At 43.1% G+C, this 144,179-nt stretch overlaps 2 protein-coding genes across 2 annotated transcripts; both read left to right on the top strand.

Moving 5' to 3' along the window:
- The first annotated feature begins 32,306 nt into the window (after positions 1–32,306).
- Positions 32,307–65,322, top strand: LOC139416200 (uncharacterized protein KIAA0232-like). Its single transcript, XM_071164584.1, has 8 exons — positions 32,307–32,450; positions 37,571–38,123; positions 51,356–51,496; positions 59,467–59,536; positions 59,633–59,714; positions 59,861–63,242; positions 63,355–63,463; positions 63,946–65,322. Exons 2-8 carry the CDS (start codon positions 37,905–37,907, stop codon positions 63,960–63,962), a joined length of 4,020 nt encoding a protein of 1,339 aa, XP_071020685.1. The 5' UTR covers positions 32,307–32,450; positions 37,571–37,904; the 3' UTR covers positions 63,963–65,322.
- Positions 65,323–68,321: 2,999 nt separating this feature from the next.
- Positions 68,322–138,613, top strand: LOC139416199 (TBC1 domain family member 14-like). Its single transcript, XM_071164583.1, has 13 exons — positions 68,322–68,471; positions 75,429–76,221; positions 100,069–100,192; positions 122,449–122,576; positions 126,478–126,560; positions 128,493–128,717; positions 129,857–129,940; positions 130,235–130,329; positions 131,883–131,954; positions 134,356–134,484; positions 134,746–134,855; positions 135,619–135,877; positions 136,254–138,613. The coding sequence occupies exons 1-13, from the start codon at positions 68,429–68,431 to the stop codon at positions 136,299–136,301; spliced, it is 2,193 nt and encodes a 730-aa protein (XP_071020684.1). The 5' UTR covers positions 68,322–68,428; the 3' UTR covers positions 136,302–138,613.
- The last annotated feature ends 5,566 nt before the right edge of the window (positions 138,614–144,179 follow it).

The following is a 144,179-nucleotide window of genomic DNA, read 5'->3' as shown; positions in this document are numbered from 1 at the left end:
TGACTGGCCTGCACAGAACCCTGACCTCAACCCCATCGAACACCTTTAGGATGAATTGGAATGCCAATTGCAAGCCAGGCCTAAATACCCAACATCAGTGCACAAACCCACTAATGCTTTTTTTGCTGAATGGAAGCAAGTCCCAGCAGCAATGTTCCAACTTTTAGTGGAGAGCCTTCCCAGAAGAGTGGAGGCTGCTATTGCAGCAATGGAGGGACCAACTCCATATTAATGACCATGATTTTGGAATGAGATGTTCGACGTAGTGTAATTTCAGGGAATTTAAACGAGACCACTTTCTCTCGGTCACAGATGGATGAAATCCCTTCATGCTTAAAACTGAAGTTGTGACTCTGCACACCTTCGAATGGTGTCCTTGGTCGCTTAGTGGACATTTAGAAGAAAATGATATGTCGTCAGTTATATGAAATAGTGCCAATATTGTCACTAGGTATGATCATATTTCTCAAAGTATGACCACCTGGACAAAAGGAATACTTTTACGGAAAAAAAGATAATGTAACAATGCTGTTCATTGACTATACCTCAAAATTCAACACCATAGACCCCTCCAGTTCATCACCAAGCTCAGGACCCTCGGACTGAAAAACTCCCTCTGCAATTGGATCCTGGACTTCCTGATGGGCCACCCCCAGGCGGTGAGGGTAGGAAACAACACATCCGCCACTCTGACCACCAACACAGGGGCCTCTCAGGGGTGTGTGCTTAGTCCCTTCCTGTACTCCCTGTTCACCCACAACTCTGTGGTCGTGCACGACTTCAACACTATCATCAAGTTTGCAACAATGATGAAGTAAACTCTAGGGAGGAGGTCAGGGACTTGACGGTGTGGTGCCAGGACAACAACCTCTCCCTCAATGTCAGCAAGATAAAGGAGCTGATCGTGGACGACAGGAAACAAAAGGGCAAGCACGGCTCCATCCACATCGATGGGGCTATAGTGGAGCGGGTCGAAAGCTTTGTTCCTCAGTGTCCACAACACTAAGGAATTAACATGGTCCACACACACCCACACAGTTGTGAAGAGGGCACAGTGCCTCTTCCCCCTCAGAAGGTTGAAAAGATGTCATGGGCCCTCAAATCCTCAAAAGTTCTACAGCTGCACCATTGAGAGCATATTGACTGGCTGCATCACCCCTTAGTACGCTAACTGCAAGGCACCCGATCACAATGCGCTGCAGAGAGGGGTGAGTACGGCCCAATACATCACTGAGATCGACATCCCTGCCATCCAGGACCTCTATACCAGGTGATGTCAGAGGAAGGCTTCCCCCCCCCAAAATAAGTACATTTTAAAGTTGTTTACAGTGTAGGAATTGTAAGTGTCTCAAATTGGTACTCACCATTGCTTGTGTCATTTTTGGATGTCACTGTCAGATGGGTCCCATTCCCAACTGACTGAAAAAGCTGTGGTATCTCTATCGTTACTTTACAAATGTATGTGCCTGAATCCTTTCTAGTGATGTTTGAGATGATCGTATTTGAGCAATTGCAAGCTGCAGTCTGTTTCGATATCCCAATCAAGCATGGGCTGTTATGGACTATTATACCATTATAGCTGGAATCTTCTTCTATTTGTGTGCTCTCTTTCAGCCAATTAACTTTCCCTTTCGTCATGTTTAGATTCCAGCAGCATTGGCTGTGAACCGTGTCTCCCTCAGTGACTGTCACACTAGGAGGAGACTGGGTCACCACTGACGTGCCACTTATACCTGTGGAGAGAAATAGAAATGCACATATTACTGAACTATCAAATGAAAAGGCTCAACAGTATGATTTGCAGACAAGTGGAATGTCTCTGTATCCTATACCCAAATCGCAGTCAGCACTACAACTGCGACAGGCTTTCAGGCCCCCTTTAGGGAATAATGAAAAGGGGATGGGCATGGTCATTTGAATATCCGAACGGACTTTGCTATTCTATTACTTCAACTGGCCAGCATCCCGGAGTCGCCTCTTCACTGTTGGCGTTGAGACTGGTGTTTTGCGGGTACTATTTAATGAAGCTGCCAGTTGAGGACGTGTACACACACACTTAAAAAAAAATCCTTTATTATTTTCCACTAACCCGATCGACCACCCCTCCCCTAATTGGTGTAAACTTATGAACAACACGTAGGCTTCTACTTCCAGCTGATACATAATATATACATTTTAAGGACACAATCTAGTTTTCAATAGTTACCCTCAACCTCTCCCAACTATATCTGTCACGCCCTGACCTTAGACAGCCTTTTTTATGCTCTATTTGGTTAGGTCAGGATGTGACTTGGGTGGGCAAATCTATGTTTCTATTTCTTTGTTGACCTAGTATGGTTCCCAATCAGAGGCCGCTGTCTCTGATTGGGGATCATACTTAGGCAGCCCTTTTTCCCACCTTAGATTGTGGGATCTTGTTTTTGCATAGTTGCTGTCTAGCCCTGCAGAACTTTACGTTCGGTTTTGTATTTTGTTGTTTTGTCGGAGTTCAGTATGAATAATCATGAACACTTTCCACGCTGCGCCTTGGTCTACTCATTCCAACAACAAACGTAACGATATCTGATGTCCATCCAGTTTGATTTCTATTTGCCATCTATTTTTAACTGTGCTGTTTCACAAAAGTTCTGAATCTATTTACAGACACAGTATATTTTACATTATTTTGTTGTTATTAGTCCCACCCTTCAGCTCCATTCAACCCCTCCCATCTATCTCTTAACACCATCCATATTGGATTTCTATTTGACATATATTTTTCAACTGTGCTGTGATGTCTCACAAAAGTTTTGAACCTTTCTATTTTCATAGTTTCTACATATTGTAAATTAAATTAAATAAAAATCTAAAACGTTATATTATTGATCGATTGACAATGACTTTTCAAATCCCCCAGTAATGCTATCTGCAGTGTTAGCTCCAGGTAAATGTTGCAATTCTTCAGCCATTCCTGGACCTGTGACCAAAAACAAGCTACATATGGACAGTACCAAAAAAATGATCTAATGACTTGTTCTCGTCGCGGCAAAATCTGCAGAGCTGGGAAGTTTGTGTCCCCCATATATAACATTCTATTAGTTGCAAGAATTTTGTATAATAATATAAATTGAAAAATTGTAAGTTTTGAATCCGGTGTTTTGCGTATCAGTTCATAAACCATTTGCCATGGAATTGATACATCGAAAATCTCTTCCCAGCAATTCTGCAATCTATATGGCACAGCTGTACATTTTATGGCCCTTAAATGAAACTGGTATACTTTTTTAAATCACAATTTTAGTCTTTAATACAGGGCCAACAGAGAAGTTCCTTACTTTTTCCCCCTTCCACTTGCCTCTTCCATTTTTGCGGTAATGCTGAAATTAGTTGGTTGTAATTTTGGGTAGAGCAGACGGCCTAGTATGGTTCTCAATCAGAGGCAGGTGTCATTAGTTGTCTCTGATTGAGAATCATACTTAGGTAGCCTGGGTTTCACTGTTTGTTTATGGGTGATTGTCTCTGTTAGTTGCTTGTGCCAGCACAGTTCTCATTATAGCTTCACGGTCGTTATTCGTTTATTGTTTTTGTATAGTTTGTATTCAGTGTTCAGTGCTTTCTTTTATTTAAAAAATCATAATGAACACATACCACGCTGCATTTTGGTCCGCTTCATATGACGAGCGTGACACCTAGTTATATAAAATACATGTGTATTTACCACTTGGCTCATGTTTCAGTAATAATGAAGTCAGGCCTTCTTGGTGAGTGTCTGATAATCTACCATTTATATAGGAGTGGTTAAAACATGCTAATAACGGTCCTCTGAGTATATCAACAAAAGTTTGGTATACCATCCAGTCCTGGAGTTTTCCCAGACTTAAAGGCTTTAATTGCATCAAGAAGCTCCTCCTCTGTAATTTGATCTTCACATGAGTCTTCCTGCTCTACCTTCTTAACAACAAGAAATGTCCTACAGGCCCTAGTTTTGTTGCACCTGGACTACTGTTCAGTCGTGTGGTCAGGTACCACAAAGACGGAGTTAGGAAAATGACAATTGGGCAGCACGGCAGGACCTTAAAAGTACACAGGGAGCTAACAGTAATAATATGCATGACCATCTCTCATGGCTGAAAGTGAAGGAGAGATTGACTTCGTCACGTTGTTTTTGTAAGAAGTGTTGACAAGCTGAATGCACCGAGCTGCCGTTTAAACCTCTAGCACACAGCTCAGACACCCATGCAAGACATGCCATCACAGGTCTCTTCACAATCCCCAAGTCCAGAACAGACAATGGGAGGCGCACAGTACTACATAGAGGCATGACTACATGGAACTCTATTCCACATCAGGTAATTGATGCAAGCAGTAGAAAGAGACTTAAAAAAACCTGATAGAAATATACACCTTATGGAACAGACACACAAAAGGTACAGACACACGCATAAGCGCTAGCACACACACATACATTGGCAGCAGCTAATCGGGATCCCTAATAAATACAAATACAAACTGTGGGAAGCATTGGAGTCAATATTGGTCAGCATGCCTGTGGAATGCTTTCAACACCTTGTACAGTCCATGCCCCAATGAATTTAGGCTGTTCTGAAGGCAAAAGGGGGTGCAACTCAATATTAGGAAAGTGTTCTTAATGTTGTTTTACACTCAGTGTATATCACATTGCAAATAGTATCCCCATGCATACTGCTGTTTAGGAGTTTGACTGTAAGGGTGGGGTGGGGGTGGGGGGGGGGTTCTTATATCTATTCAGCTTACACTGCCTGTGGGGAGAAGCTGAAACTCTGGGTGAAGTACATGGGAGGGGTCTGACATTTTCTTGGCCTGTCTCATGATTGTTTGTTCAAAGACATTCTGCAGTGACGGGTGCTACCTCGCCCCCATCACCTTCATGTCTGTCTGGACCAGTCGATTGATTTGAGATTTTAAATGTCAGGAATTGTGAAAAACTGAGTTTAAATGTATTTGGGTGAGGTACAACAGGTGTATAAAATAATATTGTATTATTACAGGTGCAGTGAAATGCTTACTTACAGGCTCTAACCAATCGTACGGAGAAAAATGTGTGTGTGTGTGTGTGTAGGTAAGTAAAGAAATAAAACAACAGTAAAAAGACATTTGAAAATAAAAGTAGCAAGGCTATATACAGACACCTGTTAGTCAGGCTTATTGAGGTAGTATGTACATGTGGGTATGGTTAAAGTGACTATGCGTATATGATGAACAGAGAGGTAGCAGTAGCGTAAAAGAGGGGTTGGGGAGGCACACAATGCAGATAGTCCGAATAACCATTTGGTTACCTGTTCAGGAGTCTTATGGCTTGGGGGTAAAAACTGTTGAAGCCTTTTTGTCCTAGACTTGGCACTCCGGTACCGCTTGCCATGCGGTAGTAGAGAGAACAGTCTATGACTGGGCTGGCTGGGGTCTTTGACAATTTTCAGGGCCTTCCTCTGACACCGCCTGGTGTAGAGTTCCTGGATGGCAGGCAGCTTTGCCCCAGTGATATACTGGGCCGTACGCACTACCCTCTGAAGTGTCTTGCGGTCGGAGGCCGAGCAATTGCCATACCAGGCAGTGATGCAATGCTCTCGATGTTGCAGATGTAGAACCTTTTGAGGATCTCAGGGCCCATGCTAAATCGTTTTAGTTTCCTGAGGGGGAATAGGCTTTGTCGTGCCCTCTTCACGACTGTCTTGGTGTGTTTGGACCATTCTAGTTTGTTGTTGATGTGGACACCAAGGAATTTGAAGATATCCCCTCTATGCTAATATACCAGATGCATAGTCTACATAGTTGAACAGTATTTAGTTGTATTTGATTGTTACTCTAAATGTAAAAATCGAGAATCTGAAGAAGACTTGTTTGTCCTGTCTACATGCCATTATCATAAACAATGGCCGTGTTCGAGAGGATCAAAACTGCAATGTATCATGGGTAAATTGTGACTGACTGACTGACTGATCTACAAATAATAATAAGTAATTATTTATCATGAGGGTGATTTGTACATCAGTCAGTCAGTCGTCAGTCGTCTGCAGTCATTTTCAGGCTCTCGAACACAGCCAGCGACTATTAAAGGCTCAATACCAAATCGACCCCTAGCTCTTTATGCATTTGTGGAGATCTGGGAGTATACTCTTTGAAAGTGATGCAGCATTTTCCAGGAAAAGTTTATGGAACTTTTTGAATGGTCTTCAATGGGCAAAAACATAGCACAATCATCTTCAGCGCAACAACCTCATAAAAGGCCATTGGCAGAAGTAAATATTATTTTATACACAGTACTGGTACTGTATACAGTGCCTTGCGAAAGTATTCGGCCCCCTTGAACTTTGCGACCTTTTGCCACATTTCAGGCTTCAAACATAAAGATATAAAACTGTATTTTATTTTAGATCTCAATTGCAATTACTTTGCATTATACTAACATCATTTAGGACATGTGGTATGTGCCGATTCAATTTTAGTTGAAAGACGTTCTACATTGTGCATGCCTAGCACAGTGTGAACACAAGAGGGCAGTGTGACCATAACAGGGAAGCACTTGCATGGTCTGTGTGTGAATTCTTTGCACAACTGTCTAGTGTTCCAGAAACCTCTCCTTGAGTAGCCAGCCATCCCACTTATTTGATGTATTCAGAAGTAGCACTGCGGATTCAACTAAGGTTGATGATTAGGTGACCTTTTGTATTAGCTGTGCTAGTTCTGGACTACATCGAAGAAGTGGACTGGCTGGGGGTTCTCGAGATAGGTTTGGGAAACACTGGTCTAGAAGTGTGTCACCTGTTTGCCAATAAGTATAATGATCAATGGGTACGATATGGAATATTGAAATAGATCCATCTTCCCAGTGATAGGTTAGTTAGATTGTTCACTATACAATTGCTACACATACAATACAATGTGAAATGAGCTTGAAGATTATATCATCAAATTTGGGGGAAAAGCAGACATTAAGATACAGTGCCTTGCGAAAGTATTCGGCCCCCTTGAACTTTGCGACCTTTTGCCACATTTCAGGCTTCAAACAAAGATATAAAACTGTATTTTTTTGTGAAGAATCAACAACAAGTGGGACACAATCATGAAGTGGAACGACATTTATTGGATATTTCAAACTTTTTTAACAAATCAAAAACTGAAAAATTGGGCGTTTAAAATTATTCAGCCCCCTTAAGTTAATACTTTGTAGCGCCACCATTTGCTGCGACTACAGCTGTAAGTCGCTTGGGTTATGTCTATCAGTTTTGCACATCGAGAGACTGAAATTTTTTCCCATTCCTCCTTGCAAAACAGCTCGAGCTCAGTGAGGTTGGATGGAGAGCATTTGTGAACAGCAGTTTTCAGTTCTTTCCACAGATTCTCGATTGGATTCAGGTCTGGACTTTGACTTGGCCATTCTAACACCTGGATATGTTTATTTTTGAACAATTCCATTGTAGATTTTGCTTTATGTTTTGGATCATTGTCTTGTTGGAAGACAAATCTCCGTCCCAGTCTCAGGTCTTTTGCAGACTCCATCAGGTTTTCTTCCAGAATGGTCCTGTATTTGGCTCCATCCATCTTCCCATCAATTTTAACCATCTTCCCTGTCCCTGCTGAAGAAAAGCAGGCCCAAACCATGATGCTGCCACCACCATGTTTGACAGTGGGGATGGTGTGTTCAGCTGTGTTGCTTTTACGCCAAACATAACGTTTTGCATTGTTGCCAAAAAGTTCAATTTTGGTTTCATCTGACCAGAGCACCTTCTTCCACATGTTTGGTGTGTCTCCCAGGTGGCTTGTGGCAAACTTTAAACAACACTTTTTATGGATATCTTTAAGAAATGGCTTTCTTCTTGCCACTCTTCCATAAAGGCCAGATTTGTGCAATATACGACTGATTGTTGTCCTATGGACAGAGTCTCCCACCTCAGCTGTAGATCTCTGCAGTTCATCCAGAGTGATCATGGGCCTCTTGGCTGCATCTCTGATCAGTCTTCTCCTTGCATGAGCTGAAAGTTTAGAGGGACGGCCAGGTCTTGGTAGATTTGCAGTGGTCTGATACTCCTTCCATTTCAATATTATCGCTTGCACAGTGCTCTTTGGGATGTTTAAAGCTTGGGAAATATTTTTGTATCCAAATCCGGCTTTAAACTTCTTCACAACAGTATCTCGGACCTGCCTGGTGTGTTCCTTGTTCTTCATGATGCTCTCTGCGCTTTTAACGGACCTCTGAGACTATCACAGTGCAGGTGCATTTATACGGAGTCTTGATTACACACAGGTGGATTGTATTTATCATCATTAGTCATTTAGGTCAACATTGGATCATTCAGAGATCCTCACTAAACTTCTGGAGAGAGTTTGCTGCACTGAAAGTAAAGGGGCTGAATAATTTTGCACGCCCAATTTTTCAGTTTTTGATTTGTTAAAAAAGTTTGAAATATCCAAAAAATGTTGTTCCACTTCATGATTGTGTCCCACTTGTTGTTGATTCTTCACAAAAAAATACAGTTTTATATCTTTATGTTTGAAGCCTGAAATGTGGCAAAAGGTCGCAAAGTTCAAGGGGGCCGAATACTTTCGCAAGGCACTGTATATATCCATTGACTCTTGAAGAATATCATTTATCAATGCCTCATGAGTTTAGTTCAACTGTCACACTCCATCAGTACCCAAAGATAAGCTTGTTTTACTCCAATGTTTGTAAACATTGTAAATGTAAACAAACACTGTATAGCCTCATAACATGGTTATAACAATCATTTTGCATCAACACTACTGTCTATTAATCTGAGAGTGGTTACATTTCTCCGGGTCTATCACTCAGCTTTTTACCAAAACAGAGGCGGGGTGGCCGTTTGGTTATTGTTTCATCTGTGGATTTGCCCTTAACAAAGCATATTATCAAGATACCAAAGTGTCACCAACAGTGACAATAGGCCTATAGCAAATGCAGCATATGGCATTAATTTTTCACATGTAAATAGCACTTTTCAGTAGTACTCAAAGCATGCAATTCCAATAGCGCAGAATTTATTTTTCAACTCGAATCAATGAGCCCAATCAGTCCTCCATGACAACAAAATCATAAACAACAGAGTAGGGCTGGCTCATCAATCCTTCGTTTTTGGGTTATGCTCAGGTCAGACAATTTGGCTAATCTATACTTCCATATTTCCAAGTCCTATTCTTGAAGATCAAGGGGTATAACATTAATTGGCATGACTGGAATTCTGATAGACTGTGGTTTTTAATGTAAATATATAACTTATAACTTAATTGTATTAGTATATGTAGTAGAAGGCGATGGGTTGGAAGAAGCCTACATAACCAACCCATAAAGTCAAATTTAACATCCATATATGACCAGCTATGTAAACTTTAACATTGATTTATCCTGCAATAGATGTCGTTCAATTGGTAACATACATTTTTGTCTTCTTCTAATGCCTCTTAAAGGGAAAGTAATCTAAAAGTAACTGAACGTAGTCAGGTTACGTTACTGAGTTTGGGTAATCCAAATTTGGACAGGCAATTAGTAAGTGTAACGGATTACATTTAGAAAGTAACCTACCCAACCCTGGATATTGTGGTGCTGAAACTTGAAGCAGCAGCTGCAGCACAATCAATCGGAAATGGACAGCTCATGGTGCTAAAAGCAGGCAAATTCGAGTAGGCATAATTCATTTAAACCATATTCGTTTTGATTAGACTTTACTAACAGCAAGAGGGCTTTGTGTTGGAGCCCATTTCTTATTTTTGAAGAAATAAGAGGTACCTGTTTGACAGAGGAAATGAGTCTATAAGCTGCTATGTCCATAGATTTGTCCGTTAATTCCTCCACCCACCATGCACTCTTTAAATAGCCTACCTCTGTGTCAGTGAAGGGTTGTTACGTTAAAACCAAGTCTCAAATTGAGGGGGATCTATTGAAAAAAAGTGACAATCGCACAGGCTTACCCCTTGTTAGCTTGATTCGCAATGCTTTATGCTACAAACAAACTGTAAAATACCCGGGAAATATGTGATTCCGATGCATATGGGAATATCATTGTTTAATACCTTTGACATTCAAAGGCTGAGCTACAACCTTCTATAGCCGAGGAGAGAAATGTTGATTTTTCTTGAGAAGTAATCTAATTCTGTCACTACCAGTTGATTAAGTTATTCACTTTCTGTTTCGTTGCAAACAAGACACACTGATTTGGCACTGGAGAAATATGATAGACTGAACACATAGAACTATCTCTCTGTCCATTCTTAGCCTGTCATTTTGGTAATGTGTGGGGTATTAAAATAGATTCTGCTAATAATAAAATGATGTAGAATTGCATGGAATGTTTATAAAAGGCTATTATTTCTCAGACCTGCAGCACTTGGAGCTATCAAAAATACAGCGTTCCCATGTGATGCTTAGTTAGGGCAAACGGTTGACATGTTCTCCTCTATCCACTTTGTTTTAATTATTATTTTGGGTAAAGGGGAGGGTCACTTGTTTTTTTTCATAAAGTCTGATTTTCTCCATGTAACTCTTATTATAAAGAACGTTCACTCTCTAACTTCTCTGGGACTGGCCTGGACCTTGAATGACTGTTTTGAAACATGCTGAGACTGTAATCGGATTGTAAGGTTCTTAAGCTCTCTCTCTCTCTCTCTCTCTCTCCCTCTCCCTCTCCCTCTCCCTCCAGCGGGCATTAGGAGCTTATCTCTGGATTAGGGTCCAGAGGGGAGGAGGAGATAGTTTGGGAGTCAGGAGACACAGGTGGTGGGGGGAGGGAGAGATGGGTAGAGGGGGAGAGAGAGCAGAGAAGGGAGGAAGGGAATGGGGGATAGGAGGGAGAGAAGAGAGGAGGAAAGAATAGAGGGGGGAATTACGGGGAGAGGGAGAAGGGAGCCTTTCCACCACATTATACTGTTCTGTCCCCACTGTATGAGTATACATTTAGATTTTCCTCATTATCATCACGAAATGATAAGGTTCACTGTATTAAATTCATGGTACGAGGTTCATTTGATCAAATGCATAGTGGGTCAAGGTTCCCAAGCCTCATCTTCATCCTCGGTCTACATTCGGCAGAGGGAGAAGTCCATTCATGAATACCTCTCGTGTGGAGCCACACACCCCTCAATTACCTCCTATCATGGGAGCTCTCCTACTGCGTTGTCTGGAACATCCCTTGGCCTGTCTCATAAAATGAAATACAAAGTGAACATTAACGTGTATACACATACACACGCAACCATGCGGGCACACATGCACGCAGGCACAAATGGGCACACACACACACACACGGCCCTCCTCTGTCTGCGTCCCCTTGTCTGCCTCTGAGTATGCTTCAGAAGACGTCACAATGCGTCTGCATAGCGAAACCTCTGCGTACTAGCCAGGCCAATGACGGTTTAAACATTCCAATGGGTGTTATTGAGGAGGCAGGTAGCCAAGTGGTTCGAGTGTTGGACTGGTCACCGAAAGGTTGCAAGAGCTAATCCCGGTGCTGACAGGGTAAAAATCTGTCATTCTGTCCTTGAACAGCAGTTAACCCACTGTTCCTAGGCTGTAATTGCAAATAAGAATTTGTTCTTAATGAGGATCGGCGTTCCGAGTCATGCAGCGCCTTATGTCAAGATCGCAGATTTTAGAGAAACAACAAATGTTGTCCAATTGTCCAACTGTCCAATTTACAGGAGCTATTACTGCGAACAAATCCTATTGCTATTGCCATGCTATTGTTTGAGGAGAGCTCCGAACAACAAAACACTTTTTTTCATCGCGATAGGTTTGATAAATTCACCTCTGAAGGTGAGATGTGTACTTACATTCTGAAATCTTGCTCTGATTTATCATCCAAAGGGTCCCAGAGATAACATGAAATGTCATTTTGTTAGATAAAATCCTTCTTCATATCCTAAAAAGGTCCATATAACATGCACGATCGATTTTGTACTTCCACTCATTCAATTTGCAAAGAAAGGAATCTGTGAAAATCTCACCCTAACCGTTGTTTCAACGAGTCAAATCACATTCGTATGTATTCCTCAGAGATCCTAGAAGGTAACAAACCATCACTATATCATTAGGGGTGTAGTATATCCCAAAGGACACCATATTTGTTCAGAGAGCGACGCCTTCATGGCACGCCAATGACTCAGGCGGTCATCACTTGAACGACTGTATCTTTATCAAATAAGCACCCATCTGGGTCAAACAAAGCTAGCTAGATAGCCAATGAGCTGGGCTTTACGGGAGTATCCGGAAACCATGTATATGTTGTAAAATGTAGCTACTAACCTTGTACGACAGCATGCCTTTTCATTTTGGACAAAAATTATAAGGATATTCAGAGTTATGAAGTTATGAAAACTGGTTGTTTTGCAAATGTTGAACTTATAATATGGCTACTAATACTTGGAAAGCTAAATTAAAGTCCAAGTATACTGATTTGACGATATTCTTGCAGAAAAATGTAATATGAATGCAAACGTCTCCTTCACGATTTGCCAAAATGTACTTGGGGACTTCACACTAAAAGTCTCAAAGTTCACTCATACTTCAAGTTATCCATCTGAGACTTTGCACATACACTGTTGCTGTCATGTGGACACCATTGGAAATACAACCAGAGTGATGGCTAGAACTATGACTTTTCTCTTGCATTTCAAAGATTGTGGGAGAAGAAAAACATTTGTTTTTTTTCTTTGTATTTTCTTCTACCAGATCTATTGTGTTATTTTCTCCTACAATTCACATTTCCACAAACTTCAAAGTGTTTCCTTTCAAATGGTACCAAGAATAAACATATTCTTCCTTCAGGGCCTGAGCTACAGGCAGTTAGATTTGGGTATGTCATTTAGGTGAAAATTGAAAAAAAGGGGGCTATCCCTGAATTAACTGACTTGCCGACTATTGCACTATTGCCGACTAGTATGACTATTGCAGGCCACAAGGGGAAGACAATAAAAAGTAGCATACAGGTACATACTGGTGCATTAACTAAACAAAATATATAATCAAATAGGCTAGCCATTTATTAGTGGATGCTCAAAGGCTTTATCTCTTTACCTTGCCTCCCAGGACTGACCAGTTTGTGCATCTCCGTAGTGGAGTTGTAGTAGTACTACAGTAGTAGCAGTAGTACATTTTTACAGCACTCAGAACCATGCTTTGATTTTTGTTTTATGATAATAGGACAAAAAAAGGTACAGTACCCTGTAAATATCTGTACTGCAATGTGGCTTTGATTGAATTGAGTCTTACTACTGGAGTGGAATGTATGGCAGCGGTGTGGTGGCTATTGCCTGTTACAGTGTCTGTAGCCCTCTCCCTCTTCACTTCAGACTACACAACTTGTAACAGGCAATAGCCACCACACCCCTGCCATACATTCCATTACATACATTACAGTGTCCTCACACTGTCCTCTATTGTGCGTCACTGACTGTTTCGGGTGAGGCTTTGCATCAAGATATCAGCTATATTCTGTGTTTGGACTGATAGTGGCAGACCGTTCTGAAAGTACACACACAAACACACACACACATCTCTGGTCAGATAACCACAGAGGAAAACAAACAAAAGAGAAGCCCATTCATTCATCCCAGCCTTCCAGCTGCTCACCATTATCTATCTTGAACTTTGACCTGCACAATGTAAACATGCTAGTCAACAACACTGGTTTGCATGCGTGAGGTGGGGTGAGACAAAGAGGATCGAAACATTCTGTGTCTTTCTGAACCAAACAGAAGAACAGCACAGTTCAACACCAACAGAGCCTATAGGTCGCTTTCTGACTGAGTAGGGGTGTGCACGTTGTCAACCAATGAATCAAAGAATCTATCGCTTTGATCTTCTAGCAGAGAAAAAACAACACAGTAGTTGTCACACAGACCAGAAGAGTAGCTATTTCTATTGTTCGTGCATTCATTCCCGTGACTTGTTGACGACAGTCTGTCTGGTGACACAGTGAAGGGACTGTGAGCAGAGTGATGTAATCCAACTCCCTTCCTTGATCTTACTGTTCTGTGATGTGATGTAATCAACAGTGCCACTGTCTGCAACCGCATGAAGAGAAATAACACGGGACACAACGGAACAACTTTGACCTCCTTTATCACCACTAGCCAGTCCTCAGACGGCCATTTACGGCCAGACTACATTTACATGTCCAAGATAACACAACCATCATGACATCATTAATACATCTGGGTTCTATTTTTTAAAAGCGGGAGGTGTAACCTAGATGCGAAAAGCCCTCCATTCCAAACCAAGGAATACCATAATCATTGGGGAATGTAAAATACTTTTAGCGTGTGGCGGCGAACAGCTTGTCGAAACAGTCTTGCTTCATAATGACGTCGATAGTTGATGGCTGTGACAGGCCAAAGAGGTTGTATATAATGACTGAGTAAGAGGTTTCGTTATTTGGGACATGGCTGCGGTATGCTAGAGTCTCAGGGGTGAGGGGTGCAGGTTCACACAGCTATCCGAGGACATGGCTGTCTTTCCATCAGATGGCCATCCTCGAAAGGACATAAATGTTGTGCAAATGCATATCATTTGTGCTTAGTTTAGGTTTAAATTTAAGGTTAAAGGTTAGCGTTAGGGTTAGTATGTTTGAAATCGCATGTGTTTAGAAAGTGCCACATTGCCCGAGGCAAGGGAGATAACAGTACTGTGTGAAGAGGAGAGGGTATACCATGAACAATCAGCTGAAACATTAGATAATCAATGCTGCTCACACATTCTATCTATCTGTTCTAGTAACTACAGCAAGTCCCTAAGGTGTCAATGACAAACATGTCAACCTTGTCCTAGCTAATGGCCCGAGGTGCTATCGTTGACTCAATGCACCTGATGACCTCAGTCATCATCATGCAGAAAGACCTCAATGAACTATAGGCGACAGCCCCCGACTGGCCTAGAATGGATTTACCCAGATCTGGCAAGGAAGCATCCAAATGGCGACTCGTGGGGATGGACGGATCGCTGTGGATCATTCTTATAAGAGGGGCACATGAGGGACGATGGATGGAGCGCAGTGGTACCCCTTCCAGCACACAGTGGGATTGCCTACTTTTCTACTTGTGTCAGTGAGGACATGTAAAGACAAATAGAGCAATGAATTCCTTTCAAGGCAGGGCCGAATTACCGAACGGGAATGCAAGACACGTGCCCAGGGGCCACGGCCTGATTTTTGGCCCCCCAGACAGCATACAGTTGAAGTCGGACGTTTACATACACCTTAGCCAAATACAGTTAACCTCAGTTATTCACAATTCCTGACACTTAATCCTAGTAAACATTCCATGTTTTAGGACAGTTAGGATTACCACTTTATTTTAAGAATGTGAAATATCAGAATAATAGTCAAATGATTTATTTCAGCTTTTATTTCTTTCATCACATTCTTAGTGGGTCAGAAGTTTACAAACACTCGATTAGTATTTGGTAGCATTGCCTTTAAATTGTTTAACTTGGGGCAAACTTTTTGGGTAGCCGACGTGCCAAAACTATAGTTTGTAATAACAAGAAATGTGTGGAATGGTTGAAACAAGTTTTAATGACTCCAACCTAAGCGTATGTAACATTCTGACTTCAGCTTGTAGCGGTATTTATTAGAGAGGGGTAAAGAAAGCTTTTGTTCGGGCGCCAGGCAGGTATTAACCATGCAGAAAGGAAAAGAGTAGAATAGAGAGAACCACTACCAGACCCACACACATCAGCAGAAGAGACTGCCTAGAGTGTAGCCTGTTTACCAGATAGCCAGTGGAGAGAAAAGAGAATACACACCATATAAAACCCACATCACAGCACAGGGGTAACCCAAACAAGAATACCTCATACAATAATACTAATAATGGCATAGCAATTCAACAGCAACTTCATACAAGAACGAACCCAGTCATCAACATAGGATTTGCAATAATCTGTATTATTTTCTAGTGGATGAGTGCAGAGGGTATGAATGTGGGGGGGGGGGGGGGGTGTTCATCGACACAACAAAGGCCTTAAAAATGTCCAGTCTTCTCGGCCACATGTCATTAGTACATCTCAATACAGTTCACATAACAATACACAATTTGCAAGCAACCTCCCTTTTAACTAAAATGTCCAAATACTTCAGGCAGGGCAATAATAGTCCAGCTCTAATGAACTTCAATAGGAAGTGCATTGGAAAAATAGAGAGTCTGTTGCAGGGTAAAGCACTGGAACGATAGAGGGAAGAGAAAAAGAGAAAAAGAGAGATCTTAGCTGTGGTCTTCAGGCGTGCAGGTGTACTGTCTGACTGTCTGATGGTTTGTATGTTAAAGCTTCGCAACAATGTTGCTACTAATCCATGCGATCCATAACGGGCGTGGTCCCAAACGAAAACAACCACGACCTAGAGCGATTACACCGATGATCGAGTTAAATACTCTATAAACTACACACGCTGAAAACAAACAAAACTTATGCAGCACAGCACACACAATCAAACTGTCGCGCCACCAAAGAGCCCCTCCCCAAAAGAGCTGAACGAGCTCTTTATTTTCTCCTTCCTTACTGCTCATGCGCTCTTAAAGTGGCAGTGCACGGTGAAGGCTCCGTGCAGATTTCGCCACAAGCTGTATGATAGCAACATCTGTAAAATTACAGGAAATTAGATTTAAAACTGCAAAATGTTCTTTCAGTGTAATTCGTCTGTGTGTAGCTGGTGAGATGAGTCAGGCGCAGGACAGCTGTAACGGAGTTCGTCTGTTGAAAGAGGAGCGGACCAAAATGCAGCGTGGTGGTTACTCATGTTCTTTAATGAACAACAAACGAACAAATACAAAACAACAAACGTAACGCGAAAACCTATACAGCCTATCTTGTGACAACAAAACAGAGACAGGAACAGTCACCCACAAACACACAGTGAAACCCAGGCTACCTAAATATGGTTCCCAATCAGAGACAACGAGAATCACCTGACTCTGATTGAGAACCGCCTCAGGCAGCCATAGACTATGCTAGACACCCCACAAAACCCTAAGACAAAAACGCACCACAAAAACCCATGTCACACTCTGGCCTGACCAAATAAATGAAGACAAACATAATATACTACGACCAAGGCGTGAGAGAACCCCCCCCTAAGGTGCGGACTCCCGGACGCACGTCAAAACAATAGGGAGGGTCCGGGTGGGCGTCTGTCCATGGTGGCGGCTCCGGCACGGGACGTGGACCCCACTCTATCAATGTCTTAGTCCCTCCTCCTCGCGTCCCTGGATAGTCCACCCTTGCCGCCGACCATGGCCTAGTAGTCCTCACCCAGAACCCCACTGGACTGAGGGACAGCTCGGGACTGAGGGGTAGCTCGGGACTGAGGGGTAGCTCGGGACTGAGGGGTAGCTCGGGACTGAAAGGAAGCTCGGGACTGAAAGGAAGCTCGGGACTGAAAGGAAGCTCGGGACTGAAAGGAAGCTCGGGACTGAAAGGAAGCTCAGCACTGAAAGGAAGCTCAGGCAGGTAGTTGGATCCGGCAGATCCTGGCTGACTGGCAGATCTGGAAGAGTCTGGTTGACTGGCAGATCTGGAAGAGTCTGGCTGACTGGCAGTTCTGGCTGCTCCATGCTGACTGGCAACTCTGGCTGCTCCATGCTGACTGGCAACTCTGGCTGCTCCATGCTGACTGGCAACTCTGGCTGCTCCATGCTGACTGGCAGCTCCATGCTGACTGGCAGCTCTGGCAGCTCCTTGCAGACTGGCAGCTCCATGCAGACTGGCAGCTCCTTGCAGACTGGCAGCTCCTTGCAGACTGGCAGCTCCTTGCAGACTGGCAGCTCCTTGCAGACTGGCAGCTCCTTGCAGACTGGCAGCTCCTTGCAGACTGGCAGCTCCTTGCAGACTGGCAGCTCCTTGCAGACTGGCAGCTCCTTGCAGACTGGCAGCTCCTTGCAGACTGGCAGCTCCTTGCAGACTGGCAGCTCCTTGCAGACTGGCAGCTCCTTGCAGACTGGCAGCTCCTTGCAGACTGGCAGCTCCTTGCAGACTGGTAGTTCTGAACAGGCGGGAGACTCTGGCAGCGCTGTAGAGGCGGAAGGCTCTGGCAGCGCTAAACAGGCAGGAGACTCCGGCAGCGCTGAAGAGGAGGAAGGCTCTGGCAGCGCTGGACAGGCGAGGCGCACTGTAGGCCTGATGCGTGGTGCTGGCACTGGTGGTACTGGGCCGAGGACACGCACAGGAAGCCTGGTGCGGGGAGCTGCTACCGGAGGGCTGGGGTGTGGAGGTGGTACTGGATAGACCGGACCGAGCAGGCGCACTGGAGCTCTTGAGCACCGAGCCTGCCCAACCTTACCTGGTTGAATGCTCTCGGTCGCCCTGCCAGTGCGGCGAGGTGGAATAGCCCGCACTGGGCTATGCAGGCGAACCGGAGACACCGAGCGCAAGGCTGGTGCCATGTAAGCCGGCCCAAGGAGACGCACTGGGGACCAGATGCATAGAGCCGGCTTCATGGCACTTGGCTCGATGCTCACTCTAGCCCGGCCGATACGCAGAGCTGGAATGTACCGCACTGGCCTATGCACCCGCACAGTGCGCACCACAGCATAACACGGTGCCTGCCCGGTCTCTCTAGCCCCTGGTAAGCAGTTTGTGCAGGTCTCCTACCTGGCGTAGCCATACTCCCTGTTAGCCCCCCCCCCCAAGAAATGTTTGGGGCTGACTCTCGGGCTTCCATCCGCGTCGCCGTGCTGCCTCCTCATACCAGCGCCTCTCAGCTCTCGCCGCCTCCAGTTCTTCTCCAGGCTGATCCCAGGGTCCTTCTCCGAACAATTCATCCTCCCATGTCCATTCCTCTCTTTGTTGCTTCTGCTGTCGCTGCCTGTCACCACGCTGCTTGGTCCTGGTGTGGTGGGTGATTCTGTAACGGCGTTCATCTGTTGAAAGAGGAGCGGACCAAAATGCAGCGTGGTGGTTACTCATATTCTTTAATGAAGAAGAACAAACAAACAAATACAGAAGAACAAACGAACAAATACAGAAGAACAAACGAACAAATACAGAAGAACAAACGTAACGCGAAAACCTATACAGCCTATCTTGTGACAACAAACAGAGACAGGAACAATCACCCACAAACACACAGTGAAACACAGGCTACCTAAATATGGTTCCCAATCAGAGACAACGAGAATCACCTGACTCTGATTGAGAACCGCCTCAGGCAGCCATAGACTATGCTAGACACCCCACAAAACCCCAAGACAAAAACGCACCACAAAAACCCATGTCACACCCTGGCCTGACCAAATAAATGAAGACAAACATAATATACTACGACCAAGGCGTGACAACAGCAGATATGATGAATGAAAGCAATTTTTCTCAATAATATAACAATAAACGTTGTATAAATACAAGGCCACAAATCCGGACCGCAATACAAAAAACAATTACTCACAAACAAACATGGGGGAACAGAGGGTTAAATAATGAACAAGTAATTGGGGAATTGAAACCAGGTGTGTAAGACAAAGATAAACCAAATGGAAAATGAAAAGTGGATCGGCGATGGCTAGAAGGCCGGTGACGTCCGAACAAGGAGAGGGACCGAATTCGGCGGAAGTCGTGACATTCAGCCTCATAGTAAAATGTGAACAAAAGCACAAGATGAGCTATAAAACAGCAAAAATAATTCCCTGCCCATGGCAAAAAGTGTAGAATTGCATGAAATTAGCTTTAGAACTGCAACATTTTCTCTCAGCCACATGGCAAAATGTGTTGAAATGCAGGAAGTTAGCTGATTTCCCAAAAGATACAATAATTCCTAAACAAATATATACTAAAATACTACCCCAAATTGCGGTAGTCTGGCCCTGTATCAAAGAGGTCAGATGAAGTACAACTACTCTAGCGAGGGGCTTGGGACTGTTGTGAATGCATACACTAAACGGGTGCATGCATGGAGATATCAAGCAAATGTATTTGAATTGGGCCTGGTGAACTGCATTGTACTGAAACAGAGTTTGCACTCAACTGATTTGCGCTCATCAGGTGCCCACTGGATTTATAAATGCAGTGCAGTTGTAACAACTGTTACATTTAATGTTGTGTAATTACACAAAATCTGATTCACCACTCCAGAGAACATTTCCACTGCTCCACAGTTCAAAAAGCGGAGAGTTTTACACCACTCCAGCCGACACTTCGCATTGTACATGGTGATCTCAGGCTTGTTTGCTGCTGCTCGGCCATGGAAACCCATTTCATGAAGCTCCCGACGAACATTTCTTGTGCTGACGTTGCTTCCAGGGGCAGTTTGAAACTCGGTCTTGAGTGTTGCAACCGAGGACAGATATTTTTTTTACGCTACGCACTTCAGCACTCAGCAGTCTCGTTCTGTGAGTTTTTGGCTGAGCAGTTGTTGCTCCTAGACGTATTCACTTCACAATAACATCACTTACAGTTGGCTGTGGCAGCTCAGAAATTTGACGAGATGACTTATTGAAAAGGTGGCATCCTATGATGGTGCCACGTTGAATGTCACTGAGCTCTTCAGTACAGGCCATTATACTGCCAATGTTTGTCTATGGAGATTGCATGGCTGTGTGCTCGATTTTATACACCTGTCAGAAACAAATTCACTAATTTGAAGGTGTGTCCACATACTTTTGTAGTATATGTTGAAATGTTCTGGTTTGAACAAAATCATGCCATTGGGTGAGGTACTAAATAGGGAGTTATCACATAATCTAACTCTACACTTAAATAATAGTTAATTACATAATAATGCCTATGTCACGGCTGGCTGAAGGACTGAACCAAGGTGCAGCATGGTAAGCCTACATTTTCTTTTTATTAAAAATGACGCCGACAACACAAAGAACAAAACCAAACAGTGAAGCTTTGGGCTATGTGCCCTGAACAAAGTCAAAGTTAACTTTCCAGGTGGGGGAAAAGGGTACCTAAGTATGGTTCTCAATAGTCAGCTGTCCCTGATTGAGGCCCATACCAGGCCAAGACATAGAAATACAAAACATAGAAAAAAGGACATAGAATGCCCACCCTAGTCACACCCTGGCCTATCCAAAATAGAGAATAAAAAGCCTCTCTATGGCCAGGGCGTGACAGTACCCCCCCTCCCCGAAAGGTGCGGACTCTAAAGGGAGGGTCCGGGTGGGCCTTCTTACGGCGGCGGCTCGGGTGCGGGACGTGGACCATACTCCACTTCAGTCTTGGCCCACTTAGGTGGCACCTCTGGAGTGGGGACCCTCGCAGCGGGCCCCGGACTGAAGACCCTCGTAGAGCGCGCCACTGGACTGAGGGGCACCTCTGGACTGAGGGGCTGCGGCTCTGGACTGAGGGGCTGCAGCTCCGGACAGGAGGAGACCAGATGCGCTGAGCCGGCTTCATGGCACCTGGCTTGATGCCCACTCTAGTCCGGGCGATACGAGGTGCTGCAATGTACCACACCGGGCTATGCACGCGCACCGGGGACACCGTGCACTCCACCGCATAACACTGTGCCTGCTTGGTCCCTCTCGCTCTCCGGTAAGCACGGGAAGTTGGCACAGGTCTCCTACCTGACTTCGCCACACTCCCCGTGTGCCTCCCCGAATACATTTTTGGGGCTGCCTCTCGGGCTTCCAACCGTGCCGCCATGCTGCCTCCTCATACCACCACCTCTCGGCTTTTGCTGCCTCCAGCTCAGCCTTGGGGTGGCGATATTCCCCAGCCTGTGCCCAGGGTCCATTGCCTTCCAAAATCTCCTCCCATGTCCAGGAGTCTTGCGATTCCGGCCGCTGCTGCTGCCCGTTACCACGCTGCTTGGTCCTTTCTTGGTGGGTGGTTCTGTAACGGCTGCCGTGGGAAGAAGGTGAGGACCAAAGCGCAGCGTTGTAAGTGTTCATCTTATTTAATGAAAAAACTGAACACTGAATAACAAACAACAAAGAAACAACCGAAACAGTTCTGTCTGGTGCAGACACACTAAGACTGAAAATAACCACCCACAAAACACAATGGAAAACAGGCTACCTAAATATGGTTCCCAATCAGGGACAACGATTGACAGCTGCCTCTGATTGAGAACCATACCAGGCCAAACACAGAAATAGAAAATCATAGACAAACTAACATAGACAACCCACCCAACTCACGCCCTGACCATACTAAAACAAAAGACAAAACAAAGGAACTAAGGTCAGAACGTGACAGCCTACATAGAATTATATTTATTGTTAATAAAGGCTGGGGTACTAAAGGAGAGACAGGGAGAAAAGATACAATACAACAGCGAGAAATGTCAACATGTTAACAGCAAAAGATGACAGAGAGCAAGGAACAGGGGGGATAAGTAATACAGGAGGTGAAAATGGTCACACACAGAGACACACAGAGACACACACACACACACACACACACACACACACACACACACACACACACACACACACACACACACACACACACACACACACACACACACACACACACACACACACACACAAACTGGTAAACAAACAGAACCACTACACCAACAGCAGTCAGGACAGCAGCACAACATATGGATGTGTTGGGAGGCAGGATCTTTTCTCCAGAGACCCTTCAAGGGGACGCTGGAATTGGTCGACTGTAGACATCAGGACGAGAAGCTCGGGTCTACCATTGGTCACTTAAGAGCGGCAGTCATTTTGAGTACTGTGGAATAATTAGTGTCACTTAAGTGTGTCACACAAACAAGTGCATGGATACAAGCTACCTGCAGCTTGCCTGCCGGTGCCAACGCTTACTGTAAGTAGGCTAAGACATATGATGTCATATATAAACACAGCTATGGTGACATAATGGCAACGATGGCGCTTTATTGAGGGTGACACGTTTGATTAATGGCCTTCACAGAACATTCATTAAAATCCCCTACATAATAAAGTGAGTGTTGTAGAAATCAGAGTCATTGCCACAGACATTACAATATATTAGGAATAATACCATGACCGTTCAGAGTGTGGTAATAAATCCAATCAAATTTGATTTGTCACATACACATGGTTAGCAGATGTTAATGCAAGCGTAGCGAAATGCTTGTGCTTCTAGTTCCGACCATGCAGTAATATCTAACAAGTAATCAAACCTAACAATTTCACTACAACTACCTTATACACACACAAGTGTAAAGGAATTAATAATTAATAATAAAAATATATGAATGAGCGATGGCCGAATGGCATAGGCAAGATGCAGTAGATGGTATAAAGCACAGTAGAAACATATGAGATGAGTAATGTAGGGTATGTAAACATTATATAAAGTGGCATTGTTTAAAGTGGCTAGAGATGAGTCAGTATGTTGGCAGCAGCCACTCACTGTTAGTGATGGCTGTTTAACAGTCTGATGGCCTTGAGATAGAAGCTGTTATTCAGTCTCTCGGTCCCCACTTTGATGCACCTGTACTGACATCGCCTTCTGGATGGTAGCGGGATGAACAGGAAGTGGCTCGGGTGATTGTTGTCCTTGGTGATCTTTTTGTCCGTCCTGTGACATCGGGTGGTGTAGGTGTCCTAGAGGGCAGGTAGTTTGCCCCCGGTGATGCGTTGTGCAGATCTCACCACCCTCTGGAGAGCCTTACTCTTGTGGGCGGAGCAGTTGCAATAGCAGGCGGTGATACAGCCCGACAGGATGCTCTCGATTGTGCATCTGTAAAAGTTTGTGAGTGTTTTTGGTGAAAAGCCTAATTTCTTCAGCCTCCTGAGGTTGAAGAGGCACTGCTGCGCCTTCTTCACCACACTGTCTGTGTGGGTGGACCATTTCAGTTTGTCCGTGATGTATAAGCCAAGGATCTTAAAACTTTCCACCTTCTCCACTACTGTCCCGTCGATGTGGATAGGGGGCTGCTCCCTCTGCTGTTTCCTGAAGTCCACTATCATCTCCGTTGTTTTGTTGACATTGAGTGTGAGGTTATTTTCCTGACACCACACTCCGAGGGCCCTCACCTCCTCCCTGTAGGCCGTCTCATCGTTGTTGGTAATCCAGCCTACCTGTCACGAATCCCGTTTCCTGAGTCTGTTTTTTGCCTATGTTCTGTCCTGGAGAGTTTTTTCCGGCGTCCTGGAACGCACCCTGTCTGGTTGCCGGGCAATGTAGCCAGTTGGGGTTTCTGATTACCCGCACCTGTATCCCATCAGCTATCTGCACACCTGGTCCTGATCATCATCTCTCCTCTTCATAAGCCCGGACCTGACATCCATTCCCTGCCGGATCGTTAGCCATGAACAGTATGTTGTGCCAGAGTATCAGCCTCAAGTTGGATAGAATTTGTTTTGTTGTTTGTTACGTATTGCTTGCCTTGAACTTACCGCCGTTTGTTCTGTCTTCAGTTACTCACCCGGATCATTTACCCCATTCCCGCCTGGTCGTCGGAGGATTCCGCTTCCCCATTGGATCCACCTATTTACTCCCATCAACTCACCACCGCTACCCGCTACGCCACCTGGATATATCTACCCATTCACATTCACTTGTAAATAAATACTCACCTTCTTCCTACTCTCCTTGTCCTGGTCTGCTTCTGGGTTCGATTTTGAAGAAACGTGACACTACCACTGTAGTGTCGTCTGCAAACTTGATGATTGAGTTGGAGGCGTGCATGGCCACGCAGTCGTGGGTGAACAGGGAGTACAGGAGAGCGCTGAGAACGCACCCTTGTGGGGCCCCAGTGTTGAGGATCAGTGGGGTGGAATGGTTGTTACCTACCCTCACCACCTGGTGGCGACCCGTCAGGAAGTCCAGGACCCAGTTGCACAGGGCGGGGTTGAGACCCAGGGTCACGTTGGCTGCAGTGAAGGAGAGCACTCAGATTTTGGTAGTGGGCCGTGTCAGTGGCACTATTTTCCTCAAAGCGAGCAAAGAAGTTGTTTAGTTTGTCTGGGAGCAAGACATCCTGGTCCGCGATGGGGTTGGTTTTCCTTTTGTAGTCCGTGATTGACTGTAGACCCTGCCACATACCTCTCGTGTCTGAGCCGTTGAATGGTGACTCTACTTTGTTTCTATACTGACGCTTAGCTTTGTTGATTGCCTTGCGGAGGGCATATTCGGTCATGTTTCCGGTCACCTTGCCCTGATTAAAAGCAGTGGTTCGCGCTTTCAGTTTTGTGCGACTGCTGCCATCAATCCACGGTTTCTGGTTGGGGAATGTTTTAATAGACGCTGTGGGTACAACATCACCGATGCACTTGCTAATAAACTTGCTCACTGAATCAGCGTATTCATCAATGTTATTGTCTGACGCTATGAGGAACAATTCCCAATCCACACGATCGAAGCAATCTTGAAGCGGGGAATCCGATTGGTCGGACCAGCGTTGAACAGACCTGAGCACGGGCGCTTCCTGTTTTAGTTTCTGTCTATAGGCTGGGAGCAACAAAATTGAGTCTTGGTCAGATTTTCCGAAAGGCGGGGAGGGCTTTATATGCGTCGCGGAAGTTAGAATAACAATGATCCAGGGTTTTACCAGCCCGGGACGCGCATTCGATATGCTGATAAAATTTAGAGAGCCTTGTTTTCAGATTAGCCTTGTTAAAATCCCCAGCTACAATGAATGCAGCCTCGGGATATGTGGTTTCCAATTTACATAGAGTCAAATTAAGTTATTTCAGGGCCGTCGACGTGTCTGCTTGGGGGTGGGGGGATATACACAGCTGTGATTATAATCTAAGAGAATTATCTTGGTAGATAATGCGGTCGGCATTTGATTTTAAGGAATTCTAGGTCAGGTGAACAAAAGGACTTGAGTTCCTGTATGTTGTTATGATCACACCACGTCTCGTTAATCATAAGGCATACACCCCCGCCCTTCTTCTTACCAGAGAGATGTTTGTTTCTGTCAGCGCGATGCGTGAAGAAACCAGGTGGCTGTACCAAGTCTGATGACGTATCCTGAGTGAGCCATGTTTCCGTGAAACAAAAAACGTTACAATCTCTGATGTCTCTCTGGAAGGCAACCCTTGCTCAGATTATCGTCTATCTTGTTGTCAAGAGACTGGACATTGCCGAGTAGTATGCTCGGTAGCGGTGGGCGATGTGCCCCTCTACAGAGCCTCTACAGAGCAGAAGACCGCTACGTCTGCCCCTTCTACGGCGCCGTTGTTTTGGGTCGCCGGCTGGGATCCGAGCCATTGTCCTGGGTGGTGGACCAAACAGGGGATCCGCTTCGGGGAAGTTGTTTTCCTGGTCGTAATGTTGGTGAGTTGATTTTGCTCTTATATCCAATAGTTCCTCCCGACTGTATGTAATAAAACCTAATATTTCCTGGGGTAACAATGTAAGAAATAACACAAAAAAAACGAAATACTGCATAGTTTCCTAGGAACGCGAAGCGAGGCAGCCATCTCTCTGGCGCCGGAAGTTAAGATGTTTTTCTATCCTAATTGAATTAACTAACTAACAAATAATGCTAAGGAATGACCTTCCAAGAACAGGTTGTTTACACGTCAAGCAGTTCAGCTGACGATAAAGTTTGCGTGGGGAATGACACATTTTTATGAAATGAAAGAGCGAGAGAGAGAGAGAAAGAGAGCAAGCGAACAAGCTAGCGAGAGAGAGGAACAAGAACATGCAGTGATGTGAGGGTGTGGAAGTGAAACATTGAGTGAGATGTCATGGCCCTGAGACACATTAGCTGTTGCCAATTTGGCACTATGCGAAAAGAGATAATATGGGCCTCCAGGGCAGGATGATAAGTAAGGGATAAACACCTTCCTTCTGTACATTACGGAGAGTCCCTTTGTGGGTTGCAATAGACACGACCCAGTTGTTTGTTCGATATTTATGGACGCAACCCTGTCGTTCTTCTTTTATGTTCCCATGCCATGCTCAGTGGCAAAGTTCTTCTTCCTTGCTTGCTGCTGGCTAGCCAACTAAACTCAGCAAAAAAAGAAACGTCCTCTCACTGACAACTGTGTTAATTTTCAGCAAACTTAACATGTGTAAATATTTGTATGAACATAACAAGATTCAAGAACTGAGACATAAGCTGAACAAGTTCCACAGACATGTGACTAACAGAAATTGAATAATGTGTCCCAGAACAAAGGGGGGGGGGGTCAAAATCAAAAGTAACAGTCAGTATCTGGTGTGGCCACCAGCTGCATTAAGTATTGCAGCGCATCTCCTCCTCATGAACTGCACCAGATTTGCCAGCTCTTGCACTGAGATGTTACCCCACTCTTCCACCAAGGCACCTGCAAGTTCCCAGACATGTCTGGGGGGAATGGCCCTAGCCCTCACCCTCCGATCCAACAAGTTCCAGACGTGCTCAATGGGATTGAGATCCGGGCTCTTCGCTGGCCGTGGCAGAACACTGACATTCCTGTCTTTCAGGAAATCACGCACAGAACGAGCAGTATGGCTGGTGGCATTGTCATGCTGGAGGGTCATATCAGGATGAGCAGGAAGGGTACCACATGAGGGAGGAGGATGTCTTCCCTGTAACGCACAGCGTTGAGATTGCCTGCAATGACAACAAGCTCAGTCCGATGATGCTGTGACACACCGCCCCAGACCATGACGGACCCTCCACCTCCAAATCGATCCCGCTTCAGAGTACAGGTCTCGGTGTAATGCTCATTCCTGCAACGATAAACGCGAATATGACCATCACCCAGGTGTTGTTACACGTGGTCTGCCACTGCGAGGACAATCAGCTGTCCGTCCTGTCTCCCTGTAGCGCTGTCTTAGGCGTCTCACAGATACGGACATTGCAATTTATTGCCACATCTGCAGTCCTCATGCCTCCTTGCAGCATGCCTAAGTCACTTTCACGCAGATGAGTAGGGACCCTGGGCATCTTTCTTTTGGTGTTTTTCAGAGTCAGTAGAAAGGCCTCTTTAGTGTCCTACGTTTTCATAACTGTGACCTGCCGTCTGTAAGATTGTCTACCGTCTGTAAGCTGTTAGTGTCTTAACGACCGTTCCACAGGTGCATGTTTATTAATTGTTTATAATTCATTGAACAAGCATGGGAAACAGTGTTAAACCCTTTACAATTATGATCTGTGAAGTTATTTGGATTTTTATTAATTATCTTTGAAAGACAGGGTCCTGAAAAAGGGACGTTTCTTTTTTTGCTTTGTTTATGTCTAGGAAAGAGACAATAAATACAACACTATTGTTTAACTGCAGGGCCAGCAGAGCGAGAGAGAATAATTTGCTCATCCATGCAGAAAAGCCACAACTTCCTTGTCGATTACCCTCAGTGACCCCTGGTAGAGTCAATATCTACTGGGTTGTGTTGCTGGAGCTACACCATCCTTGTAAGGGTGGTAGTAATTCAGTATTTCATTGGTTTTGAATGGGTTTCCTCTTGATGTGTTTCAGACCCTGAGTCTGACAATGACAACAACACCCTCACACTTAAGACCCTTGGTATCTCTAAGATAATGAAGCAGATGAAGTGTGCCACAGAATGGATGCAACATCCCAAGCATGAAACAATGATCAGCAAAGAGAGGGGAGGTGTGTGTTCGGGGAAGGGGTTACATATCTTACACCTGCCAGCTGCCTAATCCTCCATTTCCTTAGGCATTAATCATGCAAACACATGGATTTTTTAACGTGACACAGCATCAGTGAAATTCAAACCAAGAATATTCTGTTCTCTATCCATGGAATTAGTCAGTCCACTGCACCGCGAGGATGCCATGTGTTTTTATGAATACAAAGTTGTTCATTTTTGTTTATTCAGACATCATTTTACAGGAAACAAGCAGTCATTAAGATCACACATTCAACAAGATTGAGGATAGATGGAGTTTTTTGATGTTGAGAACGGAATGTACAGTATATGCTTTTAAATAACATTATTAGAACGTTCTCTAAATGTTACTAAAGTTTTTTTGTGGTTTTTATGGGAAGTTTTCTTAACCTTCTTTAAACAATTTGAGAACATGACTTTAAATAGAATCACGAGGAAACCTGTAGGAAATATTATGCTGAAGTAACGAAACTCCAAAAGAGTAATGTTGAGAAATCCCGCTGTGCCCTCAGACAACCCATCCAACAGGCAAAGCGTCAATACAGGACTAAGAATGAATCCTACTACACCGGCTCTGATGCTCGTCGAATGTGGCAGGACTTGAAAACTATTACAGACTACAAAGGGAAACCCAGCTGCAAGCTGCCCAGGGACACGAGCCTACCAGATGAGCTAAATGCCTGTTATGCTTGCTTCGAGGCAAGCAACACTGAAGCATGCATGAGAGCACCAGCTGTTCCAGACGACTGTGTGATCACGCTCTCCATAGCCGATGTGAGCAAGACCTTTAATTAAACAAGTCAACATTCCCAAGACGGATTAACAGGACTTGTGCTCAGAGCATGGCCGGCCCAACTAGCAAGTGTCTTCACTGACATTTTCAACCTCTCCCTGACCGAGTATGTAATACCTACATGTTTCAAGCAGACCACCATAGTCCCTGTGCCCAAGAAAGCGAAGGTAACCTACCTAAATGACTACCGCCCCGTAGCACTCATGTCGATAGCCATGAAGTCCTTTGAAAGGCTGGTCATGGCTCACATCAACACCATCATCCCAGAAACCCTAGACCCGCTCCAATTCGCATACCGCCCAACAGATCCACAGATCCGCAATCTCAATCACACTCCACACTGCCCTTTCCCATTTGGACAAAAATAACACCTATGTGAGAATGCTGTTCATTGACTACAGCTCAGCGTTCAACACCATAGTGCCTTCAAATATCACCACTAAGCTAAGGACCCTGGGACTAAACACCTCCCCTGCAACGGGATCCTGGACTTCCTGACAGGCCACCCCCAGGTGGTAAGGGTATGCAACAACACATCTGCCACGCTGATCCTCAACACTGAGGCCCCTTGGGTGCGTGCTTAGTCTCCTCCTGTACTCCCTGTTCACCCATGACTGCATGGCCAAGCACGACTCCAATACCATCATTAAGTTTGCTGATGACACAACAGTGTCACCAACAACGATGAGACAGCCTATAGGGAGGGGGTCAGAGACCTGGCAGCGTGGTTTCAGGACAACAACCTCTCCCTCAATGTCAGCAAGACAAAGGAGCTGATCGTGGACTATAGGAAAAGGAGGGCCAAACAGGCCCCCATTTTAATATCGAAGGGGCTGAAGTGGAGCGGGTTGAGAGTTTCAAGTTCCTTGGTGTCCACATCACTAACAAACGATCATGGTCCAAACACACCAAGACAGTCGTGAAGAGGGCACAACAACATTGTTTCACCCTCAGTAGACTGTAAAGATTTGGCATTGGTCCCCAGATCATCAAAAAGTTATATAGCTGCACAATCGAGAGCATCCTGATCAGTTGCATCACCACCTGGTATGGCAACTGCTCGGCATCCGACCATAAGGCGCTAAAGAGGGTAGTGCATATGGCCCAGTACATCACTGGGGCCATTCTTCCTGCCATCCAGGACCTATATACTAGGCGTATCAGAAGAAGTCCCAAAGAATTGTCCCAAAGACTCTAATCACCCAAGTCATAGACTGTTCTCTCTGCTACCGTTCCTTAACAGCCTCTACCCCCAAGTCATAAGACTGCTGAACAATTAATCAAATGGCCACCCGGACTATTTACATTGACCCCCCACACACACACTTTGTTTTTACACTGCTGCTACTCGCTGTTTATTATCTATGCATAGTCACTTTACCCCTACCGACATAAACAAATATTACCTCATCTAACCTGTACCCCCTCACATTGACTCAGTACCGGTACCCCCTGTATATTGTATATTATTGTTATTTTATTGTGTTACTTTTTTTTGTTTATTTAGTTAAATATTTTCTTAACTGTTGGTTGTCAGCATTTCATGGTAAGGTCTACTACACCTGTTGTATTCGGAGTGTAACCGATGTGAAATGGCTAGCTAGTTAGCGGTGTGCTCGCTAATAGCATTTCAATTGGTGACTTCACTCACACTGAGACCTTGAAGTAGTTGTTCCCCTTGCTCTGCAAGGGCCGTGGCTTTTGTGGAGCGATGAGTAACGATGCTTCGAGGGTTGCTGTTGTCGATGTGTCCCTGGTTCGAGCCCAGGTAGGGGAAGCTATACTGTTACAGGAGTATGTGACAAATACAAATAGATTTGATTTGTTTCAGAGTACTTCTAATTTTTAAACACTTTCTGTGTATCATAACACTTACATTGGGGTTTCCATTCAAACATCATCCAAACACCAGATCTCAGCTTTTGGTGCACTACTTTTCATGGTTTCACTACACAATCATGGTGTTTTGAGTCATTATATTTGTACAGTGAAGCCATGATTGGCTGAGATAATGGATGGGCTGGACATGCCTAGAGATGAGTTTGGATTGGTCTGCCATGTACTGTAGTACGCTTCTGTCTATAACATGAGCTGCTCAGTATGTGTAGATAATCCATTTCACGGTAAGGTCTACTACACCTGTTTGTATTCGGCGCATGTGACAATAAAATTCAATAACAACCCCTCTCTCACAAAGTTCTAAGAAACATTGGGTTCTCAGAACGTTATGTGCTGGCTGGGTAGAGTGAACAGTATACTATGGCTTGGGTGGCTGAAGTCTTTGAAAAAATGTCTCTTCCCAGTGGTGGAAAAAGTACCCAATTGTCGTACTTGAGTAAAAGTAAAGATACCTTAATAGAAAATGACTCAAGTAAAAGTGAGTCACCCAGTAAAATCCTACTTGAGTAAAAGTCCAAAAGTATTTGGTTTTAAATATAAGATGTTTCAAAGGTAAAAGTATGAACCATTTAAAAATTCTCATAGTAAGCTAAACAGACTGCACTATTTAAAAAAAAAAGTTGGATAGCCAGGGAGCACACTCCAACACACAACAAAGCATTTGTGTCTAGTGAGTCCGCCACATCATGACCGGGGATGTTCTCTTGATACATGTGTGAATTGGACCATTTTCCTGTCAAAATGTAACGAGTACTTTTGGGTGTCAGGGAGAATGTATGGAGTAAATAGAACATTATTTGCTTTAGGAATGTAGTGAAGTAAAAGTAAAAGTTATCCCCCAAAACTACTTAAATAGTACATCAAAATGTTTTTACTTAAGCACTTTACACCACTGCTTATAAAACTCACATTTTGAGAGACGTACTATTTGCCATTCTGATGCAATCGTGAGTGGATGAATAAATCCTACTGGTTGTAGTAGAGGTTCGCCTTGTTGCCTGGAGACTGATGGGGCGGAAGCTTTCGGTATGAAACTGTCCCTATATGCACGACATGTTGGATCAAAAGGAGCCATTGCTCAGAGGGGGAGGGCCTTCGCGTCAGAGCCGTAATGTCGTCAGATTCATGTAATGTCGAAATATCGGCATTGAAAACAGCGCTGTCGCGGTTGCCGTTTGGCGTCCATGATAAGTGATGCTACTGCAGAGGATTCCGGAGCGCGAGCTCGGAACGCAGCGGGAGAGAAGTAACCACTCCCCCTCTTCTCCTCTTTACTTCAAGTAACGGCAGGTAAGGAAACAATATCTTAATAATAATGTTTACTAAAAAGCGCAATATATTTCAAGTTACGTTACATAGTAAGAATTCGTGGCGCATGTATTTTTTATTTTTTTAAACGTCTCAGGTCCGGGTTAGGTCAGTCAGCCGCTCCTCCTCTGTCGTTTCACAACAGTTTTTTTTTTGTCGGAATGTTGTACTGTTACTTTGCAGTGTTTTGATGGGACTACTCAGTTCCAATGTTGGCCCCTTCCCCACACTAAATTCCCGAAATGGTATGGATTACTAATGTTGTCATATCGTTTAACTTTAGGGAAGTGACTTGAGCCAGTGTGTACAATGGCGTTAAATGGGAAACCGCGTTCTGTAATTCCACCATCATAGCAGCAGTCAACGGTCATCTGCCCACACGCCTACTGTTAGCGAGAACTGCGTCAAGTTTACAGTGACATTCAAATACAATTCTAAATACTACCGTTACCCCAATGAATTCCCTAAGCAGTAGATCAATCATCTATAGGCGTTTATTACTGGATATGGAAAGCTAACTAGCTACCTTCGCTAACGTTACTGTAGCTACGTGAAGTATCCTAGGTTAGTTCGGTTAACTAGCTAGCTAGCGGTCGCCATTTGAGCGAATGGACGGCCACTGGCTGTCAAACATTGGATAAGTTAACATTTGCTCCTTTCAAGGAAACGTGTTACCGTAATTTTCTGCTAGCTACAAACTTTGTGGCTATCTCATGCTAGGGGAATTTTGAACGTTTGCTATAGCCCTGGCTAGTCGAATGTGTATGGTGCGTCTAGCTAGGGTTGGCTAGCTTTGTTAGTGTCTAATGAAATGGCTACCTCGTAAGAAAAGTCCTATATCGCTAGCTAGTTTTATGCTTATCAGCTGACTTACTATCCCCCATTGGTTAATGTGAACATTGGCTAACTAAGCTAGCTAGCTATCATGCAGAATAATCCATGGCTACCGTTAGTTAGCTAGACAGGCACCTTTAGTGTCAAAGAAGTTTGCTGAAGCCAGCCAGCCAGACACTAATGTGTCTCCTGTCATTTGTTCGCTAGTTAGATTGACATCAACAAACCATAGGATAACAGTGACGTAGAATCTATAATGCATCCCCAACGTTAGATCGGCTGTGCTGTTCAGAGCAAGATGTTTTATTTTTTTCATTTTATTATTATGAACAAAACAAATACAACAACAGAAATATACAAACAAGAGTACATAAACCTAACAGACATTACATATCTGGGGTATTACATATCAAGATGCATTTTAAATGTCAGTTTTATGGTGCGTATTGCTTTTTTTGTTACATTTACTGATAATTTCAAAGTAGAATTTTTAAATGTATCATAAATAATGTGAAGAAGGGTTTGTTCTCCTCCCACTTCGTTTTATGGAAAATCCTCAACATTTTCACTTGGAGTATTGTTATATTCTCCTAAAAGAAGAATATCACCTTTAGGGGCAGCTCTAAAACGATTTGAAACTCATCAGGAGTGAATGTAACATTGTGTTCTCATGAATTCTGGATAATCATATCACTTGTCCATCATTATTCAATTTTTAAAAATATTTTTTTATTTTTTTTACCTTTTATTTAACTAGGCAAGAACAAATTATTATTTTCAATGACGGCCTAGGAACAGTGGGTTAACTGCCTGTTCAGGGGCAGAACAACATATTTGTACCTTATCAGTTCGGGGTTTTGAACTTGCAACCTTCTGGTTACTAGTCCAACTCTCTAAACGCTAGGCTACCCTGCCACCCCTTTAACCCAGATAATGCTGTTGTCAAACCAGTTCTGGAAAAACAAAGACTTGTTTTTGTATTTTATGTTTTTATTTTTCCAGATAGTATATCAATGTGGCGGAAAATTATGGTTTGTACATGAGGTTTCAAGTTAGAAGTACTTGTTTATGAAAGTTAGCAAGCTTAATAGGGATCTTACCCACATCAATGTTGCATTTGAGTGAGAATTCTAGACCACCAATTTGTTGGAATATTAAATTAGGGATTATATTCCAAATGTAAAACTTATTTCTTAAATAGTTTTGTATCCATTTGATCTGAAAGATTATATTAAGAGGTTTTAAAATCCAGAGCATTCAACCCTCTCTCATTTTGGGTACTACATATTACCGCTTTTCTTAAATAATTTGTTTTTTTTCCCTCCATATGAAGTTAAATAATTTAGTTTCAACTATTTTAGTTACTGACAGAGGAACATCCAAGGCAAGGGAGGTATAAACTAATCTGGACTGACCTTCAGATTTTGACAGAAGTACATGTCCAGATTAAGAAATATCTCTTAATAACGAGGAGTTAAATTTCTTTCCAATTGTCTCTACAATAGGAGAGAAATTTCAGTTGGCCCTTTTCTATCTGATATTTGTTAACTTTAATACCAAAATATGTGATCAAATCTTTTACAGGGATATTACATACTGAGTTTAAGTCACATCTTTTCAACGCAAATAATTCACGTCCTAATATTCAGAGATAAATCAGGTACATGTGAGAAGGCATTAATACACTCAATAACTTTATGATCTTTTAAAAAAAAATGGTGTCGTCAGCCAATTGTGAACATTTTATCTTGTATCTGAATACCCCTAAAACTATCCTCATTGATATGAAGTGCCATAACTTGTGTGAGCAATAAGAAAGGAGAAATTGGGCGTCCTTGTTTAATTCCGCGTCTAATGTCAAATCTCTGAAGTTCCATGGGATAATTTAACAGCGCTGATACAATTCTTGTAAAGTGTCTTAATTACAATTTGAAAATATTGACTAAAAACAAAAAAATCTAGGTTTCAAAAAGAAAATGTTAAACTGCATCAAAAGCCTTGTAAGTCTACAAATAAAATAAAGCTATCTTCCATAATGTGCTCATTGTCGTCTATTAAGTCCAATACTAGTCAAATATTATTACATATACAGTGCGGTGAAAAAGTATTTGCCCCCTTCGTGATTTCATATTTTTTAGCAAATTTTTCACACAATGTTTCAGATCAAACACATTTTAATATTACACCAAGATAAACTGCGTTTTGTGTTTACTTGGGTTAAGTGATAGCTTTTTTCCCTTAATAAATAAAATTATCTGAACCTTCATGGCCCTATGTGACAAAGTAATTGCCCCCCTTAACAAGGGGGGCAATAAATTGTGAATTTACTGTGGTTAATCACATTTTTTGGAAAGCTGAGTTCAATTTCACTAGCCACGCCCAGGCCTGATTACTGCCAGACCTGTTGAATCAAGACATCACTTTTATTTAACCAGGTAAGCTAGTTGAGAACAACTGCGACCTGGCCAAGATAAAGCAAAGCAGTGCGACACAAACAATCACATTTATTTGTCACATACACATAATTAGCAGATGTTAATGCGAGTGTAGCGAAATGCTTGTGCTTCTAGTTCCGACCATGCAGTAATATAACCTAACAATTTCACAACTACCTTATACACACAAGTGTAAAGGAATGAATATGTACATAAAAATATATGAATGAGTGATGCCCGAACGGCATAGGCAAGATGCAGTAGATGGTATAGAGTACAGTATATACAGTGGGAAGAACAAGTATTTGATACACTGCCGATTTTGCAGGTTTTCATACTTACAAAGCATGTAGAGGTCTGTAATTTTTTATCATAGGTACACTTCAACTGTGAGAGACGGAATCTAAAACAAAATCCAGAAAATCACATTGTATGATTAAGTATTTAAATTAGCATTTTATTGCATGACATAAGTATTTGATCACCTACCAACCAGTAAGAATTCCGGCTCTCACAGACCTGTTAGTTTTTCTTTAAGAAGCCCTCCTGTTCTCCACTCATTACCTGTATTAACTGCACCTGTTTCAACTCGTTACCTGTATAAAAGACACCTGTATAAAAGACACCTATCTTAATTTTGACTCTGTTAATGTTGTCATTACAAAAATGACAAATCTTCTCCAACATGGCGTTTGTTAAATATTTACTTAATACCTTGAATAATAATGAAGTGCCTTGATAATAACGAAGTGTAATGGCTTGTTGCAAATAGGTTTTTATTAAGAATCATATCCATGTAAACAAGTGTACAAACAGAATTGTGATCTCCCTTTTTATGACCCCCGTGTACATTGGCCTGGCCAATTACCGTAACCTCAAATTTTGTGTAACCGGTTGTTCAGCCGGAAGCTGGCGCTAGTGTAACACATTGTAAAGGGTGTCTGAACTTCTTGATTGGGACTTGTTTTATATTTGGTTCATTTAATAAATGCTAGCTGCCATGACTGAATTCAAACGCAAGTTGATTTATTTGTGTGTTTGTGTGTGTTCGCAGCTGGGAAGACTTAGCCAAATCCTTTAACCAATTAGTGGGGCAAGATGGGGGCTGTCAAAATGTTGCAGACTTTTATTTTTTTTATTTTTTAGGCCACTCATTACATGCTTTCACATTTTTTTTTAATATGCATTTCTAAAATGTTATAGTTGGTTTGAAGTTAAGCCACTGAAATTTGGAGCTATTGGAGTTAACATATTGTCCCATGTACATTGTGTAATTTACTGATGGTCTCTATCTAGCCCCATAGGGCATTATGATCAGGCTGAGTGCAGTTGCACAAATTAATGATTTCTTGTGTGCTGTTGTCATGTGGGCAGGATTGAAACCAAACCCACCCTTCATTTACGTTGTGATGACGTCACGACCATAAGTCTCACAACTCAGTTAAGGACAAGACTGACTTTATGACCAAAATGATCCGTTTTACACTGTAGTCAATTTTGACATTATAATAAATGTTGCAGACTCGTATTGATGCCACAGACTATTTTCTAAATGACACGTTTGTTTTTAGGAGCAATTGCTCTTTTAAAAACCATCTGTGGGGACAGACTGCTTGTAAATATGCACTTGGGCAGGGTGGGAGATGAGGCCTGTAGTAACCAATAATTGAAGGTCAACAAGCCATTTTATTTTGAAGTATGTTGTGAGCAACTGCTTTGTGTTTTTTGTAAGTCTTCTAAGTCTAGGGCCTATATCATAGTTTAACAGAACACACCTTGTGAAACATTTAAATGTAACCCAGAGAAGTGACGCAAGTCTGTTTCCTCTTTCAGGTTGTGCCGGTGGAGTAAGCCGCAGCCCAACATGATCCCCTCCGATTGATGCGCAAACACGTCAAGTGTTTTGCCAAGCAGCTGATCGCTTTCATCAGTTAAAGTCATGCCTGACGAGTAAATATCCCTACTTGCTCAAGGCAATAAAAAATTAAAAAAACAGCCCCCTACATGTCTCTGCAAGTAGACTCCCTCTTGTTCGTCCTGCTGGAGTAAATCCCCCCTTCCAGATAGGCTCCACTGCCCTCTCTCCGCACCGCCCCACTACTGCCTCTCCACATCCACCTGTCACAATGCCGCTCCACCTCAGAATGGTCAACACCTAAAGATTCCCATGCGTCCAGTGAGCGACGGTCCTGCTCCTGTAAGCTTCTCACGCCCCCACCCCCCAGTTGGCCCCCTGCCCACCTCTGAGATGTCCCTGCTCCACTCGCTGGGCCCAGTGCAGAGCTGGCTGGGCCAGGAGCTGGAGAAGTGCGGGATTGATGCCATGATCTACACCCGCTACGTCCTCAGCCTGCTCCTGCACGACAGTTACGACCTGCAGGATCAGGTGGGTTTCCAGCAGTAACAATGTCTTGTTAAACATTATGGTCTCTAGTTCCCCCACTTGGTTAAAGCAATATAAGTTCTCGTGATCATAACATTTGGAAAATAAGGGAAAAGGGATACCTAGTCAGTTGCACAACTGAATCCATTCAACCAAAATGTCTTCCACATTTAACCCAACCCCTCTGAATCAGAGATGATAACAAGGAAAGCCACCCCTATTCCACATTTTTGTTACAGCCTGAATTCAAAATGGATTAAATATAATTATTTATTTTGCCCAACTACACACAGTACACCATAATGACAAAGTGAAAACATGTTTTTAGAAATGTATTAAATTAAATAGATACACCTATATATATATATATATATATATATATATACAGTGCATTGCGAAAGTATTCGGCCCCCTTGAACTTTGCAAACTTTTGCCACATTTCAGGCTTCAAACATAAAGATATAAAACTGTATTTTTTTGTGAAGAATCAACAACAAGTGGGACACAATCATGAAGTGGAACGACATTTATTGGATATTTCAAACTTTTTTAACAATTTCAAAAACTGAAAAATTGGGCGTGCAAAATTATTCAGCCCCCTTAAGTTAATACTTTGTAGCGCCACCTTTTGCTGCGATTACAGCTGTAAGTTGCGTGGGGTATGTCTCTATCAGTTTTGCACATCGAGAGACTGAAATTTTTTCCCATTCCTCCTTGCAAAACAGCTTGAGCTCAGTGAGGTTGGATGGAGAGCATTTGTGAACAGCAGTTTTCAGTTCTTTCCACAGATTCTCGATTGGATTCAGGTCTGGACTTTGACTTGGCCATTCTAACACCTGGATATGTTTATTTTTGAACCATTCCATTGTAGATTTTGCTTTATGTTTTGGATCATTGTCTTGTTGGAAGACAAATCTCCGTCCCAGTCTCAGGTCTTTTGCAGACTCCATCAGGTTTTCTTCCAGAATGGTCCTGTATTTGGCTGCATCCATCTTCCCATCAATTTTAACCATCTTCCCTGTCCCTGTTGAAGAAAGCAGGCCCAAACCATGATGCTGCCACCACCATGTTTGACAGTGGGGATGGTGTGTTCAGGGTGATGAGCTGTGTTGCTTTTACGCCAAACATAAAGTTTTGCATTGTTGACAAAAAGTTCAATTTTGGTTTCATCTGACCAGAGCACCTTCTTCCACATGTTTGGTGTGTCTCCCAGGTGGCTTGTGGCAAACTTTAAACGACACTTTTTATGGATATCTTTAAGAAATGTCTTTCTTCTTGCCACTCTTCCATAAAGGCCAGATTTGTGCAATATACGACTGATTGTTGTCCTATGGACAGAGTCTCCCACCTCAGCTGTAGATCTCTGCAGTTCATCCAGAGTGATCATGGGCCTCTTGGCTGCATCTCTGATCAGTCTTCTCCTTGTATGAGCTGAAAGTTTAGAGGGACGGCCAGGTCTTGGAAGATTTGCAGTGGTCTGATAATCCTTCCATTTCAATTATATCGCTTGCACAGTGCTCCTTGGGATGTTTAAAGCTTGGGAAATCTTTTTGTATCCAAATCCGGCTTTAAACTTCTTCACAACAGTATCTCGGACCTGCCTGGTGTGTTCCTTGTTCTTCATGATGCTCTCTGCGCTTTTAACGGACCTCTGAGACTATCACAGTGCAGGTGCATTTATACGGAGACTTGATTACACACAGGTGGATTGTATTTATCATCATTAGTCATTCAGGTCAACATTGGATCATTCAGAGATCCTCACTGAACTTCTGGAGAGAGTTTGCTGCACTGAAAGTAAAGGGGCTGAATAATTTTGCACGCCCAATTTTTCAGTTTTTGATTTGTTAAAAAAGTTTGAAATATCCAATAAATGTCGTTCCACTTCATGATTGTGTCCCACTTGTTGTTGATTCTTCACAAAAAAATACAGTTTTATATCTTTATGTTTGAAGCCTGAAATGTGGCAAAAGGTCGCAAAGTTCAAGAGGGCCGAATACTTTCGCAAGGCACTATATATATATATATATATATATACACACAAACACAAACAAACGTTTGGAGACTCTTTCAAATAAGTGGATTTGGCTATTTCCGCCATACCCGTTTCTGACAGGTGTATAAATTAAGCACACAGCCATTGCAATCTCCATAGACAAACATTGGCAGTAGAATGGCCTTTACTGAAGAGCTCAGTGACTTTCAACGTGGCACTATCATAGGATGCCAATTTCCAACAAGTAAGGTCAAACTTCTGCCCTGCTAGAGCTACCCCTGTCAACTGTAAGTGCTGTTATTGTGAAGTGGAAACGTCTAGGAGCAACAATGGCTCAGCCGCAAAGTGGTATGCCACACAAGCTGCGAATGGGACCGCCGAGTGCTGAAGCATTTGTCCTCGGATGCAACACTGCCTCTGGAAGTAACGTCAGCACAACAACTGTTTGTCGGGAGCTCAATGAAATGGCTTTCCATGGCTGAGTAGCTGCACACAAGCCTAAGATCACCTTACCCAATGCCAAGCGTCGGCTGGAGTGGTGTAAAGCTCGCTGCCATTGGACTCTGGAGCAGTGGAAATCCATTCTCTGGAGTGATTAATCACGCATCATCATCTGGCAGTCTGATGGACGAATCTGTGTTTGGTAGATGCCAGGAGAGCGCTACCTACCCGAATGCATGGTGCCAACTGTAAAGATTGGTGGAGGAGGAATAATGGTCTGGGGCTGTTTCTCATGGCCCTTTAGTTCCAGTGATGGGAAATCTTAACACTACAGCATCAATGACATTCTAGACGGTTCTGTGCTTGCAACAGTTTGGGGAAGGCCCTTTCCTGTTTCAGCATGAAAATTCCCCCGTGCACAAAGCAAGGTCCATACAGAAATGGTTTGTCAAGATCTGTGTGGAAGAACGAATGACCTGCACAGAGCTGTGACTTCAACCCCATTGAACACCTTTGGGATGAATTGGAATGCCAACTGCGAGCCAGGCCTAATCTCAAACAGTTGGTAATGTTGTGTATCTAATTTATACCCCTGGGTCAATACTCTGTAGAACAGGGGTGTCAAAGTCAAATGGACGGAGGGCCAAATAAAAAAATCAGCTACAAGACGAGGGCCGGACTGTTCGAATGTTCATTGAAAAATTTTTAAATGACGCATATAGTCTAGTGAACCTAATTGAACCTACTGAAAACCTAACAAATATATTACAATATGATCAGATAAATAAAGCAATATTTTCTTATGGCTCTGTCAGTAATCTTTAATTTTCAACAGACACAAAAGACAAATTTCCTTTATATAAATATCCCCATAACATGAACATTAAATGAAAGAAACCGGTATTCAAGGCACCATCAGTAGACTATATTTTCTATTTTAGCAAAAGTGGGCTAAATTTACTTCAAAGAAAAAACAATAATAGCAATTTTCTATCATCCACTCAACTGAAATATTTTTAAAATATAATTGGATTGAAATACAAAAAAATAAAGTGCAAAAATCTATTAATCAAAAACAACACTTTGTTTAAGGAGAAGTAACATGCAGTGAAAACAAATATTAAATTTTAACTTTTAAACTTGAACTGAGTAAAAACTCTAAATATGTGATTGCACAGTAATGTTCACTTGTTTGAGGGTGATACTTGGTGGTGTCCCATCTTTTCCACAAGTTCATCAATGTTCGGGGTAAGGCTCTGAGCTGAAGAAATCCTCAGAATTGAGTGGAGGTGTTCAGCAGTAAGTCGACTTCTGTGTGATGTTTTGTTCAGGTTCATCAAAGAAAACAGTTGTTCACACAGGTATGTGCTGCCAAACATAGACAACGTTTGAGCAGCCTGGATGCGCAGCTGGGGCATTGTGCCGGGGAGGAAACGGGCGAACTCCGCAGCACCCACTGCCGCATATTTTGCCCTCAGTGCATCATTGCATTGGAGGTCAATCAACTCCATTTGGAGGTTTGGTGGTGAGCTTTCCACGTCAACAGCAAATGGGTTACCGAGCAGTTCCAACCTGCTTTTTTGTGCTTCAAAGTCAGCAAATCGGCGTCGAAAGTCAGCGGCAAGCATACCTATTTTATCAGCCAACTGTGTGCTCGGGAACGCACTGGTAGAGAGCTTCTCTTTCATGGTCTGGCAGCTGGGAAAGTGGCTCAAATTTTCTTTCCGCATCTGCGTCTCCCACAGAGTCAGTTTGGTTTTAAATGCCTTCACTGTACTGTACATATCAGAGATGACACGATCCCGACCCTGCAGCTGCAAGTTTATTGCATTCAGATGACTCGTAATGTCACACAGAAAAGCCATTTCACACAGAAACATTTCGTCTCGGAGTTGTGTTGTGTCTTTCCCTTTGCTGTCCAAGAACAGACAAATCTCCTCACGAAGCTCGAAACATCTTTGAAGCACCTTTCCCTGGCTTAGCCATCGCACCTCTGTGTGATAAGGCAAATCACCATGCTCCGTTTCTAACTCCGTCAGAAATGCCTTGAACTGGCGGTGATTCAAACCTTTGGCTCTGATAAAGTTAACTGTGCGCGTGATGATGCTCATTACATGCTCCATTTTCAAGGCTTTACCGCACAACGCTTCCTGGTGTATGATACAATGATAAGCTGTCAGCTCACCTGTCGCGTTTTCCTCTTGCATCTTTTCCCGTATCTTCGCCACCAGTCCGCTCCTGTGTCCACACATCGCAGGTGCTCCGTCGGTTGTCAAACCCACGAGTTTTTCCCAAGGCAGCTCCATCTCATTTACACATCTTGACACCTCTTCATACAAATCATGCCCCGTAGTTGTGCCATGCATAGGACGTAAAGCCAAAAACTCCTCTGTCACGCTTAGGTTGGAGTCCACTCCGCGGATGAAAATTGACAACTGGGCAATGTCAGAAATGTCGGTGCTCTCATCCACAGCCAAGGAATATGCAATAAAATCTTTTCCCTTTTTCACAAGCTGCTCTTTTAGATTGATGGACAACTGGTCTACTCTCTCGGCAATGGTGTTTCTGCTCAGACTCACATTTAAAAAGAGTTGCCTTTTTTCTGGGCAAACTTCGTCACAAACTTTAATCATGCAGTTTTTGATGAAATCCCCCTCCGTAAATGGCCGGGCTGATTTAGCGATCTCTTCTGCCAAAATAAAACTGGCCTTGACAGTTGCGTCCGCGTGTGTGTCCGCGTGTTTCGTTTCATAATGTCGTCTCAGATTATACTCTTTCAGTACCGCCACACTTTCTCCACACAGAAGACACACAGGTTTTCCAGCTACCTTCGTGAACATATACTCCGACTCCCACCTTGTTTGAAACCCCCCGTTCTCAGTATCCACCTTCCGTTTTGCCATTTTTGATGGGTATCTGAAAGTTAATTTTACTGTGATGCTGACGACTGCTGTGCCAATAAATATTGAAATGAAGCAGCCTACTGCTCGGTGCGTCACCTTTGCATTGTGGGAAATGTAGTATTGGTGCGTGTAAAAGATCTGCGGGCTGCCGGCTTGCTGCGGGCCGGTTCTAATAATAAATCAAGATCATCCCAGGGGCCGTAAAAAACCTTCTTGCGGGCCGGATGTGGCCCGCGGGCCTTGACTCTGACATATGTGCTGTAGAAGCACCTTTTGACAGCGATTACAGCTATGAGTCTTTCTGGATAATTCCTATAAGCGCTTTGCACATTTGGATTGTACAACATGAGCACTATTTTATTCTTCAAGCTCTGTCAAGTTGTTTGTTGATCATTGCTAGACAGCCCATTCAAACCTTGACATAGATTTTCAAGCCGATTTCAGAAAAAACTGTAACTAGACCACTCCGGAACATTAACTATTTTGGTAAGAAACTCCAGTGTAGATTTGGCCATGTTTTAGGTTATTGTCCTGCTGAAAGGTTAATTTGCTCCCAGTGTATGTTTAGAAAGCAGACTGAACCATGTTTTTGATTTAGGACATAAAGTAAATTTATTTGCCACATTTTTTGCAATTTTACTTTAGTGCCTTATTGCAAACAGGGTGCATATTCTGTACAGGCTTCCTTAGTTTTACTTTGTCATTTAGGCTTATTGCGAAGTAACTACAATGTTTATCCATCCTCAGTTCTCATATCACAGCCATTAAACTCTTAACTGTTTTAAAATCACTATTGGCCTCATAGTGAAATCCCAGATCGGTTTCCTTCCTCTCCGGAAACTAGACAATTTCAATTACTTTCACTGGTAAGGAGGACAAACTGAGAAGTGAACTCTCATTATTAGATCTTCAATATTCAAATATGATGGAAGGATTGGCGTTTGAATTTGGTCAAGTTTGTGTGTAAAAACTATTGTTATCCATCAACAATAATAAGCCACCAGGTATAGACAACCTAGATAGGCAAACTATTGAGAATGGTAGCAGACTGTATTGCCACCCCTATTTGCCGTGTCTTTAACAAAAGCCTAAAGGACTGTGTGTATCCACAGGCATGGAAGGAAGCTATAGTAATTCCACTACCTAAAAATAGTAAAACACTCGTTGCTGGCTCTAACAGCCGCCCAATCTGTTTGCTGCCTGTTCTCAGTAAACTGATGGAGAAAATTGTTTTGAACAAATACAATGCTATTTTTCTAATAAGTTAACTACTGACTTTCAACTTGTGACTCCGATGACTGATTGGCCAAAAGCTGTATTTTTAGATTTCAGTGCAGCCTTTGATTATTATTGATCATAATTTGTTTTTGAAAAAAACTCACTTGATATGGCTTTACATCACCTGCCATCACATGGTTGGAGATTTAATTATCCAGTAGAACTGAGTATTCTTCAATGGGAGCTTCTCTTACATCGGATACAGTGCATTTGGAAAGTATTCAGACCCCTTCCCTTTTTCTACGTTATGTTACAGCCTTATTCTAAAATTGATGAGGGGGAAAAACTATTTGATCAATCTACACACAATACCCCATAATGATCTAGGGAAGGGTACCAAAAAATGTCTGCAGCATTGAACAGTGGCCTCCATCATTCTTAAATGGAAGACATTTGTAACCACTAAGACTCTTTCTAGAGCTGGCTGCCCGGCCAAACTGAGCAATCGGGGGAGAAGAGCCTTGGTCAGGGAGGTGACCAAGAACCCTATGGTCATTCTGACAGAGTTCGTCTGTGAGATGGCAGAACCTTCCAAAAAGACAACCATCTCTGCAGCACTCCACCAATCAGGCCTTTTTATAGTAGAGTGGCCAGGCGGAAGCCACTCTTCAGTAAAAGGCACATGACAGCCCGCTTGGAGTTTGCCAAAAGGCACCTAAAGGACTCTCAGACCATGAGACAAGATTCTCTGGTCTGATGAAACCAAGATTGAACTCTTTGGCCTAAATGCCAAGCATCACGTCTGGAGGAAACCTGGTACCATCCGTATGGTGAAGCGTGGTTACAGCATCATGCTGTGGGGATGTTTTTCAGCGGCAGGGACTGGATAACAAACCTAAGCACACAGCCAAGAACACACAGGAGTGACTTCGGGACAAGTCTCTGAATGTCCTTGAGTGGTCCAGCCAGAGCCTGGACTTGAACCCGATCTAACAACTTTGGAGAGACTTGAAAATAGCTGTGCAGCAACGCTCCCCATCCAACCTGACACAGCTTGAGAGGATCTGCAGAGAAGAATGGGAGAAACTCACAAATACAGGTGTGCCAAGCTTGTGGCGTCAGACCCTAGGAGACTCGAGGCTGTAATTGCTGCCGAAGGTACTTCAACAAAGTCCTGAGTAAAGGGTCTGAATACTTATTTCAATTGGATAATTCAATTTTATAAATTTGTAATAAATTGTCAATGTCAACCTGTTTTTGCTTTGTCATTATGGGGTATTGTGTGTAGATTGAGGGTGGAAAATACTATTTAATCCATTTTAGAATAAGGCTAACTTAACAAAATGTGGAAAAAGTCAAGTTAATCTTCTCTGTTTTTACAAATGATTTGTCACTTGTCTTAGAAGAAGCTAAAATGACTATGTGTAGTGTGCAATCATCAGCATACATCAGCACCTACAGCCAGTGAGCGCACAGACTCTTGGCAAGGAGTTAGTGTAATCTGTTCTGAAATACAAAAACAATTGTATTTGGTTCAAAGCATTCTCTTAACCCTAAACCATTGAAGAAGTTGAACTCCTAGCATTGGATAGTCAGTTATCATGGTCAAGTCATATTGACAAATTTGTTGTGAAGATTGGGAGAGGTAGCCTATGTCTTATTTTTTTATATGCGGTTTTGACACAGATCAACTGTACCATATTGATGTCTGGTAATAATTAAACTGTTAAGAACAAATTTATTTACAATTACTCCCTACCAAGAGACAATAGGATGCCTGGGGGGGGGGGGGGGGGGCTGGGATTAAGAATGCAGGACAAAACACACATGATAAGAGACACCACAACACTACATAAAGAGAGACCAAAGACACACAGCACAGTAGCATCACATGACAACAACACGGTAGCGACACATGGTAGCTGCACAAACATGGTACAAATATTGTTAGGCACAGACAATGGCACATACGGCAAAAAAGTATAGACAACAATGCATCACGCGAAACAGCCACAACTGTCAGTACGAGTGTCCATGTTTGAGTCTTTAAATGAAGATAACGGTCCAGTTTGAGTTATCTTCATTCAAAAACTCAAACATGGACAGTTTTTTTTATTTTATTTTTGCAGCTCGTTCTACTCGCTAGCTGCAGTGAACTGAAAAGAGGAGTGACTCAGTGATGGGTGTGCTTTGGGGACCTTTAACACAATGTGACTGGCAGAACGGGTGTTGTATGTGGAGGATGGGGGTTGCAATAGATATCTCAGATAGGGGGGAGTGAGGCATAAGAGGGTTTTTATAAATGAGCATCAACCAGTGGGTCTTGTGACAACCAGTTTACAGAGTAGTATAGAGTGCAGTGATGTGTCCTATAAGGAGCATTGGTGGCAAATCTGATGGCCGAATGTTAAAGAACATCTAGCCCCTTGAGAGCACCCTTACCTGCCGATCTATAAATTACGTCTCTGTAGTCTAGCATGGGTAGATTGGTCATCTGAATCAGGGTTAGTTTGGCAGCTGGGGTGAAAGAGTGATTTACTACAGAGGAGACCAAGTCTATATTTAACTTTTAGCCTGCAGCTTTGATATGCGCTGAGAGAAGGACAGTGTACCGTTTAGCCATATTTATTTATATAGGAGGTTAATAAGTGTGTGGCAAAGCTGGGACTGAGTTTTAAAAAGTTATCCTGTGTGACCACTGAGTGCCCAAACTTGACAGGAAAAAACGTTGGCCTTTTGAAAAGGACACAAGATCAAGTAGCTGAGCTGAACCCAGATCAGAAAATTATTTTCCTGCATTGCATTATTCATCAGGTGCTCTGTAAATGTGTCCTGAAAATGAGCCATGTTGTGGATACAGCCAATAAAATGGTAAACCTCATAAGAGCGAAATCTTTAAACCACAGACAGTTTGTCTCACTGTTGGAAGAGACAGTCAGGTCATGCAGATCTCCCCTACCACACAAACGTGAGATGGCTGAGTTTGGGGAAGGTGCTTAAAAGGGTGTGGGACCTGAAGTCGGAGATTGATGAGTTTTTGCAAATGAAAGTAAAATGTGGATTTCTCTCAACTGCAAGAAAGAATGGTTTAATTATTTTGCCTTAACCGTGGACATCATGGCCCTCCATGAATGAACTGAATTCCAAACTACAAGGGAAGGGCCTTTTGCACATCAGATGTACAGCCTTGTCAAAGCCTTCAAGGGAAAATTACTCCCCCTGACCCGCCAAGTAGAAGCCAACAATCTCACCCACCTTCCACAACTAGGCTGTTCCCTATCAGATGACCAGTGGGAGAAGTATACATCGCTGCTGTATGCTTTGAACAAGGAGTTTTCTCATCGTTTTGAGGATTTCAAAGTGTTGGAAAATGACATGCTGTTGCTTCTCTCCTTTCACCTTCAATGTGGATAACGCTCCCACTGACCTGCAATTTAAGCTTATCGATCTTCAGTCTGATGCAGTGATTGGAAAACAATCAAAACAATGTCACTGATGAGGTTCTATGCATCTCTCGATGAACAAAACTTTCCAAAGATTAGGAGTCATGCTCAGAAGATGTTTGTACTGTTTGGGTCAACCCATGTATGTGAAGACATTTTCAGTGATGAAATATAACAAGTCAAGACAAAGATTCTCTTACTGACTCTCAGCAATCCTGCGCATAGCGACGTCAGAAACTATACCTGACTTCACTGCTCTAGTCAATGCCCATCAGAGACTTCACTCCTCACACTGATTGAGTAGTTGAAATGTAATGTTGAGCTCACTCTTTCCTATGTTTTTGTGCATACCCGTTAACAAGAATTTTGTCCGTGGTGCTGAATGCAGTGTACTTTTCCCTCCGTGTAGTTCATTGCATGTTTAATAATGAAAATACCTACCAAAAGGAGAACATGGATATGGTTTATTTCTGTGGATGTTAATAAAGTAAAATAAATTGCATATCTGGATGTGATTTACAGTATATATCTGTCAAGTCATACACATGATATATAATCCTGTAATATGATTCTGGACCGCGATGGCAAAAATATATTCTAATGTGGCCCTCCATGGAAAATAATTGCCCAGGCCTGCTCTAAACCTTTGGCGGTAGTAATGACACCGGTGGGGAGAGGGGCATTCTTCTTACCAAACCACATGACCTTTGTTTTGGAGGTGTTCAGAACAAGGTTAAGAGTAGAGATTGTTGTAGAGAGATATTTAACAAAGTATAAGACGATCATCTGCATATAAATGGATGAGAGCTTCCTACTGCCTGAGCTATGTTGTTGATGTAAATTGAGAACAGCGTGGGGCCTAGGATCGAGCCTTGGTGTACTCCCTTGGTGACAGGCAGTGGCAGAGACAGCAGATGTTCTGACTTTATACACTGCACTCTTTGAGAGAGGTAGTTAGCACACCAGACCAAAGACCCCTCCGACACCATTACTCCTTAGCCAGCTCACAAGAATGGAATGGTCTACCGTATCAAAAGCTTTGGCCAAGTCAATAAAAATAGCATCACAACATTGCTTAGAATCAAGGACAATGGTGACATCATTGAGGACCTTTTAAGATTGCAGTGACACATCCATAACCTGAGTGGAAAACCAGATTGCATACCAGAGAGAATACTATAGACATCAAGAAAGCCAGTAAGCTGATTTATTGACAAGTTTTTCCAACACTTTTGATAAACAGGGCAAAATAGAAATATGCCTATAACAGTTCGGATCAGCTTGATCTCCCCCTTTTTAAATAAAGAATGCACTGTGGCTGCCTTCCCAGAAAGGAGAGACCAGTTAAAAAGGTCTGAAAGGCTTGGCAATGATGGGGGCAGCAACCTTAAAGAAGGAAGGGTCTAAACCATCTGACCCAGATGTTTTTTGGGGGTCAATTTTCAGGAGCTCTTTTAGTACCTCGGACTCAGTGACCAGAAAGGGAGAAACTTTGTAGCACGGCAGGGGAAAAAGAGGGGATAGTCACAATGGAATGGGTTGGAGATGAGGAAATGTTGGACGGGCAAGGAGGCATGGCTGAGTCAAATAGGAATCCTGACATAATGAAGTGGTGATTAAAGAGCTCAGCCATGTTCTTCTTGTTCTTCTTGTCAGTAACAACCACAGTAACAACCACATCAACATTAAGGAACATGGGCAGCTGTGAGGAAGAGGGTTTATTCTCTAGGTCTTTAACCGTTTTCCAGAATATCTTGGGGTTCGACCCACAGAGAGAGAACTGCTCCTTAAAGTAACCAACTTTGGCCTTCTGGATAACCTGAGTGCACTTATTTTTCATTTGCTTGAATGAGAGCCAGTCAGCCTGAGTATGTGTGTGCCAAGCCTTTCGCCAAATGCAGATCTTGAGGTGGAGTAACTCTGCAAGATCACCTGTTTTTAATTCTCATTTTCTTTATGGGTGCGTGTTTGTTACCACTGAAAATATCAAAAAAAGAAGGTCCAAGCGTCTTCGACAGAGGGCATCAAGCTGATTCTATACCAATTTACAAGGCTTGCTCATTAACGTTTTTTTAGCAAGCATCTATGACAAATCAGGACAAGTCGTTTCACTGAGCAGCCGTTACAGGCTGTAAAACATTGATTACTAAGATCATTACAGAAAACACCAGACTGAAACCGATCAGGATTATTTGTGAGGATAACACTGAGGTGAGTAGCCTTTTCTGGGTGTTTGGAGTTATATCTTTTGGAAATGGTAACAATCTGAGAAAGATTTAGGGAGTCCCATTGCTTTAGGACTTGGTCAGGTGGTTTAAGCATGTCCCAGTTTAGGTCACCTAGCAGGACAAATTCAGACTTAGTGTATGGGGCCAGGAGAGAGGTAGGTAGGGTACAGGCCGGTGCTGATGGAAGACTATAGCACCCAGCAACAGACAACAAAGAGCTATTGGAAAGTTTTTTTATTTTTATGCTTAAAACCAGCAAATCAAATTGTTTGGGGACAGACTAGGTGGAAACAACTGAGCACTGAAGGTGATCCTTGGTAAAGATTGCCACTCCCCCACCTTTTGGAAGAGCTGTCTTGCCAAAAACAAAGGTATAACCAGAAAGGTTAACATTAGTATTCAAAACACTCTTCCTTAACCACGTCTCAGTAATGACAAACACATCTGGATTGGAGCTGTAAACCCACACTTTCAATTGATCCATTTTATAGGTAATAAGCTTCTAGTGTTAACGTGCAGAAAACCCAGGCTTTTACGAGAGCAGCAATCAGTGAAGCAGATATCAGAGCAAGTCCAAATTGGGGCTAGCAACAGTAGATGGGCCATATTCATATATACTGTATATATGAATATGTATATATGAAGTGTGTAAATAGTATTTTTGTTGTCTCTGGGTGTCTTTCCAATATATAAGTATTTTTTTTAATTTAATGCAGTATGTTCTGTACTTTGTCATGTATTCTACATTTTATGTGGAGCCCAGGAAGAGTTGCTGCTGCATGTGCAGTAGCTAATGGGGATCCTACTAAACTAAACATACACATAGCCAATGAAGGAGAGGGTTCTGTTTCGTATTCATTATGAGTCAGGTGATTGTAAGTGAACCTATTGATTTAAAGCCGTCTTGTATTTCTTACATTTACAATGTTCTAAAACTTGCATTTCCTTTTCCTATTTAGACGAGCTGTCCCATTAAATGACTGATGTGGAGGAATTGTGTGTGCAGGAAAATGACATCTTGGGCTGGGAGAAGGGAACTGGGAAGAAATGGGGCAAGAGTAAGAAGAAAGGAGGAGGGACGGACCTAAGTCTGGAGGAGATAAAGAAGCAAGCCGCTGTGCAATGTCTGCGTTCAGCATCTGATGAAGTAAGTGCCGTTCACTCCAGTGTCGCCACATCTCTTCACCCCATGTTTTTGTATGCGTAGTCTACTCACAGCATTGCTCATGCACTCCTGAGAAATTGAAATGATATATTTCACTTTGACTCTTTGAAGCTTGAATATTCAGGAGCAGTTGCATATAATGATAATTAGTACAGCAGTTCTGTGGTTATTTTGGCACACACCAGCTTGTAAGCTACAAAGCTGAATATGTTGAGCCATTGAAGAATAGCAGAAGCATGTACAGTGCCTTCAGAAAGTATTCATACCCCTTGACTTATTCCACTTTTTGTTATGTCGTGCCTTTTTCTCAGGAGTGGCTTCAATCTGGCCACTCTCCCATAAAGCCCAGATTGGTGAAGTGCTATAAACTGTCCTTCTGGCAGGTTCTACCATCTCAGCCAACAAACTCTGTAGTTCTGTCAGAGTGGTCATTGGGTTCTTGGTCACTTCCCTGACCAAGGTCCTTCTCGGCTGTTCGCTCAGTTTGGTTGGATGGCCAGCTCTGGGTAGTTTCAATTTCCAAATGCTTGAGACCACTGTACCCTTGGAACCTTCCAACACTCTAGAAATTGTCCGGGCTCTGGCTGGGCCACTCAAGGACATTCAGAGACTTGTCTTGGCTGTGTGCTTAGGGTTGCTCTTTTGGAAGGTGAACCTACACCCCAGTCTGAGGTCCTGAGTGCTCTGGACCAGCTTTTCATCAAGGATCTCTGTACGTTGCTCTGTTCATCTTTCCCTCTCCTGACTAGTCTCCCAGTCCCTGCCGCTGAAAAACATCCCCACAGTGTGATGCTGCCACCATGCTTCACTGTAGGGATGGTGCCAGGTTTCTTCTAGACGTTATGCTTGGCATTCAGGCCAAAGAGTTTAATCTTGGTTTCATCAGACCAGAGAATCTTGTTTCATGGTCTGAGAGTCTTTTTAGGTGCCTTTTGGCAAACTCACAGCAGACTGTTGTCTTTTTTTACTGAGGAGTAGCTTCCTTCTGGCCACTCTACGATAAAGGCCTGATTGGTGGAGTGCTGCAGCGATGGTTGTCCTTCTGGAAGGTTCCCCATCTCCATAGAGGAACTCTGGAGCTCCTTCAGAGTGACTATCGGTTCCAAACTTCTTCCATTTAAGAATGATGGAGGCCACTGTGTTCTTGGGGACCTTCAATACTGCAGAAATGTTTTGGTACCCTTCCCCAGATCTGTGCCTCGACAATCCTGTCTCGGAGCTCTACAGACAATTCCTTCCACCTCATGGCTTGGTTTTTGCTCTGACATGCATTGTCAACTGTGGGACCTTATATAGACAGGTGTGTGCCATTCCAAATCATGTCAAATCAATTGAATTTACCACAAGTACAACTTGATTGGAGTCCAGAAACATCTCAAGGATGATCAATGGAAACAACCTTGTGGTATTATGTGTAGATTGAATATATTTTTTTAAATCCATTTTAGAATAAGACTGACCAGCCTTATTTTGGGATTGCTCTCCAGGATTTTCACAGCCAGTGTGATGTAATGAGTGTTTACTGGCAATGTTGGATTGAGGTCAGCAAAGTGAAGAACTGTGAACCAGTGAAAGACTCCCATGTGCACTTACACTGTTACACTCAGTATTGAGATAATGTTATGTGTGACGTTGCAGAGGTGTCAATGCATGTAAGCGAGTGCACAGTTTAATAAACCTGCATTATATTCTGTCTGTGCCCTTTTCCCAAGCAAAATCCCCCAAAAAATGTCTGACATTTTCCTTAGTGGTTGGTTGGCAGTAGTATAGTATCAAAAGCAGCCCGTAGTAGATAGAGCTGGAGGGCGTATAGGGGGAAGGGTCTGCAAGGTAGAGGAGGAGTGTGCTGCTCTCTGGGGACTGGACTCTGCAGTCTTTTTTTTTTTTTTTTTACCAGCACATGCTGCACAGGATTGCAGCACAGAGAGCAGAGTGTGTGCGTGTTGCCCGTCAGCTGACCGGCATTAACACAATGATGCAAGAGGAAACACAGGACCAGGGGAGAAACGTAGCTTTTTTTTTTACTGGGCGTCATGGTAAGGAATGTCACTTTCTGTCAGAAAGAGTGCGAGAAGGAGGAGTGTGTAAATGTAAAACATTTTTGACTAATCCGGCCCTCAATATATAGCACTCCTCACCGAATGCAGTTGCTTTTACGATGGTGTCTATTGTCTGCTGTTCTGTTGAGGCATTTTGACATGGCTTTCTTTTTATAGACCTGATCGTTGCAATACTTTAAAAAAAATTTTTTTTACAGCAAAACAGATCACTTGTTCAGCAAATCAATAGGTACAAGGAAGAAGTAGGTGTCAGAACTTTGTCTAATGCCTGATATTTTGTAAGTGTTTTGATGGAAAGACAGGTGGTTGTTTGGGCTATGCTTAGTCATTCTCTCACAATATTTTTCCCTCTTAGCTAAATTTAACCAGTGTTTTACACAAGTACATAGAGTAGCCATCCAAATAGAAAAAGTTGTTGCAGGAGCTCTATTTTGGTGGCCTCTGATACATTATAAATGCCTTGATTCCATCTGAAATACGCAGCAAAATAATTGAATCCTTTGAGTTTACCTCTGACTGGAAAAATGTGTTATGATATTGTGTAGAAAGATATAACTACAGTGCCTTGTGAAAGTATTCACCCCCCCTGATATTTTTCCTATTGTTTTCTTACATCCTGGAATTAAAAAGGATTGTTGGGGTGTTTGTATCATTTGATTTACACAACATGCCTACCACTTTGAAGATCAAGATAGTTTTAATTGTGAAACAAACAAGAAATAAGACGACAACTGAAAACTTGTGTGCATAACTATTCACCCCCCCCAAAGTCAATACTTTGACCCCTTTTTCAGCAATTACAGCTGCAAGTTTCTTGGGGTATGTCTCTAAGTTTGGCACAACTATCCACTGGGATTTTTGCCAATTCTTCAAGGCAAAACTGCTCCAGCTCCTTCAAGTTCTATGGGTTCCGCTGGTGTACAGCAATCTTTAAGTCATACCACAGATTCTCAATTGGATTGAGGTCTGGGCTTTGACTAGGCCATTCCAAGATATTTAAATGTTTCTCCTTAAACCACTTGAGTGTTGCTTTAGCAGTATGCTTAGGGTCATTGTCCTGCTGTAAGGTGAACCTCCGTCCCAGTCTCAAATCTCTGGAAGACTGAAACAGGTTTCCCTCAAGAATTTCCCTGTATTTAGCGCCATCCATCATTCCTTCAATTCTGACCAGTTTCCCACTCCCTGCTGATGAAAACATTGTCACAGCATGATGCTTGCACCACCATGCTTCACTGTGGGGGATGATGTTCTCGGGGTGATGCGAGGTGTTGGGTTTGCGTCAGACTTAGCGTTTTCCTTGATGGCCAAAAATATCAATTTTAGTCTCATCTGAGTACCTTCTTCCATATGTTTGGGGAGTCTCCCACACACCTTTTGGCGAACACAAAGTATTTGCTTATTTTTTCCCGTTAAGCAATGGCTTTTATTGGCCACTCTTCCATAAAGCCCAGCTCTGTGGAATGTACAGCTTAAAGTGGTCCTATGGACAGATACTCCAAATTCCGCTGTGGAGCTTTGCAGCTACTTCAGGGTTATCTTTGGTCTCTTTGTTGCCTCTGATTAATGCCCTCCTTGCCTGGTCTGTGAATTTTGGAAGGTGGCCCTCTTTTGGCAGGTTTGTTGTGGTGCCAAATTCTTTCCATTTTTTAAGTAATGGATTTAAATGATGCTCTATGGGATGTTCAAAAGTTTGGATATTTTTTTGTAATTCTCCACAAATTTGTGACTTGTTTGGAGAGCTCCTTGGTCTTCATGGTGCTGCTTGCTTAGTGGTGTTGCAGACTTGGGGCCTTTCAGAACAGGTGTGTGTGTGTGTGTGTGTGTGTGTGTGTGTGTGTGTGTGTGTGTGTGTGTGTGTGTGTGTGTGTGTGTAGTGGGGCAAAAAAAGTATTTAGTCAGCCACCAATTGTGCAAGTTCTCCCACTTAAAGATGAGAGGCCTGTAATTTTCATCATAGGTACACTTCAACTATGACAGACAAAATTAGAAAACAAAATCCAGAAAATCACATTTGTAGGATTTTTTAGGAATTTATTTGCAAATTATGGTGGAAAAGTATTTGGTCACCTACAAACAAGCAAGATTTCTGGCTCTCACAGACCTGTAACTTCTTCTTTAAGAGGCTCCTCTGTCCTCCACTCGTTACCTGTATTAATGGCACCTGTTTGAACTTGTTATCAGTATAAAAGACACCTGTCCACAACCTCAAACAGTCACACTCCAAACTCCACTATGGCCAAGACCAAAGAGCTGTCAAAGGACACCAGAAACTTGTTTTGTATTGTATTGTAGACCTGCACCAGGCTGGGAAGACTGAATCTGCAATAGGTAAGCAGCTTGGTTTGAAGAGATCAACTGTGGGAGCAATTATTAGGAAATGGAAGACACAAGACCACTGATAATCTCCCTCTATCTGGGGCTCCACGCAAGATCTCACCCCGTGGAGTCAAAATGATCACAAGAATGGTGAGCAAAATTCCCAGAACCACACGGGGGGGGACCTAGTGAATGACCTGCAGAGAGCTGGGACCAAAGTAACAAAGCCTACCATCAGTAACACACTACGCCGCCAGGGACTCGAATCCTGCAGTGCCAGACGTGTCCCCCTGCTTAAGCCAGTACATGTCCAGGCCCATCTGAAGTTTGCTAGAGAGCATTTGGATGATCCAGAAGAAGATTGGGAGAACGTCATATGGTCAGATGAAACCAAAATATAACTTTTTGGTAAACTCAACTCCTCGTGTTTGTAGGACAAAGAATGCTGAGTTGCATCCAAAGAACACCATACCTACTGTGAAGCATGGGGGTGGAAACATCATGCTTTGGGGCTGTTTTTCTGCAAAGGGACCAGGATGACTGATCCGTGTAAAGGAAAGAATGAATGGGGCCATGTATCGTGAGATTTGTGTGAAAACCTCCTTCCATCAGCAAGGGTATTGAAGATGAAACATGTCTGGGTCTTTCAGCATGACAATGATCCCAAACACACAGCCCGGGCAACGAAGGAGTGGCTTCGTAAGAAGCATTTCAAGGTCCTGGAGTGGCCTAGCCAGTCTCCAGATCTCAACCCCATAGAAAATCTTTGGAGGGAGTTGAAAGTCTGTGTTGCCCAGCAACAGCCCCAAAAACATCACTGCTCTAGAGGAGATCTGCATGGAGGAATGGGCCAAAATACCAGCAACGGTGTGTGGAAACCTTGTGAAGACTTACAGAAAACGTTTGACCTCTGTCATTGCCAACAAAGGGTATATAACAAAGTATTGAGAAACTTTTGTTATTGACCAAATACTTATTTTCCACCATAATTTGCAAATAAATTCATAAAAAATCCTACAATGTGATTTTCTGGATATATTTTCCTCATTTTGTCTGTCATAGTTGAAGTTTACCTATGATGAAAATTACAGGCCTCTCATATTTTTAAGTGGGAGAACTTGCACAATTGGTGGCTGACTAAAGACTTTTTTGCCCCACTGTATACAACTTTAAATGACTGAAAATGTATGAATTCACTCTGTTAGTTTTGGATATTGTCTAGGCCGATATGATCAGGACTATTTTCTAAGTAAGAGAACATTACACTTTAAACTAAAACACACGTGTTACTCGTAAGAAGTAATGGTGCATATTGCTCAATTTAATTTGTGACCTACCTTTTAACTGTGTTTAAATTAAATAATTTGAAACCATAGTAAAACAGAAACTGTTGTACAACTAAACATCAAGGAATCAACAGTGCGTCCCGGGTGGCGCGGCGCAGTGGTCGAGGGCACTGCATCGCAGTGTCTGTCAGAGATAATATTCTGTCTTTTACCAGCCTTTCATGTCAATTTGACCAATTAATACATTTGAGTTTTGGATTGAAACAAAAATTGTTCCCAAATGCTGAGTGACCACCCGCCAACTTGTCTGGTGAAATATACATTGTGGCTAATGTACAGCAGGTGTTTAATTTCCCACCCTGTAGACCATGTTTGAGGTCTGGGGAAAATCTGGAAAATTGTGATAAAAAAAAAAAAATGTAGTTACCCTTTAATTCAAGCGCACACCTAGCAATAGGCTGTTTAACCAAAAATATTGTATTTTAAGCTTTTTGAAGCTGGTATACAAAACAGAAAATAAGATGCAAAAACAAAATTTAAGAATGGTTAGCATAGAAATAAAACGGATCTACCGCTTCTTATAGACTTGCTTTCAATGAGTGACAGATCTGTAAAGCCTACCACATTTCCATCTGAATTTGGTCAGATCACCCAAAAAGAAAAGTTACATATTGCAGCTTTAATTGAAGACTTTTCATTAGCATCATCGCTAACAGCTTTACAAAGTGGCAGACTTGAGTACTGCACACAGAGGTTGCAAGAAATACGAATCACTAACGCATTTTGTTCATGTCGTATGATAAACTTGTGCAAATTAATACATTTAGTTGATTCCCTATTAAAGTTAATGCACTTTTGAATATTGTTGAATTCCGTTTTAATGCCTGGTTTCTGTGAGGGCCCTGATTATAAAATGAGGCTCTCCACTACCTATTGTTCCTGCAGTGATGAGTTACCAGCTTCATAATTTATCAGCAGATAATTGCCAAAAAGCCAAGGCCTATCAGTAGCCTATGCAATTTAGGAAGACAAATGAAGGATTCCCCCCACCGATGCGATTCGGTAGGCTACTCAGACTGACGAATATGAGTCACTCAATTTAGCGTCACTGTCTGGCAAGCCCCAAAATTTTAGGAAAGGAAATCCTTTGGTTTACGTATCCCGTGGACTTATACCATGGACATATAACCACGTTGCATGATATATGAATGGCAAAGGGATATAGGAGAATGACCGTATTCAGTCAGTTTGACACCTTTTTATAAACTAGTCAACACTTGCTGTTCAGTTGTCAATCAACAAACAATAAATTGCCTACTTGGCACCACGACTCCGCGTGGCTGGCTATTTGAAAGAAAATTAATAAAATGTTAGAACAATAATTAGGCTTTTGGATTTTGACTCCTCGTTACCACTTACATTACATGGGATGTGCCAATTCACGAGCATCATGCTTTCTCTCCCTCCTCCGCGTAAAGAAATTCGACTGCAACCAGATATCTGTACAAAATGACGAGATGCTCATGTCTCCGCTTTAAAAATGGGAGTTGTTGTCCCAAAGCGGGAGGCGACATGCTTAGATCCAAAATAAGCCCATAGAAACACATTGGGCTTATTTTGGCGAGAGTGAAACCTCTCGCTTTGTCTCTGCTGCGTTTCCCAGTCATCGCTCGCTTTGTGACTGACAGGCACCTATCCTATCAATAGATCGCTAGAATATGCAAATCGTTCATTCTAGTTGGAGAGGGCTCGACAAACCTATCGAATTGAAACTTTTAAATGGGGCGGCAGGGTAGCCTAGTGGTTAGAGCATTGGACTAGTAACCGAACGGTTGCAAGTTCAAACCCCCCCCCCCTGTCGTTCTGCCCCTACTAGGCCGTCATTGAAAATAAGAATTTGTTCTTAACTGACTTGCCTAGTTAAATAAAGGTAAAAAAGGTTAAAAAAAATAAATAAGTAGTCTAGTTAATCTGAAAAATGTAGCCGGTTGAAAATCTTTGTGTGTAACCGTGATTAGCCGTCAGTCGCTAATGGAAACACTGATTTAACACGGTCATGGTAGAGCATGCCCGTGCCGACAGTCAGCTGGTTAGACTTCTGTCAGCCCTATGTTAATACCCTCTAGTCAGTGTTACAATGGGGGTCAAAGTTTGCCTTTGAAAAAAGCATATGTTCAAACCCCTAAGTGTTATTGATGGATACATCCCATCACTTTATGAATGGTCTGATCCATTCTCTTCAATGGATTATTTGCTAGATGTTACATTCTCCCTAATTATTTCCCCACAGAACTCTGGAATTGAGAGCCTGGTCGAGGAGCTTTGCTCCAAACTCAAGGACATCCAAAACAAACAGAAAGGTTTGTATCTTGGGTTTATACATTTGTATGCCCTAGTAAATATAAAAACACTTCAATGATGACACTTCTTATCATATTGCTTATAATTCTTCACAGAAGAAAAACCGCTCAACAAATCTTATGGATCTCAGTCTCCTGAACAAGTTGAGTCCTCTTCCTCAAAGGACCAGGTGGAAATGTATGTTTTTTAATTTTTTTTACCCATAACCACAATACTGTCCTGAGTAGCTGGCAGAACTAGTTGATTTAGTTTTCTGCCCATTAAACATGTGCTCATTCATTTTATTATTTCTTAATTGACAACATTTTCTCTCGTTGTTGCAGGTATTATGAAGCCTTTCCTCCTTTGTCAGAGGGATCTGTTTGTCTCCAAGAGATCATGACGGTGTGGAACAAAGCTAAAGCCAGCGCTTACTCTGGCTCATCATCCTCTGCAGCCCCGCAGACCAGCACTGACACCTCCTCCCCAAAAGATTGCAACAGCGATGGTGAAGCTGCTAATGAGAGAACCCCTGAGGCATGCAGCACTACCACTAACCCAACCAGCGAGAGAGCCCAACAGCGACGCAGCAAGAAGGAGAAAGAGAACCGATACCATGGTGGCGCAACAGCGGAGGACAAGGCTGCCGTTCACAGCAAGAGGCAGGCGAGGCACAGGTCAGAGTGCAAGTATCGGCCTCGCTCCTGGTCCTCTGGCTCTAGCGAGGCTGGCTCGAGCTCCAGCGGGAACCCAGGCGATTCCAAAATCTCCAGCAGGAAAGCAGTCAGAATCAGGCACAAGTCCAAGGAGGCGGGCAGCAGGAGTAATCGGGGGCGCAACAGAGGACAAGTGAAACTGGCTCTGCAGGCCATTGACAAAGAGGGGCGCAGGAACGCTGGAGGCGGCAGCAGCAGCAGCACCACTGGAGGCTCTGCAAGGCAAACACAGCTCTACAAAAAGGGGAACAGGCCGCTGAAGGAGATTCGAAAATATCCAGGTTGGGGGGACGCAAAGGAGTCCGGAGCTGAGGCCAGCAACAAAAAGGAGTACATGGAAGAGCCCCTGTGGTACACAGAGCCCATCACAGAGTATTTTGTACCTTTCAGTAGCAGAAAGAGCAAACTGGAAACAAAGTACCGGAGTAAGGTGGACTCTCCAGACGACTCGACTATGTCCGCTAACTTTGAAAGGCTGTCTGAGAGAATGCAAGGCATCTACATTGCCAACGCAAGCTTTCAGAGGGCGTATCTGGCAGCGGGAACCTTTGTGGATGGGCACTTTGTTGAGGTGCCAGGCGACTCAAATGAGGAGGCTAACGACCTCAATGGGACCTCAAGCTTCCCTCCGCCTGAGGATAGTAGAGATTTAGATGATGACCATCTGTCTGAATTCACTCACTTCTATGAAGTCGATATTTATCAATCCATATTGGATCCTAGTGCCTCAGACTCAGTACAAGAGAGTCGGATCTTGAGCATGATTCGACAGAATAGCGAAGAACAAAGAGACTTTGAGACAGAATGTTGTTTAGTGTTAGATGGCCTTGAGCTGCAAGGGGAAAGTGCAATAAGGGTGGACTGTCAGGAAACTTTGGCAGCTGATGGGTTCTTCATGCAGGATTTGGAAAACATGGCTCAGATCTGGGGATGTTATTCATCCTCTAGCTCTGAAGATAAGGATGGAGAAAGCTTTGTAGGGGACTCACCCGTTCAGCTCTCCCCCGCTTTGGACGGTGTTACATTCACCATCAGCACTGGAAACCTGGAGGAGCCTCATCTCCCAGAAGCCACGAGCGAAGCGTCTGGTCTGAACAACTCCTGCTTCTCTCTTTTTGAGCTCCAGTACGATAGCCCCACTCTTTCTTTTCCCTGCGACTCACTCACCGTTGGTCAAGAAAACAACACAGATTCAAGTAGCTGTCTAGAACCACATTGTAACAAGCAGTCTCGTTTGCTAATTTGGACCAAAAATAGTGCCTTCGATGAAACTGAACATTGTTCAAACCTTTCAACCCGAACCTGCAGTCCATGGTCACATTCGGAAGAGACGCGTTCAGACAATGAGCAAATAAATGTTCATACAGAGGAGTCCGCTCTAATTGGCAATGAAGAGATGAATTGTATAATCCTCCCCATCTCTGGTACATACCTAGAGGAAGAAATCCTGGACTTTTTACAAGAAGACACCGGTCGTCAGTGCGATGAGGCCAATGTTGGCACAGTGTCCAATCCGACCTTCGCAAAGAAATCTAAATTGGAGTCCATTTGTGGGATAGCGTTAGAACAGTATGATGCTGGCATGTTTTCGCATGACACAAACCAACAGTGTGACAACTACAGCTCAGGGATAATAAAGGACATTTGGACAGCTATCGGAGATGGAGATCCTGAACTATCACTAGGAGGAGAGAAGCCAGGCGAGGGCTTGTTCTCCAAAGAGTCGAGCAGCTACCACTGCGGTTGTCTTGACGTGCAGGTAAAGGAAGTTGGTCCCATCCAGGGGCCTCTGAAGAAGGCAGTGCAGCACTCTGAGTACCACCTGTGGGAAGGCAAGAATGAAGAGCAGGCCCTCCTGGCCAAAAACAAACTCTCGAAGATTAATGCTTCCGGGGATTACATGACGCCGTCCAAGCCCTGGGACGTGAACCCTGAGAAAGACAACACATCGTTCATCCTGGGAGGAGTGTACGGAGAGCTGAAGACATTCAGTGGTGATCAGGACTGGGCTGTGGTGCCGCCTGGCGACGCGAGAGGCAGCCTGCTACAGTGTGCCGCTGCTGCCGCCTCTGCCTCAGATGTGGTCACCATTGCTGGTACAGACGTGTTCATGAATACTGGCAGCTGCTTTGCCCCTGGCCATAAGCCCTTCTGGAGGCCCCTGGTCTCCTTCGGGCAGAGCGACCAGGCTACTAAAGGAAGTGGGGAAGGTTTGAATAAGGGATTTTCTTTAATCTTCCATGAAGATTTACTCGGATCCTGTGCAGGCTTCCAAGGCGAAGAGCCAGGACTCGACAACCCGTTTGCGTCCTTCGATCTGAACAATCAGTTCTCTCAAGTCCTCCATGTAGAATGCTCCTTCGAGCCTGAGGACATGGCTTCGTTCAGCCCGGGGTTCAAGCCCAAGTCTATATTGTGCTCGGACTCTGAGAACGACGCTTTCCACCCACGGCTATACGGCATCAACCAGACCACCCAATACAGAGCTATCCGCATCTCCCCCAGGACTCACTTCCGACCCATATCCGCCTCAGAGCTGTCGCCCGGTGGAGGGAGTGAGTCGGAGGCTGATTCTGAGAAAGAAGAGGAGAAGAGTGTTCCATTCCTGGCCCTGCCAGATGTCTTCGATGACCCTCAGGCAGACCTCAAACCGCTAGAGGAGGACGCAGAAAACGAGGGCCCCTGCTACGGGAAGTCAGAACTGGAATCTGGTAAGTTCCTGCCCAGATTGAAGAAGTCTGGCATGGAGAAGAGTGCCCAGACCTCACTGGATTCTCAGGAGGGCTCTAGCACCCTTCTGCCAATCGCTGAGCAAGAGATTTGCTTAGACTGCGAAATGGCAGCCGCAGCAGGAGCAGCAACATTGATGGCAAGTGGACGGATAGACGTCCCAGTCAATCAGATTCAGAAGGAAGAATCTTGCAGAGAGAAGGAAGCCTGCAAATGTGCAGCGGCTGGTCAGTGTCCCACATATGGGAAAACCTATGACTTCATTGAAGATTTGCATGAGGTAAGAATCTTATAAGAATGTCTAGGTGGGTTGGATCAGAAGAGACTTTAAATTTTTACAATGAAACAGTTTCCCCTGCGTTAGACTAATACCTTGCCTTTCTTCTTTTTAGTTCCCTCTATTAAATATTAGTGGACAGGGAGGAACTGGCAGCCAGCAAGATGAGTGCTGGTGGCAGAACAAACTCTGTTCCCCCCTTTTCCCCGGATCTCAGTGTACAGGTATGATCAATCAGAGTTGGGGTAAATATATCTTGGGCCTATGGCTGGGATTACCTCATTTTTATTGCTTTAAATTTGGAAGCTTTAGATTTTATTTTGTTTGTCCTGACAGATGCAGATGGGTCATGAATTGGTCATTTTATATGCAACTACTTAGTTTAAACTGAATTACAAATATTAAAATGTGTATTTTAGTTGCAAGTCATCAGCATTCACAGCCAGCATATTCATTCCTATAGGTTTCAGCTATTCAGAGTGCTTTAGAATAGACATACCTGTCAGCCAGGCCAACACCAGCGCTCTCTACCTCCCCCCCCAGTGACACAATCTTCAAACATGTTCCAGTTAACACATTTGAATCCAGTGATCAAATACAAAATGTTCTGTTTTGCTTTAAGCTGAGGCTAAATTAACAAATACCCTGTGCACAAGCTCACTGTACTGGAGGCCATCTTTCTCACCCAATGTCTTTATTCCTGCAGGGAGCAGCAACATCTGATAACTAGCTCTGTGGAGTGTAAGCCTATTGTCGAGAGGATATAACCTCTTCTCGTTTGACTGCACCTCTACTAGCAGATATAGGGGAGACCTCAGGACCGGGAAACCAAAGGCTTCTGGACAGAGGAACCCCTCACCACATCCCAACCCTGCTGATTTTCATTTACTAACTTGAATCGTATGTAATCAACAACCACAACAAAAGAGTGAAAATATGAAAAAAAAAAAAAAAAAAAGTTCTACATGTCTTTGTGATGCGATATCTGAATACATGCATACATAGATTTGCTTTAGTTGATTTTTCCAGACATTAATAATCTTCATTAGTCACAGTTAGATAGATATAAGGGACTCTTGTTTTTCCTTCCATCGGTTTTTCCAGCTTTCTTTTTGCTTTTAAACTAGGATACTGGTAGTTGTGGTGTCCAAATGGTTGTGCCTGTCCTACTAGTCTCATTCCTTCTTTACTAGTGTAACTGCTACAATTTCCATGAATTGACTGTGATGTCGCTCTTCATAACGTTGTATGAAAGCACTGCGATAGCATCCTCTTTTTCTTTCTCCACCCCTATCATTCAGAAAGTGAAGGAAGAATGTGGCGATTTTTGAGTTGTGCAATAATAGTTTATTTTGGTAGCATGGGTGCCTTTCTGAATGTGGAAAGAGAAAGAATGTGTGCATCTTTCCTCTGAAAAATCTGTATCAAAGATTCCCCCCCCCCCCCAGAAGTGTGCAAAGTTGCTCTAAATTAGTATGATTTAGAAGGGTGGTCGTCAATCTTTCAGAACCTTAGTAGTAGACGTAGGTAGTATGGTTTGTGGCAAAAAAAAGTACAAAACTTCCAAAAAAAGAAAAATATTTCAAAACTGATGTTCAATGCAACAAGAAAAAAAAGCACGTTTGAGTTCAATTTGGGGAGTAATGGCTCTTTGCAAAAATATTTAATTACAGTCATCCTCTACAGAGGCACCGATTTGGTGCAATCAAAATCAACTCCATAGTACAAACAATTGGTGCTATGAATTACTGTTGCAATATCGATATTGTGGCCGTGATCTGTAGATCCTGTAGTTTTGTTTGTTGAGGCAGAGTGGAAGGATATTTTGGAGAGAAAAAAAGAAAAGCAAAATAATTGACTGCTGATGGTTCTCACTTTATGTGGGCTTGGTTTTTATTTTAAGAACTAGTAAGTTAACTGGCCTGTAATAACAATTCAAGTAAATAGTTACAGGTATTTGATTTAAATATTGTTATCAGGTGGCAACAAATTCAGACTGTATTACAAGAATATAGTATCACTATGCTCATTGGACTGTAAGGTCTACAGCAGAAGCAGGATATTAAAGGCAATAAATAAAAAATGTATGCTGACACTACTTAACTGAAAAGTGTAATATAAAACAGAGGAAAAGGTGATCAACCAAAAATTACATAATTCCACCGAAGTACGAAAATATTACATTTTTATTTAGAGGGGTGTTTTACTTTCATTTTTGGTATACAGTAGCCAGTATACAAACATTTCTCACTTTTTTACGTGTGCGTACGTGTGTGTCTGCATTGAACACGTACAGACATTGGTTCAAAATGACATTGTGTGCTAGATCTTTACCAAGAGAAATGCTAAATATATTTGTGCCCCAAACCCTCTAAGTGCAAGTGCACAAACTACGTTTAATTTGAGGCCCTAAGATGTTGGATTGATTGTTTTTGTGGCCTGTGCATTGACTATTAAATCACATCTTTAGACTAAATGCGTTGTGCATATCTTTATATCCCTGCAGGGGGATATTTCAGGTTGTTGTTTCCCTCCTTCCCTTTCAAAATATTAGTCCATATACCATTTTTGGGGGGAACTGGTTGAATATTTTCGCCCTCAGAAGACTTAGGAATTGAAGCACAGGCAACAAATGTTTGTTACCATGCCCCCATGTACTCTTGTGATGCATTCGTTGCGCAGCCCAAAATATGTCTGCCAACAACATGTGCACAAACGGGTTTAAATGCACTGTCACAAGGCACAGTGTGAGCACTGTCATTGATCCTAGGTTTTTACTATTCATAGACCTCTTAATGGACAGTGGTATCTTGAGTTGGTTTGGCAAAGTCAATAGCAAACTGTTTCAATTTGCCAGGGCCTCAGTGTCTGCCCCATACTTTATTGTATGTTCTTCACTTGTGTTAAACCGATCGAAACGTGAATGAAAGACTGCTCAGAAAATTTCTGGCTGCTTTCAATTCCTATTTTATTTAGACAGTTGTCAGTCACTCAGGAATACTTAAATACTAAACATTTGTTTTTAAAGTAGGTGGAAAACAAGTATGTGGCAGTGCATCAGTACTTTCATTCAAGAATTAATTTAGTACTGAAACTTTATTTGAGCAAAAAATTGACATGTGTTTATTAATCCCAAGATTTGTACAGTTAATTGTACAGCACTTAGTTTTAGAGCTAACTTTTGAAGCTGGCCGAGCAATTTGAGATTGCATAGGTAATGTGAGGATGACCTTTTCATGGCCCTCGGTCATATGCAATATCTTGGCGCATGTAAACTTAAACATTTAAGCGTATGTGGGGGAAATTCACTTAATTTAGCATGAAAAGTTATTTTTGAGTGAGGGAGAGCTGAAAAAATAAAGACCCAACCGTTATGGAGTGTCTTTCAAATAAAAGCAGCATGCCAACATCACACCATCTCTTTAAGTTGAATAAATAAAACAGGTTCTAATTATATAAAATAAGTACAGGTGAGGTTAAAGAAGTGATAATAAAAATAGAAAAATGGTGAGTGTGGATATGAGACTGAGTCACAAAGCACTTAAATAGATGCATTTCCTTCAAACTCCCATGTATTTTCATTTTTATGTTCTTCCATGGTAAGGTTTTGTTTATATATTGAGAAGAAAAAAATTTGGCGAGAAAATGCATCAAGTGAGAGTATGCATTTGAAACTACATTGAAAAGGTTTAACAAATTGAGTTTTGATTGTACTGTGGTCTGAAGAACAGCATATCCAGCACTGAAAACCAGTTTTCCTTGTCTCTTCATTTCCACTAGATGACACCCTCCCATCCCAGCTCATCCCATACCTTACTCCCTCATCCTTCTCCCAACTGTGTCAAGTGGTTGTATTGTTTTAATTTCATGTACACCCCGAGTAAATTATTTTTTTCATTGGAGTTTTTTTTTTAAATCGAATAAAGGTATAAACCAAATCACCTCAGGTTCTGTTCATGTCTTATTTGCACAATGTTCACTGTACTTAAGGATGCTTTGCCATTAGTTCAGTGTTATAATTAATGGGCATAATAGTTGTAGAGAATATCAATATAAAGAATTTGATATCTTGAGAAAGTGTATCTTTACACTGAAGGCAGTATTCTGCAGAAATTAGTCTCCTTCCTGGCTCCACATTGAAACCAGAGGGCAGATACGATCTGCTACATACAGATACAATAGTCCTAATAAATGGTACAACCTTGTCATCTGTCTATGGTCAAATATATTGCAACTACTTTTATTTGCTCTTGAATTGCTGGACTGAAATATACACTTTATACATTATGTGGTCATAGGAAAGTGATTGACTTTAAATTCTGCATATGTGGAGACTGAGTGAAAATAATCGAAAACCCCACATTGCATTACGTCCAATACAGAATAGCAGCTAAGTGTCACAATATAAATGCATAGAACACCATCTGTTTTCATTGTCATCTGGCGTCCTAATATAACATTCTAACAAGGACTCAATTTACCATAATGTTCAACTTACCACAAGTTGACCACTTTTGAGAAACTTGTCCTGTTAGTGATGGTGACATTGGATGGAGACAATGAGACGATTATTCACGCCTTGGCGGCTGACAGGTGAAGTCATCGACGCAGTCGTTTTCTTGGCTCGATTACATTGCGCTCAATTCGGTAAGTTTATTTTAAAATGGCTGCGGAAGCACCGAGACAGGTATGTTATTACAAAGACCGGATAAATTTACCTAGTGTCTTTTCATAGAATATAAACCAATCCAGATTGTGTAGTTCTTTAATGCTCTGTTGTAACGTTTGAGCAACACTATCGGCTTTAATAATGGAAAACGGAAGCGTATAGAACTGACGCAGCGTATCATTTGAGACGTTGGCAATCGCGTGAACGAGTCGTTTGCCAAGTTGACATGATTGGCATTTGTGGCACTTTTTAAGCCAACAAAATGACACATTCGTACGGCTCGTACTTTTACCTATCACGGCTGAATGACACTGTGTGTGTGTGTGTGTGTGTGTGTGTGTGTGTGTGTGTGTCAATGAGTCCTAAAAGCGTACTTAACAGACACTTTCCTCTGTAAACAAACATCAAGCTATGCTTAGAGCGGAGGTGAGGTTAAGTAAGTTGCAGCAACGTATCATCATGGTCCGATCGAGGAGCCGACAGCAACCTGCCCCGTCGATCCCCCACCTGTAGCATCAACATGGCACATTCCACGGAGGGGACCAACAACCGGAGAGGAAGTGGTAGGTAAACTGTCGTTTTTGGCATTTTGATTTAGGCTAGTAGTGGAGCTGGAGCAACAGGTGGGGTGATATGCAAATCAGTAGCCTATTTATTCATAATGACATAATTGCCTATGGCACTGGCAATGAAAGTGCAGTTGCAAATGATTAGAAATTCATAGTGATTGCCACTCAATGGTGATGTATTGAACTTAATACATTGTGGTTGGAAGAACCTAATTGTGTTTTCCTCTAGTGACAGTCTAACTCAACAGTAGTGGTGCGTGGGTAAAATCACTGAGGAAGCCAAGCCAGTAAAGAATCCATACTTCAACCGATGTTATGATAATTGCGTTGTTGGCTCTATAACCCATTCGTTCATATGCCAGTGTGATATCCAATAAGGCCGTGACAACAAAAATAAGTCACACTATGGCGGAATAAATTCAACTACACATGTTTGTTTCATCACAACTGGAGACCAACATCTGTCCGGTGAACTCCACAAAGAACATATTTCATGTAAGGAAGAGTTATATGACCTGCAACATGGTCAAGCAAGTTCATGTTTTCAACAGTTTATTAACAAGAACCACAGAGTTATCACAAGTCAGCACAAAGACAACAGGAGTACTGCACTTTCAGCACCATTTCAACTTAAACATTTTAAACATAATCAAATCAAGTCTACACTTAGTTTAATACACTGAAAACAAACTTAAAGATACTGAAAACAATTTAGCCCAATCAATGTTGCTAAATATCGTGTTGCTGTACATGGTACTGATTTCTGTGTGTGTGCGCGCATGCGTGCAGAGGTGATTTTTGTGTTGTTTTTTTACTTTCCCGACTTGTAGACTAGTTGAATGCTAATGCCATCCTCTTTTGTGTTGGCTAACTGTCTATGGCTCTGTCATACTGTACGTTTTTAGTTTTTGTTGTTGTAAGCTAGCAAGCATTTTAGCTCGGTAGCCTAACTTCATCGCATGGGCAACAATGAACCAGCTAAGTTAGCTAGCTAGTTAATGTGAGCCTAAAAGGGCTAGGCTATGTATTGAACTTCAATCGTCTCAGGCCAATGGCACAACATTCATTAATGGTTAGATCAGAACTGGTGTCATAATCATTGGCCTGTACAGAGAATTAAGTCAAAACCATGAGCTAAATCCCCATCTCCATCCATGGCTTAGGAAAGGCCTGATTTAGCATGCAACCCAAAGTTGAGCTCAGTTCAACGCTGATTGGCAATTTCTTTATAATTGTTTTATCAAGGGAGGCCAAATGCTTGCTGACATCAATCAATCAATCAAATGCAATGGCAGCAGCATGTCATACTATTTCAGTCCAGACAGCATATGATACATAGGCTACACATATTGCGACAGAGGGGCGCTGTTTCCCTCACTCTGATTATTTATCCACTGAGATTCAGCCACTGGCGAATTTACTGAAAAATATAAAAACACAGAGACAGAAGATACATTATTTTATATATACAGTACCAGTCAAAAGTTTGGACACACCTACTCATTCCAGGACTTTTATTTTATTTGTACTATTTTATACATTGTAGAATAATAGTGAAGACATCAGAACTATGAAATAACACATGGAATCATGTAGAAACCCAAGAAAGTAGCCACAATTTGCCTTGAAGACAGCTTTGCACACTTTTGGTATTCTCTTAACCAGCTTTGAGGAAGTCACCTGGAATGCAGGTGTGCCTTGTTAAAAGTTAATTTGTGGATTTTTTTTTACATCTAAATGCGTTTGAGCCAATCAGTTCTGTTGTGAGAAGTTAAGGGTGGTATACAGAAAATGGCCCTATTTGGCAAAGGACCAAGTCCAAATTATGACAAGAACAGCTCAAATAAGCAAAAAGACACAACAGTCCATCTTTACTTTAAGACATGAAGGGCAGTCGCTATGGAACATTTCAAGAACTTTGAGAGTTTCTTCAAGTGCAGTCTCAAAAACCATCAAGCGCTATGATGAAACTGGCTCTCATGAGGAAAGAAGACCCAGAGTTACCTCTGCTGCAGAGGATAAGTTCATTAGTTACCAGCCTCAGAAAATGCAGCCCAAATAAATGCTTCCCAGAGTTCAAGTAACAGACACATCTCATCTCAGAGGAGACTGTGTGAATCAGGCCTTCATGGTCAAATTGCTGCAAAGAAACCACTACTAAAGCTCACCAATAACAAGAGACTTGCTTGGGCCAAGAAACACGAGTAATAGACATTAGACCGGTGTAAATCTGTCCTTTGGTCTGAATTTGAGATTTTTGGTTCCAACCACTGTATCTTTGTGAGACGCAGAGTAGGTGAACAGATGATCTACGCATGTGTGGTTCCCACCGTGAAGCATGGAGTAGAAGGTGTGGGGGTACTTTGCTGGTGACACTGTCAATTATTTATTCAGAATTAAATAATACTACAGCATTCTGGTTTGCGCTTAGTGGGACTATCATTTGTTTTTCAACAGGACAATGACCAAACACATCTCCAAGCTGTGTAAGGGCTATTTGACCAAGAGGGAGAGTGATGGAGTGCTGCGTCAGATGACCTGGCTTCCACAATCATTTGGACTGCAGAGTGAAGGAAAAACAGCCAACAAGTGCTCAGCAAATGTGGGAACTCCTTCAAGACTGTTGGAAAAGCATTCCAGGTGAAGCTGGTTGAGAGAATGCCAAGTGTGTAAAGCTGTCATCAAGGCAAAGGGTGGCTACTTTGAAGCATCTCAAATGTAAAACATATTTTGATTTGATTACCACTTTTGGTTACTACATGATTCCATGTGTGTTATTTCATAGTTTTGATGTCTTCACTATTCTACAACGTAGAAAATTGTAAAAATAAAGAAAACCCCCTTGAATGAGTAGGTGTTTACAATCTTTTGACTGGTACTGTATATATTGTTTTATTGGTCAAATATATCCACTGGCATCCATGAATACACACCACTGTAACGCAACACGAGTTTCTAGTCTCTATTCATTACATCTCCAGCAATAATGAGAACAATGCAATTTTGCACTAGCTATGTGTGTTCAGGGTGTGTTGAGTGGTGTGATGCAGGATTCACACTTGTCAAAGTGAGCAGGCCTAGACTCATTCAGCTCCACTCAGTCTTCAGTCTGTGTCCAGCATTGTCACCTTCAGTTCAGTCGCGTTGTCTGTATTTATGCGTACACGGAATCCCTTTTACGTTGGTACGTTTTATTACACCATTTTGTTCTCTCTCTTTCTCTCTAGTAGAGGTGCTTAATATATTACAGAGAGGAAGTGTAGCATCTAGTCTTTATTATCTTAAGCATTGTTGTTTGTGTAGCCTAGTCGCTGATAGTGTTCTTCTCTATGCAATGTGGAATGTGTCCATGCCTTCCCGCGACACTAAACCAAACACAGGAAACAGACTAGGCTTGTACTACTTTCAGGAACTATTTTTTTTATTTTTTATTTTTTATTTATTTCACCTTTATTTAACCAGGTAGGCTAGTTGAGAACAAGTTCTCATTTGCAACTGCGACCTGGCCAAGATAAAGCATAGCAGTGTGAACAGACAACACAGAGTTACACATGGAGTAAACAATTAACAAGTCAATAACACAGTAGAAAAAAGGGGAGTCTATATATACATTGTGTGCAAAAGGCATGAGAAGGTAGGCAAATAATTACAATTATGCAGATTAACACTGGAGTGATAAATGATCAGATGGTTATGTAAAGGTAGAGATATTGGTGTGCAAAAGAGCAGAAAAATAAATAAATAAAAACAGTATGGGGATGAGGTAGGTGAAAATGGGTGGGCTATTTACCAATAGACTATGTACAGCTGCAGCGATCGGTTAGCTGCTCAGATAGCAGATGTTTGAAGTTGGTGAGGGAGATAAAAGTCTCCAACTTCAGTGATTTTTGCAATTCGTTCCAATCACAGGCAGCAGAGAACTGGAACGAAAGGCGGCCAAATGAGGTGTTGGCTTTAGGGATGATCAGTGAGATACACCTGCTGGAGCGCGTGCTACGGATGGGTGTTGCCATCGTAACCAGTGAACTGAGATAAGGCGGAGCTTTACCTAGCATGGACTTGTAGATGAGCTGGAGCCAGTGGGTCTGGCGACGAATATGTAGCGAGGGCCAGCCGATTAGAGCATACAAGTCGCAGTGGTGGGTGGTATAAGGTGCTTTAGTGACAAAACGGATGGCACTGTGATAAACTGCATCCAGTTTGCTGAGTAGAGTGTTGGAAGCAATTTTGTAGATGACATCGCCGAAGTCGAGGATCGGTAGGATAGTCAGTTTTACTAGGGTAAGTTTGGCGGCGTGAGTGAAGGAGGCTTTGTTGCGGAATAGAAAGCCGACTCTTGATTTGATTTTCGATTGGAGATGTTTGATATGGGTCTGGAAGGAGAGTTTAGAGTCTAGCCAGACACCTAGGTACTTATAGATGTCCACATATTCAAGGTCGGAACCATCCAGGGTGGTGATGCTGGTCAGGCGTGCGGGTGCAGGCAGCGAACGGTTGAAAAGCATGCATTTGGTTTTACTAGCGTTTAAGAGCAGTTGGAGGCCACGGAAGGAGTGCTGTATGGCATTGAAGCTCGTTTGGAGGTTAGATAGCACAGTGTCCAAGGACGGGCCGGAAGTATATAGAATGGTGTCGTCTGCGTAGAGGTGGATCAGGGAATCGCCCGCAGCATGAGAAACATCATTGATATATACAGAGAAAAGAGTCGGCCCGAGAATTGAACCCTGTGGCACCCCCATAGAGACTGCCAGAGGACCGGACAGCATGCCCTCCGATTTGACACACTGAACTCTGTCTGCAAAGTAATTGGTGAACCAGGCAAGGCAGTCATCCGAAAAACCGAGGCTACTGAGTCTGCCAATAAGAATACGGTGATTGACAGAGTCGAAAGCCTTGGCAAGGTCTATGAAGACGGCTGCACAGTACTGTCTTTTATCGATGGCGGTTATGATATCGTTTAGCACCTTGAGCGTGGCTGAGGTACACCCGTGACCAGCTCGGAAACCAGATTGCACAGCGGAGAAGGTACGGTGGGATTCAAGATGGTCAGTGATCTGTTTGTTGACTTGGCTTTCGAAGACCTTAGATAGGCAGGGCAGGATGGATATTGGTCTGTAACAGTTTGGGTCCAGGGTGTCGCCCCCTTTGAAGAGGGGGATGACTGCGGCAGCTTTCCAATCCTTGGGGATCTCAGACGATATGAAAGAGAGGTTGAACAGGCTGGTAATAGGGGTTGCGACAATGGCGGCGGATAGTTTCAGGAATAGAGGGTCCAGATTGTCAAGCCCAGCTGATTTGTACGGGTCCAGGTTTTGCAGCTCTTTCAGAACATCTGCTATCTGGATTTGGGTAAAGGAGAACCTGGAGAGGCTTGGGCGAGTAGCTGCGGGGGGGGGGGGAGCTGTTGGACGAGGTTGGAGTAGCCAGGCGGAAGGCGGAAGGCAATCATTCACATACCGGCCAGGAGTAGAAATTGCCATACGCATGACATCTTAACAAAAATACTACTGTGAGGAGATGAAGACAAAATGCAGTGTCATTTCAGCTTCTTACCAAATACAGATTACGCTTAACATGTTATTTTAATTCCTATAAAAATGATTTACCACTCATCCGACTCTGAATTCCAGGCTGGGAGACAAACCATTATCATTTTAAGTGATAACATCCCTTGCCATGACAACATTGATTCATTTTCTTTCTGCCAGGTGTGAGGTTTAGATATTAAAAGAAACATGTGCTTCATTAGCTCAGTGACAACCTGTCTGTCTATCTCGCTCTGCTTTCTTCTGTCTCTCCCCGCTCCTTGTTTCCAGCCTGTCTTGTGGCCAAGTCCAACTGACACTCACATGACAAACTCTTGATCAGGTTAAAGCTGACCGGGGCTTTAGGTCAGTTTAGTCAGTGGGAAACTGCTATTATTAAGGAATTTTATTTAGTTCTCAATCATATGTACAGCAGGTAGCCTATTGTTTTTGCCAGATAATCTTTATTTTCTCATACTATGTTTTACCCTTTTTCTTGTAGCACTTGGTGACAAGTATTGTGCCAGGGGTAGTATATCTATTCCCCCCCCACACGCACACACACACACACCCGGCGGCAGCATAGTGTCTCTTCCAGTTCTGCTCAGGAGACGTTAAACTTGTGGGAACTGAGATCTTTTGTCACAGTTTCCTTCAGATTCACACAATGACACTGATGGTATCCTGTCGCTTTACACTGTACTTTAAGTTTTACTGTGGTAGAAAATAGGTTTTTAGAAGCTTGTCAATCCAATATATTTTTTTTAAAGAACTTTCAAAGCTATTTCTCCCAATTAATGTAATTTCCCTCTCTTCTAATTCCGATTCCCCTGAATTATGAAATGGGGGGGAGTGTCTGACACCTCTCTCCGAGGGGTCTTCTCTCCTGGACCTCAACAGTAAGACCCCTTGTAGCCTGGACTCCGATGTACAGTCTTCGCTTATTTATTGCAGTCCAGGCAGGAACACAGTACAGGAGGTCTGTTTTGGGTTTCAGTTTCAGCCTGGTTGCTGTCCGGATCCTCTTTCACTTCCCTGTATGTTTCTGCTCCATTGTTACTGCTATTTGATGGCCTGGCTAATGGGGAGGTGGGTTCTGAGTCAGTGATTTGTCAGCAGAGAACCTAATCTCTGTCCTAGCCCTACTTTTCCTCAGTAGTTAGGTTACGGAGCATGACTTTCTTGCTCTGCTGACCTGTCAAACCAAAGTTGGTCCAATGAATTAAACTGTATGCTAATGTTGTTTGAAAAACGTCACGCCGAAGGACAATATGAACATTTTTAAATGTCTTTTTGCAAAAACATTTGTACCTGGCCATTTAGAGGCCATCCAGACAACCATCACTCTACTATATGACATTATCACTAGTAGGAGACTCTCGTCCCTATAACAGCTATGTTTCAATTAATTCCTTGTTCGTTCCAGATGCTGCTGGAGGAACCATAATGAAGAATGGCATGGTCAGCATAGACCCCATTTCCACAGCACAACCAAGCCCAGACCTCCACAACCACCATGAGCACAACAAGCCCCCCCTCACCCAGCACTCCCTGCCCAGTTATAAGGCCTCTGCCGAGCACTACGGCAGCCCCCAGCGGGGCCATGATGACCAGGACTGCAACAGCCTGGCCTCCCAGGACTCTGGCATCCCCACCCTGGAGATCAATCACCCTGAGCACATCCACGCCCACCCACACCCAGGAGAGAGTGGCTTTACCCTGGGGTCGAACCACCACGACCAGGGCCCCGCTACTCTCTCTCTGGACCAGTCTGGAGACAGCGCTGGCCTCCGCAAGTCCTCCACCTTCCCCCGCAGCAGCTACGACTTGGGGCGCCTCTTCAGCCCCGCCCCCAGGTCCAGCGCTGGTGTGGGAGTCATCGCAATGGGGATGAGTGGTGTGGGAGGCAGAGCCCTGAACCGCAGCGACGACATCTCGGTGTGCAGCGTGTCGAGTCTGAGCACGGAGCTCTCTGCCACGCTGTCGGCGTCCAACGAGGACATCCTGGACTTCATGGTCACCTCCGACTCCAGCGCCATCGTCACCATGGAGACTGACGATGGCGGCAGCGCCCACTTCTCAGACGTGGCGCTGTCGTTGTCGCCAGGCGGTGATATCGGCGGGGGTCTGCGGAGTCCGCGGCGGAGACACATGGGTCTGGGGGCAGAGGATGAGGGCAAGCCCAAGATGCTGGGGCCACTGGCTAGCTTCTTCAACCGGTAAGATTAAATCTGCCTACACAGTGAAGGTTATCACTATGTGATCTTGACAGTGTGTGTAAACCAATTTTCAATGCAAATCCCCCATTGACATAGTGCACTGTTTTTATAAGAAATGTGAGTTACACATAGCAGATATGCGTAAGATTCAGTGCTTACAGTAAACACATGCCCCATATTTTCTGTACAGCTATACCACATTATTGAAAAACATTGCTCAAACTTGCTGTGCTAACTTCAAAAAGCTCACTCACACCTCTCGACACACGCAGAGTCGGGTTCCGTCAACTTGCCTGCCCTGTGTACAGTATAGTCTAGGCCAGGGGTGTTTCACATGTAGCTCCCTGGCTAGCCTATATCCCCAGTATCCTTATTGGTACCCTTGCACAATCTCGGTAATCAAACAGTCACCAGTTATGTTTGAGTGGGTGTAGTTGCTTGTGTGTGCAGTCAATCTGTCCACAAACACTCATCAGGGCTTGGATGAACAAAGTGTGCAGACTTGCCAACATGCACGCATTTTGCGTACCAACTACGCAATTCTCTGTCCATGTACTAGATTCAACTTAAAAGTACGCAGAAATAAATAGGGCCTGATTTTTATTTTTAATGTGTATATTTTTACAACATTTTACGAGGATCATGCATCTTGATAGACTGCAACAGTAATTATGATCCACGTTACACAAAGCATTATTTATTTATATACACAGTGCCTTGCGAAAGTATTCGGCCCCCTTGAACTTTGCGACCTTTTGCCACATTTCAGGCTTCAAACATAAAGATATAAAACTGTATTTTTTTGTGAAGAATCAACAACAAGTGGGACACAATCATGAAGTAGAATATTTCAAACTTTTTTAACAAATCAAAAACTGAAAAATTGGGCGTGCAAAATTATTCAGCCCCTTTACTTTCAGTGCAGCAAACTCTCTCCAGAAGTTCAGTGAGGATCTCTGAATGATCCAATGTTGACCTAAATGACTAATGATGATAAATACAATCCACCTGTGTGTAATCAAGTCTCCGTATAAATGCACCTGCACTGTGATAGTCTCAGAGGTCCGTTAAAAGCGCAGAGAGCATCATGAAGAACAAGGAACACACCAGGCAGGTCCGAGATACTGTTGTGAAGAAGTTTAAAGCCGGATTTGGATACAAAAATATTTCCCAAGCTTTAAACATCCCAAGGAGCACTGTGCAAGCGATAATATTGAAATGGAAGGAGGTATCAGACCACTGCAAATCTACCAAGACCTGGCCGTCCCTCTAAACTTTCAGCTCATACAAGGAGAAGACTGATCAGAGATGCAGCCAAGAGGCCCATGATCACTCTGGATGAACTGCAGAGATCTACAGCTGAGGTGGGAGACTCTGTCCATAGGACAACAATCAGTCGTATATTGCACAAATCTGGCCTTTATGGAAGAGTGGCAAGAAGAAAGCCATTTCTTAAAGATATCCATAAAAAGTGTCGTTTAAAGTTTGCCACAAGCCACCTGGGAGACACACCAAACATGTGGAAGAAGGTGCTCTGGTCAGATGAAACCAAAATTGAACTTTTTGGCAACAATGCAAAACGTTATGTTTGGCGTAAAAGCAACACAGCTGAACACACCATCCCCACTGTCAAACATGGTGGTGGCAGCATCATGGTTTGGGCCTGCTTTTCTTCAGCAGGGACAGGGAAGATGGTTAAAATTAATGGGAAGATGGATGGAGCCAAATACAGGACCATTCTGGAAGAAAACCTGATGGAGTCTGCAAAAGACCTGAGACTGGGACGGAGATTTGTCTTCCAACAAGACAATGATCCAAAACATAAAGCAAAATCTACAATGGAATGGTTCAAAAATAAACATATCCAGGTGTTAGAATGGCCAAGTCAAAGTCCAGACCTGAATCCAATCGAGAATCTGTGGAAAGAACTGAAAACTGCTGTTCACAAATGCTCTCCATCCAACCTCACTGAGCTCGAGCTGTTTTGCAAGGAGGAATGGGAAAAAATGTCAGTCTCTCGATGTGCAAAACTGATAGAGACATACCCCAAGCGACTTACAGCTGTAATCGCAGCAAAAGGTGGCGCTACAAAGTATTAACTTAAGGGGGCTGAATCATTTTGCACGCCCAATTTTTCAGTTTTTGATTTGTTAAAAAAATTTGAAATATCCAATAAATGTCGTTCCACTTCATGATTGTGTCCCACTTGTTGTTGATTCTTCACAAAAAAATACAGTTTTATATCTTTATGATTGAAGCCTGAAATGTGGCAAAAGGTCGCAAAGTTCAAGGGGGCCGAATACTTTCGCAAGGCACTGTATATATATCAATCAAAAATAAATATAAACATCTTGGCATTAAACGGAGTCGGGGTTTTAGAAGACTGCGTGATGAAGAATGAATAAGTGTCCAGTGTTGGCTATAGAGGCACTGCTTCTAAAATGTCTTTGCACTAGATTTCAAAGAAATACAATAGGCACCTTTCACACAGACTGAAACACCGGACTCTTCTAGCGAACAGCGTTCAGATTCCCTTTGTGGTAGCCTGCTTAAGCTTTATTTGTTTTAGTGTTGATTAGGAACCGTGTCAATAAACCAATACTTGTGAGCTGGCCCAAGTGATTGGCCCTGTTTGAGAGGTGACAAGCGTTCCTTTACTATAGAGACTTGGGGGCATTTGCTAAGAAAAACGTTATAGATAATTATCTCTGTGCTAATTCCACAAAACATTTATTTGATATGTTCTGTACTTATCAGTATGACTATTTGTTTTGTAAATACCTTTTTTAGAGGATTGAACTGAACCAGGTGTGATTCATAATGGTTGTCTAAGCACATGTGGTCATGAAAAAAAGTAAGCATACAATGGGTCCCATGCAATAAGAATATTAGCAGGTAATTTTGCAACTCATTGTTATTGCAGCTAGTCAGTAAAGCTATGTCAGATGATGAGTGAGGAGACTGCGGGAAACAGACAGAGCAGCAGTACCCGAACCCCAAAAAATGCAGAGTACACGTGCCTCAAAGTTCCATTCCTGAATGGAACGCTGTCAATAAAGTATTCCAACCTTTTATAGACTTGATTTGGTACAATTCTATAATTGTGATCAGACTCAAACAGTGCGGGGGAACCCCACTTCGGCACGTGCTATGCAAACAAGTTGAAGCTCCAATTTGCCTCGTGCGTCTGGTACTCTAAAAAGTTGGACAGGGTTGGCAGGTCTGAGTGTGTGTGTTTTGGCTTCGTGTATTTCGGGAGCTTAGATGGGAAATTATACACTGCTCAAAAAAATAAAGGGAACACTAAAATAACACATCCTAGATCTGAATGAATGAAATATTCTTATTAAATACTTTTTTTCTTTACATACCGTAGTTGAATGTGCTGACAACAAAATGACACAAATTATCAATGGAAATCAAATTTATCAACCCATGGAGGTCTGGATTTGGAGTCACACTCAAAATTAAAGTGGAAAACCACGCTACAGGCTGATCCAACTTTGATGTAATGTCCTTAAAACAAGTCAAAATGAGGTTCAGTAGTGTGTGTGGCCTCCACGTGCCTGTATGACCTCACTACAACGCCTGGGCATGCTCCTGATGAGGTGGCGTATGGTCTCCTGAGGGATCTCCTCCCAGACCTGGACTAAAGCATCCGCCAACTCCTGGACAGTCTGTGGTGCAACGTGGCGTTGGTGGATGGAGCGAGACATGATGTCCCAGATGTGCTCAATTGGATTCAGGTCTGGGGAACGGGCGGGCCCGTCCATAGCATCAATGCCTTCCTCTTGCAGGAACTGCTGACACACTCCAGCCACATAAGGTCTAGCATGGTCTTGCATTAGGAGGAACCCAGGGCCAACCGCACCAGCATATGGTCTCACAAGGGGTCTGAGGATCTCATCTCGGTACCTAATGGCAGTCAGGCTACCTCTGGCGAGCACATGGAGGGCTGTGCGGCTCCCCAAAGAAATGCCACCCCACACCATGACTGACCCACCGCCAAACCGGTCATGCTGGAGGATGTTGCAGGCAGCAGAACGTTCTCCACAGAGTCTCCAGACTCTGTCACGTCTGTCACATGTGCTCAATGTGAACCTGCTTTCATCTGTGAAGAGCACAGGGCGCCAGTGGCGAATTTGCCAATCTTGGTGTTCTCTGGCAAATGCCAAACGTTCTGCACGGTGTTGGGCTGTAAACACAACCCCCACCTGTGGACGTCGGGGCCTCATACCACCCTCATGGAGTCTGTTTCTGACTGTTTGAGCAGACACATGCACATTTGTGGCCTGCTGGAGGTCATTTTGCAGGGCTCTGGCAGTGCTCCTCCTGCTCCTCCTTGCACAAAAGGTAGAGGTAGCGGTCCTGCTGCTGGGTTGTTGCCCTCCTACGGCCTCCTCCACGTCTCCTGATGTACTGGCCTGTCTCCTGGTAGCGCCTCCATGCTCTGGACACTACGCTGACAGACACCGCAAACCTTCTTGCCACAGCACGCATTGATGTTCCATCCTGGATGACCTGCACTACCTGAGCCACTTGTGTGGGTTGTAGACTTTGTCTCATGCTACCACTAGAGTGAAAGCACCGCCAGCATTCAAAAGTGACCAAAACATCAGCCAGGAAGCATAGGAACTGAGAAGTGGTCTGTGGTCACCACCTGCAGAACCACTCCTTTATTGGGGGTGTCTTGCTAATTGCCTATAATTTCCACCTGTTGTCTATTCCATTTGCACAACAGCATGTGACATTTATTGTCAATCAGTGTTGCTTCCTAAGTGGACAATTTGATTTCACAGAAGTGTGATTGACTTGGAGTTACATTGTGTTGTTTTAAGTGTTCCCTTTATTTTTTTGAGCAGTGTAGTTTCCTCTGTAGTAAAACGCAAAACTTCTCACACCTCATCCTGTGATACCATCTTTTGACACAGAGACACACAAGTGCATATACACACCAGGGTTTCTGAGATTTTAATTGGATATTTGAGGAATGTACTGGTCATCCGTATGCATTTGGGTGCATAACCCATTAGGGCGTCCGCCCACGCAGCCAGCGCCATCAATTAACAAGGGTTATTGGCTAAATGAGCCACATTTACAGGTCTTTAACAGCCTATAGTGAAAGACACTATTCCTGTTTCGATTAGGGTTGAATATTTTGCTGGTGTTTTACAAATGTTCCATCCCGAGATTTAATCACTTTTCTGCCAGGTAACACAGTATTTCTCGGCAAAACTGGAAGTGTCATTCAAAGCATTATAAAGCATAGAAATAGGCCTATGTCTGGATACTAAATGAGCCTGATGAGCCTGAAAGACATTTGAATGATTCCAAGCCCAAATGATTGTGCCTTTATCCAGTACATATACGCTACAAAAGTATGTGGACAACTGCTCATCAAACATCTCATTCCAAAATCATGGTCATTAATATGGAGTAGGTCACCTCCCCTTTGCTGTTATAACAGCCTGCACTCTTCTGGGAAGGCTTTCCACTAGATATTAGAACATTGCTGCGGGGACTTCCATTCAGCCTCGAGCATTAGTGCGGTCCGGCACTGATGTTGGGCGTTTAGGCCTGGCTCGCAGTCGGTGTTCCAATTCATCCCAAAAGTGTTCGATGGGGTTGAGGTCAGGGCTCTGTCAAGTTCTTCCACACCGATCTCGACAAACCATTTCTGTATGGACACAATAACAGCACTTACAGTTGACCGGGGCATCTCTAGCAGGGCAGATATTTGACGAACTGACTTGTTGTAAAGGTTGCATCCTATGACAGTACCATGTTGAAAATCACTGAGTTCTTCAGTATTGCATGGCTGTGTGCTTGATTTTATAGACCTTTCAGCAACTGGTGTGGCTGAAAAAGCCAAATTCACTACCTTGAATGGGTGTCCACATACTATTGGCCATGTAGTGTATGATATCGGCTACAGCACATTACAGTAGGTAAAACAGAAAAGCCTGTTGATGAAGCTCGCTATATGCTCTCTTGGGTAAATTAATTCAACTAGCTTCAGTAGGCTAATCTTTTTGAGTGTGGACCGTATTACTGTATTGTGCATAATTCCAGTCCATATAATAATACATCATTCAACCCATAAAACCGGGCGATATACCGTATTTTACGATATACCGGTATTTATACGCTGACTGGTTTGGGTTTTTACTTTACCTTCTAAACTGGTATTTAAATGTAATACCTCCATTTTTATAGTTTACTTCGCTACTTCAGTCTGCTTTCTCTCCCTCTCTCTCTCTCTCAATGCCCCTTTCCACACATACCTAGCCCCATCCCATGTCAATCAGTCAAGGAGCGCATTTGTTGTTCCTTGACCAAGAGACACTTGCGTTCAGTCTGCATGGTCAATGCAGCACATGCAACAACATTGTTTTCACTTGGCTTCTTAGTATAAATCCACTAGTGGTCTATAATTACACTATTAGTTTGTGTTTCTTACATCTGCAAACAGCTAGTTTGTCTTTTCTCAGCAAGTTTGGCCTAAATCTTGCTCGCCTTTTAATGCTAATCACTAGTTAGCTAACTAGCTAATGAATGTACTGAGTCAGAGCAAACGTTATTAGCTATATAGCGTGATAATACCAGTGGTGGTGTAGACCTAAATCGGCATGTTTCTGCAACAGTATCTTCTAAATCAAAGAGGAATGCGCTAAGCAAAAATGTTAGCTATGTGAAGTAGCTAAGAGAACATTACATGTAGCCAAAGATTATAGGGCCCCCTAGGAAACACTGACCAACACTTTGGTTCCTACCCTGTCACAATAACTCCTCCCTGGCATTTTCATTTGTTGTCATGTCAAACAACACTGTATTCAAAATGGCCGCTATTATATTCTAACTAAAGAATTTGAATAATTATTATATTTCCATGATTCCAACAGTTCACCCAAATGTTTTACTCTAAATCGCAAGTCAAATCACAGTTGTAACATTTGGTGAAAAATAAGGCCTAGATTGTTTGCCCATAACGTGCCGCTCTACGTGGCAGTCTGGAAATGATCGCAAATGAGAAATTTACCAATTCAACCAAAAATTATTTAACAGTATTTAACAATCAGAATGGAGAAAGACCAATTAAAATGACTTAATGTTTGTGTTGCCACCCTAGGGTCACGCACTACTCATACACACCTGGTGCCGACAGAGATCCATCAAATGTATTTATAAAGCCCTTTTTACATCAGCCTATGTCAACGTGCTATACAGAAACCCAGCCTAAAACCCCAAACAGCAAGCGATGCAGATGTAGAAGCACGGTGACTAGGAAAATCTCCCTAGAAAGTCAGAAACCCAGAGAGGAGGAACCAGGCTATGAGGGGTGGCGGCCTCTTCTGGTTGTGCCGGGTGGCGATTATAACAGTACATGACCAAGATGTTCAAACGTTCACAGATGACCAGCAGTGTCAAATAATAATAATCACAGTGGTTGTAGAGGGTGCAAAAGGTCAGCACCTCAGGAGTAAATGCCAGTTGGCTTTTCATTGCGGATCATTCAGAGTTCGAAACAGCAGGTGCGGTAGAGAGTCGAGAACAGCAGGTACGGGACAAGGTAGCACGTCCGGTGAACAGGTCAGGGTTCCATAGCCGCAGGCAGAACTGGAGAAGCTAGTTCTAGGTCCCCAGAAACAATCATCTCTGTTTTGTCCGAGTTTAAAAGTAAAACATTTGCCGCCATCCACTTCCTTATGTTTTCCAGGGAGGGCAATTTTGTGGCTTCACCATGTTTCATCGAAATGTACAGCTGTGTATCGTCCGCGTAGCAGTGAAAGCTAAAGCTATTTTGATTAATATATAGTGAAAACAATAGAGGTCTGAAAACAGAACTTTAAGGAACACCGAAACTTACAGTTGATTTGTCAGAGGACAAACCATCGACCGAGACAAACTGATATTTTTCTGACAGATAAGATCTAAACCAGGCCAGAACTTGTCCGTGTAGACCAATTTGGGTTTCCAATCTCTCCAAAAGAATGCGGTGATCGATGGTATCAAAGCAGCACTAAGGTCTAGGAGCACGAAGGCCAGATGCAGTGCCTTGATCTGACACAATTTAAAAGGTAATTTACCACCTTCACAAGTGAGGTCTAAAACCAGACCGAAGCATTTTGTATACGTTGTTTGACTTCAGGAAGGCAGTGAGTTGCTTTTTCAATTTCTTTGAGAGGAATGGGAGATTTGATATATATGTATTTAAAAAAAAAAAAAAAAACTTTCTCTGTCAAGGTTTGGCTTTATCAAGAGGCTTTATTGCTGCCACTTTAGTGAGTTTGGTACACATCCGGAGGATAGGGAGGCATTTATTATGTTCAACATAGGAGGACCAAGCACAGGAAGCAGCTCTTTCAGTAGTTTAGTTGGAATAGGGTCCAGTATGCAGCTCGGAGGTTTAGAGGCCATTACTATTTTCATCAATGTGTCGAGATATAGTATACAAAAATAAAATAAATGGTTGCCTCGCTTCGAGTCCTTAGGAAAGTATGCCGTGTATTTTTTGAATGTATTATTTCTGACAAGCATTTCACTACACTCGCATTAACATCTGCTAACTATGTGTATGTGACCAATAAAATGTTGATTTGAAGCTAATTTAATACTTTTATGATTCAAAAACATACTGTCAAATAACATCATACCATCTCAAAACATGTTTTATACTGTGATAAGATTTTTTGCGGCCATGACATGCGGCCTACAAAGTTACGAGTATAGCCGAGCGAGTTTGATATTCATTTTGAAATATAACAAGGCCTATTGTATCATTAGGAGGCTGACGCATCCCCTAATGTTTTTAGCCTGCCTCCTTTCTCTCTGTTGTTGCTTCATTCCTTCCTCGCTTTCAACAGATAAATGAATTAAGTTTCGTTGTCCTTAGCTTCATCATTCTAATGACCTCCTTGAATGATATAGGACTAGAATTAGATGCTGAAGGCTTTCACTTCTCTTCAGGAAGATTGAATGCTTTTGGGTCTGCATAAATAACTTCATTAGCCTACCGCAATCACACGTTTGCTCCTCATTCAAACTACCCGTGAGTTATCAGCAAACAAGACCTTGCGTCCCTCTTTGAATAGTGTATTGGTATAAGAAATGCTAAAAAAAATAACATGTAGTATAGCTTGTCTTACATGGGACTCCAAGAGCTAAGGAGCGTTTTTAAGGAGGCCAGCGGAGCACAGGTGTGTGCGTATTGCGCAAGATACAGAGGCTGTAAGTTAGACGCTTATTATGCATAACCAATCATTAAATGGCTAATAAGTCTAATACTGCATTGCATTTATTATCTGAAAGGGGTAGGGTAGGACATCTATCTCATGAATTCTAAAAATAAGTATTCAGACACCTTCACTTTTTCCACATTTTGTTACATCACAGCCTTATTCTAAAATGGATTAAATAATTTTTTTGTCAGGTCGTTGTTGATTTGTTTCCCGCTCTCTCTTTTCAACAGCTTTGGGCCACTTCACACTCGGTCTGTGCCCTTTGATCTTTTCCTATTTTTAGAGGTCTCTGTGGTTGGGTGAGTTCAACCACCGGCATTTCTGTGCTTGTGTTATCCTCCTCCGTTACAGGGGTGCTGATGCTCTGCGAACTTTGGTTTGCGTCCCGTCGCTGTGCTTCATTCGACTGATTTGACTGGCTGCTTCGTAGGAAGTACTGGTCAATGCGAGGTCCCCGTCTCTGCTCTCCCAAGCACCTTTTTCCTCCCTTGATGGATCCTTAACCCCCTTGCCGATGTTACTCTCTCCCAACCACAGCTGCACACCTGAAGTGTGTGTCCTGCTGCTGTTATGGTTGTCTCATGTGCTGTGTTCCTACTCGTAGTCGTTTCCGTTCCTGGGTCCGTAGCCGTGTGATCAGTCATTGAGCCATCTTGCGCCCCAGCTCTCGCAGGCTCTAGGGGTATGTTCCTTTGTTGACTTTCAGTAGCACTTAGCGGGTGTCTCCAACATACTGAAGCAGCGTCGGAGACTGCCAACATGGGTAGCTAGCCCATGACAGCCCCCGTGGGGGTCTATTCCCTCTGGTCAGCTGTCTCTCCACGCTGTCACACAGACTTTCCCAGTTATCTCTGACACCTGTGGTCACTTCTGTCCTTCAAATGTAACATTTGGTGACTAAGATGGCTGAATTCTCCCTGCCACCACCCTCCATTCCTCGCTGTGCCTGGTGAGTCCCAGGTTCCACGGACTCGATGGGATTCAATCTTTTCAAACACACTACCGGTCAAAAGTTTTAGAACACCGACTCATTCAAGGGTTTTTCTTTATTCGGACTATTTTCTACATTGTAGAATAATAGTGAAGACATCAAAACTATGCAATTAGACATGGAATCATGTAGTAACCAAAAAAAGTGTTAAAAAAATCAAAATATATTTTATATTTAAGATTCTTCAAATAGCCACCCTTTGCCTTGATGACAACTTTTCACACTCTTGGTATTCTCTCAACCAGCTTCACCTTGAATGCTTTTCCAACAGTCTTGAACGAGTTCCCACATTTGCTGAGCACTTGTTGGCTGCTTTACCTTCACTCTGCGGCCTGACTCATCCCAAACCATTTAAAATGAACACTTTTTTTTTTGTTGCTTACAACATGATTTGAACTCAAATGTTTTGACCTTTTTGACCAGGTCCAATGTCACCAACCTGATTAAAGTGTCCTTCCTGTTCCATTTATAGGAATGCTCACAGCGAGGGTATGTCTGCGTGATGAATGCTGCCTTGCTGGGCTTCTCTATGGTGCATGTTTGGCTGCAAAGTGGACATCTCTCGAACAACTGCAGCAGGCAACCCTCAAACAATATACTTCCTCATCTTATGAGGTGGTGTTGACTGGAATGGCCTGTGAAAGGGTGATATAATAGACAGCCAAGTGGTAAATTGCATTTTGTTATAAAGAAAGGGCAAAGCTTTTTTTGATAATACTCTGCACAACCACATTGACTCTACTACTTGTATGTGCTTGGTTTGGTAATTAACCTACTAGTTTATCAAACTGGGTGTTTTTTAATGCAACTTCTCATCACACACATTACTGTTGATGAAGCCATTTGTGTCATCAGGGCAGTAACTCTGAATCTAATTTTAGGTTGTCACTAGTTACCAAGGCATCAACCTGCCAATTTCTGCAATGTATTTTCCTAAAATGTGATTTTAAACCTAACTGGTAACTTTACCTAACCCTAACCTTAAATTAAGACCAAAAAGCACATTTTTGTTTTCGTGAATGTTTATGATATAGCCAGACTTTGTGGCTGTGGTAACTAGTGGAAACCCCTAAGTCTACATCTGTAGAGCATAGAATAACTTTAGCTCCAGATTGGATTAGATTGGCTTGCTAGCATTATCAAATGATAGTTACATAACCAACAGTATCTAGACCAGTGGTCACCAACCTTTTTCCAAATCAAAATCACTTTTGCAGTCAAGAATCAAGCTGAGACCTACCGTTCAGATTCTTTTTTAAACATGAGCTCTACATTTTTTTTTAACATTGACCTAATAAAAACAGTTCGGTTGGAGTTAGGTTTGTGCAGTAAGCATATTGGCTATAGACCTGGCCTGCCAATCTTAGACCATATCATTTTTCCAAACTCAAAATTTGATAACAAAATAAATCAGCTGGTGTAGCACTTGCGAGGCACGGTTTTTACTGGATGAATGGTACCTGCATCTGATGGTCATGGTGGTTTCAAGACAAGTGTGGTCAAATCATGACATCAGTGATCTTCAGCTCGGAGCTCTAGAAAGATGATACAGTTTCCAACTTTGAATTCCGAGTTGGATGACCGGTCAACAACAAAAAAATTCCCCGTCGGACCACATTTTTCCCCCCCAGAGTTCCTAGTTGTCTTGAATGCACTGAAGTTTGAGATATCCGAGTTCCCAGTTGTTTTGAACATGGCATTAGTCTCAGCGTAGGGACTTAGTCTCACCTTTTCATCCGGTGAGACTGACCAGAGAGAGGGGACAGTCTTCCACCTGATTGCGAAACTTGAGTCGCACCTCATCCGCCTCGTGCACAAATTCATGTTGTTCCTATGACCAGAGGTATTAGAAATATTAAAATAGACCTGATGAGCTGCTAATAATAATAAAAATGCAGGGCTATCGATACACTTTGGTACTCGTTCATTGCAGCTGCAGCGCGAGTGGAAGTAGAGAGAAGCCCTTCCATGTTTTTTTAAATAGTTGAATAAAAACAGTGTTAAACAGTGCTGAATAAGACTTGAACTCACTCATAAAAACAGCTCTTTGCTGTATTCTTTGACAGTTTCTCTCTGGTCATGGTTTTATAGAAGTTATTAAATATCACGTAGGCTAGTATCAAACTTTTTCTGTGGCCGGGGTTGTGGAAGCTATAGGCACGGTGATTGGCGCAATCCGATTGACCAGCGCAGCAGGCGCACTCAATTGAGCCACAGATCTCCAGGTCCGTCCGGGTAGACGGAGTTTGTATTTTCAGACAAATTAAATGGTTCAAAATGGGAACACTTTCCCTATCCGGTGTGCAGGGCTTCTAAATAAATTGCACCTACCGCTAACAACGCAACATTAATCCAAAAAAGCTATATCCCATAATGGACAATATATATATATATATATATATATATATATATATATATATATTTTTTTTTTAAATAGCACACACAATATCCCATAATGATGAAGTGGAAAAAAAAATTGAAATGTTTGCGAATGTATTAAATACAGAAATCTCATTTACATTAAGTATACACACTGAGTCAATATTTTATCTCTAAGAGATAAAGGTCTGCAAAGGCAGACCTGAATTGTACAATGTCTGCCCATTTTATTGTTTTTTTGTAATTCTTCAAGCTCTGTCAAGTTGGTTGTTGATCATTGCTAGATAACCATTTTCAAGTCTTGCCATAGGTTTTCAAGCCGATTTCAGTCAAAAGTGTAACTAGGCCACTCGGGTACATTCAACGTCATCTTGGGAAGCAACTCCAGTATAGATTTGGCCTTGTGTTTTAGGTCGTTGTCCTGCTGAAAGGTGAATTTGTCATTTGGAAAGCAGACTGAACCAGGATTTCCTCTAGGATTTTTGCCTGTGCATGTAGCTGTCTTCAGTCAATTTTTATCACCAAAAATTCCCTAGTCCTTGCCGATGACAAGCATACCCATAACATGCAGCCACCACAATGCTTGAACATGTGAAGAGTGGTACTCCGGGATGTGTTGTGTTGGATTTGCCCCAAACGCTTTTTATTTAGGACATAAAGTTACTTTCTTTTGACACATCTTTTGCAGTGTTACTTTAGTGCCTTGTTGCAAACACGATGCATGTTTTGGAATATTTTTTATTCTGTATGGACTTCCTTCTTTTCACTCTGTCATTTAGGATTGTGGACTATCTACAATGTTGTTGATCCATCCTCCGTTTTCTCATATCACAACCATTAAACTCTTAACTGTTTTAAAATCACCAATAGCCCCATGGTGAAATCCCTGAGCAAGTTTCCTTCCGTTCCGGCAACTGAGTTAGAAAGGATGCCTGTATCTTTGTAGTGACTGGGTGTATTGATACACCATCCAAATCCTAATTAATAACTTCACCATGCTCAAAGGGATATTCAGCATCAGTGCCCTTCTTTGTGAGGCATTGGAAAAACTTCCATGGTCTTTGTGGTTGAATCTGTGCTTGAAATTCACTACTCAATTTAGGGACCTTACGATTACAATGTGTGGGGTACAGAGATTGGGTAGTTCTGAAAAAAATTATGTTAACCACTATTATTGAACACGGAATTTGATTTGATTATCACACTTTTTAAAAAATATATCCTGAACGTATTTAGGCTTGCCATAACAAAGGGGTTGAATACTTATTGAGTCAAGACATCTCAGCTTTTTATTAATTTTTAATCTACACATAAAATTCCACTGAAATTATGGTGTATTGTGTAGTTAAGTGACACAAAATCACAATGTTAATGAATTTTAAAATGTGTGTTACAGTAAAGGGGTGTGAATACTTTCTGAAGGCACTAACTATAATGTTAGCTAATCGGTTAGCATCACCATTTGGCAGTTAGCACAACATGGCTAGGCTGTAGCTGGATAGCTTGCCTCGCTAGCATTATCAAATGGCAATGTTACATAACCAGCAGTATCTAGACAATACACAATACACACGCATGATCTACGACCTAAGTACATTTTAATGAGGTAGCTGCGCTAACGTTAGCTATCCTACCTCACTTTATCAAAAGACTGACTATGATGTCAATCGCCACATTCTTATCGGCAGACTCAACAGCCTTGGTTTCTCAAATGATTGCCTCGCCTAGTTCACCAACTACTTCTCAGACCGACTTCAGTGTGTCAAATCGGAGGGCCTGTTGTCTGAACCTCTGGTAGTCTCTATGCGGGTGCCACAAGGTTCAATTCTCTGGCCGACTCTCTTCTCTGTATACATCAATGATGTCGCTCTTGCTGCTGGTGACTCTCTGATCCACCTCTACGCAGACGACACCATTCTGTATACTTCTGGCCTTCTTTGGATACTGTGTTAACTAACCTCCAGATGAGCTTCAATGCCATACAACTCTCCTTCCGTGGCCTCCAACTGCTCTTAAATGCAAGTAAAACTAAATGCATGCTCTTCAACCGATCGCTGCCCGCACGTCCAGCTTCACTACTCTGGACGGTTCTGACTTAGAATATGTGGACAACTACAAATACCTAGGTGTCTGGTTAGACTGTGAACTCTCCTTCCAGACTCACGTTAAGCATCTCCAATTCAAAATTAAATCTGGAATCGGCTTCCTATTTCGCAACTTAGCCGTCACTCATGCTGCCAAACATACCCTCGTAAAACTGACTATCCTGCCAATCCTTGACTTCGGCGATGTCATCTATAATATAGCCTCCAACACTCTACTCAACAAATTGGATGCAGTCTATCACAGTGCCATCAGATTTGTCACCAAAGCCCCATACACTACCCACCACTGCGACCTGTACGCTCTCGTTGGTTGGCCTTCGCTTCACACTCGTCGCCAAACCCACTGGCTACAGGTTATCTACAAGTCTCTGCTAAGTAAAGTCCCGCCTTATCTCAGCTCACTGGTCACCATAGCAGCACCCACTCTTGGCACGCGCTCCAGCAGGTATATCTCACTGGGCGCCCCAAGCCAATTCTTCCTTTGGCCGCCTTTCCTTCCAGTTCTCTGCTGCCAATGACTGGAATGAATTGTGAAAATCACTGAAGTTGGAGACTTATGTCTCCTTCACTAACAGCTTACAGATAATTGAACCTGTTCATAGCCCATCTGTAAACAGCCCATCCAACTACCTTGTCCCCATACCGTTATTTATTTTGCTCCTTTGCACCCCAGTATCTCTACTTGCACATTCATCTTCTGCACATCTATCACTCCAGTGTTTAAATTGCTATATTGTAATTATTTCGCCACTATGGACTATTTATTGCCTTACCCCCCTTACCTTACCTTATTTGCACACACTGTACATATACTTTTTTATATTGTGTTATTGACTGTATGTATGTTTATTCCATGTGTCGTTTGTGTTGCACTCCTTTGCTTTATCTTGGCCAGGTCGCAGTTGTATATGAGAACTTGTTCTCAACTGGCTTACCTGGTTAAATAAAGGTGAAATAAAGAAATTATCAGGCTAACTACTCCACTGACTCTTTGGAGCTAAAGAGGCAGCTGTTTCATTCAAAAACAAATCTATTGTGATCTAATTATAATGTTGCTAGTTATCTAGTTGTGGGCATCTGGCTAGTGTCAGACGGAAGAGGAAGCGAGACATCGCTCTCCCTAATTTTTGGGGTCAATGAACGAAGCATTACAGTCAATGAACGAAGCAGACTAGACCCAGCTACTAATACATTGGTGCCTATGGGAGAGCCACATATAAGCAGACCGGAACTTATTTGTTATTTTTTTATGGTAAACCGGGACATCTTTGTTTTATTCACCATCTTTTGGTATCAACAAGGGCTTACTACAAATGCTAGCTAGCAACAGTAGCACAGCTTGATAGTTAGCTAACATTGGCTGTCTACAGCAGGCACAAGCCAAACATCGCTTAACTTCTTATGGTATAGGGGACGCGTGCTTCCCACTTGGCCAAAAAACAGGGAAAATGCAGATTCAAATAAATTGCTATAAAAATCTAACTTTCATTAAATCACACATGTAAGATACTCAATTAAAGCTACACTCGTTGTAAATCCAGCCAACATGTCAGATTTTAAAAGGCTTTTCGGCGAAAGCATAAGATGCTATTATCTGATGATAGCACAACAGTAAACAAAAAGGGTAGAATATTTCAACCCTGCAGGCGCTACACAAAACGCAGAAATAAAATATAAAACATGCCTTACCCTTGAGCTTCTTTTGTTGGCACTCCAATATGTCCCATAAACATAACAATTGGTCCTTTTGTTTGATTAATTCCGTCCATATATATCCAAAATGTCAATTTATTTGACGCGTTTGATCCAGAATAAAACCGCTTCTAAAATGCGCAACTTCACTACAAAATATTTCAAAAGTTGCCTATAAACTTTGCCAAAATATTTCAAACTACTTTTGTAATACGACTTTAGGTATTTTTAAACGTTAATAATCGATCAAATTGAAGACGGGTCTATCTGTTTTCAATAGAGGACGAGAGGAAACTAACGCTACTTTTCAAGTCTTGGCCAACTCTCAACAGCGTTACCCTTTTCCAGGATGGCCCTACTTCTTCATTGCACAAATGAATAACCTCAACCAAATTCCAAAGACTGGTGACATCCAGTGAACTGAAAACAAGTTCCTAAGAAATATTGTTTGCCAATGAGAATCAGTGAACAGACTGAGACCTAAAAAAAAAAAAAAATCTGAACGGTTAGTCCTCAGGGTTTTGCCTGCTACATAAGTTCTGTTATACTCACAGGCATGATTCAAACAGTTTTAGAAACTTCTGTGTTTTCTATCCTAATATGCATATCTTATATTCTTGGCATGAGTAGCACGAAGTTGAAATTGGGCACGCTATTTATCCAAAAGTGAAAATGCTGCCCCCTATACCTCCAGTTGTGGCCTGGAGTATTTTAATGAGGCTGATCGGCATATGATCTGTGCTATGTGCACATCAAAAAGGTTGAATATTCTTGCTGTGTCTGAGGCTTTAGGCCTATTTTAAAATGGTGAATACATGTATGGGACTATGGCCATTGACGGAATTACCATAACCCACTCTGAAGTTTATGAAGCTGTTTTTAAAAGTTCAACAAAGAGTTTTAACGGCTGGTTTTACATCCCTCTTGATCACAGCTGAGCTGTTTTAGTGCAGGTGGTTTGTTATTTTCACCTTTGCGTACCACAAATTCCCCTACTTGCACTGCCGCTTGTTTTCCTCAGCTCTGAGTTGCCTTCCTATCACGACTATCACTACTTTCAAACTAGCTTGCCAAACCAGTGTTTGATCAGCGCACTGTGGTGACAACAGCATGCGCTCTGTGTCAAGGTTTATTCAAGTTTACACACGTGTTGTAGGCACTGGGGCCAACCACTTTTCTCTGCTGCTCCCTCTAATCAATTACTCTGCTCTCTCTGTCTCTCTCTCGTGTGTGTGTGTGTGGTTACACATCCTCTTTCTGCACTTAACACACTCTCACTTTCTCTGTCTACACACATACATTCTCTCTTTCCCCTCCCCTTTTCTCAGTCAAACTCCTTCATTCTTACGGGTGTTGGTGGTAGAGTGGGCTGTGGTTAGGATCTCTGAATGACACAGAACACGGGGTTACCTCTCAGCTGTGGGTGTCTCTATCCCTTAAAAAATATATACTTTTCTCTTTTATCCTACTGAATACAACTATGGACTTCAGGCTTGACTGAATGAGAGGCTCTACTTCATACTAAGGAGTTTCTCTGGGATTCTGAGAGCGAACAGACTGCTCTTGCTGAGGATCTGAAGAATTTCTCTCTCTGGACAGTGGAGAAATTGTTGTGGTTTTGCACTGGCACACAGACAGGATGGCTGCCCCTTCACTGTCCTCTTCATTGACAGGTCTGTGTGTACGAGAGGGCTATTCTGGCTTTACACTGGCTTTAGAAAAACCAAACCATCACTTTGAAGTTATCTAGGGGCTATATTTCTGTTTTCTACCCATTTTGTTTTCCTAGCCTGGATACGAGTCCATTTCTGCTAGCATTCCACTCCTTGTGTGATATGCTAAACATGACACTGTGAGGTGTGTGTGTGTGTGTGTGTGTGGGGGGGGGGGCATATGACGAGGAATACAAGGACTGGAATGTTAGCCTGGGTACTAGTCAGTTGTTTCCCGCTTGACACAAAAAGAACACTGCCATGTGAGTGGTTATGAGGCCTGGAGGGTTTTCCGTTTAGGCAAAGTGTGTGATTGTGTGTACCAGGTGTCATTATGACACATCGCCTGGAAAGGGGAACAAGTACTTGAAGTTCTGAATATTCTCTTACTGCTCTATCTGTTGTGACGGTCATGTGTTTTGTTGTGTTTAAAGCAGTTCTGGTACACACTTTGGGGATTTGTCTGCTTTTTAAAACTTTTCTGAAACTTTTTACATTATTCACTGCTTAGGGCCTACATTATTCACGTGTGAATACTGAGTACAGAACATCTTGTAGAATCTGCCCCTCCACATCAGACTATTTATTGTAATGTTTACTAAAGCAAATGATTACAACCAACCAAGTGTGAATCCGTAGTTTCCTTGTGGTAAGCTAATAGGAAAAAGGAAAAATAGGCCTAGGTTATAGTCAAAACCTAGCGTTTTAGCTAATAGGAAAGATTAGCAAACTTAGCTAACTTTGCTCTGTGGCGGTTTCAGTCAGTGCCCAGCTGTGCCCCCTGCACCCCTGAACTTCCCCATTCAAGTTCCTTTATCACAGCGGAAGTTACTGCTGTTTAAGACTGTTTATAGTGCTTAGTTCTCTTCAGTTATTGATTAATTTTCCCTTTAGGTAGGTAGGTAGGTAGGTAGGTAGGTAGATAAGTCATTGAGAACAAATGTTATTTTACAATAACGACCTGTCCACAGCTCTTCAAGCTACTTTCTAATCTAGATTCAGCATTGCAGGCAATGTTTCTATTTTTGCATTATTCTTGTAAAAAAACATTTTTTTATGTGCCTGTCCGGTTGTATATTGTAATATTTATTTTTGACTCAACAATATTCTTCTCTGACAAATCGTTACTTAACAGCGTCATAACAATGTCTGCTGGGCCTGGTGTTGCGTAAGTAAATGTAATATTTACATGCCAGACCTCCGCTACTGATACAGTGCAATAGTGCACACCCACTTCCCTGTGCTTTCATCCCGGTTTGCACTACCTCCAGAGGGATGAAGGGAGAGCCTGGTGGGCGACGGGGACCGAGGTTAAAGAGGGATCGTAGAGGAGTGGTACACAGAGTACGTTTGAAAAACTGCTTCCTAAAATTCAAGTTGTGTTATCATTTTTTACTCCCATCATCAAAATCACTTTTGAAGAACGCATATCATTGCTCGTTCACTGCATTGCATTGTTTCAATTGAAATATTTCCATATTTGCCAAATTGACAGGAGGGCCTTCTCAGGTTTGGCTTCTTGTCAGAACCATAACATCGTGGACTTTGCCTCAGAGCCTGAGATTGCTAATTAGAAACACACACAGCTTCAGCCATAAACACACATACTAACATGATTCATGTTCTGGCCTGGGCACTAGGCTTTTTATTGTCCCTCTGTTTTGAGAACCAGCAGGCATACTGCTCTTTGTTTGACGTGAGAGACCCACCACCAACCAAGTTTTTCCATTTACACAGCCCCTAGTGCACATTACTGTTAGGCGACACATCTTTCATGTTTACCTTCCTGACATTTTAAAGGTAGACGGCGATATGACAGATGCCGAAATTAAACAGCATAGTCGGTCAATTTCTGCAACAACTTAAAATGTTGATGTGCGGTTCTCGACTCCTCTGCTGTTCTGGTGCCGTGGCTAACACGCTGTGAGCCGCGTGAAACGAACCCGTGCACGTGCACCGATGCAAGACTTTGCTCTCACACAGTATCCTGCTCGTCTCATCTCAGCATCTTTGGTGCTGCTTGTGGCAACGTCATTTTGCAGAGTCTTGCTTTTAATGAAGGTTGGAAAAGTCACAAAGGATTAATGGGACCTGGCTACCTAGCTCTGAAACCACCATCTGCGGGGAACACTCAGCCCTAACGCCCACCTCCCCACAGTTCCCAGCCGACCCTTCTCCGGTACGGGTCCTCTATTCATTTTAATGTGTTGACAATTTTAATAGTATGCATACCAATGGTCCAATATTCTCGATCCCTGCTGTGCGTACACTTTTGGTGGTCTGATAGACTCAACACGAAACGTTTCTCGTTTAGGCCCAAGACCATTGGCGCCAATATGTCATATAAGGCAAAATCGGATTTAAGGAACATTTTGTGCGTACTGGTTATACATTTACCCCTCGCCAGTCTTTCTCTAGATATGCATGTTTTATTCATCTTTAAAGGTTAGCAAAGATGCAGTCTGAACCTCTTGAACTTGTTTTTATTGTGTAACGCATTTGTCAACATGTTGTGAGCCATTGAAAGGATTAATCTAAGGTCAAGTACCAGAGGCTAGGCTTATATATTCGGCTCAAGTTACTACATCCTTTTTTAGGCCGCAATGATGGGTCTATTAGATGCAGGTTACACAGTGTCATAACATGCCATGTCACCACAGCGTCCAATAGTGCAACTGGGTGGGCTCACTGGACCCAGAATGGTCATCAGAAAAGGCAGGTCACAGATAACGATCATGGGACCTTTACTGGGACTACCGGAGTTTGACCTATTTCTCGAAGGCGAAGAATGTTCAGATTCAGGCACTGCCCTGGAGCTTCTATATAGCCTGGCTACCTCACTAGACTGTGAGGTCGGACAATGGCGACTGGCAACTGCAGTGGTCGATCTGGTTGGCCAGGCTAGCTTTTATAGACACACCTTTCTCATTGTAGATTGTTTCTGAGATTTAGCCTAATAGTTTTGAGTTACAGTTTTGAGACTCTCTATGACTGGTGCCAATGGTAATCTCTGTCTTTGCCTCTTTTCCTCTCAGTTTTTCCTCACATCATCCACTTCAATGCTCCCCCCCCCTCCTGCCTTCTGAGAAATAGCAGGCCCCTCTGCCACTTATTTTATTTCCCATGAAGGAGATCTGAATGTCATTGTCGGTTACTTTGAACTGGCTTTCAGGCTTTGAGTTCTGTTTTCAGGCTTTGAGTTCTGTTTGTCTCGTGCAGTATCTCGACAGGGTGCTTTGAAGCAGAGCCCGTAGAAGCCCAGACTAACAACTCATTGGCTAGTTTCTGGTCTTTGTCTTTTTGGTCCAAGCAACCATTAGGCAGGCACAAGAGTACACACCCTTAGACACTTGGATAGACTGTAAAAGTAGGGACACGTTTTTCAATGGGAAGATGCAAGCCTCAGTCCTGTATCTCAGTCAATCTACTATCCTGTGTTTTTTGAAGGCATTCGAGATGGGTTCCATGGGGGGGTGAGTGGGTCAAGGGATATGGGTCATAATGGGTCATGTCAAACAGCAGTCCCTCTCTGACCACTGACTTGTATCCTCCAGAGTCTGTCTGTTGAGATTCTGGTGTGGTTTTAATTCAATAATACGTACACAACAGTTGCCAGCTGTGTGTGTGTTTGTTGCTCTGCGTGAGTGTCAGGGTTCAGGTATTAGGGAGCTGTTGGTCAGTAGGCAGGCAGTAGACTGTTTTTCACTGTGTGGTCAATGGGGTTCCAAAAAGGCATATGCTTAGCCTAGCGTTATTTTTCCACAGTCAAGATGCTTCATACTGTATAGGTAGTGGATTTAGGATTCTGTAATCCAGTGAGATTGTTACATTTACCCTTTGCGGTGGCCATTTATGCTCATAGTAACTTTCCAAATATTCACACATTTTCCCTTTTTCTTTAAAGGAATTGTGTCAACAACAAAAAGTCATGAGATAATCCTGTGCCGTGGTGTCTTATCCTGAAATTGCTTTGCACTCTGTAAATCCATTGATTCGAAAGGTTCAGCTTCCGTAACCAATAGTAACCTTATGGATTGCGTAGCACTTAGGCTAGTAGTAGAAAAGACAAGCTTACTCCACTGGAAAGCAGGAAATGAGCTGGCTAGCGTCATTAAATGTATCTGCCCGTTTACGTAACGTTGAGGATCGTTGAGGCTCGTTTATCAGATGTCATGCTTTTTCACTCTCTATTCGAGTTTTGAATGGAAGCCTTCCATTGTCTCTTTGTGAATCCTGCACCATAGCCTGTCTTGATGGAGAAATGAATGCAGTATCCCTAATCTGAAAGGGATGCAGCCCATGTGAAAGAGATGGCCATGTTCATTATAATGTCCATTTGCATTCAGTTCTAAACATCATCCGCCCTAGCTAAACATACTGTTCTGACTGTCCTTGAGTTAGCCTACATTGTCTAGTTGGTACTACAAACCGTTGTTCAATGGAACATGTGAAAACGTTTCCTCTATTGAATAAGACACGTTTTCAGAAAAACGGTTAACCAGTCATGTTGATCCCTGTTTCACGTACAGAGATTAAATCACATTTTATTTGTATCATGTGCCGAGTAATTAACCCACGGACACTAGAGAAGATTAACCAAGTTGACTTCTTCCCAATTGGTCGATACAGCTGTAATTCAGACACAGACACGGTTTCCCCCGTTGTGGTATTCATACCCCGCCTTGGGTGGAGTCTCCTCCTTATCTCTAAACATTGCATCATTATTGCTGGGCAGGGAGCTGAATGGGCCTGAAACGGTTCCTCCCCTTATCAGTACCGCCACATGCGATCGTGTTCCCTGCACTCAGCCCCGCCCAAGCTTCATTATGGCTCCGCCCCTCATGTCTCTTTTGGAACTAATGTTCCTATACTTCTGAGTATAGCAATGTTCAAAGTTTACCCCCGGAGTCCAACACTGTGAAATGCTTACTTTACAAGCCCTTAATAACCAACAATGGAGTTAAGAAAATATTTACTAAATACACTAAAGTAAAAAAAAAATGTAATAACACAATAAAGATAACAACAACCGAGTCAATGGCGGTACAGTTTGCTTTAAAGCTGAACTCAATGGTGAAACTGCCACGTCCATTGGGATATTACAACAACAAATAAGTTACTGCAAACAACAAACACGATACGCACGATAGAACAGCAGAATCTACTATAGGATATAATTTTATATAATGGAATTCTTTGTAACCATGCTGCTTGACGCACCTCACCTCCATTTAGTCTACAAAATAAAAAGAATAACAAAGGTGCTGGAACAGACAGTGGCGCTGCTTCCCCTAATGCAGATTCTGTCTTTAATGCCAAACCCATTGATTATTAGATTCTTCACTGTGCTCATTCTAGCATTCTAGCCTACTTTATGTCAAGGTGGTATTTTAAATTGAAGTGTAGCCCAGTGCTCTGTCCCTGGCTTGGACTGCTCCACTTTTCACATTGTTGGGTCTTTAACTGGCTTGTGGTGTGGCTTTGTGTTTAAATCTGTGAATTCTGCTTGTGCGCTTATCTCATGGACACACGCCAGCCAGCCTTTGTATTGCCGCCGTTCTCCGCCTCGGGTGACTTAGTGGAGGGAGCCAGTGTGTGTTCAGCTTTGGCTCTGGGTTTTAATGTCTTAATTTACATGTTCTCACTCTCTCTCTCTCGATCTTTCTCTGTTCCTCACTATTCTCTCTCTCCCAATCCGTCTTCCCTCTCTTGCTCCCTCACTCTCTCAGGAGTCTGTTTGTCAAGAAAGTGAAGGACACTCGGCCAGTGGAGCAGAAAGACCCGGGCTGGAAGCTGTTTGGGAAAGTCCTCCCTAGAGAGTGCTCAGTGAAACACCCCCAGAAAATACAGAAGGTACGCACGAGCACACACACACACACAGATAGAGAAAACAGACCACACTGCTCGACATTAACGCTTGTCCTCTAGTCCGGGACAAGTAAAAAGAATTGGCGGACAATAAAAAAATATAAATATATACACACACAGTGGGGCAAAGAAGTATTTAGTCAGCCACCAATTGTGCAATTTCTCCCACTTAAAAATATGAGAGATATAGGTACACTTCAACTATGACAGACAAAATGAGAGAAAAAAAATCCAGAAAATCACATTGTAGGATTTTTAATGAATTTATTTGCAAATTATGGTGGAAAATAAGTATTTGGTCACCTACAAACAAGCAAGATTTCTGGCTCTCACAGACCTGTAACTTCTTCTTTAAGAGGCTCCTCTGTCCTCCACTTGTTACCTGGATTAATGTCACCTGTTTGAACTTGTTATCAGTATAAAAGACACCTGTCCACAACCTCAAACAGTCACACTCCAAACTCCACTATGGCCAAGACCAAAGAGCTGTCAAAGGACACCAGAAACAAAATTGTAGACCAGCACCAGGCTGGGAAGACTGAATCTGCAATAGGCAAGCAGCTTGGTTTGAAGAAATCAACTGTGGGAACAATTATTAGGAAATGGAAGACATACAAGACCACTGATAATCTCCCTCGATCTGGGGCTCCACGCAAGATCTCACCCCGTGAGGTCAAAATGATCACAAGAACGGTGAGCAAAAATCCCAGAACCACACGGGGGGACCTAGTGAATGACCTGCAGAGAGCTGGGACCAAAGTAACAAAGCCTACCATCAGTAACACACTACGCCGCCAGGGACTCAAATCCTGCAGTGCCAGACGTGTCCCCCTGCTTAAGCCAGTACATGTCCAGGCCCGTCTGAAGTTTGCTAGAGAGCATTTGGATGCTCCAGAAGAAGATTGGGAGAATGTCATATGGTCAGATGAAACCAAAATATAACTTTTTGGTAAAAACTCTACTTGTCGTGTTTGCAGGACAAAGAATGCTGAGTTGCATCCAAATAACACCATACCTACTGTGAAGCATGGGGGTGGAAACATCATGCTTTTGGGCAGTTTTTCTGCAAAGGGACCAGGACAACTGATCCGTGTAAAGGAAAGAATGAATGGGGCCTTGAAGATGAAACGTGGCTGGGTCTTTCAGCATGACAATGATCCCAAACACACCGCCCGGGCAACGAAGGAGTGACTTCGTAAGAAGCATTTCAAGGTCCTGGAGTGGCCTAGCCAGTCTCCAGATCTCAACCCCATAGAAAATCTTTGGAGGGAGTTGAAAGTCTGTGTTGCCCAGCAACAGCCCCAAAACATCACTGCTCTAGAGGAGATCTGCATGGAGTAATGGGCCAAAATACCAGCAACAGTGTGTGAAGACTTACAGAAAACGTTTGACCTCTGTCATTGCCAACAAAGGGTATATAACAAAGTCTTGAGAAACTTTTGTTGACCAAATACCTATTTTCCACCATAATTTGCAAATAAATTCATAAAAAATCCTACAATGTGATTTTCTGGATTTCTTTTCTTCTCATTTTGTCTGTCATAGTTGAAGTGTACCTATGATGAAAATTACAGGCCTCTCATATTTTTAAGTGGGAGAACTTGCACAATTGGTGGCTGACTAAAGACTTTTTTTGCCCCACTGTAGATTTAAGTTGTCCATATGGACAAGTAAAACAAAATATGTATCACATCACAATTTCAAACAATTACTTCGATCATAATTGGATCAGAGAGGCCAACATTGGAATAATATTCAAATTAATGACATACTTATAAGCAAGACTCCGGGTCATGTTTTTTTATTTGTATTTTATAGGATCCCCATTAGCCGGCGCCAATGGGGACAGCTAGTCTTACTGGGGTCCGACACAAAACGAAAAAGACATTACAGACACGAGTGTACATACATTTAAATATTAACATGTAGTGTGCGCGTGTGTTTTGCATCTATCATTTACACATGTCAGTACATCCTTACGAGTTACGAGCTTATGCTGCTACTGTTTGTGGTAGATGGTGGCATTCTGTCATTGCACCACACAATCACAAGGGGGAGTTGATCTATCGGTAGTTGGTAGTCTAAACTGTAGCAATTAATGGAGGCATTTTCAATCTGAGAGTCTCTCCTCTGGCACTATAGTCCTGCATCAGGCATCAACAAACTGTCAGGGGGAATTTCACTTGACATGTGGACTGACGATTTTTGAAAAATAGGCACGGTGGGCTTTTGATTTCTGTCACGCTAAAAACAGAAATCAATAATTCTAAATGACAAACTGGCTTTATTAACAAATTAGTAAGAATGTCTCAACCCATGTTCAAGAATGGCCTTTTCCCCTTTCAGATTACAATCGCTCACTTTCGGTTATTTGAAACAAAATCGTCTCCAGAATATCGTTCTTTTTTTAAAACTTAAACAAGACATAGAAAGTTGGTTGCAATTTCAGTAAAGAAAAAGGAAACAACTTGTCTGTCGGCCCTGCATTAAAGGCCAAAATTAGTTAAAGGAAATTGTGATAAATAAAAATATATACCACTGTCTTTTGCGCATGTCATTGTCCTTTCATAATGCATCCTTATTTACAAAGTTATTATTATTAACCCTGCGTTATAATTATATAAATGCCCCTTAGGGCAAACCTGATCTGTATGAGTATCTAACGACAAATGCCCCTCAGATATTCATTTAGAATCCTCCAATCCTCTAAATTTAATTATTGGCGGAGAGTCACGTCATTGGGGAGAGTCAGGCGGCATTGGCTGAGTTGAAGAGGGCGAGGAACGAGATGGAGTCACAAGCCGTGCCAGGCAAACATGCAGATGTTTATTTGAACTACATTTTAATTGCAACCCAGTTTATTCCCTCATTTGCAATGCAAACCATAACAAATTCCTATGGGAATAAATGGAAGAGACAAGTGGAAGGGGGGAAAAGTAAGGAACTTCTGTCGTCCCTGGAGGCCTTTTGAAAACATGTTTTCACAAGGGCTATTAGCAGTACAATAGACATGATGTGGTCCCAAAAACACCTCTCTGACATAGGGTCCAGCATATCTATTGATGTAATCATTGAATGTCTCGCCAGCTTTGATCCATGCCTGGGCCTGCAGAACGCGTAGTTCATTTTTTCTTTATCTAGCTAACAGTGTTTAGCTAGCTTGAAGTATTTTAGTGTTGTGTGCATTGTATCTGTACCATTCCATAGCCGACATTGCATATGAAGAGTGACTGGCTCATCTGTGGATGTTACTGAGAAAATGCCCTCCTTTAATTAAAAAAAAAAAAATAGTTGTCTCCCCAACATGGCGGTTCGTGCATTCTGATTGGCCTAAAGTGAAGTTGTTGGCTACTGTTGAGCTTTGCTATTCTACAAGAGAAGGAACGGCCCCCCACTGTGATGGGTACCTTTTTCAGCAGTCTATGGGCAGTGAGATTGTTGGTGTGTTTCACGATTCAAAGCACTGTGGGGTGAATGGTGAAAAGAAACCACATGCTGCTTTTTTTTGGTTCTATTCATGCGAGGGTGATAGAGGACTCTGAAATATGACTTGTCATATTACAGTAGTAGCCCGTCTCTTGAACTAATGTCAAAGGTTGTGTATCTCTCTCTCTCTATAATCTCTCCTTTGCTTATTCTAGGGTTGAATACTGTATTTGTACGTGTGTCTGTGTGGGGGTGGTTGATGTTTTAAGCATGAAAAATAGATTTTTGTGTTATGATACTAAGTCTGAATATTTGAAATGTATGTGGTCGGCTATTTTTTTTTTTTTTTTAAAGCCACATTTTATGAACCGTTTCATACAGTTGAGCGTTGAATTTGTCCTCCAGTGTGACATGACAATTATTATTCTTAAGATATGTCATTTGTTCATCAAAATGATGTGTCATCATTCTTTGTCATTCCTGTCTCACAATAATGTGTTACCTTGTGGAAATTAATTACAATTCGGCATTATTTTCCTTGATAATGGTGCAAAGTGTCTGATCTCTCATTTTTGAGCAATATTTACGTTTCATTTTGACAAACCTTTTCTAAATCTGCAAACCTACTAGTGGGGCATGCGGAGATCACTTGTGATCACTCGTGGTGAAAAACATGTAATTCTCAAATTTCAATTGTCACACCATAGGATGAAATAATGAAGTAGTCAGTTAAAAATAGATGGCAAATAGGGAAGAAAAAGTGTAATACAAAATCAAAATATGTTATATTTGAGGTTCTTCAAAGTAGACACCCTTTGCCTTGATGTCAGCTTTGCACACTCTTGGTCTTCTCTCAACCAGCTTCATGAGGAATGCTATTCCAACAGTCTTGAAGGAGTTCCCACGTATGCTGAGCACTTATTGGCTGCTTTTTCCTTCACTCTGCGGTCCAACTCATCCCAAACCATCTCAATTGGGTTGAGGTTGGGTGATTGTGGAGGCCAGGTCATCTGATGCAGCATTCATCACTCTACTTGGTCAAATAGCCCTTACACAGCCTGGAGGTATGTTGGGTCATTGTCCTGTTGAAAAACAAATGATAGTCCCTCTAAGCGCAAACCAGATGGGATGGCGTACCGCTGCAGAATGCTGTCGTAACCATGATGGTTAAGTGTGCCTTAAATTCTAAATAAATCAGACAGTGTCACCAGAATAGCACCCCCCCACTATCACACCTCCTCCTCCATGCTTCACAGTGGGAACCACACATGCAGAGATCATCCGTTCACCTACTCTGCGTCTCACAAAGACCCGGTGGTTGAAACCAAAAATCTCAAATCCGGACTCACCAGACCAAAGGACATATTTCCACCTGTCTAATGTCCATTGCTTGTGTTTTTTGGTCCAAGCAAGTCTCTTCTTATTGGAGTCCTTTAGTAGTGGTTTCTTTGCAGCAATTTGACCATGAAGGCCTGATTCACGCAGTTTCCACTGAACAGTTGATGTTGAGATGTGTCTGTTACTTGAACTCTGACACATTTATTTGGGCTACAATCTGAGGTGCAGGTAACTCAAATTAGCTTATCCTCTGCAGCAGATGTAACCTGGTCCTCGTGAGAGCCAGTTTCATCATAGCACTTTTTGCGACTGCGCTTGAAGAAACTTTCAAACTTCTTGACATTTTCCGGATTGACTGGCCATGTCCTAAAGTAATGATGGACTATTGTTTCTCTTTGCTTATTTGAGCTATTCTTTCCATAATATTGACTTAGCCCTATTTGTAAAAGACCATCTTCTGTATTTCACCCCTACCTTCTCACAACACAACTGATTGGCTCAAACACATTAAGAAGGAAAGAAAATTCCACAAATGAACTTTTAACAAGGCACACCTGTTAATTGAAATGCATTCAAGGTGACTTCCTCATGAAGCTGGTTGAGAGAATGCCAAGAGTGTGCAAAGCTGTCATCAAAGCCAAGGATGGCTACTTTGAAGAATAAATATTGTTTAACACTTTTTTTGTTACTACAGGACTCCATAGTTTTGATGTCTTCACTGTTATTCTACAATGTAGAAAATAGTGAGTAGGTGTGTCCAAACTTTAGACTGGTACTGTATATTCACTACTGTTCAAAAATGTTGGGTCACTTAGAATTGTCCTTGTTTTTTAAAGAAAAGCACTTATTTTGGCCATTTAAAATAACATCAAATTGATTAGAAATACAGTGTAGATATTGTTAATGTTGTAAATGACTATTGTAGCTTGAAACGGCTGATTTGCAATGGAATATCTACATAGGCGTACAGAGGCACATTATCAGCAACCATCACTCCTGTGTTCCAATGGCACATTGTGCTAGCTAATCCAAGTTTATAATTTTAAAAGGCTAATTGATCATTAGAAATCCCTTTTGCAATTATGTTAGCACAGCTAAAAACGGTTGTGCTTTAAAGAAGCAATAAAACTGTCCTTTAGACTAGTTGAGTATCTGGAGCATCGGCATTTGTGGGTTCGATTATAGGCTCAAAATGGCCAGAAACAAAGCACTTTCTTCTGAAACTCATCAAATCAAGTCACATTTATTTATATAGCCCTTCTTACATCAGCTGATATCTCAAAGTTCTGTACAAAAACCCAGCCTAAAACCCCAAACAGCAAGCAATGCAGGTGTAGAAGCACGGTGGCTTGGAAAAACTCGCTAGAAAGGCCAAAACCTAGGAAGAAACCTAGGGAGGAACCAGGCTATGAGGAGTGGCCAGTCCTCTTCTGGCTGTGCCGGGTGGAGATTATAACAGAACATGGCCAAGATGATCAAATGTTCATAAATGACCAGCAGGGTCAAATAATAATAATCACAGTAGTTGTCGAGGGTGCAGCAAGTCAGCACCTCAGGAGTAAATGTTAGTTGACTTTTCATAGCCGATCATTGAGTATCTCTACCGCTCCTGCTGTCTCTAGAGCGTTGAAAACAGCAGGTCTGGGACAGGTAGCACGTCCGGTGAACAGGTCAGGGTTCCATAGCCGCAGGCAGAACAGTTGAAACTGGAGCAGCAGCACGGCCAGGTGGACTGGGGACAGCAAGGAGTCATCATGCCAGGTAGTCCTGAGGCATGGTCCTAGGGCTCAGGTCCTCCGAGAGAGAGAAAGAAAGAGACAATTAGAGAGAGCATACTTAAATTCACACAGGACACCGGATAAGAAAGGAGACATACTCAAGATATAACAGACTGACCCTAGCCCCCCGACACACAAACTACTACAGCATAAATACTGGAGGCTGAGACAGGAGGGGTCAGGAGACATTGTGGCCACATTTGATGATACCCCCGGACAGGGCCAAACAGGCAGGATATAACCCCACCCACTTTGCCAAAGCACAGCCCCCACACCACCTAGAGATCTCGTACAATGCTGTGTACTACTCCCTTCACAGAACAGTGCAAACTGGCTCTAACCAGAATAGAAAGAGGAGTGGGAGGCCCCAGTGCACAACTGAGCAAAAGGACAAGTACATATGAGTGTCTAATTTGAGAAACAGAAACTTCTAGGGTTGACTGTTTGCCTTCAGGAACAAAGCTTTACTATTAGCTGGTGGGTCTGAGTTGACCCAGGTTTGAAATTGTACCACTTTCCTGCTTTAAGTTTTACCATAATTTGCCATCATTGTACTCCTGTGATAGTGTCAACTATGAGGTGACATCATTACCTGGGGTCCACCAATTTAAAGAGGCCAAAGAGTCACTTGACTACAACTATAGTCCACTATCCACCATTCGATCCTTTCAGTGGGTGTGGACAGAAACTGGAGTCCTCCTGCTAGCCAGGTGAGCTCTGTATATCTACCCCAGACAGCCTCTCCCCTGTTAACCCAATCTAGCCTTAGTCATTCTCATCTCCTGCGGTGGTAACCTTATCCCTGGTGCCTGGACTCAGATGGCTATATTTTCAGCACCTGCCTGGAAGCCATTGTCTCGCCATGGCAAGCCCTGCCTAGTGGCAGGGGGTGGGCCGAATGTCCCATGGACGAGGACTAATGAGTTTCTGTTTTATTCGTCTACTGCTTTATTGCACTGTCACACTATAGGCTGTAATTCAACTGTCGAACTCTACTTTTCTAATTCTCAGCGTTCCGGTGTTGTAAGTCAGGATATTTCTCTTGGTAATATGTCTGAGGGGCGGTGAAGCCTACGTGATCATTTTCATCCCCCAGAAACAGTCACTGGTTGCCTACAGGAAATGTTAGTTATTCACAACCATTAGTGGTTGATTTCAATTTAAACACGCATGAACATTCTTGGTTAATTCAGACTAATATAGTTCACACTGTAAACAATATTCCCAGTGGGAGTGTTCTGTATTGTCCTGGATTTCCTGTATGTTTCATAGCCCTCCTTGTCCCACCGGTATCTAGCTGTCAATCACCTGGGAGTCAGCCAATCCCTGTTCCCCCTTTATCCCTGGGCCGCCCTCCTCTGAGGCTAGACAGAGTTGCTGGACACAGGAGAACTGGCTATAATTTGAGAGGGAGAGAGCGAGGAGGAATGAAATAGAGAGGGGGAGAAGAGCGGAGGAAAAAAAAAAGCTTCACACAGCACATGACCCAAGGCATCTCTGTTAGAGCGCAGAGAAGATGGATTGTTATAGCAGAGAGGAGGATTGGATGAGATGGATCCTGTATCAATTAATCTGGGATTAATTAGAGAGCCTGGCTGGGCACAGGAGATTTAGTGTGCTCCTTTTCAGCGCAGCGACGGTGAACAATAGAGCACGGCAGTGCTGATTTGCCGATACACACGCACACACTGAAAAGAGAGATCGGATCCTCTGTGTTCTGCACTGACGCGTGGCCTCTCAGTGTAGCGTCATTGTGCGTGCTGGGAAGGAGAGAAGCAAGGAGGGAGGGGAGTGAGAGAGCGGTATCATGCTGCCACTGATGCATCAGCTCCAGCTCGGGGTGTGTCCCATCGGCGGGCCCGCTGTCCCCCTGACCTCTTCATCCTCGTCCTCTGTGTGGGCTGTAGCCGGGCCAACGGGAGCAGCCATGACGGTTTGTGTAGTTTAGCCCCCCCCCCCCCCCCCCCCCCCCCCCCCCCCCCCCCCCCCCCCCCGGGTTGGTCTGGGTGTCTTTACGGAACTGCAGCGCTCATGGTGAGTGAGCTGACGTGTGTGTGTGTGTGTGTGTCAGCTCGAGGATGAGGGGGCGAGCGCAGCAGTCTACCGTCTCTTTCACCCTTCTGACAGTAGGAGAAATTATGGAGTAGAAAGATGAGGAATGATGGAGTGAGCAAGAGACTTCATCTCTCTTAGGTGAAGAAGTATGTGTGTCGTTTCTTTTTAAAGCTTCTGCTGACCGATCTTCCTGTGAAATGCAACGTTGTATTTTTCTGCAAACTCATGTTTCCCCTGTAGAAGTGTCTGGTGTTTTGTCTATTCGCCCTCTCTGTGGTCCGTGGGAAGGCATGACACGTGGAAAGTGCTGAAATATTCAGCTCAGTGCAGCTCAGGGATGCCATGCCTGGGAGACTGCGTGGTCTCTGCGTTCCCTGCTAAGAAGTGTGTCAAGGGGTTTCCTTGTTATTTGTCTCTCCCAACTGAAGAGAAATAAAGCAGATTCATTTCAGAGGAAGGATGGGCGTGTTTCTTTTAGTCAGTGTTTGACGACTCTGCAGTAGCTTTATGATGTTCATAGCTCTCAATTTTAGCTCTCTAACACAATTCTGCATGCAGCTCTGTGGGTTGTAGACAGTGATTGCAGCTCTGTGGGTTGTAGACAGTGATTGCAGCTCTGTGGGTTGTAGACAGTGATTGCAGCTCTGTGGGTTGTAGACAGTGATTGCAGCTCTGTGGGTTGTAGACAGTGATTGCAGCTCTGTGGGTTGTAGACAGTGATTGCAGCTCTGTGGGTTGTAGACAGTGATTGCAGCTCTGTGGGTTGTAGGCAGTGATTGCAGCTCTGTGGGTTGTAGGCAGTGATTGCAGCTCTGTGGGTTGTAGGCAGTGATTGCAGCTCTGTGGGTTGTAGGCAGTGATTGCAGCTCTGTGGGTTGTAGGCAGTGATTGCAGCTCTGTGGGTTGTAGACAATGATTGCAGCTCTGTGGGTTGTAGACAGTGATTGCAGCTCTGTGGGTTGTAGACAGTGATTGCAGCTCTGTGGGTTGTAGACAGTGATTGCAGCTCTGTGGGTTGTAGACAGTGATTGCAGCTCTGTGGGTTGTAGACAGTGATTGCAGCTCTGTGGGTTGTAGACAGTGATTGCAGCTCTGTGGGTTGTAGACAGTGATTGCAGCTCTGTGGGTTGTAGGCAGTGATTGCAGCTCTGTGGGTTGTAGGCAGTGATTGCAGCTCTGTGGGTTGTAGGCAGTGATTGCAGCTCTGTGGGTTGTAGGCAGTGATTGCAGCTCTGTGGGTTGTAGGCAGTGATTGCAGCTCTGTGGGCTGTAGGCAGTGATTGCAGCTCTGTGGGTTGTAGAGAGTGATTGCTGGTCAAAATATTGTCCGCCCTTTTGTCAGTCCATTACATCATTGACACAAAGGGTCTTTTGTTGTTTTTCTCTCTCGACTCTGTTTATAAAGAGGGAAGACTGTCATTTCACAATCTCCTCTTTTATACGGTAGCTGTAGCTCACCGATAGGTGTGTTTAGGTTGTGATTTGATAGTATTATTATTGTCTTGCTGGTAGGCTGTTTACTGTCAGTGTGTTGACTGTCACTGTCTTGGCTCAGACTGGTCCTGCCTACCTCCTGGGTGTCGGTCTGGAGTGATGTTCTGCTCCTTTGGGAGAGGCTGAGTGCTCTTTTCGGTTTTCACAAATGGCAAACAGCCCACAGACAGAGACCACTCTGACACACACACACACACCCTCTGAGTCTCTCTAACCTCTCTCTTCACGGGAGTAGGAAGGAGAATGTAGAGTGCTCAATCCTGACCCGTTGCAGTAAATGGCCTGCATGTGCGCTCGACCTAGGGGATGTTGAACTCAATGAAAAGTGCTCTTTTTCATGGTTGCACAAAAACCATTCATTTGTATTCCTCTGTCCTGTGTGGTAGACTATTACAGTATAACTTTATTGATCTCCTTCTTTTGCTAGATAACGTTAGCTAGCGCTAGTTGGTTGTACCTGCTTTTTCTCCATTTTCATTTTACATAGAGCTAACATGTTTTCAGCACTTACTTCCATGGTTTATCAAAACTCATTTTACATTGTCTCTCTGCAGCAATATGAGCAATATGTTTGGAACATCAAATTGCAATAAAACTGCAGTATTGAATCACAATGCCTATAGAATCATGAGAATAGCAATACATATCGTATCGGAACCTATGTCTTTTGATAGTATCGTATCGTGAGGGCCCTATCAATTTCCAGCCCTAGTAACCACTAGACCCTGTACTGTCTGTTTTGCTAATTGCTAGTGATGCACCGATATGACATTTTTGGCCGATATTCGATATTTTCCTTGCCCAAAAAAAAACCAATACCAATAACCGATATAAAAAAAATTGCGGCCTTTTAGGCATTCTAGTACAGTTAAATAGTTAACACACACACATGGACGCAGTGGTCTAAGGCACGGCATCTCAGTGTAAGAGGCGTCACTACAGTCCCTGGTTCGAATCCAGGCTTTATCACATCCGGCCATGATTGGGAGTCCCATACGGTGGCGCACAATTGGCCCAGTGTCATCCTGGCCTTTATTGTAAATAAGAATTTGTTCTTAACTGACTTGCCTAGTTAAATAAAGGTTACACACACCACACTGACCAAAACTTTATTTTGTCAGCATTTACCTATGTCCCCATTACAAGTAAAACATAATCAAAATCAATTTCTTTCACTTACTTGCTGTGCTGTTTCGTTGTTCAGTCGTTTCATTCTCAACCAAGAGTTCTATGGAACGTCATTTGGGCCTTTGCTATGGAACGCCGTTTGGATCTTTGCGTGTCATAAAAGAAACAATGACCAGTAGATAACACTATTTGACGTGTGAAATAAGCTTGTTGACCAATCAGGACCTGCACGTCACATAATCATGTAACACGTTCATACATTTTTTACATAGTGTAATCAATGTGTAATAACTATCACTTGTATTTCATGTCACAACAATTCATCGATACGTATGCTATGATGCTGGTAAAGTTGTTTCGCGCACCTACAGTGCTGGTCATAAAAATAAAAAAACTAGCTAGCTCATGGATGTATGGATGCAATCAATGTTCTTCCCAAAAAACATAGCAAAATGACATCTGTTTCAGTAGCTATAGTTAGCTAGCTAACTAATATATAGCTAGGTGTCATCTAAAATAACCCTCATTTATAAGATAGTTTTTACTTGATTAATGGTTGTCAGACCCATCTGTGAAGCTAGCCACAATAAGGATTAGCCACAATAGTGGACTTGCGGTTAGCCTTCAAAATAAAAGTATGGCAGAATTCTACTGTTTGTATTAATTTTCATCACTGTCAATGGCATACTTTTATTTTGAAGGCAAACCGCAAATTCCACTTTTGTGGCTAGCTTCACAACACAACCATGTACGGTTGAGCCACACTAGCCAGATGAAGCTAGCTGGCTGCTTATAACGTTAGCTTTGGGCAACAGGGTTAAGTAGCTGGCTAGCTATTTATTTCAATTGGCGAACAACAAGTGACAAACTAGCTAAGCTAAACATTGCTAAGAATAATGAAAATGACTGCAGTTTCTACTGGTCATCATTTTCAGGCTGGTTGTATTGGTGCTAGCTAGGTACCAAGCTAAAGCTAGCTACCCCAGATGTTGCGGTTGAACAAATGATGCTTTATTATCAATGCGGTATTGTAAACATCGTTCGTGGCCGACGTTTGCTTGTTTGCAGACTTTTTTTGTACAGCTTTGACAGTGCTACTGTATCTTTTTTTACACACAAAGACCCAAACGGCATTCCATAGTATTTATGTCGTGAAGCTAATAGCATTGAAGCTATTACTGTGTAACACCGGTAGGGCAACATCTGAAAAATAGCTCCCTTTGTAGTGTGTACCAGTGCTCGACCAGTCGGCGAAAGCCAACATCACCCACGACGTAGAACAGTTGCCTTTCAAGGGTAATGAATTCCATTATTTTTGCTTTAATGGATTTGGCCTTTTTGAGTTGTGTCGCTGAACTGTTCTTACTCTTTCAAATGACTGCTCAACTTGTTGACTGCTTGCTCCACACAGCAGACATTGTGGGATAGGTTAGGAATACTGTGTTCACATGTAGCGCAACATTTTACATGGTGTCATGATGGCCTGTACCTACGTTTATGTAGATATGCACGTCAGCTTTGACATCGGTTTTGCACATTAAACTAGACATCGATGCCGATGTTGGCATTTTTAGCTAATATCGTCCGATTCCAATATGTTCACCGGTATATTGTGCATCCCTACTTATTGCTTAGTTTCTCCTTTTCTAAATGCCATCACTCAGAACACTGAGTCCTTGCCGTGTCTGAATCCTGGCTCAGGAAGGCCACCAAAAATTCTGAGATTTCCATACCCAACTATAACATTTTCCGTCAAGATAGAACTGCCAAAGGGGGAGGAGTTGCAGTCTACTGCAGAGAGAGCCTGCAAAGTAATGTCATACTTTCCAGGTCCATACCCAAACAGTTTGAACTACTAATTTTAAAAATTACTCTCTCCAGAAATAAGTCTCTCACTGTTGCCGCCTGCTACCGACCCCCCTCAGCTCCCAGCTGTGCCCTGGACACCATTTGTGAATTGATCGCCCCCCATTTAGCTTCAGAGTTTGTTCTGTTAGGTGACCTAAACTGGGATATGCTTAACACCCCGGCAGTCCTACAATCTAAGCTAGATGCCCTCAATCTCACACAAATCATCAAGGAACCCACCAGGTACAACCCTAAATCTGTAAACAAGAGCACCCTCACAGACGTCATCCTGACCAACTGGCCCTCCAAATACACCTCCGCTGTCTTCAACCAGGATCTCAGCGATCACTGCCTCATTGCCTGTATCCGCTACGGATCCGCAGTCAAACGACCACCCCTCATCACTGTCAAACGCTCCCTAAACCACTTCTGTGAGCAGGCCTTTCTAATCGACCTGGCCCGGGTATCCTGGAAGGATATTGACCTCATCCCGTCAGTTGAGGATACCTGGTCATTCTTTAAAAGTAACTTCCTCACCATTTTAGATAAGCATGCTCCGTTCAAAAAATGCAGAACTAAGAACAGATATAGCCCTTGGTTCACTCCAGACCTGACTGCCCTCGACCAGCACAAAAACATCCTGTGGCGGACTGCAATAGCATCGAATAGTCCCCGCGATATGCAACTGTTCAGGGAAGTCAGGAACCAATACACGCAGTCAGTCAGGAAAGCAAAGGCCAGCTTCTTCAGGCAGAAATTTGCATCCTGTAGCTCTAACTCCAAAAAGTTCTGGGACACTGGGAGAACAAGAGCACCTCCTCCCAGCTGCCCACTGCACTGAGGCTAGGTAACACGGTCACCACTGATAAATCCCCGATTATCGAAAACTTCAACAAGCATTTCTCAACGGCTGGCCATGCCTTCCTCCTGGCTACTCCAACCTCGGCCAACAGCTCCGCCCCCCCCCCCCCCCTGCAGCTACTCGCCCAAGCCTCTCCAGGTTCTCCTTTACCCAAATCCAGATAGCAGATGTTCTGAAAGAGCTGCAAAACCTGGACCCATACAAATCAGCTGGGCTTGACAATCTGGACCCTCTATTTCTGAAACTATCCGCCGCCATTGTCGCAACCCCTATTACCAGCCTGTTCAACCTCTCTTTCATATCATCTGAGATCCCCAAGGATTGGAAAGCTGCCACAGTCATCCCCCTCTTCAAAGGGGGAGACACCCTGGACCCAAACTGTTACAGACCTATATCCATCCTGCCCTGCCTATCTAAGGTCTTCGAAAGCCAAGTCCACAAACAGGTCACTGACCATCTCGAATCCCACCGTACCTTCTCCGCTGTGCAATCTGGTTTCCGAGCCGGTCACGGGTGCACCTCATCCACGCTCAAGGTACTAAACAATATCATAACCGCCATTGATAAAAGACCGTACTGTGCAGCCGTCTTCATCGACCTTGCCAAGGCTTTCGACTCTGTCAATCACCATACTCTCATCGGCAGACTCAGTAGCCTCGTTTTTTCTGATGACTGCCTTGCCTGGTTCACCAACTACTTTGCAGACAGTGTTCAGTGTGTCAAATCGGAGGGCATGCTGTCCGGTCCTCTGGCAGTCTCTATGGGGGTGCCACAGGGTTCAATTCTCGGGCCGACTCTTTTCTCTGTATATATCAATGATGTTGCTATTGCTGCGGGCGATTCCCTGATCCACCTCTACCATTCTGTATACTTCCGGCCCGTCCTTGGACACTGTGCTATCTAACCTCCAAACGAGCTTCAATGCCATACAACACTCCTTCCGTGGCCTCCAACTGCTCTTAAACGCTAGTAAAACCAAATGCATGCTTTTCAACCGTTCGCTGCCTGCACCCGCACGCCCGACTAGCATCACCACCCTGGATGGTTCCGACCTAGAATATGTGGACATCTATAAGTACCTAGGTGTCTGGCTAGACTGTAAACTCTCCTTCCAGACTCATATCAAACATCTCCAATCTAAAATTGTCGGCTTTCTATTCCGCAACAAAGCCTCCTTCACTCACGCCGCCAAACTTACCCTAGTAAAACTGACTATCCTACCGATCCTCGACTTCGGCGTTGTCATCTACAAAATAGCTTCCAATACTCTACTCAGCAAACTGGATGCAGTTTATCACAGTGCCATCCGTTTTGTTACTAAAGCACCTTATACCACCCACCACTGCGACCTGTATACTCTAGTCGGCTGGCCCTCGCTACATATTCGTCGCCAGACCCACTGGCTCCAGGTCATCTACAAGTCCATGCTAGGTAAAGCTCCTCCTTATCTCAGTTCACTGGTTACGATGGCAACACCCATCCGTAGCACGCGCTCCAGCAGGTGTATCTCACTGATCATCCCTAAAGCCAACACCTCATTTGGCCGCCTTTCGTTCCAGTTCTCTGCTGCCTGTGACTGGAACAAATTGCAAAAATCGCTGAACTTTTATCTCCCTCACCAACTTCAAGCATCTGCTATCTGAGCAGCTAACCGATCGCTGCAACTGTACATAGTCTATCGGTAAATAGCCCACCCAATCTTACCTACCTCATCCCCATACTGTTTTTATTTATTTACTTTTCTGCTCTTTTGCACACCAATATCTCTACCTGTACATGACCATCTGATCATTTATCACTCCAGTGTTAATCTGCAAAATTGTAATTATCCGCCTACCTCCTCATGCCTTTTGCACACAATGTATATAGACTCTCTTTTTTTCTACTGTGTTATTGACTTGTTAATTGTTTACTCCATGTGTAACTCTGTGTTGTCTGTTCACACTGCTATGCTTTATCTTGGCCAGGTCGCAGTTGCAAATGAGAACTTGTTCTCAACTAGCCTACCTGGTTAAATAAAGATGAAATAAAAAAATGGAACCAGGCAGAATGGCCAGGCATGCAAACAGACACAGAGAGACACTTACATCATCAGGAAATGAGAAAAAGTTAATGAAACCATAGATCTGAAACCTTGGCGTAATGATGCATGTTCCCTGGAGACAGGTATCCCTGGGATACCGTTGCCACCTGAGCCTCTAAAAGTGCTAAAGCCAGTCTCCCTATAGGATTTCATGATTACTGTTATGACATCCTAGCTGTAGGGGTGAAATGCTTTAACTAGGCAAGTCAGTTATTAAGAACAAATTCTTATTTACAATGATGGCCTACCCCGGCCAAACCCAGACTACGCTGGGCCAATAATGCGCCGCTCTTCGGGACTCCCAGTCACAACAGGATGTGATCTCCCCTCTTTCTCTCACTCACTCACTCACATGGCTTGAATTTCATTTCACCTTGCTAGTGGCACCTGCAATGCCGCTGAAGATGTGTCAGATTTCAACCACCCTTCTTCCGCTCCCCTCCTCCCATTCTCTCAGTAGTGCAGGCTCACGGCTTCTCCCCCATCCCCTGGCTAGCAGGCAAGGCTTCTTCCCTAGTTGCCGACAGAACTCAGGGAGAGATGGAGAGAGATTTGGGACTCCCTTTTCTCAGTGGTCCCCCCCCCTTTCTGTGTCCTTTCAATCAGTCACCACTGTGTAGTACCAACTGCCTCTTCTGAGAAACCCTGTGCTCTGAGCAGCCCTGTGCTCTGAGAAACCCTGTGCTCTGAGAAACCCTGTGCTCTGAGCAGCCCTGTGCTCTGAGCAGCCCTGTGCTCTGAGCAGCCCCGTGCCCTGCTCTGAGCAGCCCCGTGCCCTGCTCTGAGCAGCCCCGTGCCCTGCTCTGCCTCTCTGCAGCCACAGGCTTACAGTGCTGTGAAAAAGTATTTTCAAATGTTCTCTACTTTTGAATATTTTGATACTCTATGTTATGAGATCTTAAACCAAAACCTAATATTAATGAGAACCTGGGTGAACAAATAACACAACAATGAGATACTTATTTTATAAACAAAGTTACTCAACACCCAATGCCCCTGTGTGAAAAACGATTTGCCTCCTTACACTCAATAACTGGTTGTGGCACCTTCAGCTGCAATGACTGCAACCAAATGCTTAGTAGTTGTTGATCAGTCTCTCACGTCGCTGTTGAGGAATCTTGGTCCACTCTTACATGCAGAACTGCTGTAACTCAGCAACATTTGTGGGTTTCCAAGCCTGAACCGCTCATTTCAAGTCCTGCCACAACATCTCAATTGGGATAAGGTCTGGACTTTGACTACGCCATTCCAAAACTTTCGATTTTGTTGCTTTTTAGGCATTTTTATGTAGACTTGATGTTGCTGCACCTCAGCTTCAGCTCACAGATAGAAGGCCTGACATTAGAATTCTCAGAGCAGAATTCATGGCAAGTCGTCCAGGTCCTGAGACATCAACGCATCCCCAAACCATCACACGACCACCATCAAGCTTGTCCATTGGAACAGTGTAAGGTTTTTACTGTGGAATGCAGTGTTTTGGTTTTCGCCAGGCATAATGGGACCCATGTCGTTCATTTGGTTGCTGTCATTGCAGCTGAAGTTGGCACAACCGGTTATTGCGTGTACGGGGGCAATTACTTTTTCACATAGGGGAATTGGGTGTTGCTTAACTTTGTTAATTAAATAAAATAAGTATGTTTCTGGGGTTATTCGTGAACTCAGGTTCTCTTTGTCTAATAATTCGATTTTGGTTGAACATCTGATAACATTCGGTATCACAAATATGCAAAACTAAAGAGAATCAGAAAGTGGGCAAATAGTTTTTCGCGGCACTGTATCTCTGAATCACCAGCTCAACTCCTGTCTAGCATACACCACATGGACTTGGGTGGGCCAGGATTTTCCGTCACTCAATTGTGTATCTTTCCTCATCCATCCACCAATCCATCTCACTTTTGCCATCCATTGGGCACTCCTTTTCTCTTGTATTTCTACCGCTCTCTGTCACCACCTCTCTCTATATATCTCTCTATAGGACACTGTACTCCGAGAACTCCGCCTCCCAATTTCTCATCAGTGCTGTGGCCCTCCTTTGTCGGTAGTGATAAGGGGAACTAAATCAGATGGCTCTGGCCCTCATTCACGCCTGGCATCCTCCTTTAAGACCACTAAGATTTGGCTACCCCACTTTGCACATTACCCAGTGTGGGGTGGGCCACTCTGAAGAAGGGCCCTTTACAATGAGACTTCAAACATTGGAATCTGTTACTCCCCAAACAGATGAATACTAGAATTGTTTTTTAAATTATTCATTAACAATTCATAGACTTGTGTCTATGAATATACGCCTGAGTGTGACAAGGCGTATAGCCAACAACATAATGAATGCCTGACCAACATCCTAAACAAGCACACAACACCTTTTAGTACAGATGAAGTGTCCCTTCTCAATATGGCAAACATACTGGTTATGATAAACCAACTCAGTGGCCTTGTAGTTAGTGTCTGTCCAGAGGTTGGGAGTTTGAACTCCGGCCGAGTCATACCAAAGACTGTAAAAATGGGACCCCGATGTATCTCTACTTGGCACTCAGCATTAAGGAGATGGATTGTGGGTAAGGCCCTGTGGTAGACTAGCGTCCAGGGGGTGTACTTGTACATCAAGCTGCCTCACGCTACAGAAACAGGATGACTGGGCTAATCACTGTTATGTCTATAAGCACCAACACAGAGCTAACCGGATCCTGTTGACTCAGGCTGCAGTCTTTTGTGCTATATGGCCACACACACACCAGAGTTTCCATTAGTCATGCTACGACAACAGGCTATCATTAAATGTGAAGACTGTAATATTATCAAATCAATTATCTGTGTAATTAACTAGGAAGTCGGGGCACCACGGGAAAATGTTGTTTATAGTTGCAATTTCCCGAATTTAACTCTTCAGATATTTTCCTATCGATTAGTCTAATATTAATGGATTATTACCTCCTCAGTCATTCCTGAATGTTGGAAACCATTGGATATTTGCACTAACCCTAGCATCAAGAATCAGCGATTAAACAAATTGACTTAATTATTTATTTACTAACTAATCAATCACAGAATTACATAAACACACTGACTTGATACACTCAAAAGTCCCTAGTGGGCTAAGCCGATATGACGGCTTGGTAGACAAAGGAAAGGGGTGGGGCCAGCTCAAGAGCGAGAATCTCAGTGGACCCACGTTGACTACACTACACTAATGGAAATGCTCATACTTTGAACATGAACAACAACTCATTCAAAAATAAATTGCAATTTACATATTTACGGGTGTATGCCTTTGTTATCCCTCTGCGATCGCCGGTACATCTGCTGGATAGTCAACCAACAGAAAGTCTCTGGTTTGTCCACCAGAGCTCAGTCTGTCGTAGTTGTAGTTTGTTATAGTGGATACGTCCAGAGTACCATTCAGTCATTCGAGAGAATGGATCTTTCTGAGTACCATTGTTCTTAGATCGGATGCGTTTACCAGGCTAAAGTATTTAAACAGCTGCAGTCTGAATAATTGGTTTTTAGTTTGTAGATTTCTTAACCATTTCTGCGTGGAGATGATCTCCACGTTCTTTGGTAGAGTTAATAACCATTTCAACATGTAGCGACAGCTTCCATGTTTTCTGGTCTAATGTACATTTAGTCAGAAGTGGGTTTTATACTGGAGTAGAAAAGGGGGCGTTCCAGGATGCCGTGTAATGTCTGTGCTCACGGGTGCGTGGCCACTGACTGATCCTAAGTTACTATGAAAAAAATTCTCATTTAGAAGACTAAGATCCCATTATCTTTCCAAAATAATTTATTCTCAATCATTTATTTTATACAACATTCAGATGTAAACCCATAATTGAGAAGTGTATACCAACAAAGAAACAGTGTCTCCTGTCCTTCGTGAGGTCACCAAATTAAACAAACTCAACATTGCTGTTCCTTAAGTGTCCACGGACAACTCCAACTGCTTGGAATTCTCCAACTGCTTGTCATTCAAGTGCATAGGCAACTATGCAAGCTTCAGGTCATCACACACCACTTTGCAATGAGCTGGAGGCAGTATGCATTTTGAAAACATATATTTAATTGTTTGAAACCTGAAGGTTTTACCTCATTATATTATGTCTTACCTTTCTTCGAAGTAGCCCAGCCAAAATCTAACCAAACGTTCAGGCAATTATTTTTACCAAGACTTCCATATGCCATTGAAGCCTGTAGCCTTTTTTCAAATCAACTTTCTCATTGTACAGTAGCCAAATGCACAATCTCCTAGTCATATTAGTGACTCATGCTAGTTGTTGCATATTTAGAGCTCCCGTTTTTCTCAATTTCTAACAGATATTTGAATCTGTCACAAATTGTGTTTTGCCGCTAATTGCATCATTAACAAACATTTGTGCGTAGGCTACTGCCTCGTGCGCATTGCTGCGCTTATAATGTGAAGACTTAATAGTGTATCAATATTGTATGCTAAATGTTCTGATCTGTTGCATGAGCCTCATTGCTTACCCCAAAAAAAGGGATTTAGCCTAGGCTTACTGGTTGAATGAATTTGGGATCTATTGACCCACAACTGTCCCAGAGTCTGTTTGGAATAGGCTATTACTTTCTCGCACAGAAAGACATGCTGACCAATATAATAGGTCATCTTTTCTCCTATGGGGGATAGTAGATTGACATTTTGCTGTTCTGAGGAAAAGTCAATGTGGGCAGTTACTCTAACATAGGCGGCACATGGGTTTCAAGTTTAGGGAAGCTAATTTTCAAAATTTTCACCATAGAAATGCAACTTTATAATAAAGCATTCCATCCTTGTATTTGCAGACTTATGTAACATAGCCTTCTATTTCTAAAGTGGTTATTAGATTGGATAGTCATAATTTAGGCAAAAAAAAAAAAACACTGTTTGCAAAAAAGTGTTCAGTGCCGCGCGTAGTGGCTTAGTAGGCTATAGGCCTATGTTTCTTCTCCTATGCACAGGAAAATGTTGGCATTTTAAACACACTTCCTTCAATTCTACTACACTTTATATGACTGGAGACATTAGCAGAATCTTTTTTAATATGACAAAAATGACAAGGTAGCCTACTCTGCTGACACTGACAAACAGACCAATAAAAAACGACGTCTGACCAGGCCTGGTATTTCGGGATTTTAGGGGCAGGGCCATTTGGCCTTCAAGAGGTGCCCAATCTGCCAATCTGCTAGTCAAATTGATTTGAAAACTGAAAAACGCTAGCTGTTGTGTTAACGTGTTAAGAAAAACATAAGTGTATGTAAATACATTATTAATTAGCCTACATGTTAAAGTGTAGGTGATACCCTATGCGTATTGGCCACAGTCTGTCATGTCCAGACCAATGCTGACAGGAGGGAGGTGCCAGAGAATATAGCAGGCTAAACTCATTGTTCATCGGAATTCAATAAGAATGGAGCACGCCGATGTGTCCGTGTTGCATTTTCTGTTAAGATGAGTTGCCATAAGCGAAATGTGATTTCTGTCATTCTGTGAACCGTGGGTGGACGCCCTAATCATGTTACACAACCAATGCATATTCGAATATTTCCAGAAGGAAAACCCTGTCCGTGTTTAAATGCTCCCATGGCTGGAGGTCTAATGGTCAGGATGTCTCGCACCCCACTCTGAGCTGCGCAGGAGGCGTGACGGGGACACACTCATTAGATAGGTGCCGCTAAGGACCAAAGGGCTGTAGTCACGCTTCTAGCAGGGGGGTTTGGAAGAAAAATAAGTGTGTGTGTGTGTGAATGGACCGAGAGACAAAATAAAGGTCTTTAGAGGAAAGTGAATGTCAGACACCTAGCTTTTTTCCTTCACCAGACTCTACTCTCCTCTATATTGGTTTTAATAAGATGCTTCTAGTTTTGAGTTGGTACTGAGGCCCTCAGGTCTCAGACATGTCATTTTACCAGACCACAGATCTGCATACCAATCCCATTGAGGTTGAGCTTGATTATGACTTATAACATGTAATATGAAACAACTGAACAAATACTGAGCCATTTAGATTTCAATTAGACTTTCCTGTTTGTTCAATCGGGTGAATAAACCCAAGCGTCTGATTTGATATTTCATTGTACCTTTGAATATTTGCGTTTTTTTTGTCTAAAGGACTGAAACTAAAAGTGGCAGATACGACCTTGGCAAATGAAACCAGTTTCTCTCGTGACACATGATATTCCACTGTACATGTGTGTTAAGTATGTGTGTGTGTGTGTGTGTGTGTTTTGTCTGTCCTAGGAATATGAAACTAACAGTAGCAGAGATGGACCTGGCCACAGTCCCCCGTCTCCCAGACAGAGTGTGAGGAAGAATCTGGACTTTGAACCCCTCTCCACCACAGCACTTATACTGGAGGACCGCCCTGCGTATGTACCACACACACACACACACACGCACACTGGAGGACCACCTTGTGTCCGTACCTCACACCTACACACACACCCACGTGTATGCACAGAAACACACTTATACACTGGAGGACTGCGCTGCGTAAGTAACACACACACACACACACACACCAAGAACAGAGCAGTCTATCACTGAGGCAGGAAGGAGTTAGCGGCGTTTCTTCTGAGTCATGGATCCGAATGGCTTTTCCTTTTTGTTGTACTGAGTACATATGGGATTGACTGTCTAGCCATGATCAATATGAGACCAGCCCAGCTCTCTCCCTGATCTCTGCCGTGCTGCCCTCAGGGTGGGTGTCTTGGATGGGTCGCTCTCTTTCCTTTTTCTCATACACACAGTATACAAAACCATTGCCCTTTCCGTGATATACACTGACCAGGTGAGTCCAGGTGAAGCTATGATACCCTATTGATGTAATTTGTTAAACCCACTTCTATCAGTGTAGATGAGGAGGAGACGGGTTAAAGTAGTATTTTTAAGCATTAAGACAATTGAGACGTATTGTGTATGTATGCCATTCAGAGGGTGAAAGGACAAGACAAAATATTTAAGTGCCTTTTGAACGGGGTATGGTAGTAGGTGCAAGGTGCACCGGTTTGTGTCAAGAACTGCATCGCTGCTGGGTTTTTCACGTTCAACAGTTTCCTATGCGTTCGGAGGTTTTTAAACCACCCGATGGTTTAAATCAGTCAATATAATCGACAACTATAATCAGACAGCAAGCGATATGAATCAGAGAGTGGGGTGCCGCCTGACCCACTAGTTGGTCAGAAGGTTCAAATCAACGTTTCATATCGTGGTGTTCGATGTACTGTAGATCGAATTGCAACCAATAAATGTTTTTCCCTACTATGGGTCATATTAGCGAGCTATCCCAGGGTAAAAACACTTTTAAAAAAAAAATCTGTTTCGTACCTTTGGCGAAGGGAAAGGATGTCAGAAGATCTTCTAGTTTCAGTTACAGCACAATGAAAAATGTCATTACCGCCTACTCAGAAATTATGATATGATAGGTTGATTTGAACCTGACCAACTTGTCTGATTCATATCGCTTCATATCGAGTGTTCTCGATTATATCGACTGATTTGGTTCTATATGGGGTGATTAAACAACTAATTGACCTACATTCATTCTATTATTTTAATTCCATTCGGTTCGTTTTTTTTCCCTGTGCTCTCAATGTGTACTTTCTCTAGAGAGAAATCAGACCAAGCCCGAACTGTGCAATGTAGTAGGGAGTTGGAGTTTCCAACAGGCCAATTTTCTACATAGTTTAGTGCAGAAAATGTGGTAAATAACTACAACGACTATAATCTATTGCACGCCTACTTGTCTGTAGAGGGAGAGAAGAGACAAAATAATGCACGATATAGAGGATATAGAGCAGCTTGCGAAAGTATTCACCCCCCCTTGGTATTTTTCCTATTTTGTTGCCTAACAACCTGGAATTAAAATTGATTTTTAGGGGGGGGGTTGTATCATTTGATTTACACAACAAACAGGAAATGAGACCAAAAAACATAACTTGAGTGTGCATAACTTTTAAGTCAATACTTTGTAGAGACGCCTTTTGCAGCAGTTACAGCTGCAAGTCTCTTGGGGTATGTCTCAAGTCTCTTGGGGTATGTCTCTATTAGCTTGGCAAATCTAGCCACTAGGATCCTTGCCAATTCTTCAAGGCAAAACTGCTCCAGCTCCTTCAAGTGTGATGGGTTCTGCTGGTGTACAGCAATATTTAAGTCATACCACAGATTATCAATTGGATTGAGGTCTGGGCTTTGACTAGGCCATTCCAAGACATTTAAATGTTTCCCCTTAAACCACTCGAGTGTTGCTTTAGCAGTATGCTTAGGGTCATTGTCCTGCTGGAAGGTGAACCCTTGTCTCAGTCTCTGGATAGACTGAAACAGGTTTCCCTCACGTTTTCCCTGTATTTACCACCATCCATCATTCCTTCAATTCTGACCAGTTTGCAAGTCCCTGCCGATGGAAAAACATCCCCACAGCATTATGCTGCCACCACCATACTTCACTGTGGGGATGGTGTTCTCAGGGTGATGAGAGGTGTTGGGTTTGCACCAGACATAGCATTTTCCTTGATGGCCAAAAAGCTCAATTTTAGTCTCATCTGACCAGTGTACCTTCTTCAATATGTTTGGGGAGTCTCCCACATGCCTTTTGGCAAATCAATTTATAACATTTTTGACATGCGTTTTTCTGGATTTTTTTGTTGTTATTCTGTCTCTCACTGTTCAAATAAACCTACCATTGAAATTATAGACTGATCATTTCTTTGTCAGTGGGCAAATGGACAAAATCAGCAGGGGATCAAATACTTTTTTCCCTCACTGTAGGGGGTTTAGGGATGGAAGAACAAAAACCATATAGTGACTATCAAATGTTTTACAGAAAATATTCCGTTCACAATTCAAAACAGTTACAGCCACCGTGTCAGACTCATCAAACTCTGATACTTATATTATGGTCAGTGCTTGCAAGATTCCCTGATCCACTGTTAATGACAGTACAGCATCCGTCTTCAGGATTAGCTTCCTGGCAAGACCCATGGAATGTTCTTCTCAATTGATAAAGTAACTATGCTCAAAATGTGGTGCCGCCTGTCCGTCCGGAATAAAAAGCAGCCACTGTTCTCGGATGTCTTCATTCTTCTGAAAATAGTGTAACGTTAAATTAACACTATGACATCCAGTACCCTGCACAGTGTGCTTTTTCCGGTATGCTGGTAAGTAGCTTGCTTGCTTTAAGTCATAAGACAAATGAAAAAGGGTTAGTTACCAGCCATGTTCTACTCGAGCAATCTTACTGTTTGTAAGCAAAGCCCTGTACATGTGGTGACAGTTTTAAGTCGTTACCACTGCTTGACTTGAGTACCGGCACTTAAAATGTTCTACTGCTTGAACTCCTGTTCCTCTTTATAGAGTATTAGGTCAACAGTATTGTGGAGCTCCTGCACCTAAATATTAACTGTGCCGGCACCCAAAATGAGTACCGGTACCTATTTCAGTCTGAGTAAAGCACTGAGCGTTACATATTTTAATTAGTTAAAATTACATGACGTTACATAATGACGGAAGTAATGCCTGTCTCCTGAATCCAAGCGTTTGACATTGGGGGAGGGGACCAGTAACTTTATGATCAACTTTGTCAATTTACCAGCTACAGTCATTTCTAATACTTGGGTCAATCTACTGTGAATTGGTTTAGTCTAAATATCATCCAATTTGATGAAAAACATGATTTTCACTCTTCGGGTCCGTTTTAAGAAAAATTATCGGAATTTAAATTGTAAACCGTGATTATTTTGTAATAATCAAACGAAAACCAAACCGACCTCAAGAAGCACTAGTCGCTCAGCACAGTTCCTTTACATACCCCCCCCCCCCCCCCCCCTCTCTCTCTCTCTCTCAAACTGCAGTGCAGCAGGACCATGTAGAGAGAACCTATTAGCAGCGCTCTGGCTCTGTCTCTCTCTCACATTCACACATATACCAGCCTAGCCCAAATGGTTTCCTAACTTATATGAGAGGTGGTCTAGGTACAGTTGATAGTAGAGAGAGGCTACTGAAAGTTTAATGCCCCTCTCTTTCTTTACGCCACAGTGAAGACTGTGTTTGTGGCTGTAATCCTGTAGAATATTTAGAGGTGCAAGTGTAAGGTGGTGTCTGTGCCAAAATGGTGGTAGAAGTGTGTGGTCTCTCTCTCCCTTTCCACCCCCCTCACTCATTTTCATTGCCTTTCTTCTCCTCTAATACCCCACCATGAATAATGTGAGGGATCATGTTCAAACCTCACACTCACTCACCCACATTCACTCTCTGGGATGTGTTGTGTTGCAGTAACCTGCCAGCCAAGCCTGCAGAGGAGGCCCAGAAACACAGACAACAGTATGAGGAGATGGTGGCCCAGGCGAAGAAGAGAGGTGTGTATTTATATGTATTCATCTGGATCATATCCGGCCATTTAAAAATTTTTTATATACCCTCATTGCTCTTAAAAATCCTTCTTTCTGTCTTGACCACTCATAGAAACGCATTACATTTATTTTGACTAACTTTCCATCTTTTTAGTTTACACAGGCAGCCAATTCTGATATTTTGCCCAATTACTGGTAAAATTAGCTGATTTGTAGAAAATAATCAGAATTGGGCTGCCTGTGTAAACGCAGCCTTAAATACTTTTATAATAGCTACTGTCCATCGTGAAAACTGACTAGATGGGTTCCCACTATACTGTTTTCAACCATGACATCTTTACAGATCAGCATTCTGAGAAGGATACTACAGTATATAATGGTGACAAACGGTGCATTCATAACGTATTCAGACCACTTGACTTTTTCCACATTTTGTTACGTTACAGCCTTAATCTAAAAAGAATGAAACTGTTTTTTCCCTCATCAATCTACACACAATACCCTATAATGACAAGGCAAAAACTGGGCCACTCAAGGACATTCAGAGACTTGTCCACTCCTGCATTGTCTTAGCTGTGTGCCTAGGGTCGTTGTCCTGTTGGAAGGTAAAACCTTCGCCCCAGTCTGAGGTCCTGAACGCTCTTGAGCATGTTTTCATCAAGGATCTCTCTGACTAGTCTCCCAGTCCCTGCCTCTGAAAAACATCCCCCCAGCATGATTTTTGCTACCACCATGCTTCACCATAGGGGTGGTGCCAAATTTCCTCCAGACATAACGCTTGGCATTCAGGCCAAAGAGTTCAATCTTGGTTTCATCAGACCAACATTGTCAGAGTCCTTTAGGTTCCTTCGGCAAACTTCAAGCGGGCTGTCATGTGCTTTTTACTGAGGAGTGGCTTCCGTCTGGCCACTCTACCATAAAGGCCTGATTGGTGGAGTGCTGAAGAGATGGTTGTCCTTCTGGAAAGTTCTCCCATTTCCACAGAGTGACCATCGGGTTCTTAGTCACCTCCATGACCAAGGTCCTTCTCCCCCGATTGCTCAGTTTTGCCAGGCGGCCAGCTCTAGGAAGAGTCTTGGTGGTTCCAAACTTCTTCCATTTAAAAATGGAGGCCACTGTGTTCTTGGGGACCTTCAATGCTGCAGAAATGTTTTGGTACCTTTCCCAGAAAATGTTGGGCTTTGTTATTAAGGGGTATTTTGTGTAGATTGATGAGGGGGGGTGGGGTCTGAATATGTGGGAAAAAGGAAGGGGTCTGAATACTTTCCGAATGCACTGTAATTCTTACAGTTGAAGTCGGAAGTTTACATACACTTAGGTCATTAAAACTCGCTTTTCAACCACTCCACAAATGTTTATAGAGATATTATTTAACTTATTATTCACTGTATCACAATTCCAGTGGGTCAGAAGTTTACACACAGTAAGTTCACTGTGCCTTTAAACAGCTTCCCGAAAATTATGTCATGGCTTTAGAAGCTTCTGATAGGCTAATTGACATAATTTGAGTCAATTGGGGGTGTATCTGTGGATGTATTTCAAGGCCTACCTTCAAACTCAGTGCCTCTTTGCTTGACATCATGGGAAAATCAAAAGAAAGCAGCCAAGACCTCAGAAAACAAATTGTAGACCTCCACAAGTCTGGTTCATCCTTGGGAGCAATTTTGTAAGGTATGTAATGGTGTATGTAAACTTCCGACTTCAACTGTATATGGTAATATCTTAATTCGAATGTATAGTATAAAGCTGATGTACTTATCCAATGTGACTTACTGTCTTGCGTGCAATATATTATTATTTTTTACATATGGATGGTCCTGGGAATCAGACCAATTATCCTGGCGTTGCAAGCACCATGTTGTACCAATTGAGCTACAGAGGACCACATATTTCTATTATATGGTTGTCTAACACTGTCTCTCTTCCCTCCCTCTGTAGAGCTCAAGGAGGCCCAGAAGAGGAAGAAGCAACTGGAGGACAGGTGCAAGCTGGAGGAGAGCATCGGCAACGCCGCCCAGACCTGGAACCAGGAGATTCTGCCCAACTGGAGTGCCATGTGTACGTCTCGGCGGGTCAGGGAGCTCTGGTGGCAGGGCGTTCCCCCAAGTGTCAGGGGCAAGGTCTGGAGCCTGGCGGTGGGCAACGAGCTCAACATCACCCACGGTAAGACACACCTCTCACTGTAGACTGCGTTGAATTATACACCTCACATCACATAACACACACCGGGGGGTGAAGTAAAGAGAGGACTTATAATACTGTAAATATCTAAGGATGAGATGCAGGTCTCAGTGCTAGAGGCGTCACAACAGACACCATGGTTCGAATCTAGGCTGTATCATAAGATATTCTTTGAGAACTAACAATTAACCAAAATAAAAGGAATTTAGCCGTATTGATTTTGCTGTTTATGTATAAAAACACATTGGCCATGCATGGCAAAATGCATAGAATTGCAGGAAATTAACTTTAAAAATGCAAACATTTCCCTACACCGTCAAGATGGGGGGGCACTAAAATGTTTTCTCAAATTCAGCCCAGCGCTGAAACCAAGGGCCATTGATCTACATGTATACCTCAACAGAATATGAATGCGTTCATCTATTGCTCTGGCAAATAATCAGAGGTGTACTACAGATTCAGACACTCTCAGAGGACAGTGGAAGTTGATAGGAACGCTTATTTATTGTGTACAAACCGGCAAGTTTAGACTCTTTGGCCTTCCCGCCAGAGTTCTACAGAAAGAAAAAAAAATAATGAGGATTTCAATCGGAAGTGACCATCTGAGTTTCTCGCCGCTGTTCCACAGTCTCGATCTATCCATGGCCGTGTGGGCGACGCATGGCTGGTGCTAGTTAGGGTTCATAATGCAGAGACGATATCGGTCTGTGAAGTCTCCTGTTCTTCCATAAAGAGCCGAATACCAGTATACCAACTTTGCTAACGTCATCACAATGAGGCCTGGTCTGTGTCCAAAATGGCCATGGTCTATTATGTAGAAATATCTCATTACACAGATTCAATTACTCCTCACTAGAGGGCAACGCCAGGTCTAGGAGAAGGTCAGTAGATAAGCACAGCGCCATTGAGACACTGCACAGGTCTTTGATAATGGAGAGAAGACCTTGAGAATGTATTCAGGCTTGATGTGCTGCAGCAGAAGGCTTTTGATGGGGACTACGCCAATGACAGTAATCCTGTCTGTGATTTACTCCAATGGTAATTGGCTCAAGGGCAGGTTTTATTTTGTGTGTGTGTGTAATAACAGGCGTAAAGTTGTGATGTATTCTATTTGTCCACAGAGCTGTTTAACATCTGTCTGGCCAGGGCAAGGGAGAAGTGGAAATCTATGCCTACTGCACCACCCACTGAACCAGAGACTGAAGGTAGTGATTGATTTGATTTATTGGGAGTACAAGGTAGAGAGAGGAAAAATATACTACTTTCATTTCTTTATCCGCTTTTTCTAAAGTGCTATTGGAAAAGTTTGACCTGTCTTACAAATGGTGGAGGGTTTCAATCGGACTCACATTGATTCTAAAAATAGCCTACAGAAGGTTACCGAACTTGAGAGTTGGCTAAAAGAAACATGTGATTGTTGAATCATTCAGTGTGTTTCTAACACGTTCTTCTATCCTTCCTGGCTGTCTGTGTGTCTGTCTGTCTGTGCGCATGTGTAGATGCAAGTTTGTCCCTGGCGGACAGAGAGGCCAGTCTGGAGCTGATTAAACTGGACATCTCCAGAACCTTCCCACACCTCTGTATCTTCCAACAGGTCAGTGGCAGAACAACCACCACAACGGTTTATGTAATAATAATATATGAACTCTATAGATGAGCACTTTATTCAGTGGATGAAATTAAATGAATTGGTGCGCATGTGTTGTCGGTATGCGTGTGTGTATGTGTGTAGTGTAAGTGAATGTGTGTGGGTTTTGTGGGAGTCTGTGTATATAGTGTGTGTATATATATATAGTATTGTGAGTGTGCATAGAGTCAGTGCAAGATGGGGTCAGTGCAGATAATCTGGGTAACCATTAATTAGCTATTTAGCTCGGGGGTAGAAAGCGGTCTTTAAGCCTGTTGGTCAGAGAGCTGATGCTCATTGTACTGTTTGCCAGACGAAAGCAGATTGAACAGTGTGGTTTGGGTGGCTGGAGTCTTTGGTAATTTTTTGTCCCTTTCTCTGACACCACCTAATATAGAGGTCCTAGATGGCGGGGAGCTCGGCTCCAGTGATGTACTGGGCCGTCCGCATCACTCTCTGTAGTGCTTTGCGGTCATTGGTGCTGCATTTGCCATACCAAGCGATGACGCAGCCAGTCAAGCTGCTCACAAATGGTGCAGCTGACAAATCTTTTCAGCCACCTGAGGGGGAGGAGACACTGTCGTGCCCTCTTTACGACTGTGTGGGTGTGTGTGGACCATGTTAATTCCTTAGTGATGTGGACGCCGAGGAACTTCAAGCTTTCGACCCGCTCCACTACAGCCCAGTCAATGTGGATCGGGGCATGCTCTGCCCTCTTTATCCTGTCTTACGGGTCTTACTGATGTTGAGAGGGAGGTTGTTGTCATGGAACCACACTGCCATATCTCTGACCAACTCCCTGTAGGTTTTCTCATCGCAGTCTGTGATCAGTCCTACCACCGTTGTCGTCAGAACTTGTTGGAGTCGTGCGTGGCCACTCTGTCGTGGGTGAACAGGGAGTACAGGAGGGGACTAAGCACACACCCTTGAGGGGCCCCTGTGATGATGGTCAGCGTAGCAGAGGTGTTGTTGCCTACCCTCACTACCTTGGGTCGTCCAGTCAGGCAAGTCCATGATCCAGTTAGAGAGGGAGGTGTTCAGTCCCAGGGTCCCCAGCTTAGTGATGAGTTTAGAGGGGACTATGGTGTTGAACGCTGAGCTGTAGTCTATGAACAGCATTCTCAGTTATTTCCCCTCATGTCCAGGTGGGAGAGCGCAGTATGAAGTGCAATTGAACTAGCATCATATGTGGATCTGTTGGGGCTCTATGTGAATTGGGATGAGTCGAGGGTGTCTGGGATGATGGTGTTGATGTGTGTCATGACCAGCCTTTCAAAGCACTTCATAATTACAGATGTGGGTGATACAAGGTGATAGTCATTTAGACAGGTTACCTTGGAGCTCTTGGGAACAGGGACGATGGTGGTCCGCTTGAAACATGTTGGAATTACAAACGGGGACAAGGCGAGATTGAAAATGTCAGAGAAGACACCCTAGTATTCCTTCTGTTGTTTTCAATGGTAATTAGCAGATAGTCTAAAGGTATTTAAGGTGTTAAAATTCCTCCTGTGTTTGGACAGGGAGGGCCATACTACGACATGCTGCACAGCATCCTGGGAGCATACACCTGCTATAGGCCAGACGTTGGCTACGTAAGTACACACACACGCACTTTATGAATTTGTCATTGGTCTACGCCTGTGCCTTTGTATGTATGTGAAGTGTCTCAGTATTTAATGCCTTTTCGTCAGACGCACAAGGGCCCCCACACGATAAGGGATTAATCAGAAACCGTTCCTTCTATCTCAGTCCTATTGTGTAAGGTCATAGAAAAGCACTATCTTAGGCTATGAACAAAGTGTCAGTGAGTCATACGTTAGCCTAGGGGTTTGTCCCAAATGGTACCTTATTCCCTATATAGTGCAATACTTTTAACTAGAGCCCTATGCGCCCTGGTTAAAGGTAGTGCACTATACAGGGAAGGGGTTGTTATTTGGGGGACAGCCTCGCTCTGCTCAACGGAACAGCCAGTATATGTAGAGTCTGAGAGACCAGCAGCAGGCCTCCATCGCGCCAACAAGATTAGTCCAACCTTTCTGAGATATTTGCCCACCACACCTGGCCCTTTCTCTCTGTGTGTATGTTTATGTGCTTACATCTGTGTATTCTACTGCCGCACTGACCTAACTGTTTCGATCTCGTTTGGTTGAATTCGTCATCATGCTCCCGGGAACCTTCCATACATTAGAACTATCAGATTGCTAAGCCCACTTTTCAGCTCGTTTGTTATTGCCTTTTGAGTCTAATGAAACGAGTTGACAGTATGTGGTCAAAGCCTCCAAGTCAGTATACCCTACTCTAGACATGTTTACTGTGGCTGCACCACACCCATGCTGAGAAACGGCACACAGTGTGTTTACAGAGAAATGCATCTTGACGTCTGGAGGAGTATTATATAATGCAAGATCAATGAGTTAGCCTCTGGCCTAAGTATTCTGAAATAACCTTGAAATGGACATGGTCTAATTGACTCAACAACCAAAAACGTATATATGTTTAGTTTTCTTCTTCTTCTAGTTTTCTTCTTTCTTTCTTTGAACCAGCAAATCAACAGTTATTTCTGGTTCTTTCTGAAAGTTAGCTGGCTAACTCATTGATCCTGCTTTGTACTATACAGCCCTGGACTGACCCCATATGTCAGGCCTTAGGATAGATTGAAGGCCTCTGGATAGATGGAGAGTTCGGGTTAAGTGTTAGATAATCTCCTTTTCCCCTTCTCATTATGACTACCGTAATTTCCGGACTATAAGCCGCTACTTTATTCCCACGCTTTGAACCTCGCGGTTTATACAATGACGCGGCTAATTTATGGATTTTTCCCGTTCTCACAAGATTCATGCCGCCAAAAAACTGAGCACGGTCACATAATGTGACGTAAATCGAGCGCGCTCAAACTTCCCATCATTCTGATTACGGTAGTAATTTGGTCACCCTCATCATGGCAAAGACACGGAGAAATGCATATGATGCAGCTTTCAAGTTGAAGGCGATCGATCTAGCTGTTGGAAAAGGAAATAGAGCTGCTGCACGGGAGCTTGGCCTTAATGAGTCGATGGATGATAAGACGTTGGAAACAGCAGCATGAGGAACTGACAAAAAGACAACAAAAGCTTTCAGAGGGAAGAAAAGCAGATGGCCCAAAGTATTTGCAGCCACTCGACATCAGTGTAAATCATGCATTTAAGGTGGCGCTCCGTGTTCAGTTGGAGGCTTGGATGACAAGTGGGGAGAAATCCTTCACTAAAACGGGCCGCATGCGAAGAGCAACTTATGGTCAAGTCTGCCAGTGGGTCCTGACAGCGTGGAGCATTGTCAAAAAATCCACTATCATCAACGGGTGTCGAAAGGCTGGACTGCTGCGTGTTGAAGGGGCAGCATGAGCTCGGCGGGGAATTTGATGAAAGTGACGAGAGCGACAATGAAAACGATCCAACATCGGATGAAGCAATTCTGAGGCTATTCAACTCCGACACCGAAAGAGATGACTTCAGTGGTTTCAGTGCACAGGAGGAGGAAGATAGTGACCAGTGACTTTCTTGGTAGGCTACTGTTTAATTTGTTACAAGCTGTGTTTCGTTAAAGCCTATTTATTTTTGTTACAAGCCGTGTTTCGTTAAAGCCTATTTATTTTTGTTACAAGCCGTGTTTCGTTTAAAGGCTGTGTAAAGTTAATTTATGTACAAAATACATCTTTTTTTATAATTCAGTGGGTGCGGTTTATATTCAGGTGCGCTTAATAGTCCAAAAATTACGGTAGTCCTCGTAGTAAGGCTCTTAACACCAGTCATGAACACCACCACTAACACTTAACATAAAATGTCACCAACACCACCCCACTACCATAACCGTAAACATCACTAACACACTATCTCGTGTGTTCATATTTGAGTACACAGTCCTGAGATACAGTATATCAACATAGCTACAGCAATGTAGCACGACGAACATACACGTAACATAGTCACTAACACCTGTTCCTCCCTGGGGGTTCAGGTGCAGGGCATGTCGTTCATCGCGGCGGTGCTGATCCTCAACCTGGACACGCCGGACGCCTTCATAGCTTTCGCCAACCTGCTGAACAAGCCCTGTCAGATGGCCTTCTTCAGAGTGGACCACAGCCTTGTGAGTACAGTTTAGTTACACACACACACACACACACAGAGAGAGAGAAAGGCAGTCACACACACGTAGTTAGTTGAATTTGGTGTTTGTGCTGGAACAAAAGCCTGCACACCCTGTTAGCACTGATTTGTACAATACACCACTGCAACCATAGCACTTGGCACCCTGTTGGCGACGTTATTACATTTGTCTGAGTCATAGCTCCTAGAGCCGGGCTATGTGGTCTGACTCGGTTGTTTCGTCTTGCTTCTACCTCCTCAGATGTTGAAGTACTTTGCAGCATTTGAAGTGTTCTTTGAAGAAAACCTACCAAAGCTGTTTGTACATTTCAAGGAAAACAACTTGACCCCCGATATTTATTTAATTGACTGGTAAGTCAGACCCCCATCTCTTTCTCCCTCTCTTTTTCTCTCTTAGTCCTTTTGGCTCATGTCAAATATGTGTACAATCTGTATTTTTGTGCCACGTAAATGAAATGAAAGATCACCTACCATTTTACGAATGTGAAAAAAAATATTGATTAAAAGATTGGCACGTTTTGTAGGTACTTTTTTTTTTCTCTGTGTAATATTTGCCCTTTAGAATGTGTTATTGTGTACTGAGGAGACCGGACTTGTGAGTGGCTTTACCGGGGGTGTCCTCTCCCACCCCGTGCTCTCGCCACACAGCTGCCACTTTTCACATCAGTTGCTTATACACAGATTAAGAGATGAGGGGGAGGTGGAAGTCAAGAGAGAAGCACTGCACATAAGCTATTGGACCATGTCAATAAATCCCATACAAACCAAAAGCACCCCAGGAAAATGCATTTAATCCGTAGATAGTTTGAGAATTTTCTGATTTACAGAGCCTTATCTGTTCAAATGCCATTGTCCTTATCTGCATTCTCTTTCTCACTCTCTCTTCTTGCTCATTGTTATATTTTTGTGCATTGGACTGTGTGTGGTTTTGTGCTCGTCAGCGTATGCTTGGTGTGTTTGCGTCCATGTCTCGATGGACTACTCACGCCCGTGAATGTGTTTGGGTGTGAAAATAACGTCAGGCCTCTCTCTGTCTTATATGATACCTTTTGGACCTCAATGCTTCAATATGGAAAGGTGTAACCAAATAAAGTATCTCTCTATCCATCTATAGGATCTTCACCCTGTACAGTAAGTCGCTGCCGTTGGACCTGGCGTGTCGGGTGTGGGACGTGTTCTGTCGCGACGGTGACGAGTTCCTGTTCCGGGTGGCCCTGGGCATCCTGCGCCTATACGAAGACGTGTTGACCCGCATGGACTTCATCCACAACGCCCAGTTCCTCACCCGCCTGCCCGACCACATCTCCCCCGACCAGCTCTTCTCACACATCCACGCCGTCCACATGACAAGCAAGAACAGGAAATGGGGGCAGGTGAGATGACACACATAGACATGGACATCTCTGGTTTTCCTCTTTTTTTTTGATTTTAGGAGGGATGTGCTAAGAAGCCTTCTGAGGCAGCTGACTTGAAAATAGACATTCTTTCAAGTGCGGCGCAACAGAGTTAGGAAGGTGGGGGAAGAGACACTTATGTCAGCTCTAGGTTTGTGCTTTGTTGGTTAGCACCACTGCCTATGTCCAGTATTCTAAAGAATGAGGCTTGATGGAATTTCCTGGAAGCCCTTTCCTATGTGATTTGAATAGATGAGGTCACGCCATGCTTCTTCCTTTTGAGTATGGTATGAACTCCATGCCCCTTGCTTAACATGACTGATATTTCCTTGTTTCCTCCTTTTGGCGTCCTCAGGTTCTTCAGGCCTTGCAGGAGCGGAACAGTCCAGTCCTAAAGCGCTGAGTCCAGTTAACCAGGAGCAAAACGACACAGACACTAGCTCGTTCTCCGATCCAGTACTCCACCTGACCGTATGAAACACTAGACGAGCCCAGGCCAGGCTGTGTGTGAGAGCTGCCCTCTGGGCCCCAGATAGACATGCCCTCCCTGGCATGGACCTACCCAGGCTCGGCGTGCTCACGGATGGGGAAAACCAGCCACTGTGTTCCCCCTGGACCTGGTTCATGGAGCAGAGACACTGGAGGTCTGGAAAGGACTGGGGTAAGGGGGTACGAGGATGTATTATGATACCCCCTCCACACATGTTGTGTCCCCCTTCCCCAAATCGAACCGGGCAGACGAAGGATGCTCTCGAATGTACTGTACACTCCCAAATGTCTATAGCACGGATGCTAGTTCCTCTTTTTCCACTCTCATCCCTCTTTCTCTCACTTTTTAACTCCCTGTGTGTCTCCTCTTTCTCACTTTCTCCTCCCTTTCTACCTCTACTCCCAGCCTCTGTTGCCGTTGGTCATTCCTACAAATCAACTGGGATTTTTACTGTTAGCCTTTGTTTTGTTTTTTTTGTTTGGTTTGATGTGGTTTCAATGTGTTTTTAATTTGTTTTCCGTTTTTATTTGTTTGTTTTTATTTGTTTCCGTACCATTCTATGACGTAAAGACTCCCAAGGAGAAACCGTGGGTGTTTGATTTGGGGACAACTGTTCATCGGCTTGAAAAGAGGGGGTAGTGAATTGATTTTTATTCTTCTGAAGATTCATCAGAAATACAACAAATAGCCTTTTTTTTTGTATGTAGTATTGTTTGAGGCACCACAATGTTACGGTTCACTTTTTAAAGAAACATTTGACCAAACCTCTTCAAAGAGGAAATAAGCTACGTGGAAAAATAAATGAAGTGATATTTAATGATGTCCTACACATACACTAAAGTGGTTTTAAACTGGAACAGTTAAGGTGGATTATGAGAATCTTCTGTGTCGTTGTGTGTGACACACATACCATATCGGTTGCATTTTTTTTTTCTGTTATTTTCTTTTTTTACACATTTCATTTGTCATCAATGAGTTATTCAGTTTTCTTTGTTTCTATTTGAAGTGTCATATCTTAATATATGTAACGGTTTGATTTTGAAGCTGCTTCACCGAATGTGTTTTGCAATGTGTGCAATAGAAGACTCCGGAAACGAAAAGAGATTGCTGAAGATCTTCTGTGTCCCTACTATTGAAAATGCTGGTATCCCTATTTGGCCTCAGAATGCCCTTCCTCTATTGGAGGTCTTACTCCTTGGTGAGGAGCAGAGTGGCTCAGATCTATTGCACGCTCTATGTTCCCTGTTCCCGTAATGCCTTTCGTCATGTAGCTGAAAGACCTGAGTCATGTCAGGAGCTCTGATTTACCCCGTTTCAAACTAACGGAACACACCAGCCTTGGTTTGAAGGTGTGAGCTCAATGGGAGAGAGTTGTTCAACAAGATGCTTTGGTGTGGTGTTCAGTTCACAGATCCTACTACTGCTTTCATGTCTGCCGCCACCACCACCACCTGCCAAAAAGATAACTCCTCTGTAGATGATTCTGAATGTATTGGAGGCTAGGTCCAAATGCAGGTACTGTACAGAACGCTCCGTACTCCAGAGCCCCCAAGCATTTAGTGATCCCCTTTGGCTGTTGGGGATCACTCCTCATCCCCCTGTGCATGTAGACATTCAGATCACTGTTACGAGGACGGATGCACTCCATGCCCCCTGCTCCCTTTTTGCGGTGAACACTGCAGTACTGCAATAAAAAATAACAATCATTCTTGTCACCTCGTGCAGTTTTCACCCCTGTAATTTCACACTGTCATTTGGGCAATTTATCCCGTGTTTTTACGATTTTTATTTTGTCTTGAGTACTTACTATTATCAGTGTCCCTCACGCGTGACCATCGAGGATCCTTGTGTGTGTGTTTTGTTGTGTGTATGTGCTTTTGAAGAGCTTCCGGCAACTCCGATAGCATGTGAACACGCCTTATATCACAGAAGTGCAACCTGGTAAGTATAAATGGCCCCCGTTTTAAATGATTGAGTACATTTTTTTTTTGTTTTTTTTTTGTAGTAAATCTGTTTTGTAGTAGCTTTGTTTTGATTTGTCAGTTTGACTATGTCCTCTTGTTTTAATGTGTGACATTTCCAATGGACCCTTTTCTGTTGTATTGAACTCGAGTTGGACTTGGGTGGCAGGGTAGCAAGGTCAACTGGAGCTGTATATAACTACTGTTTTATTCAATAAATGATCTATTCATACCGGTTGACTGACCCATGTTAACTTTTATCTCTACTACTTGTGTGTGTGTTGTCATTGTTTTTCCATAGTTGCAGAGCAAGTGATCGCCAGGAAACCGCTTCATAGCCAAAGGTGGTGTAGAGCAGGGGTATTCAACTCTAACCCAACAAGGTCCGGAGCATGCTGGTTTTCTGTTTTATCTGATAATTAATTGCACCCACCTGGTGTTCCAGGTCTAAAATCGGTCCCCCTGATTAGAGGGGATTTTTTTTTTTTTTAAATGCAGTGGAACTGGTTTATTATTTTTTTATAAAACAGCCATACATGAACAAAAGACAGACACACACACATTTCAACAAACATCAATGACATCATACCTGCTCAGACACACATGTTCCCACCACAACCATGTCTCGACCACACTCATCCTGCATCCCTTGGAACTTTCTCCAGTGCGTGTAGCGCTCTGCCATATGGCCTCAAATTGCACTGTTCTATTTTTCTCCGTAGCACACACCTTTTCAATATTTAAATAATAGTACATTTGATTCATCTTCTCTCGTAGTGATGGAGAATCATTTGATTTCCAGTTTTTAAGTAGATACTTTTCTTTGAAAAAAAATATTGGTCCACCCCATTGGGTATCCCACAGCACCCTCATATGCCATGTCTTGAAATATGCACATAGACGGATTAATGGCGCCGGAGCAGAAGGCAGACGTTTTACGTGCCCCCAACCGATATATATATTTTTTTTTTTCATTTATCTGCGTTGTTTAACTTATTTTTTTTTACTCATTTTGTACATAATGTTGCTGCTACTGTCTCTTATGACCGAAAATAACTTCAAGACATCAGGACTGCGATTACTCACCACGGACTAGCAGAATCCTTTTTCTTCTTTCAAGACTGACGAGCCCAAGGCGGAGGATATACGGCTCCCTCGGGAACAGGCCCCAACCCCCGTGATCTGCGTAAAGACGAGGTGGAGAAAGAGAGGCCGGAGGGCGGGCTGACTTCTGAGAATTTGGAGACTATCAAATAAACCCCCACTTCCCTCAATTCTACTAGCAAACATGCAATCTTTGGACAATAAAATTGATGAGTTACGGGGAAGATTTAAACTACCAACAGGACATTAAAAACTGTAACATCTTATGCTTCAGGGAGTCGTGGCTGAACGACGACAATATCAACATACAGCTGGCTGGTTATACGATGTACCGGCAAGATAGAACAGTGGCGTCTGGTAAGACAAGGGGTGGCGGACTGTCTATTTGTAAATAAGAGCTGGTGCACGATATTTAAGGAAGTCTCGAGCTATTGCTTGCATGAGGTTGAGTATGTCATGATAAGCTGTAGACTACCTACCGAGAGAGTTCTCATCTGTATCCTTCGTAGCTGTTACATACCACCTCAGTCAGCGGTTGGCACTAAGATGTGTTGAATGAGCTGTATTCCGCCATAAGCAAACAAGAACCCGTTACCCAGAGGTGGCGCTCGTATTAGCCGGGGACTTTTATGCAGGGAAACTTAAATCAGTTTCACCAAATTTCTATCAGCATGTTAAATGTGCAACCAGAGGGAAAAGAACTCTGGACCACCTATCCTCCACACACAGAGACGCATACAAAGCTCTCCCTTGCCTTCCATTTGGCAAATATTACAAGCAAAAAATTAAAGCAGGAAGCACCACTGACTAGATCAATAAAAAAGTGGTCAGATGAAGCAGATGCTAAGCTACAGGACTGTTTTGCTAGCACAGACTGGAAAATGTTCCGGGATTCCTCCGATGGCATTGAGGAGTACAGTCATTGGCTTCATCAATAAGTGCATCGATGACGTCGTCCCCACAGTGACCGTACATACATACCCCAACCAGACGCCATGGATTACAGGCAGCATCGGCACTGAACCCAAGGCTAGAGCTGCCGCTTTCAAGGAGCGGGACTCTAACCCGGAAGCTTCTAAGAAGTCCCGCTATGCCCTCCGACGAACCATTAAACAGGCAAAGCGCCAATACAGGATTAAGATCGAGTCATACTACACCGGCTCTGATGCTCGTCGGATGTGGCAGGGCTTTCAAAACCATTACGGACTACAAAGGGAAGCACAGCCGAGAGCATGAGCCTACCAGATGAGAGAAACTACTTTTATGCTCGCTTTGAGGCAAATAACACTGAAACATGCAAACATGCAGAGCACCAGCTGTACTGGAAGAATGTGTGATCACGCTCTCCGCAGCCGATGTGAGTAAGACCTTTAGACAGGTCAACATTCACAAGGCCGCAGGGCCAGATGGATTACCAGTCTACTGCGAGCATGCGCTGTCAAACTAGCAAGTGTCTTCACTGACATTTTTAACCTCTCCCTGTCCAAGTCTGTAATACCAACATGTTTTAAGCAGACCACCATAGTGCCTGTGCCCAAGAACACTAAGGTAACCTGCCTAAATGACTGCTGACCCGTAGCACTCACGTCTGTAGCCATGAAGTGCTTTGAAAGGCTGGTCATGGCTCACATCAACACCATTACCTCAGAAACCTTAGACCCACTCCAATGTGCATACCGCCCTTTAATGCACTCCACACCGCCCTTTCCCACCTGGACAAAAGGAACACCTATGTGAGAATGCTATTCACTGACTACAGCTCAGCGTTCAACACCATAGTGCCCTCAAAGCTCATCGCTAAGCTAAGGACCCTGGAACTAAACACCTCCCTCTGCAACTGGATCCTGGACTTCCTGACGGGCCGCCCCCAGGTGGTAAGCGTAGGTAACAACACATCCGCCAAGCTGATCCTCAACACAGGGGCCCCTCAGGGGTGCGTGCTCAGCCCTCTCCTGTACTCCCGTGACTGCATGGCCAGGCACGACTCCAACACCATCATTAAATTTGCCGATGACACACTGGCGGTAGGCCTAATCAACAACAACGAGACAGCTTATAGGGAGGAGGTCAGAGACCTGGCCATGTGCTGCCAGGACAGCAGCCTCTCCCTCAATGTGATCAAGACAAAGGAGATGATTGTGGACTACAGGAAAAGGAGGGCCGAGCACGCCCCCATTCTCATCGATGGGGCTGCAGTGGAACAAGTTGAGAGCTTCAAGTTTCTTGGTGTCCACATCACCAACAAACTAACATGGTCCAAGCACACCAAGACAGTCGTGAAGCAGGCACAACAAAACTTATTCCCCCTCAGGAAACTGATAAGATTTGTCATGGGTCCTGCACATTGACTCTGTACATTTATCTATTGTTCTTATCCTTATTTTTTTTAAACTGCACTGTTGGTTAGGGGTTCGTAAGAAAGCATTTCACCGTAAGACCTGTTGGTCTACACCTGGCGCATGTCACGTTCGTCATAATGAGGAGACCAAGGCGCAGCGGGATGAGAATACATTCCTCTTTATTAAACGAAGAATACTTAAACATACTAACAAAACAATAAAACGAACGTGAAGCTATAAACACTAGTGCTGGCACAGGCAACTATACAAAGACAGTAACCCACAGATAAACCTAGGAATATGGTTGCCTAAATATGGTTCCCAATCAGAGACAACGAATAAACAGCTGCCTCTGATTGAGAACTAATCCAGGCAACCATAGACATATAAACACCTAGACTAGAAAAACCCCTAGACATACAAAAAAACCCTAGACAATACAAAAACACACCACCCTCGTCACACCCTGACCTAACCAAAATAATAAAGAAAACTAAGGTCAGGACGTGACAGCATGTGATTAATACAATTTGATTTGATTGACAATGTAAGTTTACCTTTAATCAAACTTCTGACAGCCAACTTTCTAACTCCACCCATTACTTTTATGACTTTATAGCGCTCCCAGAAGCCATGAATTATTGATTTGTTTTACACTTAAGATCTGACTCTGCTGTTGTGCTGTAGAATTTGTGAATTTTGTCTCTTATAATAAATTCTATACAAGAGTTTATACTGGATTAAGAGTAATTTTCCTCGATCTTGTTCCTAGATCAGTAATTTTTTTCTAAGAGAGAGCCTATCTAATTGACAATCTGCAAGACTTTGTATATCTTACCTATCATGTGAGTCAAATAGGATTCCCTCAATATTGCTCTGATGTCCAAAAGTTTTCAGGCTGAAATTTTGTGATATTAAACTTTTAAGTTGCATATATTCGAACATGTCTACATTGGTTAGCCCAAAATAGTTTTGGGAAATTGTTGCATTATGAGCTGAAGTGAAAGATTCCATGTTGACTTATAGTATGTCAGAAAAAGTATAGGAAACTGACAGATTGTCTTTTTATACAGATGGAAATGTTCCTGATGAATGCTGTTTCCAGTATTACCAAAGAAGAATCCCCAAACAATGAATTGTGGCATATGAAATGACCAGATCTGACTGCAGTCATAAGGGGGTCATGTCTGTAGTCTAAAATAAGTTTCCTTTTCATACATATTTTACACACACACACACACACACTACACCTACAGTAGTGATATTTATTTTGATATTGTATCTTTTCCAGGTTGATCGCACACAAAAACCATTTGTGCCAACCCAGATGAGCCTTTGATTGACAGGATCATGAAGGCCATCGATGAGAGTAGATTCAAGTAACCACTTCACTGGAAGAAGGCTGAAATCTGAACATGTATAAACTCTGGCTCCTACTTCATTGTCAGCTCTGCTTAGAATATCTGTTTTACTTTGACATGTAGTGACAAAAAGTTTTAAATTATATGCTAGCAATCATGATAATCACTTAGATGTATAACACATGTAATGAACATGTTATGAACATGAAATACGTTGTATAACTCAACAAAAGGGCTTACCAAGAAAACCTTAAAAAGCCTAATTCGAGGCAGAAAATAGTTGCCGATCTCAACAAAGTCAGATTAATTTCTTGTTCTTTAGTCCATTGTTCAGGATGAGTACAGGTGACTGACATTTTGACATCAAGCTGACATCTTCCTCGAGGCAACCTGACAATTGCACTTATATTTATAGCCTAGTGGCCTTCTGAGACACAATGTAAAAATGCAAACATCATGATTCAAGGTAAATAAAATGCAATTTAGCACACAATAAGAAGACAAATCAGGTACCTAGTTGATAAAAGAAAATATATATATATTTCACCTTTATTTAACCAGGTAGGCTAGTTGAGAACAAGTTCCCCATTTGCAACTGCGACCTGGCCAAGATAAAGCAAAGCAGTTCGACACAAACAACAACACAGAGTTACACATGGAATAAACAAACACACAATCAATAATACAAGAAGTAAGGCAATAAATAGACCACGGTGGCAAATTAATTACAATATAGCAATTAAACACTGGAATGGTAGGATGTGCAGAAGATGAATGTGCAAGTTGAGATACTGGGGTGCAAAGGAGCATGATAAATAAATACAGTCGGGGGATGAGGTAGATTGGATGGCCTATTTACAGATGAGCTATGTACAGGTGCAGTGATCTGTGAGCTGCTCTGAGAGCTGGTGTTTAAAGCTAGTGAGGGAGGTAAGAGTCTCCAGCTTCAGAGATTTTTGCAGTTTGTTCCAGTCATTGGCAGCAGAGAACTGGAAGGATAGGCGGCCAAAGGAAGAATTGGCTTTG

This window comes from Oncorhynchus clarkii, chromosome 9 (genome assembly GCF_045791955.1).
Source record: "Oncorhynchus clarkii lewisi isolate Uvic-CL-2024 chromosome 9, UVic_Ocla_1.0, whole genome shotgun sequence".
Lineage (NCBI taxonomy): Eukaryota > Metazoa > Chordata > Actinopteri > Salmoniformes > Salmonidae > Oncorhynchus > Oncorhynchus clarkii.
This window is presented reverse-complemented; position numbering and strand designations above follow the sequence as displayed.

Coding starts and splice junctions, on each gene's coding strand:
- LOC139416200 (XM_071164584.1), top strand. CDS start 37,905: ATGCGTCCAGTGAGCGACGGTCCTGCTCCTGTAAGCTTCTCACGCCCC. Junction 51,497..59,466: donor TGCGTTCAGCATCTGATGAA/GTAAGTGCCGTT, acceptor ATTTCCCCACAG/AACTCTGGAATTGAGAGCCT. Junction 63,243..63,354: donor TCATTGAAGATTTGCATGAG/GTAAGAATCTTA, acceptor TCTTCTTTTTAG/TTCCCTCTATTAAATATTAG.
- LOC139416199 (XM_071164583.1), top strand. CDS start 68,429: ATGGCACATTCCACGGAGGGGACCAACAACCGGAGAGGAAGTG. Junction 68,472..75,428: donor CAACAACCGGAGAGGAAGTG/GTAGGTAAACTG, acceptor TGTTCGTTCCAG/ATGCTGCTGGAGGAACCATA. Junction 122,577..126,477: donor ATACTGGAGGACCGCCCTGC/GTATGTACCACA, acceptor GTTGTGTTGCAG/TAACCTGCCAGCCAAGCCTG.